Source organism: Atractosteus spatula, chromosome 11 (assembly GCF_055471065.1).
Source record: "Atractosteus spatula isolate fAtrSpa1 chromosome 11, fAtrSpa1.hap1, whole genome shotgun sequence".
NCBI classification, from domain to species: domain Eukaryota; kingdom Metazoa; phylum Chordata; class Actinopteri; order Semionotiformes; family Lepisosteidae; genus Atractosteus; species Atractosteus spatula.
Genome location: NC_142716.1, coordinates 8719320 through 8863498, shown reverse-complemented (window position 1 = coordinate 8863498; position 144179 = coordinate 8719320). Strand labels below are relative to the sequence as shown.

The 144179-nt window shown below is 34.7% G+C and overlaps 3 protein-coding genes across 4 annotated transcripts; 2 read left to right on the top strand and 1 right to left on the bottom strand.

Moving 5' to 3' along the window:
- Positions 1-39067: 39067 nt before the first annotated feature.
- On the top strand, positions 39068-59981 carry snx7 (sorting nexin 7). 2 transcript variants are annotated; one of them, XM_088927482.1, is made up of 10 exons: positions 39068-39303; positions 41637-41819; positions 42313-42423; positions 42698-42862; positions 44603-44801; positions 45243-45442; positions 46594-46680; positions 48183-48287; positions 51798-51950; positions 57992-59981. In XM_088927482.1, the coding sequence occupies exons 1-10, from the start codon at positions 39175-39177 to the stop codon at positions 58064-58066; spliced, it is 1407 nt and encodes a 468-aa protein (XP_088783608.1). In that variant the 5' UTR covers positions 39068-39174; the 3' UTR covers positions 58067-59981. The 2 variants fall into 2 exon arrangements, with proteins under 2 accessions (XP_088783608.1, XP_088783609.1); XM_088927483.1 differs by lacking the exon at positions 48183-48287.
- A 4402-nt stretch (positions 59982-64383) lies between these two features.
- LOC148823474 (uncharacterized) lies at positions 64384-79049 on the top strand. The gene is made up of 4 exons (XM_088927632.1): positions 64384-64507; positions 71477-71538; positions 75166-76166; positions 78903-79049. Exons 1-4 carry the CDS (start codon positions 64452-64454, stop codon positions 79047-79049), a joined length of 1266 nt encoding a protein of 421 aa, XP_088783758.1. The 5' UTR covers positions 64384-64451.
- Positions 79050-79474: 425 nt separating this feature from the next.
- LOC148823473 (phospholipid phosphatase-related protein type 5-like) lies at positions 79475-116039 on the bottom strand. Its single transcript, XM_088927634.1, has 7 exons — positions 115516-116039; positions 100936-101068; positions 96742-96992; positions 91318-91494; positions 87573-87707; positions 86944-87074; positions 79475-83092 (listed from the first exon to the last, which is right to left on the bottom strand). Exons 1-7 carry the CDS (start codon positions 115744-115746, stop codon positions 82999-83001), a joined length of 1152 nt encoding a protein of 383 aa, XP_088783760.1. The 5' UTR covers positions 115747-116039; the 3' UTR covers positions 79475-82998.
- Between the last annotated feature and the right edge of the window lie 28140 nt (positions 116040-144179).

Below are 144179 nucleotides of genomic sequence, written 5' to 3'. Positions count from 1 at the left end.
ATATTGAGAGCCATAGCTGTGAAATATAAATATAATATAAATATATAAATTTATATAAATAAATCAGAGAAAATGAACAAAAAAAAACATGTTTAGATATACAGTAGCTGCCAGCCTTTACCTTGCAAGTATTCTTCTCCTAGGAGATATCATCTTTTCTGTATACAATCTACAAAAAAGCACACACATTTAAATGACTGCTTGTTTGCTACAAATAAAGAGAACTATAGCTTGTGAAACTGCTTTATTGTTTAACCCACTGTTGTCTCTCTTCACTAGACTGTCTCTGGTAGCAGTGCATGGTTTCCTAAAGAAGACTGGAGCAGCATCAATGTAATTGTTATGTTGTAAAGGTGACTGAACCTTTGTCCAAATATACTCCTTTTCAGCATGAATTACAGTAAATTGAAAAGTTGGCATTGCCCAGTCTCGTAATGTTAAATTATTCGCTAGTTATCTAAAATGATGCTGACTTTTGTTATGATTGAAAGAAAGGCTCTGACCTTTCAATTAGATGCTGCCACTAGCTTGTGACCTTGGGGAAACAGATAATATCGATTTAGATGTGATAAAACAAGTAATACAAACTAACATATTATTGAATAAGGACTAGGCTGAAAAACATGAGGAAACAGTATCACAATGATGTTTTTTGAATATAAGAGGGCATTGCTTCCTCACAGCTCTTGGGTTCTTGGTTTGATCATGATCCCAAGTCTTCATGTACAATATGTCTTCTTCAAATGTTCCAGTGTTCTCCATCCCTCCAAACGGAGTGCTATGTGAACTGGTGCCTGTAATTTGTTCCTGTGTGTGGGCACCCTAGAAAGGACTGACATCCTATTTCAAATAAGTCCCAATCTGCATCCTATTCTTCCAGGACAGACTGACAGTTATTGTGATCCTTACCAGGAATAAGCGGAGTTCTGATAATGGATGGATGGAATCTGTTGGAGACTGTAAGAAGAAACAACTGTTGATGCTATAAATACATAAAAAGGACTGCTCTACATAGCAGAATGCATTTAGTGTCACACTGTAGTGGGAAAATACGATTAATGAAATGGAAAAAAGACAATAAGAATGCAGTGTAAGTGTAATACTGACAGATTTTCAAGAGCACCACTCGAGTGCCTTCAATTATGCAGCATGTTTTGTCAGGATATCTAACTGATCTTATATCTGTACTCATCTGTCAATACTGACAAAGCAAAATTATTGCATGTCACTAACTATTTCTGGTGAATAAGCTTTAAGCAGTCAGGAATTTTCCTATTATGTGTGTGCACCATCCATAAATTGACCTCAGGTTTGACCTCTGGTCTCTGTTGTAAGTTGTGCTATTTAGAGTAGCTCTAACATTTTATTTCTGAAAGATAGCTCCCATAAATCAAAACCAAAAAGCAAAAAACTAAAATACTGGGCACCCTCTTGTCATGAAGCATTTTCAGGACCCTATGCAGACGGCAGAATCCGGAGGGGAGTGAGACAAAACACTGAAAAAAGACTAGGATCGGGGCTGGAAGAAGAATAGGGAGGCGTGTCCACGGTGCGCTGGTGCTCGGGGGGGAGGGAGTGTTCCAAGGCAAATAAGTCCAAAGGGGGTCCGTTAGGAAATTCATGGGAATGCAAATGTCCAGAGTCAGGTGGTCCATCCATGATGTAGACAAGACAAAGTTAAAAGCCGGCGCGGGATCCGGCGAAGGGTCAGGGGGATAAAAAGGATAACAGGGCCAGGCATTCCCAGCCCTGGACCCAGATGGTCAGGATGCCGTTGTGAAGCCTATGCCGTCGAGACCCCCCTGTACTCGCTGGTAGGCTGGCTTCCGGGTGTCCAACTTCCAAAGCTGAGCCCGGGTTGGTAGGAGCGTCTGGCTTTTGTAGGAAGGGGGCTGGAACTGGAGGGAGGTGCAGAGAATCAAAGACAAACAAGAAAGGGCTCTAGCGTCCTTAAGAGGAGGGGCTTATGATCGTGACACCTCTATGAAGCAGCAACATGACGCGCCCAAATAGCTCCTCCTTAGAATGTGTTGTTAGAAAATGTAAGTAATAATGACCTGCTACAGCTCGGACAAATTTTTTCTCTCAAGCTGGAACTTCTCAAGTCAATCTGAATTTTTTCAGTATACCGACTGTGTAGATTATAACCGTGAGTTTTACATAGATGGTTGAAATCAAGCCGTAACATAAACCTTATCTTCATACAGCAACATTCTTAATATCTGAAATAGCCTTTAATAATATGCTGCACATACTTATTTGGAATAAAAAGCAGTACAATTTTGAAGTATTTCTGTTTAATCTATGTAATGATAAATTTCTTACCACTTTTGTGTTTTACTTCCAGTTCGCTGTTTAATCCATCAGTAAAGTATGTTTAATAAAGGAGGTATTAAACAAGAAAATGCAAAAGATTAATACTATTGATGTTTACTTTTAATATCAAAAACTTCAAGAATATTAAATTAATTTCTCACCCCTCATGACGTTGTAGATAAGCAAAGAAATAAGAATGAAACTTAAGACCTTCTTCAAGTTAAATTTCCCTAGTACTTGTGCTTGGCTTAGATGCAAGAGATGTCTTTTTATTGCTTTCAGACCGTAGATGTAGCAAATACATTTTCTTAACATCACAAATTGTTACACGGGCCTATATTGGAAATTCAGGAATCAATCCGAGAAAATAAAGAAAGCATGAAACACACTTTCCAGTATTGATTATTGTTCCTTCATACTTGATTCAAAGTGTCATATCTCTAATAGTTGATTTCTGGGATTAGTTTCACTGATTTTTCTTCATTATTTTTTTCTTTTGAGCAATATTTAGATTTTATTTTAAATAATGTACTGAAACCCTGTAAATGAATATATCTTGAAATATCTAATTAATTTATTTGTTTATATTACGTGTTTGACCTTTGCAGTTTGAATACTGTACAGTTTATCAAAAACAGAAAAAATACTTCAGAAAATATATCATTTATCTTCTGTTTAAATTTCAATTTCTCTGCCTTCCAATGTATTAGGAGCAGTTTAAGTAGGAGCAATCTAAGTTTCAATCATATGTTGATCTAAGCAATTTCAGTCATCCTTTTCCTTGCACCTATATTCCTTCCTTGCATATACTGTATACATCAATTGGCAGACATGGTTATTATGCTGAATAGAGACTAAATAAAATAAGTTGAATTCACTATAATAGCACATACTATCTAAGCAATATGCTGTACGTCAGCATACATTTTCTCTTCATTTTTCTACTTGGACTGTAGAAAGTATCTTCAGCTCAAGAGAAATGGTTGGTCTTTGAGAGATGAGATAAATGATCAAAAGATTAGTCAAACCTGTGAAGTAAATCTAAGTAAACACACAGTACACCATTAACATATGTGTTGGCTTGTGCTTCCTAGAGATATTCCCAAAGATTTTTTGGGCATCAAGATCAAACACAGTCTTACAAGCACAACCTCCTGAACCATCACATAACCTTCCAAAAGTCTATTATTTCCAATGAGATTGGTTTGGCAATCAATAGCGGACGGATGTGGACTTGAATTGCTGAGTCAAAGCAGGTAGTGTAAAAAATCGCCACTAAGTAAAAAGTGATTTGAGACTTGAATAGAAGTTATTGACTAGGATACTACAGGCTGCCTGTTGAACTGTTCCAGGTCAGAACAAATCTGTGGTTGCCAAATCACTAACTGTCATCCCTAAAATTCTTCAGACACATTTTTAAACCATAGTAAGTATACACCATGTAAGTCTAATAAAGACATACAGTATATTTTTCCTTTTAATGTATTACTATGTTACACGTTGTCAGGTTTAATCAGAGAAAAGAGATATAATCTTCCTGGTTTGTGGATTTTTGTATCTGCAAAGTATTTAAGACGTATTTTCTAACAATAAAACATTGGATTTCTTATATTTAAATTTAAAATATACCTTTATATTTTTCTCATTTAAAAATGGCTTCTCTGAATGTATTGTGTAAAGAAAGAACCCTTGTGCACCAGCCAAATATCAGGAATAACTGGAGCATTTAATTGGCAAGCAATTGAAATATATTAGCTTGTATTCTGACTTCCTGGATTTCTGCTGCAACTTTGTATCACTGTTAAGTATATTTTTATACTTAAACATCCTGATTTTTTTTGCAAACACTAGAATCTTATGACATGGAAATAGGTTTCATTCCAGAGAAAAGACTTTTCTGTTATGTATTAAAGGAGCTCCTGGAGTTTTTCTGATTGTTCCAGTGTTTGCTGTGAAAGAAGTTCCTAATTGATATTACGAGGCGGTGTTGTCATGATGATGTGATGCTCTTTCCTGTAACTCACCAGTGACTCATTCTGATGATGTGACAGAAACATGGCACCTGTGGGATTATCCTGTTATGATCATCGTTTACCGGATTTGGAGTGGCGGGTGTCTGCCAGACTTCTGCTCTTATGTTTCATATTTTTGTTGCTGTAAAGGTATAACTTCCATTTCACATCATTTTAGGCTGCAGGATACCTGCCCTACCCTAGATGCTGGCAGAGCTTGTAACAGTGGGAGAGTGCTTATCATTTTTCCACATTATTCTTTTAGACCTCAGGAGGTGTACTGGAATATGTTTTCTTCATGTTTAATGTTTATCTGTTGCTTTCTTCTTTCCATAGATATACTGTACAGTTGAACAGAAAAAAAAAAGCAAAGCTTGGAACATTTGACATATGGGAATGAGTGAAGAATCTAAACAGGTGGTCAACAGCTTCTTCTGTGCAGCAGAAACAAAAGGATAATACTGCAGCTATACAGTATATTGTATTTCTTAAATTGGGCTCACATTTCCCTTTATATACTTTCATTATTATCAGTAAGATAACATTCTTAGCTTTACTCAAACCCATAGTTACTAATTTTAAAAAACACAGAAAGGTGTTTTTTCTATGCCACCAAGCCTTGATGATTGATTTTCTTGTTTTATTAGATCTAATTAAATGGTTACATCCACTGGACTTCTATTGTTGTACAGTATTTTATTTTCTCAAAGTTTAAGCCTCACTGTGCGAGGAAATCTGTATTGTTGACAATACACATGGCGTAATAAGAAGTAAATAGGATAAAATATAAAATACTTAGTTCAGCATTATACTGTATATAGCAGCTTAGTGATAGAAAGAGGAGTAGCTTTGCTTGCTGCTGTAATGGCTTAAATATGATTCCATGACATAAGAGGATCACAAGGCTGAGCCTCAGTATTACCAAAGAATAAGGACATAAAGCTGTTCTTTTAGGGGGACAAAAGACAATAACATTAAAATGTTGTCTAAAAGCAGTTATGTAATAAAGAGTTAATCTGTTCTTGAATTTTAAGGAGCAGGACTTAAAGCCTGCTATCTTGCGCTGTTTTTTAAACATCTCTCTGTCCTCGATATGAAAAACATTCATCACATGTCCCTGTCATCTCTATCCAGTCTCTGTACAACAGTAACATTTGCAATAGTAATTGTTGCTTGCTCTTGCCCCATGATTGCTCAACTGTGCCTTTGCATTATCTGTGTTTTTGTTTATATCTTTGCCTGCAATCTCACTACAGCATCACAATGAGTAATTTTCACAATATAATACCGCCGAATACAGCACCTGCAATAGCTGCACTGAGTATAGTGCTGTGTGGGCATTTCTGAAATATCCTTCTTGAAACCCCAAAACTAAACCTCATAAATATTGTTCTAAACTGCTGTTCCACTCTGTATTCCATCACAAATGTATGAGTGTTGCTGTCATTCATAGTTTTGGGAATATTAATCTTCTACAGGTGGTTCTGAAGACTGACAATATTTTTTATCATTTTTTTCGTTGAAAATGTCATATCTAAAAGTTCAGGGGAGGGGAGTAAAATAAGAATAGTACTAAGCACAGTCTTTAACAATAACTCCCTAGGTAAAGCCAGCATAAGTAAAAGATCCACTAAATAACTGCATTCTATATTGTAATTAAAATCAATAATGCTAGGAGTCTTATTTGATTTTCCTTTTAGTCTTTGTGTACAGCCATTTCTCATAGTCAAAAATGATCTTTTTAGACATTGTGCATCATGGAATTGGCTTACAATAAGGAAGAAAATAGGCTTAACAAGGATGTCTGGCTTGTAAAACTGACATTTATAAATGGAGCTGAATTTCATGTTCCTGTGACTCCAGCCTAGCAGTAGATATTTCAGTGATAAGTTCAAACTCAGGCTCAGCTATCTTTTGAACTAAGTAATCAGCCAAAGGCAGAATATTCATCCAGATCCCTGAATGGAAGGGCAATAGCAAATTATAATATTTTTAATTTTTGGATCTGTAATCAAGTGTGTTTTATTACAAAGTGACAGCAGCTTTTAAAGAAACAGCCACATTTGTAAAGGTAACTCATAATTCTAGATAATATTGGCTATAGTTAGTATTAATTAATAATAATTACAATTTAATTTTGGTTAACACATATTTTTAGAAAGCATTCTTGTTCACCTTGGTATCAGCAATCTAGACTGTATCTTCTCTGAGACTGGGATTCTAATGTAAATGTTTATAATATGTGTTTTGGAAAGTATTTCGTTATTGGAAGGCCATGTGTCAAAAAAGGAACTTTCTACTTGAAAAGTTTTAAAAATGTACAATTTTTGCACAGTAAAAAAGCACTTTGTGATTGCCTTTCTTTCTATATACTAGATAATATGCAGATTTTGGTTCTGCACATTTCATCAGATTGTTCAAAGTTTGTTCAAAGATTCTTCATTTATCAAAATGCACACAGAGATTAATGAATGAATGTATCACTTTCATGTTAAAACCAAAGCACCTTTTTCAGTTGACAAAGCACAACATGGCTTTAAACCACTAACAACAAGTGCTGATGCAGCAAAGGAGTTTGATGTGCTATGAAATGCATCACTCATTGCTGATTAAATGTAAGCTTTTGAGACCAGAGGACCTATGGTGGGATATCACTTTACTGATAACTGAACTCCATTTAATTTAATTAGTGAAACGTGTCTGATAAGTGTTAACAAGGTAATATTATTTATCTCAGACTAAAACTTGAATGTTGTCTTAGTTTATATTTCCTTGAAAACAGAATCATACAGTAATATTTGTTCCTGGCTGTAACAATTTATTCAACAGAACTTTCTGTGAACCCAGAAAGGGGTCATGCATAATATAGTTTTTCGATAAAATTGTAAAATATTCCATATAGCTTTAAATTTACATAGTTTGTATTCCTTTTTGCTCTAAATGTAATTTATATTGTTCATCACTTGAGCACATTATTATTCTAATTGGGAATCTAAAAGCTCATTTTTTGTCAAAAAAGTAAGATCTAGTAAAATTCAGTGTGCTCTGCATTGATGCAAATCTAATATAAAAGCAAACAAACCTTCTTGGGTTTTGCAAAATAAACAGAATATGAAATCCATACATTTTAAAATGTTATGCCGGTTCTTACATTCATTTCATTTGGTATACCTTATGGAAAAGTGTCAGCAGCTCAGATGGCTTCTACAGATAAAATCATTTTAAACCTCCAGAGTTGATTTTAATGTGAAATTATTTCAAAGAGCACCACAAAGCTGAAGGGTCCTAGTCATGGGGAAGTGAGTGCAAAATAGCCGTGCTTTTATTTGGTTTGGCCGATTTGGAAGAAGTCCATGTCCTGCGTGTCTCGGAGATTAAAGTTTCAATTTCTGGAGCTGCCTCAGCAAAAGGCCTGTCTCCCTTGTTTAGCAAGGTGGACATCAGGGACAGATTGAAGGCTGGCCTTAATAGGCCCAGGCATCAGTGTGGGGTGTGAACTGACACAAACCGCTATGAGTGAAAAGGCTCAAGGCCTTTCACAGCTACACAGGTGAACACAAAGTTTTTTTTTCTAATTGTATATACTTGACTGGTAACTAGAGAAACTTAGTTAAGACAGACAGCCTGACACCTGGATTGTGATTAGTGTCACAACTTGGGAAGCGTTGTAAAGCAACCTACCTATATACTGTAGACACATATACTGTACAGTAGCAATCATCCCTGGCTGAAACAAGGGTATGGCTCTGACCAAAATCTCAGTGTCATTTAAAAAAGGAATGGAGTGAAATATTACTGGCCCAAAACCAAACAAATTATTACATATTTCACTACTTCTTCCATATTTTTGCACTATTCCTTCTGATTAGTGGTATGGGATTCTTAGCACAGAACTTCATAGCATTTTTTGTCAATTCATTAGTTCAGAGAAATGTACTGTAGCATCATCACTTGGGGCTTCTAATTTCAGTTTCCAACCTGATTAACCGTAATTTATAATAATTGGCAATTTAAAAGTGGGTATAGAAAAAAATAAAAAATATTCACCATACAAAGTCTCAGAATGCTGTTCTATTGGACATGATTTTTTTTATTATATCACTGTGAGTCCCTCACCAGTGTTATTCTTCTTAATATTTTATGCATCACAAATGTTCAAGGCAACTGTGGCTGACAAAATAGAAAGGAATACACCCCCACTACACACACACACCCTCAACATGCTTATACATTAATAATATTACAGGGGAATCTGATGTTTCAGGATGGAGAGTGAATTACTCATTTAAGAACCATATACCGTTATCTGTCTTTATCTTTCTCTCAGTGTGAGGCTTAATGGCTCTGATTGTTTTCAAAATTACATTTAGACAGGATATTACTGTTACATGAGCTCTCTCCAACAATGCCATTTCCCTTGCTTACACAGTACATTACCCAGCAATGTTCATCTGCACAAATCCTTTACAAAAATAATTCTGAAATCTTATGGCTCTGTGAACAATAGCAGTGCGATCAGTGATTTCAAAATGTATTTAAAGAGATGTAATTGAAATCCTCATGTAAGCATGTTGCAGATTTGGTTATTTGTTATCTTAAAGTTTGAAGTGAGAGGGAAAAGATTTCCATTACATGGAAATAACTATTTTTTAAAATGCATTAGTCATTAGTTATTTTGCCCATTAAGGGCTATTATCCCATTAGAATTTGGGATTTGGAAAATACTGAGTTGACTTATACTGTACTTATACTAAAATATAGTATGTTCTACAGGGAGGCCTATCAAGCTCAGAACTATAGACCAAATCATGTACAGTATGACATGTTTTGAACATTTTCAAAGAGCGCCTTTGATTTTTAAGGAATTCAGCCACAAGTCTTATTGATACAGTAGCATAGCCTCTTTATGTTATCGTTCATCCCAAACCCTGCTAGAGCTGGGCCATTAATGATTATTTAACAAAATGCATTCCTATTCAAACCCGCAGGAAGGTTCTCAATGACAGCTCACATGACAAAAGGTCAGAAGAAGACTGGTCAGCATTAATTAAGTAAAATTGGTGAATGTCAGAACTGTAAAGGTCAGTCTTAATCTCCTGTTATTGCCTCCCTCTCTTACAGCAACTATGTTGTAGCAGTTAGGCTTATATAAATGCTTTACTTTCCAAGCAGAATTTTAAGATAAAAATATATTTTTGCTATATTTTAACAATCATACTGAAAAAATACAATAAATAAACCCATTTACTAAATAGAACAAGTGATAGCTTTAGAAGCTATCTACTGTACTTACGATAGTTCTCATTGTACAGATATGAAGTGGGCAGAAAACAATATTAAAGCAATCAACCTTCTGTTCTCTGTAAAACATTATGAAAAATAATTAAATCCCAATTTTAATTAAGAATTAGCACAATAATCTTCAGACTCGAAATGTTCTGCAAAATAATACACTGAAATATTAGGCAGCCTTCAGATGGATGCATTTCATCAAACAGGTGATACTCTGAATACTGTATAATATATTTAGCTCACTTTAGTTTATGGTTTATAATTCTGTCTTACTCAAACCAGATGCTTTATATAAAGACCACAAAATGGTTGATAAATATTACAGTATGTGATTACAAGGATGACAAAGATTCGACTTTAAAAATATAACACCACAGTAATTATGTCCTTCTGATCATGTTCACACTATAAGTATTTTTAGAGGTAAGCACTGTCCTGATTGTATCATCTGAGTGCAGTAATAACTAATGGACTTTTTTATGTTTGCATACTGTATATCCTACAGTGTTCAGAAGTCCTAAATAAAAAAAAAAATCCTGTATTTTGTTTTTGTTTTCTTGTTGTTTCATGGATGTAAATTAATTAAAACATTTAGTTATTGAACTTAATCCTATATACTGTACTGGATATCATTATTTCTCTCAGTATAATAGCCTAGTAATAGTACTAATAGTAAAATAGTGCACATTACTAATATTGTCTTTGGGAAGCACAATGTAGTGTTAAGGTCACACTTAAAAATGTGTTGTTTTAGTTTTTGTACAGATGGAAATCTAAAAATGATTTTGGTCCAAGCATTATCCTGTTCTGTGTGAATATTTCCAACGACTGAAAATCTCTGCTCTCTGCATTTTATATTTTATAATGTGCAATATCTCCCAGATCCCTGGTGACTGCTCATATTGATCATTAGCTTTCTCTGCGTACTCCGTTTTAATATAATTGCTTTGTCTTTGTGAAGTCTTGTATTTTCATCTGTGCTTGTGGAGCTTCATAAATAGAATGAAATACTAGATTCACCATTATCTGTTTTATATAATGTCTATTATTTCTGGGGCAACAAAATCATTTTTAACTGAAAGACACTTTTGAATCTTACTTGTTAAAACAAATAAGATTCAACTTTTGTTTAACTTAAAACAATAAACACTTTAAAGCATCCAAAATTATATTGGGCTTTAGAACCTAGAACACTATACAATATGTGCGCAGTATATACAGTATAATTTGTACACAACACAATTCCTGTTGAAGTATTATTTCACATTAGTGGTACTGATAATTATTAGTATAAATGTGCTTATATAAGTCCAGTATAAGGTTTCTCTTGCGCATATTTAATAAATGGGCAATTTGTACATATTCTGTAATAATAGTGGATTGATTTTGCTGTCCGAATTTAGCACTGTGCTTTTTATGTTCTATCAGTGGTGCTGCAGAACAATAAATAAATAGCAGATATTGCTGTCCTAAATGAAATTCACAGTTAACACCCCACTCGTGCTCAGTACATCAAGTATCCAGAGAAATGACCTGCTTGTCAAGCAGAAAATGCATTTTGTCAAGCAATATCAGTGTCTGTCCTGTCAGACGTTACATTTATTGGTTCTGAATGTGGCTGTATTGCAAGATCATGAAGTATTGTTTGATAGTACAGCTGGGTGCCTCAACAGCTCACAGACCAAGTATTAACTTGTCAGCCCTGCTGACAATTACACAATGCTGTAATACCAGCTGCTGTCCAGGCCTTCCCTGCTCCTCACTTGTAGAAATACAATTTACATTACAATTAAAACATTTCTAATGGATGCAGGTTGATGTTTCCTCTGTAGGGGGTAATACGACTCCTTCACAATACCATATTAAATTATGTATTTGAATCTGCTTATGCAATCTCTGGAAGTGCTCTTGCTCTAATTGCTGAAAATATGGCTTTTATAGCTTACAATATTATGAAAAAATGATAGGAAATTATTTTTTAAAACTCATGTAAAACATGACAATACTTAATACATTTACCTTACACTTTTGCTATTATGAGGTTCAAAAATGAATTAAAAATTACATATTGCTACATATTTCAATTATTATCACTTTTTTTGACCAGCATGTGCCACCAGTAATTTATGCCGTTTTCCAAAGTACAGTAGATCCACCTGTACATATTGATTTCAACTACTTCACAAATCAAGCTCCTTTGGCTTAATTTAAACCCAGATTGTGTTTAGTAATATAGAACAAAAACAGATCTACGCAAATTGTATGAACCAGTAACACAGAATTTAGCAATACAGCAATTTAATAAAAACTTCATTGATAGGACATGGAACACAGAATTCAAAAACAAAAATATGGAGGAAACGGAAAGCAAAATGATGTAAAAAATATAGAAAACAAAACGCATTTTAATTTTTTATTTAGCGGGAAAAAGCATAAAGCCATTTCCATCTAATATGAAATAAAATGCCTCTGTATTCAGAAAAAAACATTTCCTACCTTATTTGCATGTACTGTAAATTCTAAAGATAGAAGAAAGAGAACACAACGTTTCGGCCGTGGAGCCTTCTCACACCTCACACCTGAAGAAGGCTCCACGGCCGAAACGTTGTGTTCTCTTTCTTCTTTTTTTCAGCATGGAATAAACCTATTACTTGTTCCTTTGCAGCCTACGCATGCTGACGCAGCTACCCACCTGAAATTCTAAAGATATACAGCTATTTACAGTACCTTGTAATATCACATCTGAGACAGAAGAAAAAATAAAATTCAAAACAATTAGAAAAATGTGAAAAAAATGATAAAAATCCAAATTATTTATAATGTAACATTACATGCTATTTAAAAAGGTTACAAAGGAGAGAAGGCTATTCAGTGTATCTAACTTGTTTGGTTGCTAGTGGCGAATTGATGTGAAGAACTTATCCAGCTGTTTCTTCAACAACTGCCTTTGTTTTTTTTAAAAGAAAAGCTTTGTGTCATGTGAACTACCTATGGTACTATATGGTTGTGAAACCTAGACCAAAAATAAATGTCAAATCTCTAGATGTCTCAAAGAAGCATAGTGAAAAAATGCAGAATTGCAAATTAGAAACATTTTTAAAAAACTACACGGGGGTTTTAATGCATTGAATCTTTTAATAAAAATGCCATGGTGCCTTAATAAAGCAAGGTTTTAATAAAGCGTAGTACCTTAATACACACCATGCAGTTCTGGGAAACAATTCTACAGAGCAGTAACACATAGTAATAGATTTTAGTTCCCTGGCTGGACTTGAACCTGGTCTTCAGGGTGTCTTTAACTAGGAAATTTCCACTGTGTCATATTTGCACTTTACTTTGGGTCTCCTGGCTGTTTAGAATCATTAATGTTTTCTAAATGCTCCAGTGCTTTCAAAGCTCATAGTGTACACTGAACTGTAACACATCGCCTGCAGGGAGACAGATAAAGGAAGGAGCTGGAGGATTTTAAAATAAAATCAAAGACTAGCTTTACTAGTGTGGTTTAGATTTGTCTGTAATGAAAGGCTTTTTAAAAAAAAAAAAATCACTTCTGAGTAGGTCAGGACCAGAAGGCTGTCATGGAAATCATATGACACTTGGTAATGAAATTTTGTGATGTGGCTATTGATGAATAGATCACCAAAGGATTCTGTATGTACTACCTTCTCAAGTACACAGACGATTTCCCAATTATTCCGGGTGCACAAATAGATGCACTATCCTGTAGGAAGCAGTTTACTGTATGTTTTTTTAACAATATACTGTATATTAAAAAGGTAGTGTAATACACCTGCTGAACAAACCTAAAAAGACATTTGGAAAAGGCAGTCTTAACATAAAAAATAATACCTAATAAGGAAAAATATTATATTTGTGTTTAATACTGTATTTTCATCATTTGAAAGAAAAGAAATAATACAGAAGCTTCAAAATTCAGTGTATTCACAATATAGAGATACTATGGACATTGTGTACTTGAAAGAAATTGTAACAATCAAATGCTTGTTTTCCATGCCAAAAGGTGATACACAAAGCATCACAACATATTTTACTTTAATTCTATACCTCTAATGGCAGCTGTTATCTTATCATCTACAGTATCTGCTCATTTAACTATGGCTTCACTGGCCATTGTATTATATTTATACTATGATGCTGGACTAAGAATTCAGTCACTGTGAAATTTAAATTACTCCTTTGCCCACCCAGGGATATCATGAATTGCACAATGTTCTGTATAGATAATTGGGCAAGAAAAAACGTATCCACTTCCAAGTTAGTGTCCAAGAAAGTAAAAAAAATTCTATGAACACATCTCAACTTTGGAAACAGAGTGGTCTCAATAGACTTTTCATTCTGCTTCACTCATTTTTCGTCAAGGCAAGATATTTCCGAAATGTAAGAAATAAATATTTGTATATTTAAAAACAAAGCATGCAGAATTGTGCACATTAAGTGTTAGGAAGCTGCATAGATTAAAAAAAAAACAAATATTGAACTTAGTTAAAAAGTATTCTAATTGCCATGCCTTATTATTTCAAGTCATTCTTATTTTAAAATCCTGTGAATGTCTTTAAGAGCTACATTAATCAATGCCTTTCAATTAAGAACTATGAAATGAAGTGACTTACTTTTATTTTGTTTTATTTTTTAATTTAAGTGCCTCCGGCACTTTCTCAGCATTAGGTTTTGTGATGTTTACAAATTGTCATTGAAAACTGAAATGTAAGCATTAGGAAAGCTACACGTTGAAAACTGCAATGCAGAATTTTAAAATTGCAACATAGATTGCCCTGATCTATAAAAAGGGGCCACATCCAACTAAACTGTACATCCAGCTGAATTAACAGGGTCTAAAAATGTCAAACCCTGCCACTGCTGTTGCACTGCAGAAAAAAGTAATATAATACATATTGCAGCTATGCAGCACTCATGGATATGGATAATGTTTTCAGTAATTAGCACTTCTGTTTGGTAGTAAAATGTGAGTGATGGGCTTGTGTCAGAGTGGCAGAACTTGATCATGAATCCCTGCAGACTTGGCTACAGAAAAGTCAATGTGCAATGTACAGTAAAATGTGCTTTTAACAGGCTAGCCTATAACCTGTTACATATGCAAGAAAGACAGTTCTGAAAAGCCCTTCACTAGGGACTGCATCACCCTGTGTTAGTGTTTAATGCACATACTGTACATTCAAGTTGCAGTGAGTAGTTTGCTGGTGAAGATCAGAAATATGAAATCCAATAGTCTAAAAGCAGAATGAAACAGGCAATGTTTGTTCTAACCATCCCTTTAAATAGCAGTTTAAACTTAAAGTTTACGTTTATTTGATTTTTTCACAACCTGTTTAAACCAGAAATGATTACTTTAGGAAAGAAAGAACAGTCAACTATTCTGATCTTATTTTAGTATTCATAGGAGATGTTTTGACATACATTGTATTATAAAAAATAGAATTAGATTATTCGTCTTTTAAAGAGTAATATGAAAAAAGAAAAATAGGAAATAACTCAGTTCTAATGTGAATAAGATTACTAAATTAATACAATTTTAAGAGGAAGCTAGATAAATTGTGGTATATTGTTAAATTAATTTTAAACATGGTTACTTTCTCCTTCTGAATATTTGTTGTAAAGCTAAAACAGTCTACCTTAAAATAGGGTGCTGAGGTGCTGAGGAATGCATTATAAATTGACTAATAAAATATAATATTCATAATACAATGAAGGCCTTTGCCATTTCACAAAAAGTAATTAAAATAAAAGTGCAATAAGAAATAATATATTGTATATCTTGTGAAAGAGAAACTATGCCTTTCTATAAGTAAAATGATATTCTCTAAAGGACTAGGGAAGATTACAGTATTGTACACACTTTTGTGGCTGCTTGCCTTCATAAATAATGCACAGAAATGCTCTGCTCATTTCCATCTGAGATAGCCCTGCATTATGAAGTGCAAGTTAATGGATAAACTAATTGCAATAAACAGGAGTGGTGTTTAATGCAGTGAACACTTTAATAGGGAAAACAGTCCTAATTAGTGACTGTAACTGATGTGACAGCGGGTGCAGCAGAGTTCTTCATTCATCAATGGGGGGCTGAAGCTTATGGCAGCTTTCTGATCATCTCCCTCACCGCAAGACCTGAAAGCACCTTCAAAAAGCTTTTCTCCCATTGATCTGCAGTCAGAGACTGACTGAGAAGCAAGTACTACTGCCAGCAACAAGATGGATAGACTTTATACTGTAAAATGAAAAATGCCCCCCCTTTAATAAAACACAAACAACATGTTTAACAAAGGCATGACTATAAATGCATACAATTAAACCCCAACATGATTTCTGCAATGCTTTGAAGACGCGCCATATCAGTATAAACGGCTACTGTACTGTACTGTTCTGTAGAAAAAGCAGGCATGTCTCTAAAATACACTGAAGAGATGCCAGACTAAAAGCAGAATGGCATGATACTGCTGAATACCACAGTTTTGATGTGTTCAAAACCTGTACTAGATCAGTAAATAATAAAAAACATCTTCCATTTAAATGAAATGGAATGCAGGAGTTTGCGGGTCATTGTTTTACACAAAGTTAGTGGCAAAGAACCCTTTTTACAGTATGTTGGGGGAAAATGCTGTATTGTTTCCTTTCTTAAAAGCCTAAGGCAATGTTTTTCAATACACTCCTTTGGACAAGCAAGAAACAGGGGTCTTGTTTCAATCAAAAGATTAAATATTTATTTTCTATACTCACTGTTTTACAGAGCTCACACTCTCCCTTAAACACACACAAGCACACACACAGAGACATGCTCGGTTATGACTCAAGGACAGATGTTTCTGAAGCAAATGAAAGAGAAATAAACTATTACTTGGAAATGAGTCCGTATAGTAAAATAAACTGTATAGCTATACAATACTACTTCAGACTTTAAAACAAGAATTGAAAAAGAAAAGAAACAAAAAATACTTGATTAAATTGATATTTAATTATTATTATATAGAACAATAAATAAATATTAAATAAATCTTTATCCATTTCATTTTAATGGTTTCGCTTTCAATAACAATTTCAATAACAGAATATTTAAGCAAGTCAAACAAAAGAGATCATTTCACCTTCTGTATCTTACAATGAATGTTACTGTACATGTCATCTTTAAAACAAACTAAAGTGACTTTAGTTGTATCCTATAATTGAAAAACGTCATATATGTTCTCCTATAATTTAACTATATTTTAAAAATGTATACAAATCTTTCAGGGAGATTTTTAAGGAAACAAAATGTGTTTGATACTATATTGATGGTTTATGAAAGGAATATAACTTTCCAAAACTGTTTTACTATTCAGTGGTGTCAGAATCTGTAACCTTATCCCAAGCCCTAGACCTTTTTCTGTGCTTAATCCTGATGTTCACTCTTGCTCAGTTCTAGTCCTAACCCTCTTGTGACTCTACTCCTTACGCTAATTCTAACACAAACAACAAGAGGTAGTCCAAACACTAATTCTAAACTAATTCAAATGCATAATATGCTGATAACTCTTATCAAAAACTCTTATCACAAACCCCAAACTTAACCATAGTCAGTCCTTGCAATTTAACCCTGATCTAAAGGCTAATCCAAACCCTAGTAAAAAAAACCCAACACTTTACTCTCAACGCAACCTAATGTGTCAATTCTAATCAATTGTGTAACCCAACCTAAATCTCCATCCTTATCACAAATAGACTTAACTCTATGTTTCTTGAGTTGAGACCAAATTTTAATCCCTTTGCCTCCACCGAATTCATAAAACTTGATCCTAACCCCAAACCTTAACCCAAACCCAGTAAGATTTAATGTTATCCTAACCTGCTTTTTCTCTAGTTATCAACATCAGCAGCTGCCACATCTCTACTCTTATTGTCAAACTGCTACTGTATCTAACCCTCTCCCTAATCTTCCTTGTGCTCCAACCCCAATTTTAACTGTAAATGGTAATTGTATGCATGTAATTTCACCTATAATGTGTAGTTAATCCTTTTCTGTATAATTTGGTTTCATTTGATAGCCAAGAGTTGTTACCTTAAAAAAAACACTAAACCATAATTATAAGGTTAAACATAATTTTGAAGAAACGAAAGTGATAGCTAGCCATTACAACCATCAATGAGTATTTCAGCAAATGGTCCTGGCAGATCCACTGGCCTCTGGAAGAGGTTGTCACCCTTAACTGAACTAAAGAGTAATCTGACTAATTGGGATAGTTTCTTTTTTCTTATGAACATTGCCACTTCCCACCTTCCATAAAATGATGCAAATGGTCCTAATGTTGGCATTGTAAACACCAATTTAGATGGCTAATAATTGGAATGCACGTAGCATTTTGCTAAAAATGTACAAGGAAAACCCCAAAGGACATGTTGGGTCGCAGCTTTCAGATTAACATAACTGTGACAACACCCCAACTTATGAATGTTCAGAGGTATGCTAATTAAAGCCTAAGTTTAAATCAATACCTCTGAGGAAACATTGCTACAAAACCTAACTGAACTGCTGTTCCTTTACAAAGGGCTCATTAAAGTAAGTCAGCGCTATCATTGTGTTACTGCTGAAATTGTTCTATTTACTGAAATCTCGCAATGGCCTCCTAATGCACTGCTTTAAATTTTAATGCTCTGTTCACACTTGAGGGTCCGGGGCCATCAAGCATATCAAACCCAGATGCCCATCTTTCCAGAAGATGTAGAAGTATTACATTAGACAGTAAATCAACACTGCTTGTTAATTATTTAGGAAAACAAAGTGCTGTAGTCATAGACACTCCACTGTGCAGCTGCAATGTTTAATCTACATAATGTATCTGGAGGATGGAAAAGCAGAAAATGTTAAGGCCTGTCTGAAGGCTTTTGGTGAAAACTGCAGTAATGTTTCTTAAAAAGCAGCCTTGGAAAGGCTGTACATTTAAAGACTTAGAGGCTGGCCTCTCAATTTAACAATCTAGTAATAATAATTTTATTACAAATAGGTATTTACTAGCCAGGTAATTATGGACTACAACACAGATGGATGTGGAACCCATGTAAAACATCATTGAAACGCAGTGATCATCAAATCAAAGATATAGGCACTACTGTGCAGTACAGTATATAGCAGTATATTATATGAGGAGATGCATTTGAAGAGCTAATTTGTAAGTACAGTAAGTGCCTGAGTCACTAAGCCTCATGCTGTTATGCACGTATTGTATTTCTATTCTCACAGCTTACTACCTACCCATACGTTTGTGACTATTTACAGACTGATTTCATGCAAACATTTAGAAGAGACCAGTACAGTATAATTAGTTTATGGTCTCTGCAGATTTTGAGGAGACGTGTTAAAAACATGGTACAGCATTTATTGTCTCAAAGCAAAGCTGGCATAACTCCATAACGACTGATGAAGTTCAAGTGAAGTTTTCAAAATTGTATTTGTTAGTGTAAGCGCTTGCATTCATGTAAAGAACTGTGCTTCATGCCATATTTGACTTTCTTTGTTCTTATTAATGTCTCTAAAATAGCATTTTCTTTGTTTACATAGAATCATTGTGATAACATCGAGAAAGCACTGCAAAATAATATGTTACAATATGTTTTATATATGTGTGTGTGTTTGTGCGTGGGTGGGTTTGGGTGTGTGTACGCTTCTGTAAAAACTGCTGCTATCATTGTTGTTTGTTAAAATTATGCACATGGGCCGCTTACGAATCTGAAAAAAAAATAAGTAGGAGGATTTGGCATAAGGTCAAGAAATAATAGGGGAATGTGAGAATGTGCACTGCACAGCAACCATAAGCCTAATTATTTAAATAAGCTCTTTTTCCCTAGGAAGCACAATGCTATTCAGTGTCTAGATACATGTAGCAAGATCCTTCTGTTCACTGGCTTTTCTCTGCTTACTGTGACCTCCTCCTTCTGTCACTCATTAAAACAACACCAGCTAATTGAGGAGAAAAAAAGTAAGGTGCAGTTTGTCAGTCTTAATGCGTGATTGAATTTTACAAACTTTTTTGTCTTTAAGATGAAACATACTCTGCCATATCAGAGACAACTGTTTTAACACCTCTTCCTCCACCTTGAGCTATCAGCTGATGACATTCTCAAATCTTTAAAATGTAGATAAGTATAGCATATCATATACTGTACCTCTAGAGTCATTTTCCGGAATATGGAAAATATGGCAAATATCATCTCTTCATCTGCTGCAAAGTTCACACAGAGTAAAAGATGTTTCCATTTTCTGTTGTGTGTCTTACTTGCATTCATCATTCTGAAAGAACCATCTGACAACACGGTTTATAATGTCTTGAAGAAAGGGTAATGCAGATTATCATGCAAATAAAACAGAATGCAAATAAAAATAGCCAGGGTAGTGCTAGACATTGATATTAAGTTGATCTTGTGTCAGTAGTGAGATATGTCATCTCATTTAATCAGGCTGTTTTCTGTTGAACATTTTGTTTTACAGCAAAATTGGCTCATTTTTGTTTCATTTTATTCCTTGCTTCTATATTTATAAGAGTCTGTGATTAGGTAAACTATCTTCCCAGTTCTCACTCCCCATATCTCTCTAGCATTAGAGAAATTCCAATGTACATTATAATGAGTTTTGAATTTACAATATATTTACAATATGATTTACTACGCTGCATTCTGTTTGATTAACAGTCTGTGCGAGCGATTTGTCACGTATGCTATTTGCTGCAAACAAATTTAGAAGCACTGGGTTGTTGTACAAAAAACATAAGGAAGGAAATCTTCTTGAATGGAGTTACATATAACTTGGAAGCCTGAAAACTGTTGCAAATTTTAGCATTTGATAACACTTTCTATTATGTTGTGTACATGTTTTACTTGCTATTAGAATTCTATTTTATATATAGATACTGAATAAATCAAAACTAAATATGATAACATCAGTTATTATTAATACTCTTCCTTTCTTTTTAGATTCAAACCTGACTATTAATAAAGCAAATCTAATTCATGCGAAATGTTTATTTTCTTTTTACTTGACTTTAAACATATTCAGCAAAACCACACACAACTGTTCATTTACTTGATGTTCAGTATTTTCTAATTGGAATTTTTGCTTTGATAATAATGTTATGATTTATTTTGGGGAGATTTTCAGTGTTTCTATCCTGTTGTATAAATACAGTTTTCTCAAGCAGATGGAATAAGATTTTTTTCAGGTGTGTTTACAAAAAAATCTATTCTTAACTTTCTGCATTACCAGTTCTGCAGAAAGTGTTTGTGACTTCAAGTCAAGTTTCAACTCATTAAAATAAAGTTATTTATTCATTTTTAACACGTTGTGTTAGAAATTTAGAAACAAGTCACATTCATTAATCGTCTAATAGGTTACTTCTTAACCAGACAAACAATACAGTACCTCTCTCTTTTGATGTCTTCTAATAGGAAAAAGATACTGGATAATCAATAATATAATGTACTGTATACATTCATCCTTTGTTAATAGGTTTGTTTAAATGCAAGAAGTAAGAAATTTCTTATAGTCCAGAAACTTCCACGGCTGAGGGTGTTTGTTCATATGAAAGAGTGTTCAAATACAAGTTAATCTACACTGTCTGAGCAATTTCCATAACTCACGTTTTTCAGAGGCAGTCATTAGAATGCTAATGTTTGATAACAGAGCACAGTGGAAGTATTGAAATCCTGATCTCCTTTATAGAAATGCTTTCAAAGATAAATTATTTAAAAATGCTGAGCATTTTAGCATCTCATAGAAAGATTAAAAAAAACATACTGCCTAACTGCTAGTGAGTCCTGAGTTCAATACAGGTTCAACATGAGTACAGTCACATTTAATTTAGACTTCAGGAAACAGACTACAATATCTGTAGCTAGTGGAAAGTACAGTATTTGATTATTTATGAGAGAATTTTATTCAATAGTTGTACCAGTCACTGAACCTTTGGCTCTTCTTCAAGCTAGGTTGATAACAAACAGTGCATATTGAAAAGTGTGCTAGCACTAGTTGGGTGAACTGTTAACTATGCATTAAAAAGCAGATCATCTGTAATCATGTTCAATGTCATACAGTATATACTACACTTATGCAGAAAAGAACTGCACCACATTAGCCTAAAGGATGTGATCTGAAATGTTTAAGTAGAGTTAAGAAACAAAAACACAGAAAAACTAGTACATATTGTATCAAAGAATCCTGATATTATTTTATGAAATGTGACAGTAAAAATGAAAGCATTTTGAAACTAGTTTCAGGTATGACCTCCCTTTCCATTAACACAACCTTGGCAGTATTCACACATGTAGATCTGATCAGTCCCTGGATAAACTGCTGTGGCATGTTCTGCAACTGTGTAGCTGCAGTCAGCTGGCAAATGTTGGTTGGTCACGGTCGTCTCCTGTTGATGTTATTAATGAGTTGGTCCTACATATGTTCTATTGATTAGGAGATAACCCTGGTCACAGCAAGACATTGACATGTTTTTTTTCTGGTGTCATGCAATCATAATCTGGGCTTTGAGAGGTCTTGAATTGTCCTGCTGGAGATGGACACTTCTGGCCTGGCTTGTAGAAAGAGAAAAACTGTTGGCTCTAGAACTTTGTCAATGCATGATGGAGCGGTAAGATTGCTGTCCATCTAACTCAGACAATTTTGTGCTAAAGGATATTCCTTCCCACATCATCAAATGTCTACTGCCACACCTGTAGGCTTGAATAATGCACCAGTCAGCATGACACACATCATGATACCATCACACATGCTACCTTCTGTCAGGTCTGTCAAAAGCAAAACCACATTCATTGGAGGTTACAGCACTTCCTCTTTCCCCACCTCTAGATGTTTTCTAAGTCAGAAGAATTAGTACTCCTGTCTCTCAGTACCATGACATAATATGGTACACTTGAATGGCCTCTGAGCATACAGATCATTTTCTTGCACAAACTGAAATACAGCAGCATGCTGAAAACAATTATGCACATGGATCAGATGGGTGTGACAATCCTAAAGTAAACCTCTGCCTTCCAGAACTTGACCTGTCCCTCACATGGATGAGGGACTTTTTTTTGGTCTAATTTGTGGACTGAAACGTTTATCCCATAGACCAGCCACCTTTAATCGGAATGATTGCAACTCAACAACCTCCATTACTAAATCAGGGCATGATCATAGTTTCCACTGCTGTTGTGATAATTAATATCATATCTCTTTGAATGGCAATTTATACAGATTCTGGATTTTTTTTTTCAATTGTACCTCAATACAAATACCAAATATGAAGAACATACACTGCAGTGTTTTGATGAAATCACAGGATTTGAATTCAGTATTTTGTATTAGAAGGATTTTAGTGCTCAATCAATCAACTAAACTACCTGTTAACTATTCAAAATATATATGACATTAGATACTGTAATACCCTCTGAGCTATTGATGTAAAGTGTAGACTATTTATTTTTTCAAAGTACTTCAGTATATACTGTATACATTTTAAAAGGCATCAGAAACACAACAAATGAGTACTGAAAACAAAAACATGTGTTATGTTTTATGTCTAGTTGCAGACATAAGCATTTGTACATTCAATTTAAAACAGCATTATTCCAAAATTTATTTGATTTAAAAAGATTGTTAGTATTATGATGGGTATATTAAGTAATGAGAGCTTTTGTCAGAAATGGTTTAATTCATACAAATTCTTCAGACATACTACTATGGGCTTGGATCAGTCAAGCTCATAGTTCAGTAAGCTTTGAATAGATAGAATTGATCAATAGTCATGGCTCAGCAAACAATATTAAACTAAATGAAATACTGTAAGTGAATAACATACAGTAGTTTATAAAGAAGGGTGAAAATCTATTTGTTCACAGCCATATGTACAGCATGTAAAATATATGGTAGTTTATATATGCTTTTGATTTATTGTTTGCTTGTTGTCTCTTATCTTTTTTGCAGAACACATTTGTTTTTCCTTCATTTTTTTATTTCTCTAATTTCTCTCTGATTGGCTTGTAATTTTCTCTTTTTTTGTTTCTTGAGAAACTTAATTGGATTTCACAGGTTAAAGGTCTACATGCTGAAAGTTCAAGATAATTCTTTTTAATTAGAGGCAGCAATTAAATTGCACGTGTTTTTTGGGGAGCGTGTCAATCCATGTGTATGATCGCTGTCACTGACGTTATGATAGAAAGGGGTCACGTTATGCAAGCAGGAGCAACGTAACAAACAGTAATTGTAGGTGGGGGAGGTGTGTGGGGATGGTTGTGTGTGATGTGTGTGTGTGTTTCTCACTGTGCAGGTTCTGTAACAGTTCTGTTATTTCCTGTTAAATACAACGGAAAGTAGCTCAGGCGTTTTTCAAGTCAAAATCCTTAATTTTAGACATATTTCTTTTGAACAATTAATACTATTAATGTCTTCACCGGTGTGATGCAGAGGCCCAAAATAAACATAGCGTAGCTTATATTTGATATACTGCCTTCAGAGATGGTCACTGACATTTCCTTTTTCTTCTGTATAAATGTATTTGTGTCTGCAAGATCTACACCTGACCAGTCTGTTGGCGTTTGTCTATTCAGAAACAGGGGATAATAAACTAAGAACTAAACAATGTCTTGGAGAGAAATAATGTTTGGTTTAATGGAGTCAGAGGCATCATAATGCATCATATGACATCCTTGGATCAATTAGGTGCTGAAAAAAACAAATTAGCTAGATGGGCTGAATGGCCCCCTCTTGTTGTAACTGTTCTTATGTTCCACTATTCTTTACTTGAGAATTTTCCAGAGTCTCAAAATTAAAAAATATATTTAACCATTAATGAATAGGCAAAAATATTTCCCAGCATTTCCTAGGTAGTTTCAGTCTAAATATCATTTATTTACATTTGCTGTTCTCAATGTAGATTTATAAGCCCAGGCTATGAAGACACTGTGCTAAGAAACACATGAGCGTTTTCAAAATCATACACGTTCTCACTAACTTCAGCAATTTAGTTAGTTATAAGCTGTGAATCGTTGTTCATCAGATAAATAAAAAGGGTATGCTTTTACTGCTTTAAGGTGTTGTTATTATTTTTTTAAATTCTTACCTGCAATGAAGTGAATTATAATAAAAATACTTCTTATGTTCTCTCTCTTGTATTAGCATACAATTTCTTTCTTTAAAGAGTGAAACAAAATAACTAAAGTGGCTACAAAATGTCCTAGACCAGCTTAGAAAGTAACCCAATGTCCTCTACTGCTTCAGTAATGTCAGACTAATAGATTGTACCACAAAATTGTCTTTAAAATCTTAAACTTTGGTTATTTCAGATACTGGGCTTTGTACCTCATCATAATCAGGCAATGTAGTCAATGCATAATGGTTACTTACTGTAGCTCAAATGTCCTCCTATCATTGACCTTTACCTTTCTTCTTTTTTTCATTTTCATTTCCTTATTTGGGAACCTGTATTTGAAGGCCCTTTTCAAAACACTATATTTCAGGAAAACATATATCTTTATAAATTTAAGTTAATGTTGCACATGGTATATTACTGACCAGAAGACATCTATTCTGAATGTTTCCACGGTAACAAAAAGCTGACCAGACAGCTATAAACTGCATTCTGTGACTTAACAGCAGCTGGAAAACATGGACAGGAGAGTCAGAGTGAATGAAAGCAAAAAGCTGAAGGAGGGATGAAGAGCAGGGACTAGCATAGGGAATGAAAAAACACATTTTGATGGAGACAAAAGGCATGATGGGAAAGAAAAAGATAGTGATACAGTAATATGGGGGTACAGAAGGAGTATGAGGAAGAAACAGAGAAATAAAATCTAGGTAAAAATAAAACAGTATGTGGAGAGCTGTGGTGCATATTATTTATTTTGCATCAAAAGATCATCTGAAGATTTTTTTCTGACTTTATCCAGGCATGTTATCTTTAATCCTATGCAACAGCTGCAGAATGGCATACCTTTAGATGACAAAGTCTGTTGAAATAAATTGATTGTACTTTCATTATCCAGCAATGCCTGAAATAAAAATAAAAGTTTCGCACTTGGAATATGCATTGTTTTGTTCATTGGATGAAAAGTTTGCTAGAATAGTGCACACAGAAAAAAAAAGTCTTTCAACGGTGCCTTCAGATCTTTTTGCGCTTGGTTTAAAAACAGTAAATCTCTGATGGGGCTCAAGTCTAATGCACCAAAATACACCCACTAAAGAAAAGAAAATACCCGTCATATTGAAATACCTGTGCTGCTGTATTCTGTCAAAAGTTATTACTGTTCATGTCAAGTTTATCATAAACAAGTCTCAAAGTACTCTTTAGATTCTTTACAAAACTGCTTCTGTTTATTCATGCTAAAATCACTCCCTCTTCCATGTTCCTCCAAGAGTGAGGCAGCATCTTTGCTGACTTGAACCCCAACGTCCCATTAAAATATTTCTGCAGCAGCGGGAACATTATAATTATTACGTTATATGGCATTACTTGATCAGCAGCTCAGTACTAACTCTGCAGTGAATGTCATTTAACCATCACAACCCTCTTTAGTCTGCTAAATATATTCCTTCACAATACATTCTTGTTTATTAATATAACATATGCCTATATGTGTGTAGTAAAAGACAAATTGGAATAAAATACCATGATTTATTTTTAAGAATGTAAATACTAGAATTAACTCTGCTAATGGAAATACTTAAGTTACTGTAGCATAAAATGCTAACTTAATATCATTTTGTATGATGTAAACACAATAAGGCTTTATGAAAGTATTAAATAAACTGGAAATATATTTAGCTTGTTTTAGTTAAAGTGTGTGACAGAAACAAATACAGCATCATTTGAATATTGAACTATTGCTCATCTAGTATTACTTTCATCATTCATTTAGCCATCAATCCAATAGATTTTATAAGACCCTCCAATATAAAAATTGTAATACCCACAATTATCATTTTAATTTAACATTTAAAAGACAAAAAATAAACTTATCATGTAATAATGAATTTATAGTTACCCACCAACTACAGAAATTATGTTATTATTGGACTTGCAATAGCTAGACAAACTTGATTATCGAAGACATACAGTATATATATACACTTAACGATATATATTTAACGAAACTTAACAGTTATTTGTGTTAGAAATACTGGGTTTGATATTAAATCAAATGAGATACTGTAGTATTGTATAAAAGGGCCATTTTTTGTGGAAAAGGGACAAAGAACACCCAAACAATTTCACTTAAAAAAGCTGTGTCACCAGGGCCGGGTTATTTTCTTGTAAGAGTGGAATTAAATTGTCTTTCTAATTAGAAACTACAGTGTTTTTGACAGCAAAATGGATTTTTAAGTCTCCTTGCTTAAAATGCAATGTGTTGTAAGCTTCTAAAGAGTTGCCTGCATTTTCTTAAGCATAGATTCTCCAAAAAATGATTGCTTGAGAGTTTTGGCATAATTGGCTCTAATGCGTCCTACATTATCCATTTTAGGAGCTGCATTCAGAAACAGCAGCAATAAGGGATTTTCTAAAGGCAGTCTGGTTTGCAACACTAATGGACCTAACAGGAAGGAAATGCAATTTGAAAGAAGCTGATCTATGTAACCTATTGTTGAGGGGTAATGTTGATCTAATTATTAACTGTCAGTGATGGAACAGTAATACTCAATGGCTTCCAGTCAGACAGATTTTGGGATTCTGCCATGCAGCAAAATGAAGAGCAGTGTGTGCAGGATTCATGGGGTTTCTGCACACTATTGGCATGTACAACAGTGTAGTCTGGAACACATTCATCTTAATATCTTTTGTCATGCATTTATAACATTGTGTTTTCTAGGAATATAATTCATATCCATTTTAAATATGATAGGGTGATATATTTTCCCATGCTATTTCTGAGGTGCAAATCGATGGGACTGTTGAGAACCAAATGAAACCACAGCAAAATGTTGCTTGTTTATACTGTATGACTGAAACATATTGTAACAAGTCAGTTAGATTGCCCTCACTACCGTGTACTGTATGCCAAATTGACAGCAGTACGGTAAAGGCAACTGATCCTAAAAGCTTGAACTGGATTATAACATTTTTATATTGGGGTGCAAAGACTTCTGAATCATTTGAGTTTGAGGCACAGAAGTACTGTTATGCAGTTTCACCAGATTTGCTTACTGATCCTCTGTATGTGTACTGAATGTGTATCAGTAGCTCATGTTAATATGGTGTAAGTTCCTGTGCATGTGTTTTCTGCTTTCTCTGTTAAACTTACAGTATCTCCTGGACCTACTCTTGTCCTTATCACATTTAAAAAGGCAGGGAGTCTCCCCTAGAAGCTTAAAGTCTGAGTGTAACACTTTAGGATACAAAGTGCTTTCTTAAATCCAGAGGAAATTAAGAGAAGTTTAATTTTTTTCTATGGTTCTCTGGTAAATAAGTGCAATAGTATATAACAGAATCAAATGCAAACTACTTTACATACACCTGTGGTTTTGCTGCAAAAGAAGATAGCTACAGCATACTGTATTGTCTGTGTTTTATAAGCAACTGTAATTTTACAATTGAAGAGAATGTACTGCTTTATTTTCCTTTTCCATCTTAATATAAGCAGGTGACACATATTTAAATAACTAATCACAGCGCACACACAATGAGGCACTGCTGCAGTAACTAAGTAGCTACAGTAACTGCAGCTAGAAATTATTAATGCTGTATGTGAATGGGGATAGAACATTAAAACAATATGCCAATATAAAAACTAAATCCTAAGCACAGAGGGGTACAGTACTAATAGCAATGAAAGCAAATTCAGTAGATGAAAAGTAAAACCTAATACTTTAATTTCTCAGTTCTAGAAAATACTTTCAGAGGCTAGTCCTAAGACTAAAAAAGGAACTGCAATAATTTGCTGAGATTCAACAAAAGGAAAAAACTGAAGCCAATTGTAATTCTTATTTTGAGTGGCACTTGTTAACTTTTTGATATTGCGAGTGGTGACATTTTTAATCTTTCTCTCTGATGAACATCAGCGTAATACAATAAGCCAGCTGCTGATGTTAAATGGAGGTGAGGTTTTTATCATTTCCATATCATCAATATGTGTAATAGAGCACTGGTTCTGAGGTTGTGTATGTTTGTGGCAGAAAGGAACGACATTTTGAATTAGATGCACTGTACGATTTACAATAAAAAACTAGAAAGTCACCATGTTTCAACTCCATAAAATGTTAAGTTTCTAATAAGTACTGTATTCAATTATATTTTTATAGAGTATCTATTGTATTTCCTTCTCCTTTTACAAGAACTTCATTAAAGACTAAACCCCATTTAAAGATATGTAATAAAGAATACTTACTAAGATTAAAGCAGTGTACAGTATGTTTTCAAACTGTATTATTTCGGTAAAGCACAGACTTTTTTCTCCCCTTGTGGAAAACTGTATTTTGTGTCATCATTGCCAAATCACAAACACAAGACTACATCTAATTCTGACCTGACTTTCCTGATTAAATAAAGCTTATAATTAACTAATAAGATTAATTAATCATTCAAATACTTCATAATAAATATGTAATTCTTCAACGTGGAGTGTTCCGAGAATTTCGAAAGACAGACTCATTCTATGGTAATGTTTTCATGAATACCTTCAAAACTCTAGATTAGTTTTTGTAATAAGTTTATTTGGGTAAATAACTGTAAATGTTTATAATATACATACAGTATCTTCCAAAAATCATGTTCAGAAGCTTTAGATTTACTGAGATTGGTAAACTGTGGTAACACAATAACAGTTATGTGCTTTTTGCAGAACTTTTATGAAGCTACTATCAGTACTGTAGGTTGTACATTGGAAAGCAAATATTCAAATAAAGAGATTTAAGCTTTTGCTGAGCAAAAATAAATGCTTGAATATCAAGTTTAAATCAATCAGCCTAACAAATTCTATTATATAGCAGAAAGATAATAAGATTTGCTATAAATGACCTTTTCAGTATTCTATGCATTAACAATCTAGAATCCACATAGAAAAAGACCTGACCTTTGTAAAATTATAATAATATTGTCTAATCTGGATAGCTGTGGAGCAGGGTTTTCCAGCTTGTATCAAAGGTTACATAGACCACATATTAATATGTTTCAAGGATGTTCTGTATATGTGAATCTAAATCAAAATCTTCACATTAAAATCCAGCATTGTCATGTGTATTTCAAGATCAACTGTCTACAAAGGTCAATCTTATGTCTTTTCACACAGGTTTGCACTCTTAAAATTGATTAGCACAGGGAATAAGTTTACAGAATTCTAACTCAACGAAGTGTGCTGTTGTAGTTTTGCTGTGCTTTCAATTAGTCATTAAAGTTGAAACACATTTTCTGTCTGGTATTACCTTAAATGACCCAAATCTCCTATCAATAATTAATGTTTACAGCCACCACAGAGAAAATGAATTCAATGGCTATAATTATATTAGTGAAATCCAACTCTATATGGTAAATAGTATCCTTTAAAAATAATTACTCATAAAAACGCATATCTCATTTATACCTCAAAATTCATTTAACTTAGGAAATAAATATTTATAAATAAGTTAATAATAAACATCTATTCAATTTATTCAAATTATATTTTATCATACTGTCTGTTCTTTTATTCAGATAGTGAAAGGAATACATTACAGAAGATATTATCATGAAACTATATAAAACAGATCAGAATGTGGATTTATTCCCATGGAATGTATACTGAAGAGGCAACAGAAGCTTTGAGGAAAATGAGAAAGGCATTTCAGCATTTTTGAAAACCTTTCAGAGAAAAACCTTGAGGAACCATTTTTAACAAATGTTTTGTTTTCTTGATTTCAAGGAGAATATTTGCTTAGTCCTCCTATGCAAAGTGAAATCTACTGTAGGTTTTCACTGTTCTCTGAAATACATTGGCAAATTCAGGGTAAACCATTAAGGCATCAGATGTTTAATGGCAAAGCCTCAGGAAAACTGACCATTGTATTTCTTTCATATTCTCTGAAGATTATATAAATAAAGTTAAACCAGTTTTACAATGAAATTATTTATTCCTTTATTCGATGCCCAGTAGTTACTGTACAGTATATGCCCTTGGAATAAGGACTGCTGTAAAGGTTTGAGGGGAACTTTGAAATAGTTTTTATCTGTACAACAGTGACATCTTTTGGCTACTCCCAGACTCCCAAATCAGCATAACAGCAGTTTAACTTCACAAAATACACAATGAAGCATATATTACATAATGTCATTTAAATCTACAAACAATGCATTATGTGTATAATATACAACATATACTGTAAGTTAAATAAATGGATTATATAAAGATGTCAAAGAATGCTTCTTTCCTCATAATCTGTGCTTCTTATCCAACAAGCAAATAGCATAGAATTTAATTACATTTGTGAATTGTTAAAAACCAATCATTGATTTAAAAAAAGCATTGTATCCAGTTGTTTAGCATATTGTTTAATAAAGAATTCACATCTTGTTTTTTAACTGCCAGTTTTTCCAAGCACATGTATCCAATAACCTTAGACCGGCTCTGTTTGTATTATGGAATTTCCAGCTAATAAATTTGTTGGAAGAAATTATTAAACTTTTTTAGATGTAAAACTAAAACATGACCCATAATAATAACATAAGATAAATAAAACTAGTAGTTTGAAATAAACATTTTCTCACACAATGCAACCTTGTATGATGAAAAAAATTAATTGTTAAATATATTAAAAAATACTGTACTGCAGGTGTTTTGAAATACAAAAAGGAACACAATTGGAGACAAATAACTCAGGTGTGTTATTTGAAAATATTTTATGAAGTAACAGAATTACAGGACCAAACCTAACTGCAAACACTCCATTCTTTGCATCCAATTTAACCTGTAAGTATGGACAATTCATTTGGTATGAAGTATTTACTTAGCCCCACAGAGAAAAGTAAGGACCTATATTTCCTATGATCTTTAAAGCAATTATTTACAAAACAATCTACATTTAATTTGGACTCAACTTTTTCAATCAATTCCAAGTTTCTACAAAGTAATAATAAGTTAGATGTTTTATGATACAAATTATATTCTAATTTAACAAATTAGAATACAACTTTAATCTATAATTAAATTTAACAGTAAGAGAGTTTTGAATATAAATGTTTGTGTACAGTTTTCCTTAAGTCACTTTGTTGGCATGAAACATTTCAGTTCAAAGGTGATTTTAAACTGAACAGAGTGCATTGCCATGTATATCGTCTTCTGACAAGCTCTTAACTCAAAGATAGTTAAATTATTTTGTATTTTCCAGTAATATCCAGGTGTATTTCTCTTAACATAACAGCCATTTATATCTATGAGAACTGGAAAGATTCTTCCAAATTAAACATCATTAGCTCAATCACAGTATTTCATAATAAGTAATGTACTGTAGCTTTTTGTACAATAGTCTTGAAAATACAGTATTTAAACCATAATGACCTGCGCTTCTAGGCTGCTTGACATATGATTAATCTAAAGTTGTTATTTTTAAATATAAAGAGAATTTTGAAAAATTAACATAACCATTTGCAATATTGGTAGGTACTACAGTACATTCTGTATAATTACTAAGAAACACCAGCATCTGAAATGCTTTGTATGGTACAATAACCCTGACTTTGAAACCTCACTCTGTCAAAGATGTCTTAGGTTGAGAGTGCTAGAGCAGTAAGAAATATGATACACATTCCACGTCTAATGTTTTAGGTAGAAAAGCCATTTAAGAATGGAAAACACTTTCTGTGGTTAAACACAGCAGTAGTAAAAGCCAAACATTGCCAAACAACATCTCACACACCCACACATATTAAGTGTTCTTTGAAGAATGCCAGCATGCAGTATTTGGAAAGCATTTGAAGGATACATCCAAGTGTTAGAAGTTATGATTTTGGCCATGTATAAATTCATGAAAATCTTTGGTTTTTAGCATGCATTAATCACATTCCGGAGTGAGAGATGAGTTTTTGTGTGTAAGTGTGTTTGTGTTTGTCCATAGAATAAGGGAGGTTAAATATTCTTTAGACTGTTGTGTATTTTAGTATTTTAGCCTGGGAGAAACTTAATATGACTTCACAAAAGATGAAAATGATAAATCCCTATCATTTGATACAAATTTACCCCAGGACACACTATAGGATTATGTCATGTTTTGAAGACTATTATACACTGTAGTGATCTATTAATAACTTATTATTATGCATAATATTGCTTAACTTTTAAATATATTTTCAGAATATCTTATGTGGATCTACAACTGATCACCTTCAGTGAATGCAAAGTAGAATACATCATAAACAGTATTTTATTTTGACACTATTTAAGGGAGTGGAGAATGTCATGTTTAATTAGGAAATTAATTTTGTTTGACAAAATCAAACAAGAATCTTCTCTTTGATACCAGATTAATGTAAAATAACTAGAATAAATGTGTTTAAATAACACACTAGTGTATATACAGTATAGAATTGCAGGTAGAATCTGCTGCAAAGAGAATATTTTAGGGATTATATTAACACTCAATTCTTCCTTAGATCCCACCCTCTCACAAACACTGGCAGTAAACTCTGTCTCCTGGTTCCCATAGAAACCATAAAAAGCATGTCGACTCAAAGAACTATTGATGTCAGGGGGTTTGTTTGTTTATTTTTTTAAATCTAACAGTTTTCTTCCTTTAGAAGAATAAAGATAACATTAAATAGAATGTTGTTGCTGGAAGCTTCCAAATGCTACAGACAGAGATATGTCACAATGGAAATTTAAAGACACAAGCACACATGCCTTGCAGTGCAGAACAATCCTTTTCAGTATCTTCTTGAATTGCTGCACATCTAATTTCATAGATACAGTGCACCTGCAGCTCAATGGCTTTGAATTATGTAATACTGTGCTTATTACAATAAAAAGGTAGCAATACAATCATTGTGTTACTAGGAGAAATGTTATGCCAATATAAACAATACAGCATGAGGTTCTCCCTCCTATACTGTAAGTTATAGTCCATGGCTGTGGTTCTAAATAAACTATAAATCTATATTACTTTAAATCCTTGTATTGCAATCTAATTACAGTGAGTAGGTTTTTTACAAAACATATTAACACACATCTTGGAAGATGTTTTTTTTTTCCCCAAAATTTAAGTAATACATCTCAGAATGTAATATTGCAAAAACAGTAATTATGGTAACTACTGTGTAATCTGAAGATGCTATTGCTTGCTAATGGAGTGAAGTAATAAATGCCTGTTGAAACTATCACCACAGGAGTCACATTGGTTGTCATTAATAAGGGATAAGGACAGAAGCTCATTGCCCTTAAACAACCCAGGTAAGCCAAGGTGATTATATTATCTGCAGTTATCTTGTAATATTGCTTCAATATCTGACCTGAAGACACTAAGTATTTTTCATGTCATTGTGCGACAACTGATGTGATCTTTTCTACAAATATATACATACTCTATATGTACATACATATGGGTAGAATATACTACCACTTGGGTGTGCAAATTGGGATGTTCCACTCCGAAAGAAGAAGATTCTGTATTACAGGATTCACTTATGCTGTTCTAGGCCAATTAGTCTTATACTGTTTTCAGTATCACTTGTTTTTTAAAGATTAGGGACTTTCAAGTTATGAGACAATTAATAAACAATTAATAGTGTTCAGAGCTCTGATCCTTGAGGGCTCAATCACTCTAATTTTATTTCCATATTATCTTAAAAATAATTAATTTAACACACAATCTGCTAAACTGTTCACAGTTAAATTGTCCCTGCTCTTTAGATTACTTATAATTACTGTACTTATAAAACCAGTTCGATAAGGGCTCTCTGGGATCAGATGTGGAGGTCTTTGCTGTAGTGAAGCAAGGTTACTACCAAATTGTTCAATCTGTTCTATATCTGCCCAGATATATTATGAGAAAGCAGAGCAATATTACAGTGGTACAGGAATTGAAAAATGCACTCAAGAAACATGTGCTCTGTCATGTTAGAAGGTACACAGAAATATGCTATTCATTCAAATTATAGAGACAGAGAAAGTCAAAATGAAATAGTAACACAGATCTCTTTTATAGTATTTCACTTTGTAACAGATGGAAATCCTGAAGCTCACTTTCAGTGGTGCAGACGCCTGGAGCCAGTGTCCTGCTCCAGGGAGAAAGGATATCTTGAAGTACGTATCTTGTCAATTTCACATTGCAGTGTGTTGGAGTCACCAGTCAGATGATACTACTCATTATCAAAACCATTCTAATTTACTGGCCTAGTTGTTAAGCTCAACAGTGCTGCACTTTAATGTAGGTACTAATTAATCAGGCAAATCAGGACACATCCACTCAGACTTTTAGATGTCAGAGTCCCTGTAGGCATCACTGGCTCCTCTGCCACACAAGTCCAACTAATGTGACATGGGCAGCACAGCAATTATGACTTTGAAGGTTCTAGTAATTTATTAAGTATGCATACATCAGCACAGAAGGAGAATTAGTCCCCAAACAGGTCAAATCAAAGCCAATGTGTTAGTTTCATTAAAATAGCCATGAAAAATGATTAATCCTTTGGCAACGGAGATGCACTGACATTGTGGCAATTGAAGTGCATTTGTGCATAGTGAATTTTTGACATTATTGCTTATTCAAATTAGACCTTGGGTGTAAGAGAAGTAATTAAATTGTTAGAATCACTTGTAAAGGAATCCTCTGATTACCTGTTTCAATGGTAATTCCTCTTTTGTGCTTTAGCAAGGTAATAATTTTGACCATGGAAGTGAAACAATTTGTGCTGTTTTCAATGACTTGAAGTATACAAAAAGGGTGAGGTGTTCAGACATCAATTATGTTTTTCAAGTATGAAATCGTAAGGGCTTCCCAAAACATTCAAATTACTTAATCACAATTAAACCTGTATATACAGTACATCATTCTGATTGACTAGTATCTGTTGATACAAAACAACCTCAGCTGATTAAGATGGTGTCCAAATTAAATTTAAAAAGTGCTTTTTCACTCCCTAAGCCTTCTAACGCATACAATTTACAGTAGGTATCTCTGTAATATTAGTGCAAGGAATTCCATATTTCCTGTTAAACTTAGACATCTTTTTCACATACAAATTCCAATTCTGATGTCTTGTTTTGGTGGACAATCCTCATACAAACTTTATCTTGAAAATAAAATCACAGCACAAACCAAGATTATGAGATATTTGAATGGAGTAAAGTTCTCCGAGAATTAAGAGGCTGGTAAACTGCAGTATTTGTTTTACAATATTAATAAAGAAGCATTTAAGAAAATTAAGATTACAGTTGTCTACATCTAAATCTTTCACATATCCAGCACCTGAGACTGGCCTATTGAGCAACACAGGTGGTTGAAAAAAGTCCTTTATTTTTACAGATGTAATTCATTTTGGTGATAAAATCAAAAGCCCGTTAGCTCTCGACTCACGAAAGAGTGAACATTGACCCAGCAAGTACTGTACAGTAGTTACAAATCTAGAAGGGAAGTGAAATAAATTTGTCCCAGTTGTTTCTTTGAACTTTTCATCTGTTTCATCTACTGTGTCCTCCAAATGTATTCACGCCCCTGATGAAACAGGAACAATAAAAATCTAATAGCAGGAAGACCTATAGACTGGATAAGATTTCTTGATTATAAAATATAAAAATGCTATACAGTAATCTTAACAGCATTGTATAGACCAAGGTAATATTTGCCATAAATAATTTATTTAAGTCCATAAAAAATGTGAGTCACATTTATTACCACCCTTCTCTCACAAGGATTACACTGACTAGACACCTCCTGTAGTGGGCTATGTGGTTCTGGCACTTCAGAGGGGAAATTTATGAACATTCCACCATGTAGAACTAGATCCTGGAGATAGAATCACAAACTTTCAATTGTATTGAGGTCTGGAGACTGAGACCAGACAACAATATTTATTTTCTAAGCAGTTACCCCTTCCTTTGTCGATCTGGATGCACTGTCCTCCTTTGGGATCCTTGTCATGGTGAAATGTTTTTGACTCCAAATAAGCTTCTTGGTGGAAAGGACCAGATAACTGTCCTCATATGAATGGGCTCCGTGACCCGTGAATGCAAAAACAAAATGTCCCCCTCAGAATATTTCACAGTGGGCATAGATATTTCTCAAAATGTGCTTCATCTTTTTTATACCAAATACAACCCTGATTAGCATGTCCAGATAAGGCATTTATTTGTCATTCAAATGATCTATGGCAATCTTGAGTCACCCTAATTCGTGGCTCACCCACAGAACTTGCTTCTTCTTTGCGACCCATCCACAGATGCCCAAATGCCACATTTGTGTAGGCAACTTTGAATGGCAGTTTAAAAAAAAACACTTATTTCGTAGCCCATAGTGGCAAGATACACCTGTTTCTTATTCAGAACGGGGTTGCCACCTTAGTAGTAGTTTTACACTACTACTGTATAACAGTACTAGTTATAATGGACACTACGTTGGAAAGTGGTCATGTAGATTAAGCTTTTCGTAGATTCTTTTAAAGCCATCAACCAACATGTTGTGGTCAATGACCAATGCCTGCAGTCTCCAAAGAGCTACCAGACCATACCTACAACATGATGATGCATGTTGCTGCTGAATGTCTGCCCTCTGTTAATGTCCCAGGGAAACAAGAAGCTTCAGATTCCTCTATATTGTTCCAGAGGCTTCCATTCCACTTCCAAAGAAAGAGAAAGGTATTGACGATTTTTTTTAACTTAGGGTTTTACTTAAAGGAATACTTTGGGGGGTGAATGAGAGGGACACACAGAACAGTAAATGTTTCTGGAATTCAATGAACAATTGAACCACAGAATTCCAAAGAAAACCTAGGCATCCATAGGGAGAACATGTAAATTCCACACAGAAGGGTTGAAGCCGGGACCTTAAACCTACAGTATAAGGCAGTACTATCCACTACACCTCTGTGGCATGGAGAAAACATCATTAACATTAGACAACATTATAAAGTATTAAATATTAAAGGCCCTTTTGGAAGAAAGTATGCTGTAAAGCTAAAACAAGATGTATAGGTTTCTAAATAATATAGATGTAAAGCATTCCAAATAATAATGACATTCCTCATATCAAAGTTACATAGGGCTATGGGTTAACATAACATGTTTTTTGTATTCTGGGATTCTTTGAATTATTCCATAAAAATACGGTGCATATAAGCTGCAAAGGGCTGCTGCCTTTCTTGAACTTTAACAATGTGCTTTAATAATGTTTTCTGACATTATCACACGCTTGCATTAACATTTGACATTAGTAAAATGTCAGCAATAAATATAGGAATGCATTATTCTGACTGTTTTTTATGTACTGTAACATACACACTGTGATTTCTACATAACAAATCAAATCTCCAAAGATGTGTATGAATAACAAACTTCCACCTAAAAATAAAAGTCTGTAACAAATGTTATGCAATGTATGAAATACAATATTAAAATATCATATTTTGTAAAGCAGAATATTTGGAATGCAGTTCTAAAAATTATTTCCTAAAGTAATCTTATGGTTGATAGTATTCTTCTATTTACTGTATTGCTATTTACATTGTTTTTGGTTTTGGATTACACAATTGGGTGTGAAGCTATTCATTTGTACAGTTTTTAAACATGAAAAAGGGTATTTTATCTATGTACTAAAACGTCAGAGGTCAACTAGCATGAAGGGGGGAAACTGCACAAAAAATGATTTACCATTTAAAAGTTATTCAGAGATTAAAAATTAAAACGTCTGCTTCATGTGGGCCATAGTGAAACAACTGCTTTGTTATGAGTTGTCCCTTTTCTGTTGATGTTATGAATTGCTCATTTGAATCCGTACTGTTGATTTTTTGCTTTGTATACCATGTACAGTACAGTATGTCCGCGCACTCTTTGGCAAACGTTTTTTGCACACAAATGTGCGCTAAATGTGTTAACTTTATCTACAGATGTGACCATGTCGTTGTCTCTATACTATCCCTGACGACTTTAAACTTGGTTGCTCTCCGATTTCAAACTAGACAAAACTGTTATGGTAAATCTTCGAAAATAACTAGATTGCCAGCATCTTTTTCTGAAGCTCTTGTGAATGTAGTCTAACCTGTTTGTCAGGCATATTATCACGTAATCTTAAGAACTACAGGTGCGGTCATGTGTCCACCGGAGGCCTTGAGCTCATGATGACAATTTAATCACAAAGCACTATAAACTGATAATCGCAACAAAAAGTTTGTTTTTTTTTTAATCATACGTTCTTTTTAACCAGTTACACTTTCGATTCCCACGTTTGGTTGTTTTTTTTTCTCTCTCGGAGATTGCAGTCTTTCCTGTCTGCGATATTTCCGTTGTTGCGCAGTGAGAATCTGATTTTCCAGGCGGAGGCTAGAGTTGCAGTGCTTGCCTCTGACCCGAACTGAATACTGTACCTTGCTGGGTTGTCCGGAGTTTGCGGGGAGTTGATATGGATACTTTGAACAGTGAAACTGCAACAGATTCCGCTGTATGCAGCACTTTTGCCAAAGCTGCACCGGATTTCTCCAGGCAAATGCTAGACTTAGATGAAGATGAGGACCTGGAGGTTTTCAGCAAGGTAAGAAAAGGGTAATAAGATACTGTTTTCCATGACAAGATAAAAAAAAGTTCCCGTGAAGAGCTGAATGCATCGGGAATTTGCTACGTGGTTTCACTAGGCTGCGCGTTTTTTTTTGACGGTGCACCAAGATTAATGCGTTAAAAGTTGCTTTAGACATTTCACGAGGTTCAGATGTATTTGCGAGAAAGAACTGTTTACACTCCACTTGTAGATTCACGATTCCAGGTTTGACTTCACTTCTTGCTATGGCTTAAAAATAACACGTAAAAATGGCAGATGCAAGACAAGCGCATATTTAGTTTTATTGGCGTATCAAAGTTCAAAAGCTCGCGTTCTGTGTCAGACGCAAGGAGAGTAAGAGTACTTGCCAATAATTTTGAACTCTTCATAGAAGGAACAAATCAGAAATAGACTACATTCCCCACCCATACTACATACAATGTAAAAACAGTAAAGTGAGAAAGGAATGGGAGCCTCGTTTTTTTAAATTCAAACACATGTACAGTTTCTAGTTAACTTTCTGTCGATCCCTTATTGTGATTTGTAAAGTTTTATTGCAGTTATTAGCACGCGTTAGAGGGTAGGTTAGCAAAACTACTTTACAGTGATCAACTTTGTATCGAAGTTTTATGAACTCGCTTTACTTTGTAGTTGATATAATACTGTAATTTCTCCAGAAAGCATTAGTTGCTGTTCTTCTGACACTGTCGCCTTTCTTCTGCTTTAAAGTTGAAAGGCAAATTGGGTTTAGCCTGTGTACTAGTCAAGCATTGTAACTAAGTACTGTCGTGCTACACAATATTTGCCATGGTCTGAATGTGGTCATGCACTGTTTGGCTCATTAAATACCGATTGTTTCCTCTTATGGTTTCAAGCGAATCACTGTTGAGGGGATTTTGCTTTGCCGACTGCTGACAAGGCAGTCGCCGTGTTTTGTTACTACTGTAGGGGATGTCATTATAAAAGCAATGATTGAAGTATACCCCGCACTATACGGCTTGTTTGCATACTGTAGCTATTCAGAATTTGAATAGGAAGAAAGCGTTTATTGTACAATGCAAAGTTATGTAAAAACCAGAAGTCCTGGAAAGTTTTGACTGTCGTTGTTAAAAGTGAAACGTGTTTGCATAGATCCATTCAGAAGAAAAAAAAATGTGTTAGTGGGTGTATTACATGATTTTAAGGTGTTGTAGCATTATATTGTTAGTACTAATAATCAGCAGCAGTTCTGTTAAGTTTTAAATATGTGTATTAAAAGTAATAATAGATAATTGTTTGTTGTAATATTTAGATGCCAAAAATTGTGAAAGTCCACCAGGCCTATACAGTACATTAATTGAAAATAAATAGAAACTTCATATTTATGTAACAGCAGCCATTTTCCCTGAAACATTTATAAGGGTGTTTTTTAAGAATTCAGTTGGCGTTTCAATTGAAACATACTATTCTTCATTGGTGTAAGAAATGATAGGATTCATTTTTTCTCTTGAACAGCTTTAATTGAAAAAGGGCATTCAATTACATTTTGTGGTGTCACATGTAATTGTAGTTTATTAATGCAAAATATGACTTTTTGCCCAGGGTACCAGAGAGTTTTTTTTAGGTTTCTTCTGTGGTCCCCTGTAAAGTCTGCTTAGTCATTAATCACCTCATATTTCACAACACTGAGCACATTTCCCTATCTGTAAGATGCTCTCTTACAGTATCTCACACAAAAGCACAAGGTAAAGAGATGGTATTGGAAGGAGGACAGAGTCATTAACCACAGTGCACAGTTAGCAATGTATGAGTGTTCAAGACCAAAGAATTAATGAACAGATTTGTGACAACTATTTCAATAGTAGTAAAAATTAACTAAAAGTTTGGGTAGCTAAATCTTTCCCCAGCTATCAAAAAATACTTATCAGCTCCCAGGGTGTAAGTAATTCCCACTAATTCCATTTTGATGAGCCAAACCTACATACAGTAGATGTCCTGTACAAGGCCTCCTCAACTTGTGATGCTCACAGTCCACTCCATTCCAGAATAGTGATATACCCAGCTACTCCGTTAATGTATTGATCTTACTGACCATCAACTAATTAATTAAGGAGCTGTTTGTAGGAAATCTGTAAGTGGATTAGAATGACCACAGTTTGAAATGGTCTGCTCTAGATTGTCTTTTATGACAGATTTGGGGGTAGAAGGCATCTCATTATTGTCATATATGTGTCAGAGGCCTGTTACCCAAAAGTTCGATTTGCTGTATAATTTCCTTTTCAAATAAAGTTTGCCTACAATTTGTCTGTAACCCTTTACTGAATCTTTTTAATGGTATTTTACATGTTCAGGATACAACTTTGACAGATGGCAGCTCCTTCAATGCTTCTATGCCAACATCCCCCTCATCCATGATTAATCAGTATAAGTTTGAGGAAGAGCCAGACACTAAAGATATATTCATTACAGTGGATTGCCCTGAGAGCCATGTGACAGCTATAGAGACCTTCATTACATACAAGATTTCAACTAAGGTAAGATTGATTTGGTGCTGAACTTCAGGTGTTTTATAGAAGGAACTAAAAAGTCCTATAACAAGAACGAACTCAGTGGCTTTTTCTTGAAAATTTAGAGAATATATTGGGGGTTTCTCTGTTATTCCTGTCTTGACTGTTTTAGATTTTGTAATATTTAATGTGTATTATCTATAACACAGGATTAAAACATCTTTTTTTCAATACGTACACATTTTCATATAGATGATAAATCCAGTCCCACATGTTTTTTTGATCATGATTGTATGATTAACATACATAGTTGGCATCATCTTTCAAATGTTACCCTTAAATGGTTCTACCAAAAAAACATTACAGTTAACTTTCCTGCTTTAAAAATGAAGGTGAATGGTTTCAAAGCAACCTGAATTTGTAATATGACTTGACAGACTAACTAGTGTAATGCCTGTTAAATTGGTAGAAATTAATTGAAAACATTGTTTTTTGTCTAACCTTTACTTTCTTCTTTCAGACCACTCGTAGTGAGTTTGACTCTTGTGAGTATGAAGTCCGCAGACGCTATCAAGATTTTCTTTGGTTAAAAGGCAAACTTGAGGAGACGTATCCAACTTTAATCATTCATGTATGCGATATGCTTTAACTTCCTAAACTGTTAAACCTGAGCTTATTATTATTGTGTTGTATGATTTAAACACCTTTGTTTTTGATAGTTCTTTATTATTCTTTAAAATGAACCTTTTTTCACTAATACTAAGTTCTATAAATAAAGCACTTTCATATGCAGACTGCAACATTGTTAGAGTAGTAAAATATTTAATTTGGGGGGGTTTGTTTTTTAGGAAGAAGGCTAAAGATCTAAGTGTGCTCTTCTTTTTTGGATCTTTTTTTCCTTTTAGCCACTGCCAGAGAAGTTTATCGTAAAGGGAATGATGGAAAGATTCAGTGAAGATTTCATTGAGACGCGCAGGAAAGCACTTCACAGATTCTTAAACAAAATTGCAGATCATCCTCTTCTCTCTTGTGATGAAGACTTCAAATTTTTTCTCACAGCACAAGCCGAGGTAAGATTACTTCGATACACTTAAGTCAGAGTTTTATTACCATTCAGCATTAAGTAGCTCAGGGTGAAATGGATTTTGCAGAGTTTAAAGATGTGCATTTAATGTGTCCATAGTGGCTTAATCAATAAAAATAGTGGTTCACATTGAGCGCTGACATTATCAACTGAGCATGTCTAGAGTGACTATATAAAAATCTGAGACATTGACCCTTCAATTATTATGCATTTGTCAAGGTGAACACCCTGAGAGCAGAGTCTCTTAATTCTCAGAAGAAAATCAATTATTTGTTTCATTATTATTATTCATTCTATTATTATTTGTCTTTTCTTTTTTGTCAGTCATGTATACAGTTTGTCAAAGGTGTCCGCCATCTGTTAGTACAGATCATTCAGTCTGGACACTTGCAGGAAAAGTAAAATGGCTCATTAAGGAAAAATTAAAATGTTGTACTGTCTCTAAATGTCCCAGGAATTATGGAGGTATATGATCATCTTAGCTTGGGATTTCCCAAGCAGTCGCTTTTACTGTGGTTTTTATAATGCTACAGGAGTCGAGAGACTTGAATCAACCCTGTTATCCTCATCATGGTACAGTGAGCTCTGTAGATTGCCTTGCACCTGTGACCTTGCTTTGTGATGAGTAAGAAAAGTGAAAGGCTCTGACATTGAACATTTTAGGGATAACGTGCTAGCTTTTCATCCTTCCTGTGCTGGTATGAACTTTGATGTTTTCGCCATTTTGATTACATTTAGAGAATTTCAAACTGGAAGGTTGGAAAAAAACCCACTGATAATTTACAAATGAAAAATTACTTTGCAGTCAATTATCAGTGCTGATGTTTCAAACATGTAGCAAGTCATTTTTTCTTTATGAAGTATTTGACATTCATGTCCCATTTTTAATTTTAAAAAATATGAATTGTAATTTAGTTATATTGAAGAATGTGGTCCACAGTCAAGAGTTACATTTTGGAAATATTGAAGTTGATGCATCAATTATAAAATGCACCTCATTGAGTATGGCTTTAAACTCACTGTTGATGATTGGTACCTTGATTATGAATCAGATAATGGTTTTATGATTTATAAAGTGACCCACTTAGAGTATTTCTTTGTAATCAGAATTGCCACTTGATTGATAAATCTTGGATATTTCCGATTTGACTGAACACACATTGGTGAATTCAATTTGCCGTTTCATCTAACTAGCCAGTTCAAAAACTCAGAACCTCTTTATATTTGCATTTTTCATACTTTCCTGCTAATAAGTATTGTTATTATAATGACAAAATTACTTGTTCCTCTATTAGGTATGTATTAGCAAAAATGCTTATTGTAAGATTGCTAATTCTAACCCTTTTAATAGTATTTTCAAATCCTTTGATCACCTCTGTTTTGATTGTGTTTGAATTCAGTACAGGTACATCTTTGCAAGACATTAAGATGAAGCCAGTGTTACCTGTTCACCCGTATTTCTTGCTAGTAAATTTTGCTTGTCTGCAGTAATTACATTTTTGTTTAATTTCCCGAAGGACATTGAGATACTACATTCTTCATAATCACTATTTATAATCCTTGATTTATTTCAGTGTATCAAAACTGATTATCATGCTGGTAGAGATGCTCCTTTCTGCTTGAATTTCTTTTATAAGAAGTCCTGGGTATTCTTAAATGTATTGGGTACCATCATTTCTTTGTTAATGAAATGTTCTTTGTTTTTCAAAATGTTCTTATTTTCTAGGAGCTGACTTCTCACAAAAAGCAGGGCCCTAGCATCCTAAGCAGGGTAGGAGAAACTGTGCGGGCAGTTGCTGCCTCTGTACGAGGTGTTAAGAATCGACCAGAGGAGTTCACTGCAATCGGTGATTACGTTGAGACGTTCAGTCAAAAGATGATTGTGCTGGATAAAATTACACAAAGAATTGCCAAAGAACAGAAAGGTATGGCTAAAATATTAAATCGCATATTAGCCATCATAGCAGGTTAATAAAGGCAGTCTTGCGTTTCATTCTGGGAAATTTGGGAGTTTGAACATACTTTTAAAAATGCATTTTAGAGTCATCTGCCAACTCATTGCCTTTTTAATATCTTTCATAATACAATATTTTTAGTAATGTTAGAATGTCTGTGGACAAAACATCTGTAAATCCTTTCTAAAAATGCAAGTGTTGTTAAGTAACATTACCTTCAGTGTATTATCAAACATTCTGTGATGGCCTTTTATTCAAAGCCCATTATTTTCATTGAAGGTTATATGCTAGCTTTTGTCCACTTCTACATTCTGAGTATCTCCATAGTAGCAAGTAATGCAACTCTCCCTTCATTTTGGAGCAGTGTTTTAAATTGAACCAACACGGTGTTCATGGTCAATTTTCTTTCAGAGTATTTGGAAGAGATGAAGGAATATGGTCCTGTTTATACGCTGTGGTCTGGATCTGAAGTAGAACTTGGGGATTCTCTTAAAGATATGGCTAACTGCATCGATAAATGCTGCAGAGAAACTGAGGAGCAAGTAAATGCACTGTCTGAAAATGTGGTTCCAGTTCTGCATGAATATGTTCTTTGTGCAGAGACCTTAAAGGTATGTTTCTTGTTTATAAAGACGGGTCTTGCATATTAAACTCTTATGACAGTCCACATCATTAAATGTATTTAAGGGAATCCCATCAAGGGCACTTAAATAATAGGAACTAGGTGTACGATGTTGGTTTTACTTAAATGGATTTTGGCAGAAACCGTAAGGAGAAGATGTTTATTTAAATTACAGTAAACCCTCCCTTTAACAGACTTTGGATTTAATGGACAAACTCTGGTAAGGAGTGTTTTTGCCTGCTAAAGAAGGGTGGTGTTGAATTGCGATCCAATACATGAAATTTCAGAGACAGTGATGGATGGATTTAGAGATTTCACTGTAACTTTATGGTATAGTGAATAAAAGAACCTATGATGAAGCTTTGAGTGCACCTACTGAAGAGATGGAAGCATTCCTTAAGGAAATTAGTAAATGAATCCAAGTTGAAGACATCATATTATCCCAGCTATACAAGGCTGATGTCTCGATGAGACTGGCCTCTTCTGGCGTTCACACCCTGAAAATATCCAAGCGCTAGATGTCTGTGCTAGGACCTAAAATCAGCAAGGAAAGGATCTCTCTTTTAGTGTGTGCAAATGCTGATGGCTCACTTGCCACCCTTAGCAGAGCCCAAGGGTCCTTGAGGATATGATGAACAAGCTTCCAGTAGTCTATCACCATTCCAAAACTCTTGGTTTACTTCTGACTTTTTTTTCTCACAAATGATTTTATTATATGTCATTGGTGATTTAATAGACAGCTGGCAAGACCGGACACCCCTTTCCCCTGTTAGTCCAGTAAAGCAAAGGTGTATTGTACTTTAACTCAATACAGTGTATTTATACGAACAGTACAATAAAGTAATATTAGTGCTGTGCAGTTAAGTATTTACATATCCGTAAAGCATATACTGTATATAGTGTATATTTTTCTCATATAACAGAGTGTTTTTGGTTTGAATGGACACCTCTTCCCCCTTAATAGTTTGTTAAACTGAGGGTTTATTGTATTTCATTGTGGGTTAAATATGTTTATAATTTTAACATTACTACAGACTTCACAGATAGCTTTTTTTTTATACAAAATAACAGTTTGGGTCTCACCATATATTGTCAGATTTTAATGGTTCTTCACCTTGTTAACAAGCTTTCAGTTTTTAGGCTGTACTAAGAAGACGGGACAACATTCAAGCTGAATATGAAGCAAAAAATGATGCTTTAGCAAATAAGAAGTCAGACAGAGACTCAGTAAGTGCACAATGTTTTTTTTTCCCCGTAGTACACGTCTTTTAGCCACTTCATAAATATTAGCAGTTTCTGTCTTAGCACATTTTCTCTTAGTTTTAACAAAAATATTTGTGTTCTAAAACAGGCCAGTTTAAAGTTTACACACATATATTGCAAACATCTATTAACTTTAAAAGGTGGTCTGAATATTTAAAATAGTTAAACTAATCGTTCTGTCGTAGAAGGTCAGATGCTTTTGACATTATGTTTTAGATGTCAGCAGTAAAATCAAAAGGAAAAAGGCAAAAGGATGATACCACTTCAAAATTGGTATAAAATTTGAGGTATTTGAGATTTGATATTTGATGCATTCAATCTCGCTGTCATCTCAGAGGTTTTTACATTGGCATTCATGGTGAGGAATTGAGTGCACACTTCTCATTTCTTTTGGGAAGCAAACAGAATGGACAGTAGTTAAGTGCAAAAGCACAATTAAAATTAAATAAAATACTAAGAAGAATATGCAGTATAGTTAAACTGCAGAAAAGCTATTTCTTCTGGACTGCTACTGTTTCAAAATACATAGAAATTGGAAATAAAATGAAATTAGCTGCTTCATTTTAGTTGTGATAATTTCTGCCTACAGTTAGGAATGATTTCAAAGAGAATTTGAGTTCTTTGTAAGTGTGGTAAGGTGTGAACTCCAATAAACGTATACTTTTTGTGACACAAGAAAGAGAGTGGTGTTCAGACAGTAAAAACTGAAAAGTGTGTTAGACAAAGGCCTTCAACTTGAGCTTTGTAAAATCACTTACATTTCTCAGCATAATTTCTTGGTACTGTTCCATTATAAAGGTTTACATTTAGGAAGAAAGGTCTGTCTGTCAAAGTAGGTTTATTGTCTTAACTACATGATTTACAGTTGACATTATACGTGGGTTTTATTCAGAGTTTGAAGTATCAAAGTAATCTGTCTTATAAAAATAGCAATGTGCCCAACATAAAGCACAAATTGTAGATTTAGTTTTGAAGATTGTGCTGTGCATACACATACAGCCTTTTTGATGTAATGTGTTACAATTTGTGTTCTAAGTAATTTGGGACAGAAAAAACAATGTAATTATTTTTTTTCCCCATTTGTTGTTAATTTATATTGTTTTCGGCCAATGTCCACTGTCAAAGTTCTGTAGAGCGATTTAGATATGTATCTATATGCTTTGGAGCATATACATTTGTAGCAGTCTCTTCCTAAAAATTGCTGAGAAGTTTTAAATAAAGGCTGACACCTTGCAGTAATCACTACCCTACCCAAACAGAAAATGAGTTTTACCGAATAAAATAAGTGTTTGAAAAGCAGTGTGGGAAGATGACCTTGCAAGGGATAAAAAGTTTTAATTGATTTAAAGAACTGAAATGTTGCAGAAGTGTTTTTTTTTTCCTACAGCTTAAGATATGCTAACTTGTTTAAAATCAGGATTGCTTACTGTCACAGCTAATGATTAACACATCCACTGTGTCACTAGCTGAAGGACTCTGATCTAAGCTTTGTCTTTGGGGGTTTCCTCGGCAAAAACCCTGAAGAAGCCAAACAGCAGAAGCAGCAGAAACTTGATGGTGAAATTGAAGAGGTACACTGAGAGCATAGAAAATGCTGCAGACCTGCTTAGTCTTGGGCTTTGGCTTTCTTATGATGTTAACATGAGTTGGTAATGTTTTAAAACTTTGTATTTCCTTAACCAAGTCTGGTATGATGCTTAATTAAAAGAAGTGATCTTGCCATCCTGTAACTTGTCAGGTTATTCTAAATTGTCCAGCAGAGTTGCATGGATGTTACAGGTTTAAGTCAATATTTTAATCTGTATTTGTCCTTTCAATATCAAATTTGGTATCCCTATCATTTGATATTAAAGTGTATGAATGATATGTGTTGTCAGGCATGCACAAGCTCAGCAAATGCTTCCTAGTAAAGATTAAATGCTGTTTAAAATATACCATGGGTGATAGGCAAAAACATTTCAACATTTTTCCAGGCATAAACTGTTCCGTTGAGTCACTGGATATTTTTTAAATGAGTCATTATTGCCACACAAGTTTTAAAAAATCTGTTTTTATTTGGTGGTTTTGCCAGAACTTGATTTCTTAATGCTTTAAAATGCTACCAACTCAGGATGTTAAGGGCCCCATCATTAAAACGTCGAGTCAGTGAAGAGAGATCCACATCAGGTTGAGAACAAATTGATTTCTCTGTTAAGGAGTATTTTTTTTTTAGTTTTGCAGGATCCCTTAATCCTGTTCTGGGAACAGATTATTTCTGAAGATAGCTTGCTGTGCAAACAAGTAATATGTATATAGAGCAAAAAGGATGAAGTGATTTTATTGCTCATGTAAGTGTTCTATTTTTTAATGCACAAACTATGTAATGCAACGATAAATCCATATGTATAAAGGATTAATATGGTGGCAGTTTCTTTTTGCATTTTTGTGCAGTAATGACATTTCATCTTGGATTCAGCTGCAAGGATAATAGGCTGATGTACAGGGGCAATATGTTTTAATTACAGTATATAGTACGTGCAGTTAAATTAGGTGGATTTGTGGGGAACTCTCTTGCAAGTTTTTAAGGATGGGGCACTTATCATACCATGCTAAAATTCTTAATACATTCTTATTCCCTCTAATATGGCTTTGCTTCCTTGTCCTCTGTTAAAGCAACTGTGCGATTTAATAAGGCTGTTCCTCAAGTACTGACCTGTATTTAAAAAAAACCTGCTTTTATGTGTGGACACGAGGAGTTTAGAGAATTAACATTGCTTTGAGCGTTTTTGGGCTTAACATTTTGCACTTTTTTTCTTTCATTCTCTACTGAAGGATGTGACTAAGCTTATTCATAGTGAAAACACATTTCTCTTATCATCTTTCATTACACAAATATACTCAATCAGTTTATATACAATAAAATCCAGTCAGAGTAATACAGTTTGTATCACAGCAAAACTGTCATTCTAATGCATAGGTTTTAGTTTGTGCCACCTGAGGTTTTATTTGATCAAATCTAATTATTTTTGTATGAAAGTTTAAGACTAGAAACAGACTCCTATAAGTCATGCATTAGCTGTATATGAACGATATACTGTCTCTTCAAAAATATAGCACAACCCCTGTGCATAGACTGGTCAGGCACTTACCTCTTGTTACCAACAAAAGCAAATACTACAAATCTACTAGCATGTAAAGAGCTGTGTCTGTAATAAAGCAGTAATATATGCCTTACAGGTGTCTAATTTGTTATTACTGTAAGTGTTCTGATGTGAGTAACTGTAATAATATTGACATCCATTAGATGGCAGCTAAGTCAAAGGTAAACATTGGTTGAATATTCTAAGCTTTAGTCTCCTACTTGCCTGTTTCATTATATTTATCATTTGAATTGTTCACCTATAAACCATATACTCTAAAGAAAAATGTTAAATTTTGATCACATGTATCATTAGTGTACAAAGACGCAAATACTGTCAGAGTGCGCTATATATTGTGTGTGATATTGGGAGGTCTGTTTCTACATGAACATTTAGAGTTATCTCTGGAGTGTTCTGATGTGACATTCTAGAGCAGTCATAATGTCCAATGAACAGCCCTTTTAAATAAGGGTATTAAAACCACATGAGGTAGAGCAAGCCTGCTCTCCAGTAGACCAGAGCTTGCTGTTCTACTAAGCAGACTTGTATACACACGGCAGCCTTTTTTCTGTTGTATTGTAGATAGGCATGTTAAGGTTTTTTTTTCATACTGAGCCCCTGAATGCAAATTTAATTGTAGTGAAAACATTCTGCTGCATTTATTAGCACCATTGTCAGGGGATGGATGATTTAAAGGAGGTTTCTTCTTATATTGAATAGGAACTTTAGCTTCTAGGGGCTAAATCATTCATTTAAATTGTATATAATGCTGCTGTCTTAAGCGTTCCTGATATATCTTTACTTAGAGTTGTGCATACATGGAATTGATTGACATGTCACATTATGAGCCAGAGGAAAAATTGTGCAGGTACTTGAGTCTTATAAGAATAAACACAAAACAATTTGAAAGACTGAACAACAATGATTGAACCACTGATTAATCTTCATCTAGACCAGTGTCCTTCAGTTGCTTCATGGTCTTCTGGGATTCAGAACTGTTTGTGCTTCACTATAGAAAAATGCTTGGCACTGTGTTTGGTCTCTGGTACCATGTTTTCCCAGTGTTAGAATTTTCGGGTTACTTTTTCCAATGGCTTTTATTAAGAATCTCTATTTCAGCATCAAATCATGGTGCAACAGTTCATGTATTGTCTTTATGGTCATTTGTCAGCAGCTATATCACCCTGAAACTCACAACTGGCAGCCCACTGAAGCTCAGCAGGTGTGAGCCTGGCCAGTACCTGATGGGAAACTTCCTGGGAAATCTAAGGTTGCTACTGGAAGAGGTGTTAATAGGACCAATTGGGTACACTCACCCTGTGTTGTGTGTGGATCCTAATGACCCACTATGGTGATAGGAACACTGTTCTGTTAAAAAAAGTTCTGTCCTTTGGGGGAGCCATAAAACCAAGGTCCTAACTCTCCATTGTCATTAGAAATCCCAGGAGTTTCTTGAGAGGAGTAGGGGTGTTACCCCAATGTCCTGGCCAAATTTCCCCCTCACCTTTATCAATCATATCCTCCTAATAATCCCTATCTATGAATTGGCTTAATTTCTCTGTTGTCCTCCCCACTGATAGCTGGTGTGTTTTAAGTGTACGGGCACATTTTGGCTGCCATCGCATCATCCAGGTGGGTGCTACGCACTGGTGGTGGTAGAAGGGAGTCCTCATGGTCTATTGTGGGACACCGTTTGCTCGTGTGAATGCAATGATGTCTACAGTAAATGAGTACTCTCCAGGTTAGCATTTTAAGTGACTTTGTTCTTAATTGACTCATCTGGTTAAATGAAGTAATGTGAGTTCAGTCTCACTGATTCTTCATTATGAAATCTAGTAGTTTGTGTTCTTGTAACATTTATGTGGTTGCTTCATGATGCACAACATCTGTAGTTTGGAATTCTGAATAATTTGAATGTGATACTTTAAACTGAGTTTCAATGTATTTTTCCACCTCTTTCAGCTTAAAGAAGACATTGAGAAGCTTGAAGATAAAGTGGAGTGTGCCAATAGTGCTTTTAAAGTAGACTGGGAAAGGTGGCTGAAAAGTATGCAAGGTGATCTGAAAGCTACATTCCTGAACATGGCTGACACAAATATTAATTATTATGAAAAGGTGAGATTTTAAGGTGAAAAGAACCAACAATTTTGTCATTAACTTTTCTAGACTTGGTGGAGAATTTTTTCAGTGAAGTATGTTTGCTTAACTTTTTTCTTTCTTACTATTATTATTTCTTTTATTATTTATTTCTTACCGTGGTTTATATTGTTTGTGACCTACTTTGGTGTGTAAACTTGAAAGAGTGGCTAAATTGTCCTGTTTTTTTTAATGAAGTATCTGTGTTCATTTCAAACTATATCACAGCTGGATTCCTAAGACGTCAATGGCATAGTGTAATAATTAGGTATAGATAAAAATGTTACACTTCAGAATGGGAGACAAGTATGGCATGTTAGTTACTGTATGCGAGAGTGATACTGTACTACAACCTTTGTAGTTCAAAGTCTGGCTACTTTTGTTTTGTCAGTAATAAACTAATAAGGAATGTGTAAGGTATTTACTAGCACTCAACAAGCAGTCATTCAGTAATAAGATATTAAGACATCCTTTTTCTGAAAAGTGTAGTTTTAACACTAAAGTACAATTATCCTAGTGCTTAGTCTTGCAGCGCCTGCAGTTTGTGTACTTACCACATGAGGGCTGTAGTGGTTCCATGTAATTTAACATTTAATGTCCAAAGTGGATTTTTAGGTTGTAATTATGCAACTATTTTATTAAAATATTATAAAATATATTTTATTGACCATATAAATTGACACCCTAGAAGTTTCAATATTTCAATATTAATCCAATGAACCATTAAAATGTGGCATTGATTTTCTTAATTACAAAATGTAATGTCAGAGAGTTTGCAACATTGTGTGACAACACATTTTTTAGACAAGGCTTTGATAGTGACATGGAAATATTTTGAAAAAGAGACACTTTTGATGCATTAATTTCATGTGATAATGATTAAAGCTTTTGAATTATCAGGTGTATTTGAAGAAAGATATGGTACACATAACAATACAAATGACTTATAGATACGTATAGTACATGTATGAATTGTAAATAAATTAAAGTGCATTTTTTATAATAATACTTATATACCCAAGCAACTACTAAGAAACTGAGATAATTCTAAATAAGGATAATGATAATTTAAATATAATCAGCTAGCTTTAAATGGTGCAGCTATAAACAAATTATTTTGCAAGTTCAGAGATGTATATACAGTCCATACAGAGAGTCAGAAAGCACAAGAAAATATGCCCTTACTTCTTTTGAGTCTTTGTCACACTTATATTTGTACATTTATACATTTATTTATACACTCCAAATGTGCTAAAGAGGTAGCAGAAGGCATCCGGTCTGATAGTATTGATTGCTTTACTGTAAATGTCTGCTGGAATATTTTCCAAAGGGTTTATTATTTCATAGGTAGGTAAGACTGAAGTGTTAAGCAATAAATGGCTTGAGGCTTTTAATGATTTATGTAAGATGAAGTGACCCCAATAAAAAAAAAAGCTTTGCAATACTCGTTTAGATTCCTGGATTAGGCACACGGTTCACTGAATTCTTAAACCTCCAAGGAAGTGCAATTCTTCTGTATGCAGCTGTCACTGCAATAATGTGCCCTGCTTAGCCTGAAGAGAAGGCAGTGGCAGTGCTCCGCTTCGAGGTCATGGGGATATATATTTTTACAGTGCCAGAACTGGAATATTAAAGTGACAGGAAGAACGCAAAGCCTGTACTGAAAAGTCTTGTAAGCCAGATGCGTGTTCCTTCTAAATTTATCTACACACTTAACACAACAGTGAGGGAATTTGTATCTCTCAGTCTACCTGCAGCTGTGAGGGCTAGGTAGATGGGGTTTGACATTTGGCTGGTCAGCACGGGTGTTCTCATTGATTTCATTTCACACTTAGTTTACTTTTAACTTGCTTCCCCGAGCCTCAGTGAATCCTGATAGCTCTCTAGCTCATTTTCATCCAAATGAAGACAAAATACTTTTCTGAAAATGACTCACCATGTCTCCTCCACACCTCCCATCTTCCACATGTTTTTTTATTTCATTTTTTATTAAGCACTGTATACGGCATGTGTTACCTCTGTATGAGCTACCAACTTCAGGGGATTGCCATGGAGACACCATAGCAACAAGAAAATTGAGGATTTTGAAGAGAAGTATCCTTTTACTAAATCACTCTCACGGTTCACATTTTTTCCCTAGTTTTTTATTGGAATTGTATAAGGTACATAGATGTATTTTGAACAGGGAAGAATCCACATGTGTTGTTTCCTGAGCACATTTACTGTATCTTCTTAAACAAGCAAGAGGAAGGTTTTGCTGGCAATCTTTCCTCATCTAAATCCCCCAACCACCACTCACTCCCCCTTTTTAGCAGTCTCACAGCTGAGTATATTCTAGGCATTCTGACACACAGCTTCATCGACAAAGTACAGTATGTTTGCTCAGTCGTGATCATCTCCCAGTAAAGATTTGTAATAGTAGTTTCTTATTGTTTCTTCCCTATCCTCCTGCCTGGGTCTTCATATCCCAGTAGTATTTCAGTGGGGTTAAGGTCTGACAAGACCAGCATATCAGTTTCAGAGCCTGATTATCTTCTTCTCCTATGGAAGCCATGTAGATGTTCGACTGTGTACAGTGTATACAGTAGCACTGTTACACATTGTGAGGCTTTTCTGATTGCATAGTTGTCAAGCCAGTACCTTGTTTTGGTGTGTACAAGAGGTTAGTGGAGGAAAGAAACATGTCATCTCACTGTATTTTTCAAATTGCCAGAAAGGAACCACTCTGTCATGGGAGCACTTGAACCGCCTTTAATATGCTGTTTATTGTCTAGTGGCAAAGGAATGACAGTATGGCAATAAATCCTTGCATACAACATCATACAGTTATGATGATGATGGTGATGAAAGGGCTCTGTAAACATTTTTGTTCTCTCTTTTGTGAACATCTGACTGTCTCTCTTGAATTTGTGGAATGACTCAAGTTACAGTTGCATTTGGCCGACATCTCAAATGTAGTGCATGTAATTATTGTATGTCTTATATACTTATTGAGCTGTTTTAAAATCTAGTGATAGATGTTCAGTTTTATTTATGTATGTTTAGCTGTGGGTGAGTGTTGCATAATGCATCTAATTTTTGCAGCAACACTTTTTGAACAGTAGCATGTAAGAACATAAGAGAGAGACTGTTTTTGTTCATGTTAAGCTGGGCTTGGGAGTGGTCGTGTAATGCAGTTGTGGAGGATAAGGAAGTACCCTCAAGCAATATCCAGTTATCCTTCTGATAACACCCTGGATAATAAGCCTCCACTATAGCTCAAAACCCAATGTTTGCAGACTGAAATTCTTAATGAAGACAAGGTACAGTGTCCAGCTGTGCAATTCTCATCATTTGAAACTCCAAATCTGAATAGCTCTGAGCAGCTGGGCATCCATATGGCATTGGCACAAATATCATCAAACACTATAAAGAGCTCCACAGGTACTGCAGGTCTTTATTTTTCATTTCATTCATATGGAAAATTCTTAGATTTACAGCAGTTTAATTCTGTTAAAGGGTATTTTAAAGTGTCTGATAATATGTAATGAACAGACTCTTCATTTGTCAGCATGGGTTTTATAGATAGCACAATCGCAAAACTAAGTCTTAACTAAAGTTTGTTAATCAATGAAATTGAGATATATACAGTATATGAATCTGCATTGATTCTTTTTATTTATCCAATACTGTTATTTTTCTTTCTAGTGTTTTTTGTATATAAGGGGCTTGATAAATCACTTTATAAACTGCTTAGTTTAAGGTAATACAGAGAATGAACTCAAGGGATTAACTCTGTTAAGGGCCATATACCAGGGGCCAGCCCTGATCCTGGATGGTGGGTGTGTCTGCAGGTTTTATTCCAGCCCATATCTTAAAGAGCTTAACTTGCTGGTTATTGCCTAAACTGTACTAGTTTAATAGCATCTCTTAGCTCTTAAGGAAGAATAGTGGTTTCCAGCATTCATTTGTTTAACTCTTGGGAAGTGTCAAGGCAAATTGTGTGTATACTATATATGATTTATGAGTGTAATTTTCTCGCACAGACTTACCAAGGTTTTTCCACTCAATTCAAATGTGCCTGTAATGTTTGCTTTCTCACATTGAAGTTTGGTTAGATCTGATACATTTCTGAAAGGACTGGTGATTGTTGAAACTCCTTGGACAGACTGTGAAGTGTCATATATTTTGTATTTAACCTATATTGTTACCTTCAGCTGTTGAGTGAGTATGTGGTGCAGCAGTTAAAACCATTTACCCGTATAAGCTTTTTTTTATGAAACATTTTCATTGAATGCAAATGAAGAAAAAGTCGTGTTTTGATAGTATGGCCCTCCTTCAATGCGCTGTACCTGTCATGTCAGTGAACCCTATTTATGAATCGAAAAGGGGCTGAATAAGATGTAGCAGACTTCACCACCATGGTAAACCAGATGGCAGGTTTTATGAGTAACCCCCTGTATGCCTAAAATATATCAACAGATGGGAGGTCTAATTTAATTATCTGGAGAGGTTTAAGTGGTCACCCAGCAGTTTTTTTCCTCTTTTTCTGTTGGCTCTTTCTATGTATTGCTGCATTTCATTGAATATTTGCAGTTCTTACAAACTCTGCTGAGCTTGTAAGAATGGGTAATTAAAGTATTACGCTTAGGACAAAAAACAGAAACTTTAACATATCATGTTTTATCCTTGTTTCCTATGTATATGTACTGTAAAACGTACCTTAGGAAAATATATACGTGTTTTTGTATTGGATGTCAACATGGTTTATATTAAGATTACTGCTAGGATATTTAAAATGTAAGTATATGTGGATCCCATAGCATTTTTCATTGGCATCATTGAAAGAAATCTACATTAGCAATTCAAGCTAATATTTTGTTTTAGGATTTGTCTTTTCTGGAAGCATTCTTTACAAAGTTAAGAACCGCAAACCTGTGATTATTAGTTTGTTTCTTACATGCTAATAGCCACTTAGCAGGCACTGTCAGAAACATCTAAGGGAAAGGTCAGAATCATGCTTGCATCCTCTGGTAAGCTGCCATCTTGATTAAATCTTTTTGACAGTTTGTCAGCTGCAGTGACTTTGAATTGGCTTCAAGTTTGCTCATAATCTCAGTGATTCAGAAGAGCTCAAAAACTTGTGGTGTCAGAGGAGTGCATTGGGGCTCAGAACAAACATTAATCAAAGGCTTGCCAAATGACAAATAATAACTCAGCTTGGGACTGAACTGAGCTTGTGAATGAAATTGGATGCTAAATTTGAAGTAGTTTTGTGTCTGACTTGCTTCAGGTATTAAAAAGACCAGTTTCATTTTTGGTTTTGATTTGCTGTTGCAGTGTATGAAAAAAGCATTTTAAGCAACGAGTGATCTGTCATTGGTAATTGAAGCCTGCTGATTTATAACAATGAATTTTAATATATTTTTTTTTTATTCTGCCAGGTTTGCACATCCTGCATTACACAATAAGCAATTAAATTTTTTACTGAATTGTGTGAGCCTGAATCGAGGTGTAAAGTTCCAAATTGCAATAAAGTTGATGAACTCTTTTTAGAGTTTAACAATCTCTGTGTGTATTGTTCAGTGCCATCCTATTATGGGAACTGCAATGGGGTTCTTAAATTCTGTTTTGCCCCAAGAGAATTGAGTTAAACATTCTCAGTGGGGAGGGAGAAGAGGGTCAATCAAAGCCAAATCATGCTTTTCCCTTTGCTGCTTCATTAAGATTTAATTGATTTTCTCTTTGAGGAACAAATGGCATTATATTGTCTTATTGAATTAGCGATGACTGTCAGAAACGTTACGTAAGTGAATAAGCAATTTGAATTATTAAGGCTATATTATCACACATTTTCAGTACAAGCAGAGATAGGGGAATGTTAATATATGTCTGCTTTTAGTTCTTAAATGCTTAAATTAAAAACTTAATTGTTTTCAGCATTTTATTTAGAATACTGCCTGTATTACTGTGATCTGGTGGCCTTTTGATGAAAACTATATGAAGAAACTCTACCTAAATTTCTGTTTCATGTTTTGCAGTGTCTTGCCATATGGGAGTCCTTCCTCATTTCCCAAAAAAATGAGCTCAGTGTGGAGAATGGAAGAGATGAGTAATTCTAGGACAGCCTCCGGCACTTGTAACAACTGACCAAAGCAGTACCCCAGGTTACTTAAGGACATTTATATTGAATTGTATGTTTTTTTCCTCCCATTTATTTTTATATTATAAAAATACAGACAATAATGCATTGCCAAGAATTCTGTCTAAAAGTCAACCTCAGGGTATTCAAGTGCCACAATACATTGGATCAGGATTATCAGTTCCACATATGTGGCCTTGTTCATAAAAGATGCACAAAAAAATACGAATAAACTGTGGGGAAAACTGATGCACATGCAATTGGTATTTCTGTTCTACTTATATAGAATGGAAAACGTTAAGAAATATTTAAGTAGTGCTTGATTACTTTTTTTCCCCAGTACACATTCCTTAGCTTTGTAAAAAATAAGAAAATGAAAAATAGAAAATAGAAGCTTTAGCAGTAAGCGGTTAGTTGTGTAAGCAAACCTAGCTAGGTTAAAAAATGTGATTAAACTTCAGTGTGTGTTTTTGTAAGATTAACTAGGTCACTGATGCATGACTTCAGTTGTGCATTTATTATAGTGACTTGTCTTTGGTCACTGTTAATCCATTCCTCTGTGTTACACAGGCTTCTTGTGAATACATGAGTTGATTTTTGCCCTACTTTGGGCTAATTAATATTTTATATTTAAAGTCCTTGCTTTATAAATGCATGTGACAAACCATTTTGCCTAAACTGGTGTGATTCTTTAAAATTGCTGTCCATGTTGGCTTGTAGAACCAAGTAATTTGTACGGGGAAATATACTGAACATAATCTTACGATTCACGATGAGCATCCATGCATTCGTATAAAATTAGATCATAGAAAAACAATCCCAGTTTGATTCATGTCGGCCTTAAAAACTGCTCTGCTGTCAAGGATTTCTCTTTCAAAAAGCTGCCTCTTCTCATGCATCTGATAGATGCATACTTATCTTTCTTTGATGGTGCCCAGCAGAGTATTCAATATAGCTACAAAAAAAAGAAGCTGCACAGCTTGAGGTTTGTAATCCCTTAGCATCATGAGGTGGTGAGCATTTATCATTACTATGGTATATATCTGGGAATTTAGCTAAAAACATCATTATACTGAATCTGCAGTCCAAAGTAAAGGAAGAAAATGGTTTAGTATTTTGAAAGTGAGGCACACAGCACTTAATGTACATCTCCTGATAAGATGTTCATTTTTCTTGAGCTGGTGGCATTTGAGGTGTCAAACAGATGCTTTCATGGGAAAAAAAGGTAATGAAAATGCAATAGTTTACTGTAGTAACACATCTAAAACATCTGAAAACATTTTGCATTTATCTTTTCACATTTGTGAAGAAAATCATTTTCTACCTTAAAGCGAGAATCCTGGATCGCTCAGGCATGTAATTTGAATGAAAAGTATACACCTAATGCAATTTCTGTTACTGACATACAATGTAAACTTTTTTAATGATAAAAATTATCCTTTTACATATGTTTTTGTTTGGTGAATTTTAAGAACTCTTTTTTTCATTGACCCTTTTCTGAATGGCTAAATGCTGATATTTAATTGCTAGAAGTTTATTTAAATGAAACACAAAAAAAACAGACCTCAGCCACATTACATTTGTATAATATACCAGATACAAAACTGGGTTATTGGCTTGGTTTTATCACATTAAATATTAAATTGTTCTCTTTAAATTGTTCTCAGTGGCCTTGGTTTATTCTATTTATAAGTGTTTTCCTTGGTATTACAGCTGTACTGAGCTGTGTCCAATTTTATTGTTTTGAATTTTTTAATTCCACCATTACTGCAAATTGTAAATTTTCTGTTCAGTAGTATCAGTTTTGTTGACTGTTTTAGGCTGATACACTAAAAAATCATCTTCAGTCAATATGTACCTCTTATATGAAATAAAACATTTGTACAAAAGCTGAGATTTCTGTGTGACTTTTTACTTGAATGATGATTAAAATCTTATTTTTTTCCTTTAAAATTTACAGCAAATTAGAATTAGTACAGTGCATTAGCATTTAATGTGGTTACAATGTAGTACCTGTTCCTACTGTGAACAGATTTTCTCAAAGCAAAAATTTAATTTCCTATGAGCATAATGCAGTGCATTTTCAGTTCTTATAATAGATTAATATTACTTTTTTATTTTGTGTTTACTTCCATACCAGCTCTGAAAATGAAACATTAATTTGAATTAATTGTTTACTCTAAGAAATCCAAAATTATATGCAATATATAATGCAAGCAATGTTTGTACTGTATATGGGTCCCCTTCTGCACCCACACTTAGTACATTCTAGATCACTTCGGGATCCTTTGAGATAAAAACTACTACATACTCTAAAATCAGTTTCACTGATTTTCTTCTGGAGAGAAAATAAATGCAGAACATGCAACTACGATGCTTTCTGCTTAATCAAATTACAGTGGAATTCCAAAGTTCATCAATCAAGCCTTTTAATTATTCTGACCCTATTTCCATCTTTCTTACTGGACTTAAACTGATGGATACTGATGTTGGACTTGTCCAGATTAAAGGCTGTTGAATGTTTTTCAGACTCGGCTTTGTGCCTATGCCTTTGCTTTGTGAATAAGTATGTATTTCACGTAAGAGCTAACAAAAGTCCCCGAGGGTACCATGAAGTCATACATCAGAAATCAAGCTTCAGATGAAGCAGCACCATTCTAATAAGAATAGGAAGTGGAAGAAAAGCCAGAGGTCTATATACAGTACTAGGGATTTTGCAGATCCACAAAAAATTCCTGATTGACAGTAAAGAATGGAATTGATCTGTGATTAATTGCAGTAAAGAAGGTCATGCATTGTCGAGTTCTTTTTCACTAGTACCAACAATTGTTCACTTTCTTGTTCCCTTATAAATGATTATTCCTAATGTCTCAGTGGATAACTGAAAGTGTTAGAAAAGGTTACAAACATAAAAGAATAGAAAACCAGGACAGAACATTTTCTAAAACATACATATTGTTGTAACTATTTGATTACCTGTTTTATTGTGTTTAGCACTTCAGAATAAATCTAATAATTATTCCACTAGTGTTTCACATTAATGTCTTGCTATTTATACTGAACATCAAAGAAAACGGCACTTACAGTGATTAACTATTCTCTTCATTAAAGGTAATGTACAGTTACCTTTAAAACCAAAGTATTGCATTTATACACTTAATTATATTATTTACACTCACTATACAACCAAGTGCTCATTTGAAATAAAAGCCAGAAGACCTCAGGCCTTCCAGGTGAGTCTAAAGTGCCTGGGATGAAGTCATTTTACAGAGTCACAAATATCTCCAACCTTTTGCATAGTAGTGTATTCTTCCTGACATTTTAATACAGTTGCACAACATTCAAAAAGCTTATTTTTGCATCCAAAGTGAAAATTTGGAATAATAATGCATTGTAAAAGGATGTACCATTTTCAACCAGTGAACCATGTAAGCTTCTTTAAATCTTGTTGTATAATATTAGCTCTCTGCTTACCTACTGTACCTGTTCCCGTTCTTGTTAGTGAAAATATTCTATACTAAAGAAAGGATACTAAAAATCATATGGTACATACAGTAGATTGTTCATTTGCCATGTTAAATGTGGAGTTTAAAAAGAAAGCAAAGAAATTATATTCATAACATTTTAATATTTTGAATAATACGTTAATACTGGTATTTGTAATTATAATCATGTACTCAAAATGGAATCACCCTTTTGAATAAGCAAAGGTAGATATAAAGTACTGTCGTATGAATGATTAATTGATAACAATCATCATTGCATTGTTTCTGGAAATCCATATTGCGGCATAGTCCATGGCATAGATTGTTTTGCTATTTAATTTACTGATACAATGCCTTTTCAGACTTGTACAGTTTTCATTTCATTTCTTTAAAGCTTACTGTCATGATACTCCATTTTTGTTTCTAATTTTTTACTTTTTTGAAGCTTTCTATCACGATACTCTCAATCTCTTTAATTGTTACATTTAATTCAAACCATCACATCAATATACTGTATATATAAGCTTTTCCTGAGAAAAAGCTGTAGATACAGCATATCATTTATGCTAGAATTACACTGCATAAGAATCTTTGAATGCCCTTGTGGCATGAAACAGTTAAGTCAAAACACATTAAACTGAAGAGATGAGATAAAGGCTGTCTCCTTTATCCAAGATGCTCTTTAAACTCATTCTTTGTTGACTTAAGTATCAGAAGTCAATCATTTAATCTGTTTGAATATATTAGATATAAATTTGTGTTTTGCAGTTTTTTTCTTTTTTTGACAGTATTTTCAAAGTCATACTTTTTTGTTTTTCATTTAGGCTGCTTTCCAGTTCTTTTCACCTGAGAACCACTGGAACATTTGACACTGGAGCTGTTTTATCACCCTACTTCTACATTCTGTAAATAGTCTCACTGGGTGATGATTAGTTAATTAATGAGATGATTTGTGAAGTGTTTAAAAGTCACATTCTCACATGGGGGGGGAAGGTCATCAATTAGTAATGTTTGTATAGTGACCTCTCTAGGCAGGTAGTTTGAGGTATGGAACAGGGTAATTAGACAGGTGTTTTGCCTGGTTAACTAGTTGTCATTTTTTCCCTGCAATGTCCTGGTGTATTGTAAGAGTTGGAATGGATTGAACCCTGTGGGCTGTAGGGAGGTTCTGTATCAAGGACAAGCATGATGGTCATTAACCTCTCTAAGTGGAAGAGCTGGAACTGATTAGTCCTGATCATAAAAGGAGTTCTCCTCTGCCTAATGTTATGTGGAATATGATGTGTTTATTTGTATTTGGATTATATACAAGCAGTTGTTTCCTTCTCACTGATTTCCTCCTTAAGCATGACCTTGGATTTTCCATTGGGCATTTTGTGGCTATAAAAAGAGTGGACGCTCTCCAGCAAGAGGTAGGGGTTTTCAGGAGTATTGAGAGCTTAGAGCCTTTTACTGAGGTAAAGAGACTGCAGGAAAATGGCCAGAGAGTGGTCTACAAGACCCCTTTGCGCCAGTTCTGTGCTACACTAAATGCCAGGACTGTCAGCAGAAACCATGAAAGACTTTGCTGGGGAAAAAAAGTGCTAAAAAAAAGCATTGTTCTAGTACAAAATATGATATAGTGTGGAGTCCGCTCTTTAAGTTGCCCTTCCCTCTCTTTGTAGTATTGTACATCCAGTTCTCCAGCCCAGAATGACTCTTAAAGTGTTGTTGAACACAACTGTGCTTCTGGTAGTAGTATCTTGAGTATGGCTGTATGATTATTTTTTTTAGAGAAAAATGAGAACCTTGTTTGTTTTTTCCTGTAGGCAAATGTCTGAAGGATTAGTACAATTTGTTTTGTGTGTGTGCATGCACAACCTGTAAGAAAAGTTACTAATCATTGAAGTACTCAGAGTCTGTAATGACATGGATACTGCTCCTGTTGGGTTATTTCCATTTCTGTGAATTTGTGTACCTGTAAAAGGAGAAAGAAACATGTATAAAGAAATAAAGAATAGTAACTGTTCCTTTGCCTGGTTTCAGATACTTTGGGAATGTAAAAGTACTACTTTATGTGTTACTGAAAATTGGTAACATTTCTCATGGCAACAGTATCTGGTTTTATTGCTTATACTGTACATTTTACACTATTAAAGAAATATGCACTTTAGAAACCCTAGGTCCATGAACCTAAAGCATGATTGGCTGTATAAATAGAGCATAATCCTGATATTGACTTTTCCGTCAACGGATAGGTAGCATGAGTAACTTGAACTGTACTAATGTAATAAAATTGCAGAAAACTATTGTAGGGCTTGTCTTCACTTTGATCTGGACCTCAGACTGTAAGTTTTTGAAAAATGAGTTGTATGGTTTGGCATGAAAAGATAGTCAATGCCGCATTCTAAAGATGAGAAAAGCAAACCTTTGCCAGACATTGAGGAAGGTTTTCATTTATCTTTTTCCTGTACTTTGTCTTCAAAATCTTTAGAAAAGTGAAAGCTATTCTTTTAAATTAAATTTCACTTTTAAGCTTTTTTTTTTGCTTTGGCTCAAATATTTATTCTGCGCTTGAACTATGGAAAAGCCTCTAAATACAAGAGCACAATCAAGATGCAAACAAGAGAAGGCCTTTTGGCCCATCTAGTTTGGTTGACAGTATTTTCAAGTTTCTCGTTCATCCATCAGATTCCACAACAAGAAAGGGCTGGATAACTTCCTTTGTCCCAGGCTATTTTAAGCCGGTCTCCTTAATAAAGCAAATACTGTTCCTGGTTACTGTTGTGTATTATAATTACGAGGGAGTGACCAGCATCAATATTGTATGTCAACATCATGGTTTGCTCATGTGTCTGAGTAGCCATTGCTACTCTTAGCTGAATTTTTCAAAGAATGAGCAATATTAAGGACAGGCAATATCGAAGAAAGTCAAAACCAGCAGTTAGCAGGTAATCCCATTCTGTGTTTTTCTTCCTTTTTTAACTTTGTAAAGAAATGTGGGTACTTCTTTTCTCCTTCACATAGTGCTCTAGCAGTGAATAAATCCAAGTCCCGTATAAACCATTTTTTACTCTTTCTGTAGCAGTTTACTGTGTTGTAGCTTTCTCTCTGCCTTGAGGGATGCATCTGTCACAAACCAAGGATATGGAAAAAGTTTGTTTTATTGATTAATGCTGTTGATTTTAGTCATTAAAAATGTGTATTTTCTAAGTTATGAACAGCTAAAGAGTAAGTTCTGCCATATCTATTCTATCTGTGGACTTTTCTGTTTAATGCCCAGGCTGGCGTCTGATAAACGTAATGGAAAACATTAAGGTAGAAAAATCAAGCCATAAGGATACAGTTTTAATTTATGTTTCTTAACAAAACTTGAGGATCTTCAGAACCTTAATGAGGGTATTATTCCTTGAAAATTCTTTTGTACATTCTATTTACAGTATACCTGAGAGTAGCACCCATTTTGACGGCATGAAGCTGTAATGTATTTCACAATGTGCTTTTAATGTTTAATTTTAGCTATAGTAATACATTACAGAACGAGAGTTATGTAGCATTAAAATAAACATGATAATATTAATGAGTCAAACATTAACAGCATTAATAACATGAATCTTAATAATTAAAACATATCACTATTTGCAAGATAAGCTATATTGTGTACACTCAATCTATTAAAAAAAGCATTTTGCTTAAGACAATATTACCTATGTCAACAGTTTAATATTGACTAAATCTATTACTTGTGCCTTGCAACACACAGTGAAGCTGGGTGTGTTTGCAGACGTCTTTTACAGGTGGCTTTTCTAGTACACCGTGTTGTTAGGTGAAATTTATGGTCAAAACTACAATTCCGCTGCCCCATATTGGTGTGCATTTTGTCTTTGATCTGATGTCTGAATTACCCTAAAAGCAAAAGTTTGAAAGAAAAGGGTTAAGCTTTTCAAACTGGTGCATTTGACATTGAATATACTGACGTTTTAACAGATACAATTCACATTTATTGGGTATTCCTGACTCTTAACCCTGAAACCATGCTCATTAAGAACACCATTCAACACATCTTTTTCAATTACAGAATGCTTGTCAAACAATAAAATTGTACCATAGTTCATACAATTTCTTTGGTTAGGCAAGGTTGCTGAGTCTTTTCAAACTAATATGTTGTCGTCCTGGGTCATATTTCCCACACAAAACAGTGGAAAGGCTGCATTACTTCTTTGAATGAATTCTGAGCCCTAACGCTAACCTACCAAATCCAAAGCTAGGGTTAGGATTTTTATAAAACATAGACGATTTTTGATGGCATGCCTGTGTTTAAGGGCAGCAATGAAATTGAGGAAAAACATTATTTCAATGTACTGTTCGGTTTTTATTTTCTTACATATTCTGCATGGCTCCATACACTGCATTGCCCTAAATGGGACTGTTGTCTAAATTGGCCTAAAAGCAAAAGTTTGGTAGAAAGTGTTTAACCTGTTCAAACTGTTGCATTTCTCATTGAATGCACTGGCATTTTAACAGCTACAGCTCACATTTATAGATTATTCCTGACTCTTATCCCTAAAACCATGCTCATTGAGAACACCATTCAACACATCTTTTTCAGTTACAGAATGCTTGTCAAACAATAAAATTGTACCATAGTTCATACAATTTCTTTCGTTAGGGAAGGTTGCTGAGTCTTTTCAAACTAATATGTTGATGTCCTGTGTCATATTTCCCACTCAAAATAGTGGAAAGGATGCATTACTTCTTTGAAGAAAATCTGAGCCCTAACCCTAACCTGCCAAACCCAAAGCTAGGGTTAGGGTTAGGATTTTTAGAACACATAGATGATTTTTGATGGCATGGCTGTGTTTTAGGTCAGAAATTAAATCTAGGAAAAGCATTATTTCAATGTAATGTTCACTTTTTTTTTCTTACATATTCTGCATGGCTCCATACACTACAATGCCCTAAATGGGACTGTTGTCTAAATTAGCCTTAAAGCAGAAGTTTGAAAGAAAGGGGTTAAGCTGTTCAAACTGTTGCATTTGTCATTGAATGCACTGGCATTTTAACAGATACAGCTCACATTTATAGGGTATTCCTCACTCTTATCCCTAAAACCATGCTCATTGAGAACACCATTCAACACATCTTTTTCAATTACACAATGCATGTCAACAATAAAATTGTACCATAGTTCATACAATTTCTTTGGTTAGGCAAGGTTGCTGAGTCTTTTCAAACTAATACGTTGATGCCCTGTGTCATATTTCACACACAAAACAGTGGAAAGGCTGCATTACGTCTTTAAAGAAAATCTGAGCCCTAACCCTAATCTGCCAAACCCAAAGCTAGGGTTAGGGTTAGGATTTTTAGAAAACATAGAGGATGTTTGATGGCATGGCTGTGTTTTAGGTCAGAAATGAAATTTAGGAAAAGCATTATTTCAATGTAATGTTCATTTTTTTTTTCTTGCATATTCTGCATGGCTCCATACACTGCATTGCCCTAAATAGGACTGTTGTCTACATTAGCCTAAAAGCAAAAGTTTGAAAGAAAGGGGTTAAGCTGTTCAAACTGTTGCATTTGGCATTGAATGCACTGGCATTTTAACAGATACAGCTCACATTTATAGGGTATTCCTGAACCTTAACCCTGAAACCATACTCATTGATAGCACTATTCAACACATCTTTTTCAATCACGCAATGTCTGTCAAGAAATGAAATTGTACCATAGTTCATACAAATTTTTTAGTTAGGCAAGGTTGCTGAGTCTTTTCAAACTAATATGTTGATGCCCTGTGTCATATTTCCCACTCAAAAGAGTGGAAAGGCTGCATTACTTCTTTGAAGAAAATCAGAGCCTTAACCCTAACCTGCCAAACCCAAAGCTAGGGTTAGGGTTAGGATTTTTAGAAAACATAGAGGATGTTTGATGGCATGGCTGTGTTTTAGGTCAGAAATTAAATATAGGAAAAGCATTATTTCAATGTAATGTTCACTTTTTTTTTCTTGCATATTCTGCATGGCTCCATACACTGCATTGCCCTAAATGGGACTGTTGTCTATATTGGCCTAAAAGCAAAAGTTTGGTAGAAAGTGTTTAACCCGTTCAAACTGTTGCATTTGTCATTGAATCCACTGGCATTTTAACAGCTACAGCTCACATTTATAGGGTATTCCTGACTCTTATCCCTAAAACCATGCTCATTGAGAACACCATTCAAGACATCTTTTTCAATTACACAATGGATGTAAAAACAATAAAATTGTACTATAGTTCATACAATTTCTTTGGTTAGGGAAGGTTGCTGAGTCTTCTCAAACTAATACGTTGATGCCCTGTGTCATATTTCCGACTCAAAACAGTGGAAAGGCTGCATTACTTCTTTGAAGAAAATCTGAGCCCTAACCCTAACCTGCCAAACCCAAAGCTAGGGTTAGGGTTAGGATTTTTAGAAAACATAGAGGATGTTTGATGGCATGGCTGTGTTTTAGGTCAGAAATGAAATTTAGGAAAAGCATTATTTCAATGTAATGTTCACTTTTTTTTTCTTGCATATTCTGCATGGCTCCATACACTACAATGCCCTAAATGGGACTGTTGTCTAAATTAGCCTTAAAGCAAAAGTTTGAAAGAAAGTGTTTAAGCTGTTCAAACTGTTGCATTTGTCATTGAATGCACAGGTATTTTAACAGCTACAGCTCACATTTATAGGGTATTCCTGAACCTTAACCCTAAAACCATACTCATTGAGAGCACTATTCAACACATCTTTTTCAATCACACAATGTCTGTCAAGAAATGAAATTGTACCATAGTTCATACAGATTTTTTAGGTAGGCAAGGTTGCTGAGTCTTTTCAAAATAATATGTTGATGCCCTGTGTCATATTTCCCACTCAAAGGAGTGGAAAGGCTGCATTATGTCTTTAAAGAAAATCTGAGCCCTACCCTAATCTGCCAAACCCAAAGCTAGGGTTAGGGTTAGGATTTTTAGAAAACGTAGAGGATGTTTGATGGCATGGCTGTGTTTTAGGTCAGAAATGAAATTTAGGAAAAGCATTATGTCAATGTAATGTTCACTTTTTTTTTCTTGCATATTCTGCATGGCTCCATACACTGCATTGCCCTAAATGGGACTGTTGTCTAAATTGGCCTAAAAGCAAAAGTTTGGTAGAAAGGGGTTAAGCTGTTCAAACTGATGCATTTGTCATTGAATGCACTGGTATTTTAAAAGCTACAGCTCACATTTATATGGTATTCCTGACTTTTAACCCTAAAACCATGCTCATTGAGAACACCATTCAACACATCTTTTTCAATTACACAATGTTTATCAAACAATGAAATTTTACTATAGTTCATACAATTTCTTTGGTTAGGGAAGGTTGCTGAGTCTTTTCAAATAATATGTTGATGCCCTGTGTCATATTTCACACACAAAACAGTGGAAAGGCTGCATTACTTCTTTGAAGAAAATCTGAGCCCTAACCCTAACCTGCCAAACCCAAAGCTAGGATTAGGGTTTGGATTTTGAGAAAACATAGAGGATGTTTGATGGCATGGCTGTGTTTTAGGGCAGAAATGAAATTTAGGAAAAGCATTATTTCAATGTAATGTTCACTTTTTTAATCTTGCATATTGTGCATGGCTCCATACACTGCATTGCCCTAGATGGGACTCTTGTCTAAATTGGCCTAAAAGCAAAAGTTTGGTAGAAAGGGGTTAAGCTGTTCAAACTGTTGCATTTGTCATTGAATGCACTGGTATTTTAAAAGCTACAGCTCACATTTATATGGTATTCCTGACTCTTAATCTATTTAACCCTTAAACCATACTCTTTGAGAACACCATTTAACACATCTTTTTCAGTTACAGAATGCTTGTCAAACAATAAAATTGTACCATAGTTCATACAATATCTTTGGTTAGGCAAGGTTGCTGAGTCTTTTCAAACTAATACAGTATGTTGATGCCCTGTGTCATATTTCACACACAAAACAGTGGAAAGGCTGCATTACTTCTTTGAAGAAAATCTGAGCCCTAACCCTAACCTACCAAACCCAAGGCTAGGGTTAGGGTTAGGATTTTTAGAAAACATAGAGGATGATTGATGGCATGGCTGTGTTTTAGGACAGAAATGAAATTTAGGAAAAGCATTATTTCAGTGTAATGTTCACTTTTTTTTTCTTCCATATTCTGCATGGCTCCATGCACTGCAATGCCCTAACAGCGACTGTTGTCTAAATTAGCCTAAAAGCAAAAGTTTGAAAGAAAGTGTTTAAGCTGTTCAAACTGTTGCATTTGGCATTGAATGCACTGGCATTTTAAGAGCTACAGATCACATTTATTGGGTATTCCTGACTCTTAATCTATTTAACCCTAAAACCATGCTCATTGAGAACACCATTCAACACATCTTTTTCAATTACACAATGGATGTCAAACAATGAAATTGTACCATAGTTCATACAATTTCTTTGATTAGGAAACGTTGCTGAGTCTTTTCAAACTAATATGTTGATTCCCTGTGTCGTATTTCCCACACAAAAGAGTGGAAAGGCTGCATTACTTCTTTGAAGAAAATCTGAACCCTAACCCTAACCTGCCAAACCCAAAGCTAGGGTTAAGGTTAGAATTCTGAGAAAACATAGAGGATGTTTGATGGCATGGCTGTGTTTTAGGGCAGAAATGAAATTTAGGAAAGCATTATTTCAATCTTATCTTCAATTATTTTGCTTATATGTCTCTATACACTGCATTGCTTAAGAGGAAGTGCTTATGCTTTTCAAATATTCAAGTTTGTATTGAATGCTCTGGCATTTTAAGTTACATCTAAAACTTATTGGGTATTCCCGACTTCACCTATTGTACGGTATATAGTATCGTGGTACCGACTCGTGCAACATATTCAGTTAGGGTTTAAATTTTAGGTCCCTTCCTTGTGCTGATAAAGCTGTAGGGTTTAGCCATTGCCATCTTGAAATGTATAAAATAATCCTCAGATTCTAAATTGATGAGAAGGAATGGGTTTATCTGTTGCAGATTGTCTAATTTGTAGTAGTTAGGCAGAAAAAAGGGGAACAAATGTTTTGAAATGTTAATGCAAGTGAAAATGTTTCATTAAAGGAAGACGTTTAATTGGACTGAATTATGAAAAACAAGTGAGTTGCCCCTGGTGTTCTGCGTACACACTCTATGAATGTTCTGAGTTTCTCCTGAGCTGGGGTATATGAGACTTTTTAAGCAAAGTTTATGGCACATGATCTGTAGCATACTGTATTAAAAATGTGTCTTACAGGATTACAGTAATTGTGTTAGTCAGAAATGTGACTAAAAAGTGACAGAAGTGAAACATAGATTTGTTGGTTGTTTAAGGATACGGGAACTTCAAATTCAGACGAACAACTTTAAGCTGTTGATTATTAAAAGAGGTACTGTATGGTGCTGGAAACCCCTGGATGTGTGGTTGTGTTCTTATACCAGTGACACAGCTTCAGGGATTAACTAATTAAGACCGCTGAGGCTGGTCATAGTGATATAATGCTATCAATCACGGCTTAGTTCACCAATATTCTCATTCATGTTAATACAATAGTGTATTATTATTGTTATAATAATCCAATATTATTATTATTAATATTTTTTTATTTATTTTGTATTACTGTACGTATTTTAATTTTTTGTCTGTTCTGATGTCTTTTTGCTTTATTGGGCTGGGCTGCTGTAACACCTCAGTTTCCCTTGGGGATCAATAAAGTCTTATCTCTCTATCTTATTAATAGTCTCTTTAAAAATATTCAGTATTCTATTGGTCTTAAGGCTTGATGAATATGGTTTACAAATAAATTATTTGCATACATTCATGGTATAAATCTCTGCTTTTTAACATTCCCGAGAAAATGTTTCAAATTTTGTTTCCAGAATTAAAGAAAAGGAATGTCGATACACAGGTTGGAGGGTATGTGATGTGGAAGATGCAGTGGGTAAGTCAACAGATCAAGCTCACTCATATGTTAGAAATGTTTTGCTCTTTCAAAGTATGGTACATCCATATAAAATTAAAGCACCGGCCATATCTGTTCCTTTCCTTCCTAATCTGTACAATAAAACAACACATGAAGTAAAGAATGTAAATATTTTCATTCCTGACTAAGGGCTTGTATTCTATTCAACATTTGCAGATAAAAAAAAAAGGAATTACTGTTGTAGAAAGCAACAGATGCACTTGAGATTAACCACTACCCATTTTCAGGGTTAATGTTTCCGACTGATGGTCCCTTAAAAAGAACTGTGCAATCAGATATTGATTGCTAACCTTGTGTGTGTATGCTCACCCATTTATTTTTATTTCCTTGTACCTTGCTCCTCAGCCTGATGATGCATTGCATGATAAAATACACTGCTGCAGTTGACTGCTGTGTGAACAGGCTCATCATTTACCAGTGGTATCTTCAGCAAGTGGTACCATTCTGGGAAATAGGACCAGCCCTTCCAGCTTCTGCTTTGTGGCACAGGATTTTCTATGACTTTTTGTGGAACACAAAGAAGTTGGGCATTTTGGAAATTTTACATTAGTTGTAGTGTCATTTCTTCTTTAAAAAAACGTATCAAAAATAGTTTTCGTTACCCAAAGATATCTTTTCCTGCTAAAATATAGAAACAGTACGTACGTATCTCCTTAGAGGTTACATATTCCAGAGTTCATGTGATCGTCAGTGGTTATCTTCTCATATTACACATACTTTGCAGGGTTTGTTCTTCAAATATCTATTTAGCATTCTTGAGAGTATCTGTCTCTGCCAATGTATGCTCAAAAGATTTGTTACTTTGAGTCAGCAGCTGATGGATTTGGGTTTGATGCCAGAAAAGTTTCCTTGATTTTCTTCACTTTATCTATTGAGAAGCCAAACCATAAAATCTGGCAATGTGCACTGTAGCACAATGCAGACCTCTAATATTTATGTGTACACTATTTAAACTCTATGCACAAAAAATCTTATTTTATATTCGTATTTTCCCTTTGTTATACAGTACGTTACATTTCTGCAAAATATCTCTTGAGATGTGTTCTGCATCAAATTCACGGAAAATAATTCCTTGATGTATTTCAACACTGTGACTTCCAGTTACAAAAAGAATACATTTAGATTACGCTGCTCTCTGCCTATTAGCTTAAATCCTTTTCCATGGACTACCAAGAAATCATATTATATTTTTCTGTTATTAAAAAACATTTTTATAATATACTCTACTGCAATACAAGTTATACTGGTAATGCATAAATGTGAATATAACAGTAACAAATATAATAATAATTACAAATGAGAGGAGGGTATTTGTAATATCTAGCCTGTTTGTTAGTCAGTAGCAAATTGATCCAAATATCTTATCCAGCAGTTTCTTGAAAGAATCCAGGGTCCCAACTTCAATAAATACTGTAGTTTGTCCACATTCTCACTCTTTGAGTACAGAAATGCATCCTGTTCTCACTTAAATATAGTTTCTTGAATTGAGTAGTTTAAGTAGACCAGAATCTAGATAACTGATGTACAGTAGGTTAAGAGCAGTAGTGATTGTACAGTAGGTTATATAGCTCAGATTCCATTTAGTACTTATTAACCAATTAACCATTAGTTGTTTCTTGTTCAAAGAATTCTTACAATTTGGTAAGATGTATGCTATAGATGATTTAAATTATTTTTTTGATTCATGTACTACAAGCTCATTGCCTGGAGGAAGGCAACCATCAGGCCTGGGACTCTAGAGGTTTTTCCCCCACTGGGAGTTCGTTTTCCTCCCCTTCACTTGGTTTGCTGTTGCTGTGCAATATTTTCAGCTCTAAAAAGAGCTGGCATGAAGAGTAGCAAACAAGACTCCATAACATAAGGATGGATTGGTTGATTGATTAAAATGCATTACCCAAAAATGATACGCAAAAGATGTTTTGTACAAAATGGGAGTTGCTGTCTGAAGTGGCTCAGGTCACGAAAAAATATCAAAATGTGCAAAGAGTCAGAAGAAAGCAAGCATCCACTTTAAAAAACAACTCCTCTTCATACTTGAACCTCCCATAAAGCTAACACAAATATGAGAAGGATGAATTCTTTGTGGCCTCCTCTTTCTTCCTTGTGCAAAGAAGCAGTATGCTTTCAAATTCTATGAATGAGATAGCACAACTTTGGTTTACAAGACAGAAGCCTATTGCTGGCTGACTGTGAATGAGAAAATCCTATGAAGTATTTATTTGTTCATCCATAAATGGAATACTTTTGTTATACATTTACTGTACTTATTGTATCACAACATTAGTAGCAACAGTTTCACTTCTTGTTCAAAATGTTTCCCCGTATAATTCAAGACCAAGAAATGTATTATTATTACAAACTAGAGAAAAAAAACCAACAGACTGGAAGTGATGTAGCTGCCATGTCTTTTTAAATTGATTCACCTTGACTCTCAGACAACAGAAATATGAATTTTGTACTGCATGTACTGTAAATGTACTTCACCTACAAAACACAATTTATAAACAGAATTATTTTTTTTGCAAATGGCACATTAATTAATATTCTAATGTATTTACTTTCTTTGTAAATTATACGTAAAGAGAATATAGTACACTGTATATGGAACCAATTTGAATTTTGTCTCTTTTCTCTCAGGCTTAGATTACTCTGAAATGTCAGTCATTAAGTTAATTTACTTTGTGGCTGAAAATTACATTGAATTTGTGACCAAAACAAGCTTGTGTCGAAGATCAAGTACATTTTAAGTCCAATCTGAAGAATTGTGACACTACAGTGAAATCAGAATATATGCATAGCTTTAAAAGCCCAATTGTAAATTCTCATTATTCATGCTAAAATTGTACATGCTCATTACCCAAGTGATTCTTTCTGTTTCTTTTCTTTTTTTCTTTAATTTAACAGTCAGGGTCAATGCTAGAGAAGGCTGCTGGAAGTACATTATTGATCTGCTTTTGCGGGGGTGTAGTTGGATCAGACATTTATAGTTATTGCTTCTGATTAATCATAGCCTTGACACAGCTAAGCAGGCTCAGCAATTCTAATGTGCTTGCTTTATAACACAGCCAAGCTGAAAAAGAAGTACATTCACTCAGGAAATATTTTGTTCTGTGATGATTAACAGCACAACCAGGGCATGGAATATGAAAAAATATACATGTACTGTATGTGTGTATTTGTATATGTTATGGACATAGACTTTGCATTCAGTCCATAATAGACATTTACATTTATTCTTCTCAATTTTTCATTATTTCATTTTGAAGTTGTATGAATCTGGAATTGGCCCTGTTTTCAAAATCTCTTTCTCAGTTCATGATCTGGAGAAACCTAAGACTGAAATATTTCAGTGGTGTTTGTCACAATAATAAATGTCATAAATGTGGGTTCAGCTTATTTTATCGGAAGGTTGTTTTGTATGCTAAGTAAACAATTAAGTTTACAGTCTAAGTGCTTGTGGAAATAATATAACCTCATTTATACATTTATACAGAAAAGCTTCCAACTAGAAACTATAGCTGCATTACTATAATTTCTTTTTCCTGTTTAGTAAAGAAACATTTAGTATTTTTAATTTTATTTCAGATACTGAATTTCTTGGAATCCCAGAAGTTAAATCAGTACGGACACAAAAATGCAGAAGCCTGGATGAGAACAATATTGTTGTATCATCTCATTTACTGGTTGAGCCTCTGTCATCATACGTCCAAGATGGGCCTCTTAAAGAAGATCTACAAGCAACAAGACAATTGTCTGCCAAGTGTTTCTCATTTGAAAGCTGCTCCACAAGAGCTCTCAATGTTCACCAAGACAAACAGTTACAGAGCACACCCAACACTGCAATTAGAATAGATTCATTTCTTCCAACAAACACTGAGCCAAGAAAGGCACACAGGTGCAGGAACCCCAGTGATACTTCCTTCAAATTTTCAAGGATTAAGCAGATCCTATCTCTGACACATGGTAGCTTATCAACCCCATTTACCCAGAAAGCTATGCAAACTGCTATCAGCAAAGAAAAAGATGTCAAAGTAAGATCACACCATCTCACCTATACTGATTGTGCATTTCAGGGATTTTCAGCAGTGTATCCGAAAGAAACGGTACCAACCACACTTCAGGACTTAAATCACAATAATTTTTGTGCTGACCATGCAAGGCTAAAGTCTGCATCAGGAAGCAACATATCTGATGAAATAAGAGCACTTGGCAATACTTCACAAAGCTGCAGTTCCATGATTCTTGGAAATAATTGTAATGTAGGTGACCAAATAAAGATCAACCACATACAGCACCTGTTGGACCCTGGAATCTCAAGTTGCTGCAGTCCAAATTGCTGTGTGGGTTCTTTAGTGCAGGCCATGGCTCAGCACAACTTACAGTGCATGCCTTCTTCTTTGCAAAGGGTAGCGATTAAGAGATGTCATCCAAACAAAGGCCAGCATCCCACCAGGCAAAGAGGGAGAAACATGTCATACCAACAGAATCAACAAGTGATTGAAATACCCTGGAGGAGAGTTCAAAGGGACACAGCGAGATTCTCAGAACAAACCATTGGCAGTGGAAAACAGAGACCTGAGGCTATGGTAAGCATATGTTTCTTGTGCATTGACATAGAACCTGACAGAGCACAGGCACACTTGAATACACTGCAACGTTTCTATTTATTACTGAACCACAACAAGGAGAACATGAAAGCAGTAGGTCAGTGTGAATGTCAACACTGACATTTCCCAATGGTCCATGCATGCGACATAGAGTAAATATGGATCACAAGGTACTGTATAACGCACTAAACTCACAGATGAAGGAATACCTCGGATAGTCTGTAACTAATTGTCATTGGGAGTCATTTAATTATTCTTTAAAAATAATTCTTTGTGTGTATTTCTTCACATGCACATATTTTATGGTATTTGTACTTTCTGTGACCTCTAAAGTAAGCTTCATGCTTCCCTAATCAAAAGGTGGAATTCTTCAGCAGATTCATACCCAAATAGTAAATTTGGACTGATATTGATTAGGTATAAAGGAACAATGAATACTATTGGTCGGATATACATGTACAAGTAGTATACTGTATAGAAGGCTATAAAGTAAAAAAAATCTTGCCTTAAAGTCCCTTCAAAACAGGTTTCTTTTCTTTGGTTAAAGTCATTGTGCACAGACACTTTCATAAATCTATCCTGAACTCCATTTCTTCTTGAACAAACAGACACTCCTCCCAGTGCAGCTGTGATCAGGGTATGATTAGCAGATTGTAAAATACAAGCTGTCATTCTCCATTTAAAACCCTTTGGAGATTTTGCATAGATTAGAAATGTATTACGTGATTAATGGAAGAATAAGTTTCTTTTGAAAAAAAAATTGTTCTTTATAAGTTGATATTGTTAGTGCAACACTTATAACAATCAGCAACACAAGTAAAAATCCTTGGATAATAAATGTTATTAAATATCCCTTATATATACAAAGAATAAATCATTTTGATTTATTGATCAATAATGACTACAATTCAATTGAGTGGCATTTGTTGCATTAACACTAAATCCCATAGTTTGAGAATTGTTTAAGCACAGATCATAAGGCGATTTAAGCTCCTGATTTTTAAGCTAGATGTAAAATGTAAACAGACAAAGCAAAACACAGAAAGGAAACAACATATCCCTGTTACCATGCCTTTATATTATCAGCATGTTGGATGCTAGACTAAAAGCATGCAGTGTCACTCACTGTCGGGAGTATTCACAACCAGCAATTTCTAACTTGTCAAGATATTACAGCCCAACACAGACCATGAATTACAGGCCACGATCTGGAAGATCACAAGTCACGACACCTTACCATAAGTGATTGGGGGGCGTCTAAGTGTAAGGGTCTGGGCAGATACAGTATATCTCGTCAATACAGACGATCCCCAAGTAGTGATTTATGGTAACCTGACTGCATGGTTCTACATTAAACATGTGATCTCACTTACTGCCCTTCCTGTAGGCTCATACTAATGTAACATCATTACAGCGGGACAATATACATCTTCATGCTGCTTGTGTAGCAATGGCTTTCTTGTGAGATGAGAATGCAACAGTTAATACATTTAGTAGTAGAAGATAATTTAAGAATCTCATGCAGCTGCCTCGTGAGAGAAGGCTATCGCAACATTTTATGTATGTAAAGTACTTCCTGTTCTCATTTTAAATGCATTTCCAATCAGTTTTCTCTTGTGTCCTCTGGGTCGTGTTTTCATTTTCATTCTGAAGCAGTGTGCTGAGTTGACATTTGGCTCAGCTCCCCTCCTAGTTTTCTCTGTTCAAGACAAAAGATTAAGTTGTTTTAGTCTGTCAGTATAGAATAGTCATCTAAGCCCCTGTTTGCTTTTCTCTGGACTGATTCAAGAGCAACAGTACATTTTTGTAATATGGTGACCAAGACTGGAAACAATACCCTAAACGCAGTCTTGCTATTATTCCTTGAGTTAAATTGAACTTTATATACAGTACTAATGGAGTAAGGAAAGGTTTATTCCATGCGGAAAAGACAAGAAAAGAAACGCAACATTTTGGCTGTTGAGCCTTCTTTGGGTGTGTCACTGTATTATATACTGTACTAATGTTTTGTTTACCTTTTAATTGCTTCCCAACATTGACTAGAAAATGTAAATGATGGTGAGGATGGGCAGGGATGACATCTGGAGTTTAGGGATTTAGAGACCAGTGAACAGGCACGTGCTTGTCCAGGCTCTAAGACAGGAATTACACAGAATATCACAAGACCGCTTCTGCAACCTGATGCAAAGCATGCATCACAGATGTACAGTACAGCTTGTATTACTTCCAACAGTGACCACACACTCTATTTACTTGTGGCCTTTACATAATACTCCCTGCTGATCAGCCCCATTGGTTACAAAGAGAAATTACTTACAAATACTTTCAATTTTTTGGTATTTTTCGTAAAGGATCTTTTCTTGCTCAAAAATGAAATCTGAAAGCGATTCTCTTACATGATAGAATAAACTAGGGTCCAGGGTAATCAATTACTAGCTTGCAGGGAAATGACATTTTTAAAATGCTTCACAATACTATTCATTTCCCTCTGAGGCTTCACTTTCCACCCAGGGTATTCAGTGATAAGCCTTTTTCCCCTACAGAAAAAAAAGTCAATTAAAAAAAATAATCTCTGGATTCAAATGCAGTTCACATTTGAAAAAAGAGTTTTGCTCTCTCCTTCTCTAAAAGAGTTCTTCCATCAAGGAAGGAAATTAACTTTTGTCCCTGGTTTCTGATACCTGGTCCCTTTTCTTCTTGTTTGATTTACTACAGGAGAGATTTTGTGAGCCAGACTCCCAGCGTTACCAGACTGCTGCAGAGCCTGAAATGCCAAAGGATTGTGTCACTGTGCCACTTATTCTCCAGGTTATTAGAGAGAGGATGAATCAAGCCTCTACAGCAAGAAGTCCAATTCACTAGTTAATTACTTTTACTTACCTTTTAAGGAAATTCCTTTATTGAAATTGCTGTAGATTTTAAACTACCACTAAATGATAAACCCTAAAATATCACTGTAATGGAATTTTCTCCTTGTTGGTTATATCTTTTTTTTTACTATGATGTTTAGTGTAATCAGATACTGTATATTATTTTTTGTAAAGAATCATATTTCTGTATAGCAAGGTCTACAGTATATATATGTTAATAAACTAGGATTGACTAGGGCTAATAAGGGAACACAAAGAAATAGCTTGAAATTGAAAGATCCCTCTGCAATTAAACTCACACAACTTGATCAAATATTATGGTGTAGTTTTGTTAACTTTATTGTGCAAGTATAGTTTATCTTCCTATTTACTGATAATGTTGATATTAACACTAATACCTATAGACAAAGTACACAATTTCTTCTAGATTTTTTATTCAAAGAAATCTTCAGACGATGTAATTTTCTACAGTGTAAAAGGTCATGACTTCTTAAATTAACAAAGGAAAGAATATATGTAATAATTGTACAACAATTTGAAATCCAGAATTTTAACAATAGAGTTACAAAATCATTGGCTATCCAGATGATACTGTAAAGGTTTAAATAATGCAAAATAAATCAATAAAGCCATTTCCTTGATTTTTTAAACAGATGTGATACATTAATCCATTAATATATTAATAACATATATTAGTCCATTAATATCTGTGATACAAGCAAATTCTGGTTCAGCGGCTGTAATATAAAATTCCATGGAAAAATAAACATTTTATTCAAAGATTAGAGCCCAGAAAGCTGCTTAAAGTCATAAACTGCCATCAAATCTCAGCATTATCACTTAAATTAACAGGTGCTGAAGTACGCTTAATTCAAATGCAGAAAACCACAAAGCAAGCAAGTGATTTTCATGCAAAAATTCTTATTGTTTCTATTACTCATAGTCACAATCATAGTAATTATCATGTAATGTACATGGTTCTAAAAAGGAAAAGGAGCAAGAGGGGGGAATGATGCATTTAATTTTTAGGATATTGTTAATTATTCTGGCTAGTGTGAAGCAGCTCAGAAGATATTGAGAGTAGAAATCATCTTGGGTAAAGGTGCAAGTTATATTCTTAATCTCCTGTCGAGAGAAGTTTAATTATAGTGATAATATTCTTTGATAATATTCTATGATTTGTGCCCCTCTGGGGAGTTATAATGAAACCTCAGCACTGTAGTCAGCTATTGTTTACATTAATGAGTTAGAAACCACAAATGTTACTGCTCTGCAGATTACTCTGATAATGTTAATAGTATTTGGGGTTTACATTGCATAATATTAAAAGGACAGTAAGTAACAAAACATATTTGATGAATAACATATTCATCAAAAATACAAAATTAACTGTATTGCATCCACAAAAGCATCGCACAGTTTATTTCACAATGCTATTTTAAGGTTAATTTAAACCAGTCATTTTTTAATAAAAACCTTTTATTTGGCTTTTACCAGGTTAAAGAATGTTAACAATGATGTACAGTAATCCTCAAGGGCCTGTCATCTGTCCCTATATTGAAAAAACCAAGGATGAACAAAAATATTAAACATGACCTAAACATTTAAAATATTCACTGTTCTTGCAGACTAAAAAAACAACACATGAAGGTACCAACAATGGGAATGTCATTTGGCCTAACTAGCTCAAAATGGGAATAATATCATTTGTTTTCTAAAGGTCCCAGCTGTGAACGAGTTTTGTGAATGTTTGTGGAAACAGTAGCATTCATACTGAATATATTATTGTATATAAACATAAATTATAATTATATTACTGTATACTGCTCAAACTAAAGCAGAAAACTTTAGACTATTTCAAAACCTATTATTAAGTGAATAATATTATTATTATTTAGATACTATCAATATCTTAATTGAGAGACACATCCAGAGAGAGAAAATCTTATTAAATGCAAATTTATGAATGCTAAAATCCTTTCAGCAGCAAACAGACAAGAAAGAGGCCAGCTAGTGCTCAGTTATATCTCCTGGTACATTCAGACACAGCCTGATGAAGATGCTGATGAGACCCCATTAGGCATTGAACTACCTCCAGAGTGGTACCATCCCTGACCATGCTGATGACCTCTGACAGGTTCACCTACTGTAACACAATCTGGGTCACTGTTTACTGCTCCTACAACAACACCACAACTACAAATCCATATATGATATAAAAGTGACCAAGAAGGTAGGGAACTGGAACATTATATTCTATATGAGTGCCTGTAAATCACAACACCTGGTGACTTCCAATCATGCCGAGTTAGTTTCAGTAGCCTATTGGTTCATCCATGAGCAGGGTCCTTACTATACTGTACATGTTGTAATATTTCTATCATGTAATCCTTTAATTGTTTGGAGCACTCAACATATATTTATTTACTTACAGTATTAAGGACCTGTCTACCAATGAGTATGAGAGTAAATTATATTTCTCAGAAACAGTTTTGAATATAATTGTTTCCTCTAATCTAAAAATAAACAAATTTATAAAAGGTCTAAACTTGTCTAAACCCCTTGATCATATCATTTCTTAGTAGGGGATAACAAGAATGGTATAAGGAAAGAAGAAGTTTGGCGCTCTCGGCACATAAAACAACAAAACCTTTCCAAATATGAAGGGTGACATTAAAAAAAAGTCATAATAACTACTTATGAAGACAAAAAGCAGTATCCTATGAAAAGCATTATGTATAAATGTGCTTTTTTGTGGAATGTTGATATGTATTGTTATACTAATTAAACAGCATAGTGACTTTTAATTTACCAAAATAGATTGTTTTATATATTATGAAGGTGTATTAAAAGTAAAATTGTACCATACATAGTGAAATAATGCTTATCCTCTGCCAACAACGAAAGATGAAATTTGACACATCAAAGAGAAAAGCAGCATGGACAACAGAAACTGTTAAAAATACCTTAATGTTATTACTAGAGGACAGATCTCTTGACACAGTAACATGCCCTGAGTAACTCTGCATGTACTGCAGGAATATTGCAACAGCCTATGAACTCCAGTTTGCCTGAGCTCAATCAGAACAGCTCAAGATTTCTTCAAGCAAAAAATACTGATTGTCTACTGCAGCCAAACCTTCATTAAGCTGTAGGCTCTAGCTGTAGGCTGGAGTCCTAACAGCCTCATGGCCTTTTCACATATACCATCTCTAATTTAGGATCTATAAATTGTGTATGTAGCCAAACAGAAACATAAATACAAATCTTCTTCATTTTCTTGATTAGGGTACTTTAAAACACTTGTGTCTTAAATGACGTATTTTGTATAGATTGACTGTGATTATTATGTTCAAGATAAAATGTTTTGCTTATGACAAACATAATCTCAATCTTTCCTATTAACCTACTGTACAGCAATGGATAGTTTCTGAAATATACCAAGAGGGCATGTAACTGGAATTACATTAAGGGTATAGATCACAAATGTTCTATGTACTTGAAAACAATTGCTTTATATATAAAAAAACAGGACAGTAATAGATATTAATTTATTGCAATGTGCAAATATGGTATAAATTAGAAATAATGAGTGAAGATTAATAAATACATCACAAACATCAATATAAAAAGAGCCAAATACCCTAGATTGTCTTCCTTCTTTTCATTTAGACAGTGCAATCAGCTTCCATTAATAACAATAATGCTGCCACAAAAAGACAAGGTTCATGTATGAAATGTAGCAAATGTTTGCACAAAAACAAGACCTTCTTGGCATCTGTGCCTCATGTATGATTTAGTACAAAATCAGGGGAGAAAGAGGGGGTTTTGTCTCTTTAAATACTGCAGTTTTCCATCTGGACTGAGTAGCCTTTGTACTAATGCGGCTGAAGATACTGTGATCATGAACAGATAATCTCAGGATTAGAATAGCACTCCAACTACGATGACTGAACAGTGAACAGCGATGATGTCCAATGAGTAGAACAAACTGCCACTTCAACGTCATGTGACTTCAGCGAAGGCGATGTGATTCTGAAGGACAAAGAAACAACATTAGACAGGCATTAATTGAAATTGAATCTAAATGTAGTTGAATTGTTTACCCGGCACACCCACATATAAGAACCAAAATATACATGTAGGTTTTATTATGTTTAGACAAATCAAATCTTTTGTATTTTCTCTCCCACTACTGTCATATAAAGCATGTAATATAATGTGTATACATACAGACATATATATACAGCACATTGAAAAATAAAACACAGGTAATTTTATGATGTAGTAGGGAAATTCACAGTGATGGTTTCTGACATTCTGTTATAAAACAGATGTAGTTAACTCAGCTGAGGAAATTAATTTTTCATGTTTTCTGCATGATATTCATTTTGCATAAGCCGCTGTTCCCGTTGAGTTGAACAGAAAAAAATGTCCTTTCTTTGTACTCAAATACCACCGTCTTAAAGATAGACTCTTATTAGTCACAGTCACAAGAGTAATTTATCAGTAAGTCTGAACAGACTATGAAGTGTGCTGCTAAAATTTAATGTTTGCATCATTGCAGTTAAGGTGATATAATATTCCCAAATGCAGTTGTCTGAAAAATACTATTTGCCTTTATTCTGTGCATGTTAGTTTTATAAGTGGTCACAAAGCAGGCAAAAAGCACAGTGTGTGGATTTGCAACTTTGATCTTGAGCAGCCAAACCTGCCACTGATAGACTGGTGGTACTGTTGTCTTGGTAGAGCCATCATAGCAAAAGGAAGCAGTGATGCATTGCAGGTAGAAATATCTTTGCTACCTTGATAATCTTGTTCAACTGCCATATAACCCTTGTCTGCCTCCCATATCTGAAACCAAATGAGGCCCTGTGAGATGCAAATCAATCATTTATGAAAAGAAGCTGAATCCACCCTGTAAAGATGAAAATTTTGAAACAAGAAACAAAGACTATTAATTTCAGGGAACATTTCGAAATTCTGAGGTCCTTCTGATCACTGAATATTGTGAAGTGACACTAGATGCTCATTTACTTATTTTACGTAAATTTATACCATCAAATTTATTAAGATGTTTTTACTAATATAGATATACTAGATAATGAAACTGTACAGTAGTTTAATGTTATGAATAGAACACTTCCAAAAGCAGTCCTTTTTGAATACCTCCTTTTTCAGGTCCATTTTAGTTTTGACAACAGCAATTTTGCACAACAATTTATCTGTAATGTAATGTCATTTCTGCAATTGTCGAAAAAACTTCAAAAATAAAGATCACTGGGTTAGCAAGGTCTTTTATATTCCTTCACTGATTTTTGGTTAACCCTCCATTGATTTTTCATACAATAAAATAAACCAATTTTGCCCATGTCTATCATGTGAATTAACTAACCAGCATACTGCTTTGAAGTTGAATGGCTGTTCAATTTCAACATGCACTTCAATATTGCTTTACATATTATGTGGTTATGATTGATGAGATGAGAATGTAAAGTTCCAAGCATCTCTTTTACAGTAGTTTATGCAATTTTTTCCTTTCTGATATCCATTTTCAGGAATTCCTATTTGACAAAAGCTTTAATGTCAGAGTGATTGTATGTTCACATTAATCATGCTTTATATGACAGTTCTAGTTTTGCAAACAAATGTAGAGCTATGTTTTACTTTCCACAACCACAGGTATTAAGGGATTCACTACAGCTCAACAAATAATTTCATTTATTTTTTTTGTGTTGACAGTACTGAATATAAAGGCTAGTTAATGTACTAACAAATATTTCTACATTAGTCTTCTTTATGTGAACATTTGTAGAAACGTTTGTGAAGAAGATTCATGTCTTCCAGTATTCTGGTTAAGGCAGAGCTGATCGTGTGATGATACAAATATTGCCATTATACAAGGTCAAATAATTAATTCATAAAATGTATAATGTATAAGGAAAAATGTGGCACATTTAACTGGAATCATATTGTGCCAAAGCCCATGTGTTTATTTAGATAAATAACAATATTACTTTTATACCTGCCACTTAATATAACATGTACTGTACACACCTAATTGGGCACATACATTATTTTATGTTCAACACTTGTAATGTAAATATTTATATAATTTTGAAATTGCATTACACAGCACACATTATTTAAAATGATTTATGTTGCATAAACATGAGTGAAAAATAGAAGTCCTGGATGATTATGTACTTGCATGTGATCTTGATTTGTAAGAATATCTGCAGTATTCTGTATAGAAAACAATATTTATCCACTTACTGTAGTGATCTACAGCATTTTGAAAACCAAATTGTCTAAAAGCCTTTTTTGAAAGCAGAAAACAACAGATGAGAGGAACATGGGCTTGTATCATTCTGATGAATTGTATGCTCTCAAACACGGTATCCTTAATCAAAAAACGTTTCCCTTAATGCATCTAACTGAAATGATGATCTATCAGTTTGCTAACACACTTGAAACACAAACACTATATATGTTTTATTTATAGAGAGAAAAGCAAACCACTAGGGGGGATTTTCTTTTATCTTTTTTAGTTACCTCAAGAACAAACAAGTTTTTAATCTATAAGCCACTTTTGCCCTGAATGAGGCTCATTGTTGCCAGCTTCTAAGACTTCACTAAAATTTTTATCTTTATTTCAACTGCTAGCTTTAAGTACTGTATTGCTAGGGATGATGATGGACACATATTTTAAAAGGACAGCTGCCAAAGAAATCATGTCAAAACAGTCAGAAAAGACCAAAGCAAATAAAGTTAATTATAGCAAAGTTTTTCATAAACTCATAAAATCGTACATGTGAAATCGCCGTGGATACACTGTATGTTAATATGTAAGTGGGAAAGTGAGGTGAATTTGTGTATAGGTTTTCAAACATACATCAGTTGGGGACCTGTCTTATTTTCAGCACAATCCAATTGCAGACAAAACCACAAATGTTTTGTCTCTTTGTTTATATATGAGAGTACTAAAAAAGATAACAGAATCACTTTTGTGATTTAAAAGTTCATGCTTGAAGTTTATGCCAGATCTCAAATGGAATGAGAACAGATGAAATACAAGTATGCGTTTTAGGTCATACTTGTACCAAAAATGCAAATCCAATAACTTGTTTGCCACCACAGCAACTCAGGATATGTTAAGGATATTATATTAGAGACATTAGTTCAAATTCTTAAACAGGTGAATAAGTCCCATAAGACAAAAAGTGTAGCCTGAGTTGTGATGTCACTGGGTAACAAAAACATGTTTCTGTCAATATGATGACTTAGTTTCCTGCACTCGACAAGCATCAATGTATTGCCCTAGGCTATGCTCATACTGAATTCAGATGAATCAGCAAAGTTGACCCCAAAATTTCACAATGAAAGAGAACGTGTAAAGCAAAAATGTATAAAACAGTTTTTCCATGCAGGTTTATTGTCTTGGAAAACATGAAATCAGGGTCTGATAAAAGTTTTTATATTTAGCTATTTTTTAAGGAAAGTACTGTGAAGTACAGTATAAATGCCTATTCTAACATTTATCAAAGCAGTGATGCTTTGGCAGTGGTCTATGTATGACAATAGGATGCATTCTTCTGTTAAATACACGTAAAAGTATTAATAAAAAAGCAAGCAAACAAAATTTCAGTCATGACTGCCAGTAGCTCTGGATATTATTAAAATGCTGCTATTTTAATAATTTTGGAATAGCTAAAGCATATGGGGTTTTGTTACCAAACTGGGTATCAGTAGTAAATCCATCCATGCCAAGTCAGTGGCACTGAACACCAGGCCAAATCAAATTCTTCTTTGCTCTTAACCTCCAAAGACTGGCAGTCGTAAGTTCTTCACACAGGTGCGCGTTGTTGCGCACATACGTTTATTGCCTTGTGTGATGAAGATGTTCGAACCGGTTAATTCCTGTGATCCAGGTAAAGAACCTTATGAGGTGAGCTTTAAGAGAGTTCGACTGAAGTACTTCTTCTCCAGTATTTCCAATTCCACAGGGCTGTGAAACCTGAAGCATGTATTGTATTAAAAAGCAAAAAATACATAGTTTCATATAAAATAATGTTTATACTTCTGTTAATGGCTAACTTCATTCCAGCTTTATTACTTGATTAATTTGAAAATCCCTTTTTTCGTAAAAGTTTAAATGATGCTGCCCATTTGTCAACAGAAATCCAGAGGCTGGTTTAAAAGGCTTTTAATACAACACATCTCAAATATTTCCTGCATTCAAAATAACATTCCATCAACATTCTTTGGCACATAGAACAATGTGACACACATCTAATTGAAGTGCAAAACGTCTAACAATTCGCTACGCAAAGTCCTAGCAGACGAGTTAAATCCATGACACATCTCTGTAGAAAGTACATGTATGATTATATTGACATCAAATGTGATTTTCCTTTGTACAACAAAACCCAAAAATACCGTCCCATTTTGCTGCCGAATGCTCATATTAAAATTGTTGTGGAAAGTATTGCAGTTTGGATGAAACACTGTTTACCTGTGAAGCTGTGTATTTCTCCAAAGGACTCTCTACTCTTGGAAGGTTGATCATAGGCATGTTAGTCAAGTTGTCAGTTTGGGGTTTTTCACTCAGCAAGGTCTTCCCTTTAAAGTTATGGACCACACAAACCACCTTTAATAATGGAAAAAAAGGAAGTAGAAAAGAATAAAAGAAAACATTTCAATTGTGATTCATTTTTACAAAAGAATCATAATCCAGTATGGCGTAAACAATAAATATCACCATATTCCCTGTCATTAATTTAAGGACTTCCTGTTCTACAGTAGTATGTGCTCTAACTTATCTTTTCTTATGCTTAAAATTGCCATAGCAACTAACCACCCTGATAAATACAGCTTCTGAAAAGGCTTTTTGAAGCAGGCATAAATGTAACATTAAATGGTGGAGAATGAAACATTTCCATAAGAGAAAATTGACAGGAAATTAGTAACACGAATAACCTTATCTTCTTTTAACATAAGTGCTTTCTTTATGTTACTTCATTTCACTAAAGGGAGCACAACACTGATGGAATAATAAATGCAAAAAGTATGAATTGAAAATAACAACATGTTCAAATGGATTTACCCTATTGTTTATGTAAACAGAAATCAGCTAATTGGTTTGCTTCAATTTTTCAAAGACAAAGTAATATTTAGAAACTCTAAATGATGATGAGTAGTAGTACAGCTATTTTAAGCTATTAAAACCACTTGCTGTTAATATGCAATTGTTATAGTATGCAATTTGTGTTCTGAAGACTAAAGGTATTGATGTCTTCTAGATATCAAAGCATTCTTAGAAAATAAGACACCATCATCAAAGTTGTTTAAAACTGGCTTAGTTCTGTATCTCTGTATGTATGGTTCAATAAAATCCTTTATACAAGTAATACCATATCACTAATTTTACATTAGAATAAAGGCAGGCATTCTGTACACCATTGTTTTACTATTTTTTGTTTTTGACACATTCAGTATTTTCCCAAATTTAACATTTTCACATCAAGTTTAAATTGTTCGAATATCAAACAACAATAAAAAATATATAAAAAAGTAGCATGTGAGGTAACTTTGTGAGAGAGCCATCTGTTAATAGGAAAAGCCTGTAGAATCAGGCACACCTAATCTGAATGAGTAATTAGTCTGATTGAAATTCCACATGAGGGAGAGGAGCTGTCAGGATAGGCTCTGCATGGAATTATCCACACCTTCACGTTAATTGAGAGACTTATAAGAATAGCTAGATGGCTGAGTATGAAAGAAGTCTAGATGACATATATGAAGTTAAATTCTAAGCTCAAGTGCAAGATGGAAAAACAAGTCAACTGTAACATCAGGGATGGAAGTGTTAATTTACAGAGGGTTGTCCCTGGCCAAATAGGATAGTTAATAATGAAGTTCCATGCTGTTGGTGAAGATCTAGTGCTTGATGAAGAGTCAGCTTAAGCTGAATTGTTTTTATACCTATTGTGACTGGGTGACATGGAGTGATCCTGAGTGTTCTAGTACCTGCTTGTTAAAGAGTAGTGACACAGGGACTTAAGAATTGGAAGACCTGGAACTAATTAGGTTGAAAACTCTAGTACTTGGTGATTAGATGAAAAGATCTAATAAAATCTAAGTAGTACTGTATGTAATGTCAGAGTAAAGAGCAGCCAAGAAAGAGGATTGTAAAATCTTTGCTGAGAAGGGCATACCCTGAAAGAAGTAGGATCCTGGAGGGGGTCAGAAAGAAACCTTATAAAATGCAAAAATCTAAGGAGACATACTGATCAAAATGGACTTTAGAGCAGTGGGTGTGTGTGCTAACAGATGTGCCTTTCCTACCCCCCAAAACCATTTCTATTTTTTTTTACCTGGGTAGAGACAAGCAGTTCAATGATAATTGAATATTAAAAGTACTGTCAAAGCATTTTCTTTGTTTTTAATGCCTTATGAATAGACCTGCATATGTTGTGTATATCCTGTAAGCACTATAATATATATCTATATTTTATATACTGTATTTAGCGATCTGAAACAAAGGAATTCTAGAGAAATAAGGGAATATATTTAGGTTCACATAAATAGCATTTATATGAGGGTTCAAAATCCTGTTTTCTATATGACTAAGAAAACTCACTTCAGCCTTGAGGTACAGAAGCTCAAAGTGGTACCTTAATAAAATACCATTTAAATATCCTTCACAATCAATTAGATTGTGTTTGACATAATCATGGCCAATATTTAATCAGTGTGAAAAGAGAAATGTCTAATGCGTGATTACCCTGGAGTCATATAAGAAGTGAGAGACCAAGTAGTATTCTTTTATAAAATGCCTATCCCTTGAAGTATTGTACCACTGATTCCTGTTGACTGAATTTATGTGCCTCCCAAGATAAAAGAGCTCAAGCCCTGTCAGGATCTGTTCTGGTTTATTCTTATCTGATGTTGTCTCCTTTTAACATTTAACAGATTTTTGGAATAAGAAGTTGATAAGTATCATGTGTTTCATCTCTGTGTACGATTCTACAATGTACATGCAGTAGAGATGGGATTCTGATTTTAAAGATCAACTCAGAGAGTGAATATATAATCTGTTTAATAGCGTATTTTGTATTGTGATGCCAGTGCATACTTATCTACAATATGTTCTTCCAAAATGCCAAAATGATTTAACTGTAATGTGCGTTTTTACCACAAATAGACAGGAATTTTGGTAAAACAGACTGACACATGGCACAAACCAAAAGCCTAAAGTGTGCATTATTTCCATCTGAGGTCATGTGGATAATTTGCTATCTCCTTTGACTCTGTTTCGTCTTACAGTACTAAGACTTCAGAAGCCTCTGGGCAGACAGCTGGTCTTCAACAGCTTCTTCCGTAGCCTAAATTTAGTCTGTTAATGTTAGCGAGGATCAAACGTACCACTCAGAGGTGACAAAACTCATGATTGTCTCATATGATTACTTTTACACATTTCAGCTCTGCATACAGTAGCTGAAATAGCATCTGAACATTTTGATCTTTGCTTCCTTTTGCTTCTTCCAGATATTAGAGTTACACTGCACATCTAGTTAGGAGACCATTAAGGACTTGACTTCTTATTTGGTCCAACAGATTTCAGGTAGCTTTTACTAATTGAAAACATTTGATGTCGTGTACATGATGGGTGCATTATTTCTGAGTAAAACAGTCTGATATAATAAGATCCATTGTCCATATGCTGCACATAGCAGTCGAAGAAGATCTAATAGAAAACGAATAGGCAGTAATCTGTAGCACTTGTAACACATTTGGCTGTACAGAGACCTTTATGAACCAAGGAGGAAGGGGCATCTTAGAATTATAAAAACAAGTACTGGAGACAAGTGAAATCTAACGGAAACCGTATTACCCTTGGGTTTCCCTAGAACCATTCCCCACCTGAAATTAAAAACTCATTAGGGTTCTACCCCTTCGATAAGCATTTTGTAAATCATTACAACAATATTTTGCTAGTTTGATCAAATTTATTATCAATATTTAAACCTATTTCTTTTAAAAATTAAATCTATCAAAGCACCTAAACTGTATGGAAATTTCATTTCAATTTCAAAAGTTATTGCTGGCCTGTACAGTATATACATGTTATCTATATGGGCGTATGCATAATGAGTATGATTTGTTTGCTGGCCTTGGCCAATTATGACATGAAGCACAAAACCTGTTCATGTTTTTTCATCCCTCCTGAACCAACACAATGGAACATGCAATCTTACCAGAAAAGTTGCTATCGCCACTCCTATAATAAATCCTGCAATGACATCTGACCAATGGTTTCTGTATTCTGCTACCCGATTTATTCCAGTAAGAAATGCCAAGCACATCAGCCCCAGAGACAGCACAGGCTTCGCTAATCTCGATCCTCTGGCTTTTACTGTGCTGGTGATGTACATCTAGGAAATAAAAATGAAGTTGTTTTTTAAGATGCTGCAGTGATAAAAGCCAAGCAACTGGATTAATCCCATTGATTGTTTTTTCAAAGTTCTTTAAAACATGCACTTCCAGCCACATACTGTACAAAAGTAGCATTTTCTTTCACTTCTTAAAATTTTTCATTAGGAATAACAACACTCATAAAATACAGTAAGTGTACTGAAAGGATTGTTGAGTGTTGAATGAAAGTTTGGCTTAACCCACTAGGCTGAGGGTCTTCTTCCCAGAGGATGAGGAGGCTAGGACCCCCATGCAGACTGAGGAGTGACCAAGGGGCAGCTGCAGAGGTGGAGGTGGGATGCAGAAAGACATTTGTGAGGGAGAGAAGGGGATCCTGTATAGTATTTATAGAGTTTTAGGACAGGAAAGTGTGGTCTGAGGAAACCAGGCAATTAAGAGTGAATGTATGAATAAATAAGCTTAATAAATAACTTGAGCTAAACGCGGATATTTAAATGTCATGCTTCCAGTATAAATCATCTCAGAAAAGTAAAGGATAACGTATTTTAACTATTTGACATTTGTAGAAAACTATACATAATGAAAGTAACACAGATCAGGTGTAGTGAAGATAATGATCACAATCTAGTGCATTCAAGGAAGTTATCAAGTAGATAACTCTACCAGAAGAAACACAGACCATTATTTTTGTGCATGTACTGTATATGTTGCCATACACAATATACATTTATTTCTTGAAGATGAAGATAAAAATTTAATGAAATAATGGAAAGGCATTTATTGCTTTAGCCTGAGGGGAGTTGTGTACTGTACCTCTAGAATAAAAGCACTTTCATTCTATCCACAGATTAAAAGAGACAAAGCTGTTTTGTATTCAGTTAAATTATGTTTCTTCGATGTGAACACAAAAATTCATATCTAAACAGAAGGAACAATATAAACATCATTTTACATTCTGCTGTTGTCCTTGAAAGAGAAACAAAACCTTAATGTATTTTCATATCTTGACCATGTGTTTGATTGGAAAAGAGTGTACTGAAACTGCTTGTGTTTTTTTCAAGAAAAAACCTATATTCAAACCCTAATGACATGTCTTTTTATTTATGTATTTTATATATAAAGTAAAGTAGCAGCCTATGTAAGACAAATGCTGAGATTCAACATTGAGATGTAAATTAAGCATTGCAGGATGACATTTACTGTATATTGGTCTACAGTATGTGTGTCTCCAGATACAGTATGTGTAGGTCTCAAACTCTATAATAAATAATGTCTAACATATTTACAAAGACAGCTGAATTCTCATTTCTGCAATACATATTGTAAGCAACAATTTGAAATCCTTCTCAGACTACACTGCCTGCAACCATATACTTCACACAAATATCATAATGAACATATTGTACATGTACAGAGAATTTTCATCCTTCATCCAGCTTTAAATCTGACTGACTCCAGCCAGTCTCATAGAATAAAAGGAAACTCTATTTTAACCAGCGAAAGGAGAGAATTCTTCTCATTGAGCAGCCCAGCTGCAACACCAGCAGATCCAGTGCCTGCTCCAGGCTCTTGGAGGTGCTCAGAAGAGCAGCTGGTGCCGGCTGTAAGCTAAACAGGGAAAGCTAATGAAAAAGAAATGAACTCCCCAGAGCAGTGAAGTCTATAAACCACCAGGGAAGGGCAGCAAACATAGGAGTGATATAAGATGGGTTCTATGTACAGTATTAGCAAGTTCCTCTTATTCTTTGAATTTTGGTTTCAGGTTATTTCTTGTGGGAAAAAAATAAAATCTGCCATCATTACAACCTTTATTGTAATCTTAATTCTCTTCAAAGGAAGGTTGTTTTCTTAGTGATACAAGAGAGTCATTTATGAAGGAGATATTTTGAAAGAGATTTACAGTATTCAGAACTGTCTCCGCTCTCACATAGTAGGAACACATTATTTTCATGATGTTAGTAAGCTCACTTTCTGAGCTTGTTTTCTACACTCACAAAGTTTTATCTTTACTAGTAAGTAAATTATTCACTTGTTTAGCCTTAAAATAAGGCCTTCTGTTTGTCTGAGTCCCATGAGGAACAAAATACAACACATACTGAAGAAACTAAAGCATTAGCAGGTGATTATGATGTAACTGGAATCAATCTAAGTTTGTTTTCGTTTTCCACAAATGGAAATTAAGAGGATGTACTTAGACATTTTTTAACAATAAGGGTTTTGGGACTGTGGAACAAACTATCCAGCCATATATAGATGGAAGTGATCCTCCTATCAATTAACTACAAGCAACCAAATAAATTAGATGGGGTGGATGGCCCCTCTCATTTGTAATATTTTTCCATTTGTATAACAGTGGCAGTTTTTTAGAGTACACTAAATAATTTCTCTCTCATGCCATGCATTTCCTTAATTTCCCATATTTTCCCACATTTTTCCACAGATCTTGACGTTTTCATGTCCAGCTTTTGCCACTAGCTTCATTTACTTTAATTGTGACATGCTAGACAGCAATATTTTTTAAGAAGATGCAAATGGATCATTTGCGATTGTAGAATTTGTAGAGGGCATATTACTAATACAATTTCAGATTTGCTTCTTTCAATTTGGCATCAAGTAATTAATATAGGTTCATTTCATAGAATAAAATGTTCCATTTATTATAGAGACAGACATTTCATTTTTGGTTTTGATTACAGCAAGGCTGGTGTGTGGAATGAATGGAGAAGTTTGTGACTGTTCCCAAGAATATGATTTCAATAACAGTACTGTATGTCCAAAGAGAAAGCTGGATTTAAATTAAAGATAGAGAAATCTTTGTTGTAATCACCTATGGGTTTTAAGTTCTAAAACAAATTTATCTTTAATTCCCTTCTTTCATTAGAGAGAATCTAATCAACCAAAATAATGAACATAGACAGACTTTCTTGTTTGGAAACCATTGCAATTTTTATTTCTCTACTATCACCCTCAGACAAAAGTATAGACATGTGCACTTACCGAAGAGTGCTATTTCCATCACTTTCACAGATAATTAGTAATTAGGTAAATCTAATTGGCAGATACAAAATAACCCAGTTTTGTACTGGGGTTTTACGAATTATTTTGATATTCGATTTTTTTAAATAATACTTTATTTAACTTATAATATTTGATGCTACATAGATATAAGCAACAGGAAAAAGATTCTTCACAATTACAAAAAAATCTTTTAGCTTTAGCAGTGTTATCAGTGTCCCACCAAAACTTTAGAATTCAAGGCCACTGCATTTTGGAATATGTAAATGTTTTTATAATGTCATGAATAGCAATAAACAAACATTTTAAACAATTAAACGTCTTTTTCATAGCTGGTGATAAACCAATGTATTTTGAAATCTGCTTTTGTGATTTCCAGAATTAAGAATAACAGCTTCTATCTTGGATAAAACCAGTGGAAAACAATATAACATCTGACCTACTTAATCTGTTCAGATGTTAAGGGTAAATAGTGCATGCAAATATTGCCTGTTGGGCAGAAAGTCTTAGTCAAAAGGCCCTGTGTGCTAGATGTCACAGATGAAGCCAATGCAGAGGCTAAAAATCATATTACTAATAATAATCCCCACTGAGTTACTAATTATTTTATCTTGAAATGAAAGAATGTCATTGTCATCTATTGTACACCCTACGCACAATGATCTTTATTGAGTGATGTTCTTGTTAAGGAGCAAAAAAGACAGCATATTCCGACTAAGAAAATGAAAACTAAAGCACAAAAATGGCTTTAATCAATTTTTAAAGTGCAACTTCAAGCAATTCAATTCCTACGGCAGTGTATTTTAAAAGACAATTTTAACACCAGCTGTTACACATCACATCAGTTTTACCCATTTAGGAAAATTCACAGTATTAGTGTTTTTTTTTCCATTTTTTACTATTTGCCTTTAATCTAAAAATGGCTTTGGAGTGGGATATATTTTTGGAAATGTGATTATATATTTAAGACCTACTGTATATGCTAAGCAAATGTAGAGATATTTAAATAAAATTACCGAGAACTATCCATAAATGGTTTTAAAATGTCTTTAAATGTACAGTATACCATGTACTTTATAAACACTATTTTTTAATTCTCATTTACTTATGGGAAATCTTAACATCTGTATGCTAAGATGTAAAACACTATAACACAATCAAGAACCAATGAGCCTTATGACAAAAGAAGAGCTGTATTTTTGGCTAACTGAGCATTAACTGAACCGGAATCATGTGTCCAACTTTTTCCTAATCATCCAGAGATCTTGGTATTGCTAAAGACCAATGCATTTCTTTATTTAAATATTTTAAAATAATTTTTGTATACGTGTTACATGTTACGTGTTACACGTGTTACATGAGACCTTTAAATATATTAAAAGCTTCCTTCTAAACTCAATACAGTAGAAGGTAGGTATATTTTAACCTTCCTTCTATATAAAGTTATTTAACAGAATAGTTAGTAGTTGTCATTTCTAAATATACAGTACAAGGGCCATAGCAATTCATTATTATGGGTATTGTACCCACCACGTTCTTTAAGATTCTGTTTCTAAAGCTAATGATTTTGAAGGTCTTCATATTACAGTACAAGTGTAGATGTTTTTTTGATCGAATGTTTATTAAATAGTCAGTTATGCCAACATACATTAAGCAAGAAATTATTTTAAAATGTCTACTGCCATAAATTGTGTAACTGACACAGGAATGATTAACCTGTTCAACATAGAAGGGTTCTAGCTTTGTTGTTTGTTGTTTAGATTTGTTTACACTGTACGAAATTCACTTACTGGGTTCCCAAAACACAGCTGAAAGAGAGATCCCTGTTACAACAGAGAACATGTAAAATACTGAAGGATGATTGCTTTGTGAATTGGGAATTCAAGATTTAATCTCCGGCGCACCATTTACAGAATTACTAGATGGAGCCCTCAGTATGTAATCCAGTGTGGTATAGTCCAACGACAACCTCTCTTGTAAGTCAATAAAACCTTCAGAGAAGCAAACCTCAGATTTCAGGAACAGCCTGGTACAGTATGTGTAACCTTCATCAAAAATGCTTTTTTTTTTCAATTAAAAAATAATTTTTCCGTGTTGAAAGCATGGAGACGAGCATTAATAAATTCTTAAATCATAAAGCATCAAATACTGTCGAATTGAACACTTTTGAAACTCAAGATGAAAATGAAATGACTAGTATTACACAGTAGACGCTAACAATGTGTACTTACAGCTAGGTAGAGGGCTGCATAAACACTGAGTGCTGCCTCTTTTGATGGGAATGTCTTTCTGGCTCTTAAGATGTCGTCTTCATTGCCTGTGCAGGCCTCCTGGTGACTGATGAACCGAATGGCCTGTTGACAGCCCAGAGCAGTGTAATTGGGTTTACAAACAGTGAGGAAATGTGGTGCAAGGTTCCCCGTCACAACCTGTCCAGCATTAACGAATATATCGGTGGCAAAAAGTCCAAATATATAGACACCTGCAAAGAAAGGAACGACTTACTATATGACTCACATTACTATATATTCACAGTAAATGGCTTTACAATCTACCACATACCTCAACAGGTTTTACAATTCTGATCATTCAAAATGTTATTCCAAATCCTTTACAAAAGTGTACAACTAGCACAAAACAAACCAGTGAAAGAAACTTCATCTTACCCAAATAAAACCCAATCAATTTTTTACACAAAAACGCAAATGTGATAGTACATTATAAAATATTTTAAATACATCTCATGTAGGAATTATATTTCTATGTATTAATGTATGTTCATTCAACAATTAAATCAAGTTTGGATATTATACTGTAAATATGTTTTAACAAATAAATTCACATGTTGTCTGTCTAAGATATTTGCAGAAAGTAGAATCCCATACACTTTTTAAAGTATGTTCAAAACTGTTCCCTATGGCCACTAATTTGAATTTTTTATGCTTATTTTATTAAGCTGACAGAAATATTTAAAGGAATCATAGGCAAATGTACTTGACATCTGCTTCACTATCTTAAATATTTTATTCAGTTCATGGTCCGTATCTGTATGTTCAATTTTTTGTCATTACAAAGTTTAAACCAAAGTCAAGTATCTGTTGCGTGTTAAAACTCATAACAAGTTTTCAGCATAAATTAAATTGTTTTCATTTAAAAAGGAATAGATATGTTAACACTGGTAAAGGAAGAGAAGATGAACAAGAAACAAAGGGAGGATATCACTGAAGACATACAGTATCTATCACAAATCAGTTACAGATCCATAAGGTTGATCTCACAGTTCGTCTGTTCTTAAACAACAAATTATGAATTCCAGTTCAGTGCATTTTAATTGGACAGAAACTCCTCTTGAATTATTTTTGTGCTTACAGAAACTTTCAGTCTCACATGATCTAGAGACACCATTTTAAAGCACAAGCAGTAAGGGTTCGATGTTGTCTTCCAACAGCAGGCATGTTGTGCCTTCATACAGTACAGTATTAAATCCATTTAAAACAGCAATTACAGTACATGAAAATAAATACCCTTTCGAAAGAAAGCACATTCTAACAGTGTCATTGCTGACAACAGAGGGGCATTGCTGTTTTAAAGTGAGTTTTGGATTAGTTGTATTTCTTGTCAAGTGACATCAGATTTCAGTTACTTTCCATTAATTTAAAAAGAAAATGACTGATATCACCTTACTTGGAGAAACCCAGAGTGCTGTGCTTTCAAAAAGAGAAAGACGTGACTGATGGTGTTGTGCCACTAATGAATTAACTAGAAAACAGTATACTTGGGGAAAGAGCCAGTAATCAAAACACCAATGAAATTTGTTGCTAATCAGTAAGGTGCTAAGCCTTAAAGCCTTCAAAAATTAAACTTCAAGCAGGAATAATAAATCATTGCCATCTAAGGCTGGTACTTTTTTAAAGAAAGTTATCCAAAAGCCTGCTGTTTTTTTACAGAATGCCTTCCTGATGGTATAGCCCAGTTGTATTTTTCTCTCTTTATTTTCTATTGTAATTGAATGCTTTCTTTTCATTATTTACTTTATGCATTGTTTCCTGTTGGCAGCAGCAGGGCTGTTTCTTTATCTGCGGTACTGTATGATGTATCAGAAGGGCTGCAGAAAGTGGCTCACACCAGGGGTCTCAAATTCAGCTCCTGCAGGCCCTGTGTCTTCTGGCTTTTGTTCCAGTCTGAGTAGCAAATTAAACAATCTGATTATTTATTATGTTCATTTTCTTAGTCTTTTACAGTTGATTAAACATTCACTACATTAAAGACACCTACAAAACACCTCAGAGCCTGGTTGGAAATTATACCGCTAATTAAATAATTACACTAACTGTGTAAGTGAACAAGCTATAACAAAAACAAGACAGTAGACCTCCAGGAACCGAGTCTGACCTCTGGCTTTCACACTTCGAATACTAGACTACAGTTTAACTCTAGAAGAAATCATCACTGTCCTGGAATTTATTTATTTAAGGTCATCCTGTTAATTACTTGTTGTGTTCTATTTTGCTTCAGCATCTTGAATATACTGTATCTCTCTGGCTGCATTTTGCAGTCTTGACTTACAAACACAGTAAATCAAGCATGAATGCCCATGTACTGTATTTGAATGTGCTGCTAGAATATTAATGGGAGTTTATCTGGTATCTTAATTTAAGAAGAGTTTAAGAGTTTTAGTAAATATCACCAGAAGGACATAAAATTAACATACAGTACATATTAGAGGAAAGATGTTTTACACTACATGCCCTGAAAGAACCTCAGCAACTAATTAAATTCAATTTACTTTACATTGCTTCTCGGCATTTCATGTGTTTTTTAGAAAAAAAGAAATAAAATTTGGTTTTCTTCTTGATTTCAGCAACAATTGTTTATATTTTCAAAATGATTTCCATATTTATGCCCTTTGACACTGATGCTGCATCTATGACAAACCTCATGGATCATGGGAGGGTAGGAAAAATGAAACTCACACTGGTACAAACTTTGATGACCAAAATATTTCTAAAATTAAACTTAAAAAAGTATGAGTCATTATACAAATTTTAAAGACTGCGGGTTGCACAGCAACTGACGTCGTCTGAAAAAAGGGAAACTACTGTAAAAAATGTTCCTTCTGGTTCTGTAAGGTCAAATACATTATTTTGCTGCAGTTGATGATTGCAGGTGATGCTGAGCAGAGAAAAAGCCTGCAGTTATGTTACAGCACGTGTCACCAATTTATACAGTAGCTTTCATGTATTGTATTTGTAGAATTATTTGATGAAAAGCTAACCCCCACAAATAAGACAATATTCTGCTAATTTTCTATGTAAGGTCAAAGACTGCAATTTCATTTAGTTTCGTTTAATTTCCAGCAGCACCAAAGCATTATTTTCCTGAAGTTTACCTGTTTGCAGATATTGCTTTGCTGGAACGAAAAATGTGATCACTGAGATGCCTAACGTTTGGTACTGGTGTGTATAGTTTTCTAGGCTTGGACAACTGACTCATAAATTTAGGTAACCAAATAGAAAATGATGTGGTCTTGAAGATGATAACCTAATTAACAGCCAAGTATTTGGTGTGGAAAATGTTTGCACAGACTTAGAAAGCAACAAGATATAGCTCCATGAATTGTATGTGTATAAACTCTCCTGATTCCATTTGATCACTGAAGAACTTATTACTCATTATTTAATAATTATTTTCAGTGTATAAGGCAGCAAAACAATGAATTTCCTTAAGGGTGTGACACCATATGGAGAAAAGCCATCTTGAAACAGGAATATTTAGTCTGCATAGTATTGAGTTCCTTAAGCAGGAAATAAATAAGGATTAAAGCAGCCTGAGTGTGATTTTCATCGAGGCACAGAATATAAGGCTTGTAGTATTCCCATCTGGACCAAGCATTTATCAAAGAAAAGAATCTGTGGGATATGTGACGAATACAAAGTGTGCTTCTTTCTCATGAAGATTATCATTGATGTTTTTTCCTTACTTTACATAGCCAGCAGCTTTACACTTATTTTTGGAGCACACTTTACTAGGAGACAGTGAATGGAACCCACCTGATTCCATCAGGATTCCAGAAGTAAATTAATTATACAGATGAAAGGGTGCTACACAATGTGAAGTGACTTATTAACATGAGAACAATAGTGTGTTACACACCCAAAAATATGGTCATGTAACACAGTATTTTCATCAAAGACAAGGTTGTGATTTTTCCATGGTGCTTTGTGTGAATTTAGTAATAATAGAATTAAACATGTGTAGGTGATATAAGAGATTTGAATCCTATTATGAAAACGTCCACATTGGTTGGAATTTAACATAAAGCAAAACATTTTTCTCCTGAAAGCCGAAATCATGTTTCTTCTCTCATGCAAGTAAACGTTACTGATCATAAAATGAAGTGACAGTTAGCAAAAAGTCTGTCATACCAAGGAACCTGACAGTTCTGCGCACAAATGGGTTGAGGTAACAGCAGTCTCCAGTGACTATGGTCTTCTCACGGTTGTCAAAATCTTTTGTAGCATACTGAAGGAAAAACAGCACAGATTCTGTAATTGTTATCTAAAAAGAGAGAAAAGAGAGAAACTAAGTTAGAAATTAAGTTGCTCAGGAATAATGCAAATTAGTGATGATATTCAGTTCTCAACTCTGTTCTCAAATCCTCTGCATAAAGTATTGATTCCACGTGCATGTGACCTTCACTGCAAGAATTCGAGTGGCATCTGAGGAGCATATGCCTATGCTACTTTTGCAATGTTATACTGTCAGTAAAGCACATTTTTAGAACTTTAAAAATACATTGAAATTGATCATTCTGATTTGATGGGGGATTATTTAATAAATAAGAAGGTAAAATCAATTGTGATACTACTGAACTGCAGTATAAATCACACATTACACACTGAACAATATTTACAAATTCTAAAGTTAAAATGCAAACCATTTGTAATTGAATCAATATACAGTATAGCACTTTTCTATTTTAGTGTTACTGCATTGTCATACCCTAAATTACACAATACTGCTTTATATGTGACATGGTAAGTTGGAGATGTCAGACACTATACAAGAATATGAACTACTGATTTACAAAGCCTACTGTATATATTATTCATTTTCTTAACTATCATATGAGTCTGTTTATAATTCAGAATTAGCACAGATTAGAGGAAAGCTGTTGAGACATTCATCTTTACCATTTTCCTAAGTGCAAATAAGAACATACACACATTACAGAAATGTATGGTTGACAGATTGTCACTTCCTCATGTACTGAAGGTATTTAAAGTACATACATTGGGTAACTGTCATTGTAAATGACATCAGTAATGCAAAAATGTCATTTTGTCAAGCACAAATGCTATGAGCATTTGTTCCATGTGTCTTTTTTATCTTTAAACACTGTGGACATTTGATCTTGAAGATTCAGTCATCAGCCTCCTGGGGTATTAATAATAGTTATTCCATTTCAACATACCTTAAAAGCAGCCATCAGAAGCACTATAAAATGTAACAAGAATGTTTGAAAACAGCAATTTTAAAGTATGTTGTGCCACGTTCCTTACTTTTTGAATAAGTATTTAGCAATAAAATTGCCAGCTCTATACTGTATGTAATGCATCCCCGGCACAGTAATACAGGGGAATTTGCAGTCACAAATTATTTCACAGTACAAAATATTTGATTTGCTTACTGCTCAATATTTCAAAATGCTAACATAACAATTCAGTATTCAAAACATGTACTGTATAATTTATTAATGCAATGTTTGTCTTGCACCTTATCTAAGGTGTAAATGTAAAAATGTGTAAATTCAATATAACTTTGAAGAACAGTCAGATAGTTTGATATACATTTTTCTGAGCACTGAAGTGAAATCAGTTTCTCTCATGGTAGGTTTATGTGGTACTTTTATTTAAGCCTTTTATTGTGCTTTGAATTATATCAGGTTGTGACAATGATAATAAATCTCAGATTATGGGGAAAATACTTTAATACTATGAAACCAAAATTGTGCTTTTAAACTGAGTTATAAAATTTTTATTTGAGGACTTGAGATTTTTTTCAGTTTTGCACATCTTAGGCAGCAACAGCAAGCAGCAGTGCTGGGGCCATGGGTTCCATTCTAGACTTGGGGTGCTGTCTGTGTGGAGTTTGCATGTTCTCCCCGTGTTTGCATGGTTTTCCTGGTGCCCTGGTTTCCTCCCACAGTGCAAAAACATGCTGGTGAGTTAATTGGCTTCTGGCAAAATAGGCCCTAGTGCACGAGTCTGCGCCTGTGTGTCTGCCCAGTGATGGACATAACCTGCCTTAGACCCACCGCTTGCCGAGATAGGATCTGGGTCCCCCATGACCCTGAATTGGAAGAAGCAGTTAGAAAATAGACAGATGGATGGATCTATATGTCATATGTATACTGAAACAAAAGGAAATACAAATTTGACATCTTGATGATTCATTACTAGCAGATTACTCTGTTAATGATCATGAAATAGTATGCCTGTTGAAACGGTAGAAAACATACCCCTTTTTGCACTCCTTGTTACCACCTGAGTGTGATATGACAAAAAGATAACAGTATATGGGGGGTTATTATATACTGTATATATGCTTGTAAGTAAACGAGTGAACAGATAACCTATGCACACATAGAAAGCCAATAGATCTACCTGTTTTAATCATACTATAGTGAAAGGTAAGGAAAGGGAAAGGTTATTCAATCTATCTACCTTCAAAAGACTCCAGGACTGTTCTCAACAGACAGGAAGCTGCATATTGTATTGTACTATGTATTTTACTTGAACACACCTACTGTAAATGAACACTATCATTCCAGTACTGTAAGTGGATATACTGTAACAAGGCATTACACAGTACAAATGGCATGGGTAAAATAAGATCAGTGGATCCTTGGTCATCTCAACTTTATGAAGCACTTTTCCTTGATGAATCCTGTTGATAGCATTTATGTTATCAATAATTAATCAATAATGGAATATCAATAATTTGGCTTTTCTTGTTAAACTTGATATTTTATATCATTTTGTCCTGACATATTGCATATAACCTGAAACGATCTAACATCACCTACTTTACATGTTTATATTATATTTGTGAAGGTCCTAATACATACTGTATATTCTGTAATTCTACTTTTTATGCTTTCATAATGTATTATCATTAAATACACCTCATCAAAAAAATGAAAAGAAGAGTTAACTTTAAAAAGAATTTTCTAAAATCATGGTGTACAGTATATTTTTGAAATTCCAAAATATATTTACTGAGTTGAGTCATGTTACTTAACCTGAAGGCAAACACATGTGTAGTATGTAATGAGCAAAACTGAAAAGTCACTTTGTTTTTTTCCTTACAGTGTTTTAAGTGGGCTGACTACATCAAGCTCCTGGTCATGTCATGATAACTTAGCTAAAGGCAAACAGCTGCATATGAAAAGCAGTATACAAGCAATGGGAAAGGGCTGCTCTTTTAAAAAATTACATTTCTGCCATTCAGTGCTGTAACTAAACCTCTTCTGTCTATATTTTATCCTTGGCTGCATACAGTACATTATACATGTATGTGCACTAAGGACAAAACAGTCTCATAAGTCATACACTGTAAAGAAAAATGCACATTGTATGTAAAGAAATTAGTTTAAATAATTTACCTAGAATTATTATAAACATTCTGCTTCAACCCACTAAGTTCTAATTCAATATTTAGTCCAGGTAACATAGACCATAGATTTATATAAATATTATATATAATTTACAGTATATAACAATTGTTTGAGTTGCAGCCAAACCTTAAAACATCTTTTAGGATGTGCATCTAATAGGCTAGATTAAACCTCAAACTTCAGTATAGCCTTGAAGTACTCAGAAAATCCCTTAGTATCTTCTTGCATTTTAAGCAATTCATGACTTCCTGAAGATGAAATGCTAAAAGCTTTAAATTAGTTCAGCTCTCTGTAACTCGGAACATTTGATGGTGCAAAATATTTTATTGGAATTTTCCCATTAGTCACCTTTTGGGATTTGACAGACTGGCACACTTTACAATTCATGCATGATGATGAGATTATAATTTATCCCTGAAACATGGATTTGTCTTTCTCATTGTATGATTTCAACAGAGATGGAAAAACAAGGAATAGTGTGTTTTGAAATGGACAATAATGTCTGTTAATGATTGTAAGGGTTTAATGCAATCAATTAGATATTCAACAGCAGCAACAATACAAACACTGACATTATGGTTTATCAGAGGATGTACAGTATTTGCCTCAAAAATAGAGAGGAATGCCATCTTTCAAAGATAAATACTGTATGTTTAAAATGTAAAATCCTGAAAGGAAATTCTTAAAGAGGTCAATTCCACTCAAGCATTGCCAAACACACAACTTGTTTAATGCAAAATAAAAAACTCAAAAGCATAATAAGAATAGTACTGTAAGGCAAGCTACAACCCTTTACAGGAAGTGAGATAAAAAAAACATGCAGATAACTAACAAAGATTATGTGTGGTTTTGTGTAGAAATTAAAATTAAAACAAAGGGAATAAAGAGATGTTTTTGTAATGGAGCTTTATCCAGTGTATGGCATGCCCATTTAATACTTCTAACATTAAAAATAATCTATATTCAATAATCAGTAAAGTTACTTACAGTATGTTCAGTATACAGCAGCAGTGCCACCTCCTACCCTGACTGCAGCACACCTCTGAAGCCAAGCAAGACTAGAACTATTCAGTACTGGGCTGGAAGACCTCAAAAGAAAACCAGGTTGTTGGATGGTAATACTAGTGGACTGGTAGATAGTGCTTTTCCCTCTGGACCAATAGTTCTAGACTAATTCCCCAGAATTGTACTGTGCTGTAGGAGATAGAAGATATTAAACCAAGGTCCTTACATCTTTGTCATTAACGATCCCGTGTGAGGTGGGAGTGCTCATTGACATGTACTCAGCTACATTTTTTAAATGTGTATATTTCTTAGATCCATTCTAAACAATGAATGTGCCGCATATGGGTATTATACCTCAGAGAGCTTTCTTTGCAAAGCATAATGCATGTCAGTGTAGACATAATGTACGTATGTCTCCCTAGGCACTTAAACGGTTATTATCTGTGCTGTCCTATCAGTAACAAGAGGAATGTAGTTTTACTTTTAGTTAGCTTTTTTTGTCCTTCCAGTAATCACATTTCTTATATTTAAATGTATCACATCTCAGCTAAACGATAATTCTCAGCTCCTTTTTTTACAGTTATAGTACTACATCAGGCTTCTTCCATCTCCAGATCAGTCTGAACAAGCCTAAGGCTTCATTCTGACAAACAAAAGGCAAATCTGGATGGAAATAAATTAGGACATTTCAGAGACCAAAATTTTCTAAACAGCTCATTTGTAATTGATTTATGTCCTTGTTTTCACAAAGTGGACACTATATACTGTACTGTAGCATTTTTTACACAGAGGTTTTAACTCACAGGTTGTCATTTTACTTCCTATATTGGATTCTAAAGATGCATGACCCTTGTAATGGCATTAGGGTCCATACCATTATAGTAGCTTTTACTAATGAACACTGTTACATCCATTGTGAAAAAAAAAAGTTGATATGGCATGCATTCATATCAGAAAAGAGTGGGTTATTAAAGCCTCTAGGATTCATGTAGAGCCTGGAAAGACACAGTTTGACATATTTCTCTATTTTCTTCAATTGTTTAAGCATTTTTGTCAGTGAGACAATTAAATTGGAAAGTCCACCCATCCATTTTCAGTCTTCAATTCCTGTTAAAGAGCAGGCAAAATTGTATCCATCAACAGATGAATTTATAAAAATCATTCAATACAGAAAAACTCATATACGGTAAATCATATACAGTACGCAATGTCTTATAAAGTTTTAGCTAGATATGCATATACAATAAAGATATTCTGTTTGAAGAGTGTAGCATGTGATACTTGAACATGATTGCCCTAGTCAAAAGACGGATATATAGTCTATATCTGGAACTTAGCTTGTTTGACTGTGCTGGTGCAGCTGGCTGTGATTGATTTCCCCACATCAGTGAATTAATTTGCTTTGGTTATCCAAAAGGAGCAGATGGGTGTAACACTTTTTGTGCAGTCCTGTAATGAACAGACTGCATTTTGATTTGTTCAATTGAATAAATAGAAATGCGAACACTGCATTTTGAACAAACAGGCAATAAATAGAAGGCAATATGGTTCTTTTAATTTGCTCAAAAGTGGGAAACAGGAAGTCTCTGACTTCTTTTCAACTAAATGGAGTTTAGAACAGAAGGCTGGGTGGAGATCCAACCCTAACCTCAACCACCTCCTACTTACGATAAAGGTGTATTCCACGCTGAAAAGAGAAGAAAAGAAACACAATATTTCAGCTGTGGAGCTTTGTCTGGATATCACAGCTGAACCATTGTTGCTTTTTTTCTCTTTTCAGCATGGAATAAACCTTTATGTGTTCCTTTGCAGCCTACGCATGCTGACGCAGCTCCCTACTTGAACTTATACAATAAGTATCCTGCTTCTTGCTTGTTCACTTCATTTTCATATCTCTCCCTGCACCCCATCTTTGTTCTGGTAGCAGCTCCCTGGCTCACTCCACATTAAAGGGGTGGGGGTGTTCCGAAAGCCCTGTCCTTACAGACAGGGTGTCTTTCTCCTCAGCCAGGTCAGTTACACCAAAAATGCTCACTGTTTGAATCCCATCTTTCCTTTGCCTTAGTTAGGCTTTGAATGCAAACGCAGCAAGATATTGTGCTCAAAAAGAATTAAACGAAGTAAAACAGAAATGCAGGTTTGTTTTGTGAAACGGACAGCACTTCTAATCTAATTTTACTTTGGTTGTAAGAAGCAAATATATTTTATGCATTTGTGCATTGTACTTTGTTATAATAATGTTTAAGGAGAAAGCACTACAGAACAGGGGCAGTATGGTGATGTGGATTTGATTCCATTCAAAGAAGGTGTGAGTATGTTAACCTGAAAACATAAATGTTTTTGCCAGGTTTTCCTGTGTCCTCTTAACCTCCCAAGACAAGTCAGTTAGGTACTACTGTCCCTAAATTGTCCCTGAGTGTGTGTGCCCTTCAATATACTGCCATCTTATCCATAGTTCAATCCCACATTAAGCTCTATACTCTATACTTCCAGGTCAGGCTCTGGGTTATCACAACCTTTACCAGGAACATACTTTGTCAATAGATAGATATATACTTTTTTTAAAATCAGATTTTTCTTTAATACAGCTTTACAAACAAGATGTTCAAACCTATTTTAATATATACTTTCAGATAGTTTATAGTATTTTTTGGTAACAGTATTTTCTAACCCAAAGACATGCTTTTTACATGAATTTACAAATCCTGTTTTATTCTATTTTAAACCAGACAATTACCTAGTAATTGTTCAAATAGTATATTATATTGCAGAATTAAAATGCATTCGCTTTTTTTGCCTTTTCTTAAAATGATCTCTTAAGGGTTTGTAAATTTTCTTTTTTTGTCTCTCTAATTTTCTTCTTCATTATTTCAACTCAACAAAACATCCCAAATGCATGTTTTAAATTCGTTCTGTACACTCTATTATTTATACTTTACAAAAGGAAACATGGACTAATGACTGAGGAATTAGCATACAGTACATATAAGAAAAGCACCAGGATCTCCTTCAGATCCTCAAGCTTCTCATGATTAGCAAGAGACACATGAGTTTGTGCTATTTATGGACACTGCACTGGAAATACATCAAAGGTTTAAGAGTCATCAGTGCTAGTAAGCTTGCTAGTCTTTCACTAATAAAAGGATTTGTGGCCTTGCCCACAATAAACGTCAAATAAAATCTGATAAGGTGCAGTGTTGGCAACAAACACATCTTTTTTATCCTTTTAATGTCATTCTCTTAACAAACCACATATTCAGTGGAAGTCAAATGAGCCTCACTTCCAATGCATCAGTGATTCATCAAAGACAATAGCTTCTTAACTTCATATTGTGCTGGCAGAACAATACATAAACGAGCTATGTTAATCATTATTAACTTAATTAAAAGCATTCAAATCAAAGTGCCTGTAAATGATTCATAATATTGGACGGAAAATGTGTGTAAATAAAAGCTGAGTGGCAGAATGAACTCACATTTCCTCTTAATAGTGATAAACACTGGTTAAATCAAAATAACAGATGAGGATTATTGGTGTTTAGTTATTTATTTAGTTAGAGAATAATCCTAAGTAAATATTTCCATGGACGTTTAATAGTTCTTGATAATAAATCAGGTATTACTTTAGCTATGCATTTTTGCTGGATCACCCAGCAAGTATTGTACATTTCTTTAACTGCATTTATATTTCTACTACAAAGCTAATCACTATGATGCTAACAAAGGCAAAATAAATTGCAACTCAAGTATGAAAAGGATGCTAACTCAACATTGAGGGTCTGAGCACTGCTGGGAGTTCAGCAAAAGTGACATTTATGACATATATGTTAGCCACATCTTCCACAATAAAATCTGTTAAAAATGGATTTGTGACTTCACTAGTTTTTCAGTGTTGTGGCGTTACTTTTTTTTATGTTCAAGGACATCATACAATTTTCTCAATGTATAAAACTTCATAGAAACACAACAGTCTGAAAAACACAGGGATTTACAGTTTTGTTGAGACAATTTGCAGAACAAAACTTTGTTACTGTGTATTCAAAGAAAATATATTGATGTGACACCTGAAGAAGGCTCCACGGCCGAAACGTTGTGTTTTCTCTCTTCTTTTTTTCAGCATGGAATAAACCTATTACCTGTTCCTATATACTGATGTGAACAGCCTTGCAGAATATTATGTAAGCATTGTGATACTCTCAGAGTAAGTAACTATGGGCAACTTCTGATTGGCCTCTACATACGTACATAACCTATTACTGTATACTCTTATGCTATAGGAATCATTGTGTTGTTGAGGACAGGTTGTGGTTAAACACAAAGACAAATCACCTACACAGAACAGTTCTTAAAACGTCACAAAGATCATAACACTTGGTAAGCTACCCAGCATTATTGACTCATGTGAGCTAGGTTTACAATCCCTAAAACAAACTCAACGATTTAGTGCATCTGGGCCATAGCCTCCAAATAAACTGTGCATCAATACTGTTGAATACTTTTTATTTTGTCTGTTTCTCCTTACAGTAATAAAACAAGGCAAATTCAGGAAGAGGAAGAGGAAACAATCTAAGATTTAAAAGAATTTCCATACATTTAAATCAGTTGCCACAAAACAAAATACAGTAATAAGACCTAGGACGTAATATACTAGTTGCACTAGTATATGACTTTGATATGATATATTTTAAATCATTCTAAATCCTGCTACTCTACCCTGAAAAAGTACTACCTAATACCAAGATTAAAGGCTTCAATCTATTTTCCTTTAGGCTACCACAGTCAGTGATTATATAATCTTTTCATGTACTAATAATAACCTCTTCCAGAATTCTAACTGATTGTATTCTGCTTGTCCCCCCTTCCACTATTTTCATTAATTCCTTTTGCAGGACGCTGCTCATTTTACACTGCCAGAAGTATTAACAGTTATCAGTGACTAATAACAGAATGGGGAGGACTAAGAAGTGATACACTCTTACTGTATCAGCAATTTATCCCTATTTGAAATCTTTCATTTAAAAATGTGTTATACTGTAGCTAGGTAACTCCCACAAGTCATTATCTTTTGCTTAAGATGTGATTACAAATTATCCGTGGTTGCAAAAATTAGCAGTGTGAATCAAGACTGTCAACTTTTATTTTGTGTGTGTTGTCTAATCCTTAACACAACATTGAGTCAACAAATATGACAGTGAGGAATAAGTAAGTACTGTAGTTGCAAGTAACAAAAATATATACTTGGAAGCCGTTGAATATCATATGTTTTCAGCAAAACCTTCATATCATAACTTTTTCAGCAAATGTCTGCATTCCATTTAGATTCAGGGAACCGTGATAAGAGTATATCTTGGAATTCCAAATTAATGTAGAGTTTCCAGATTGTTGGTAGACCCTCACTTGCAATGTATCTGTGATTCATCAAAGACATTCATGATTAATTATATACTTTCTAATGAATCAAAGGTGTCCAAGGGAGTTGTTTAGATCTGCTTACTACAGAGGACAAGTATGAATACTAAACCCAGACATTGAGCAAAATAACTACCGCAGGCAAATTTCATTTTTAAGGCAACTGTTGTTAGAGGTATATTTTTCATAAAATGCCCTTACAGAATTAACAGTACTGTATATCATGCAATTTAAATTAGTTCAGATATGAATACCATATTTTCCTGGGAAATGACATTATCTTTATCATTGTTGTTGTTATTACACACTGTATGTTTGCATAAGAGATGGCTTCTCATTCATACAGTACATAATTAGTTGTAGCAGTAATAGTATTTTTAGCAATTACTGTACACTGTAATAATTCCTTGTATTTTACAGTGTTCTTTATAACTTCTCACAAAGCGCTTTACATATATTATGGGAGGCACCTAATCTGCAACTGAAGTGCAGCACCAATCTGGGAGACAGCACATCATCAGGTGGAGAAGTGAATTGAGAGGAAGCTTTAGGTAACAAGACTATACAAGATCAGAGTGTAGACTGGGGTTTTACAAGGATTTCCAAGGATTTGTTTCAGTGCCAGTGTACACAATGTGGGGCATTACAGGGTAAAACAAAAGAAACATCCATCCATCCATTTTCAAACTGCATTTTCCAGTTCTTTCCAGTTTGTCAGGGAACCAGTACAGGCACAAGGGAGGATACACTCTGGATAGGATGCCAGTCCATCACAGGGCAGACAGACACTCATAGTCACTTCAACCAGGGCCAGTTTTCCCACAAGTCCATTGACCTACCAGTAGGTTTTTGGACTGTGGGAGGAAACTGAAGCACCTGGAGAACTCTCGCATGAACACAGGGAGAACCCCAGGTCCAGAAATAAACCCAGGACCCCAGTTCTGTGAGGCACCAAAGCTAACCACTGAACCACAATGCTCAACCAGGCCTGTATTTCGCTTATACGGTTTGATAGAATCAAGATGTCTTACATAGGATCAGACAAGATAGAGATGTACTGTAAAGCAGGATGTCGTTACAGTAAAAATGAAACCTTTTTGCCAAATGTCTAATCAGAGTAAATAGATTAAAAACAATAGGACAGAGCTTTAAGGGACACCTGAAGAGAGTGGGACAATTTTGACCTTAATTCTTAATGGCAACAAATTTTCCCCAGTTTGACAAATAAAACTAAATGCACTTTAATACCAGTTCCCAGTCACAAACTGCATGTCCAGAATTCCTGGGTTAACACCCCTTCTTATGAACAGTGCCACAAGACCTTTAAAGGCCAAGGAGTTGGGGTTTTGTCACATCTGCGTCTATTTTGCACCATGTGATCATAATCTGTTTGCATTGGCTTCTGCATTATTGATATAAATAGGCCTCTGGGTGCCGTGTTTTCATCTGCTATTAATTTCACAACTGGATTAACAAAACCTGACGTGGAATTGTTTGACATACTGTAGGAAGGTAAAGTCCAATAAGCAGTGTAGATATCACAGTGTGCCATCCAATTTTGAAGGACAAGAAACTTCACTGTACAGTACATTTCACTGTTTAGGTAGAGTAAACCAAAAGCTATGAAAAACAAGATACTGGGTTAAGATAAATGTACCGAATCCTTTGGATAACAATAGTTATATTAGAATAGTAATATTACTGTGGTAAATTAGGTGGAGTCTAACCATATGTCGTTAATGTGCAATTACCAATTAGTAAATGTGGAAGCGTTAAGGCTGGTCCCCTGATCTATTAGGGCTGAAAGCAGACACTATAGTAACAGAAATATACATCTTATTAATGTTGGAAAAACATTTTTAACTAACTACTTTTAAACCAGCCACCAATTCAAGGAGTCAAAAATGTCATCGTGCTTCAGGTACAGTATCTTTGTTGTCGTTTCTTTATAAAAAAAAAAACGACACCACAATAAAAAAGCTGAAAAAATCCCATGGTGAATTTACAGCGTTGCATAGTTTGATTAAGAAATTTCCTGTTTTGCTCTCCAATTTTCTGTTGTACACACAAACATGGAACACATAAACAACAAGCACAAATTCTGCACTGATTCACATTGAAGTTTCCACTGTTACTTCATGTATTGCTAATAAGGCTGGCAGATTTTGATTTCTGGTTGTTGCCATGACTAATCATTTAACCTCCCTATAAACAACCCCTTTTGCGAAAATAAGTAATTGTTTTTTTACAGCTGTAACCGTTTGTAGCACCAACAAGAACCATTTTAAAGAGCTACTTTATCTAAAGTGGCCATTTACTATCCAATAACGATTGATCTTCTTTACTTCAGCCCTCAAGGTGTGCACTCCTCTGTTTCATGGGTTAAGTTAAATAATTATCTATTTAAGAATGCCTGTGACTCGTTAACGATGATGGATGGGATTACTTATGCAATTATTTAAATTATGTAAATTAAAGTAAAAGTGTATCTAAAACCCTTACATTTTTCTTTTTCACTTCTGTGGTTTAATCAATCATTGTTTCCAAGCAAAACCCCCATTGTTTAGACAAATATCTACTGCTTCTACACAGCCAGCAATGATAATAAAAGACAAGATGGCACACATCAGGACCCAATTCAGTGTTCAAGAGACAAGAGGAGACACGGTACTAGCTCTTTTTGTACCTTGCTCAATTACAAATCAATTGCAAAAAGTCAATGTCAGCCAAACACCAGTCCCTTGTGATCCTTGTCACAATAAATAAACTTTCAGTCTATACAAAACCTTTCAATGCTTTCAAAAAGAAGTACATGTACAAAATAGGCCATACAAAATAGGCCATACATAAAGGGAAGCCATTAAAAAATCAATTGAATTTAAAAAATCACTTCAACAGCATGAACTATAATACTTGTAATATGTAGCCCACAACAATTCTAACTCAAATGAGTTTTAAAAGAGTGAATATGAGATGTGAAAAGTGAGAAATGTATGAAGTAATGTATAACATAAAGACATAAGTGGTATTCTTACTGTTACTGTTTTTCTCCATCAAAGACTTCAGTATAACAATTATCTCTTTCACCTGGCCTTTTATTGCATACAATAAAAGTGTACTACAGATGGAATTCTGTGTGTGTGGGTTGCAGTATGTGGGTGTCTTTGCAGACTGTTATTATATGGTTGTATTTTTAGACCCTGCAATTAGATGCTGTGCTATGCATATTGAGTATATCAGTATGTTAGATCTTTAACATTTCCTTCATACTTAGGTACCTTGGGTCACAGGAACTGTCATAAATAATTTGTTTATTTTACTTTAGCAATTAATGCTGACAGCCACATTTAAACAGCCTGTTGTACCTATATTTTTAACATCACATTATACATGTTCATGGTGTGGCATAGTATAATACAGACTGCTTAAGATCACATCCGAATTAAAGGCTTCACTGTTCATCCTTTACGTTAAGGGTGGTTCAAAGAGATTTTTATGATCATTTAGAATATCCATTCCCATTCTGTTTTGTTAACTCTTCTCAGTTCATGAAAAAACAAGCTGTTTTCTAATGTTTCTTTTCGTACACGCTTGTGTAGAATAGACTAAGAATAGAAAGAGATGACAAAACTTAAAACGTAAGTGGGGAATGCACTGATAAAAGCTTTATGCTGTATACAACATTTCTTGTTTCTATCTACTAATTGTTGTAGGCAGCAATTGTGGCAGCAACCACAACCATTTCCACCCTACAGACAGGCATCTCCGGCAGACCTTTTAAATGTGTGCATTCAACCTTTTCAAGTTGTGTACTTTCAATAGTCAATGGTTTGACTTAAGTAATTAAAATGCTTTTGCATTTCACTGTGTCACAGGTTCCATTAGGAAAATGAAAACTAACAATATCATATGTTTTCTGCAATACTGACAACATTAATTGTGATGGAGGCTGCAAATGAATTATTTCCCCAATTTCTATAAAGCATTATTTAAATTAATATTTTACAATAATTAGACCGATATCAGTTCAATATAATCAGATTAATAACAATGATTTGAAAACAAATTCAACTTGGTTTCTTTTGAATAACTGCAGGTGCTGCTAAATATTAAAAGAAATTAGCCAGACTCAAACGTGTTATGAGATATTATTTTAATTTTGTTAAATATCTTAACGCTGTGGCTTGCGTGTTTCAGTGAGAAGCCAAACATGAATGAATAAAACATGAATACAGAACGATGCTGTAGAACTCAGCCTCTTTATCTTATAAACCGGTATCAGAGTATACAGTATATAGTATACTTAGGCTAAAGAATTTTGTATATGATTGTAAATACGACTAAGCAGTTTAAAGAAAGTCAAAATCTGGATTTGGATTGTTTCCAAAAGAAAATCCCGGGAATTTCAATATACAGTATGCTCTTGAGATATTTCTACAGAAAAAGCAGAGAGAAACATCCTCTCTCGACTACTTCGTTTTAACTGAGGCATCTTCTAGAGCACACACTTTTGTGGAAATCAGTACCTTTCGTTATTTCTTTTACTGAGTTTGTTGTGTCCAAATCGAAAGGATTTCAATTTACTGCATAACAATCGCGTACTACAATTACAGTATATTGACTGCAGAGCAAAGTATCTAGTACAACATGTTAAAAAGGCCGATTACATCACATTTAATCGTTAAACCTTTTAAATCATAATTCATCATGATAAACAAAACTTAACAATGAATTCACATCCTGTCAACTCTTGATTGGTGAATTGCATATCTTTTCCTTGTCGACTGGCATTCATTGCTACGGAACGAACCCGTAAACCACTGTTGATAATTGAGGACTTGGCTATTGATCGTTATCCCCAAGGACAGCGAATACAGTTCACAGTGTATAAAAGAGGAGAGAGGTAACTTACAACAAGAGTAGGGACTCCCGCGACCACTGCATACAGCAGAGCTGGAGGGATGGCACTTGTATCCTCCGGTCCAAGATAGGGCTTCGTGTACGAGCTGTCAAAGCAGAAAAATCCTTGCACATGCACGTTGAAAGTGTCGGTGTACTCGAAGTAATATGCCAGCATGACAGTTCCTGCCATTATCACCAGCTGAAAATAAAGCATGATCGTGAAAGACAAAGGAAAGAACATTTAACAACAGGATCCAGTGTCATAAAAACACCACTATCTGTCTCCCTCTCCCTCCTAATGCAACCCGGTCATAGCTCCCTCCAGCTCTGTGTTTCTCCTACATTCACAGCTCATTAGAAGGGCTAATCCATAAAACATTGAATGATCCGCAAAAAAATGCGCCCTCTTTCCACCGTCACTGTTTAAGGGCTGTGGATGTACTGAGCAGAGACCGAAATTAACAGAAAACGGTCGTGTCGGTTCGCGTCTACGAGGTTCAAGCAGTCACCTACAGTACTACTTGCTTTAAGCTCGGAATGATTGACACAGCGCTGAGCTCCATCCCCTAAACAGTTTTGCTCACCTCTGAGCAACTTGTCAGACCATTAGGCTTGTTCCTCAATAAGCTACAGTAAATCAATCACTGATTTCGGCTCAAGGGTGCTGATGTCGTTATTGTAAACTATGTGATTTGTTTTGTCATTACAGTATATGGCGTAAGATGCTGTTTGCACTGCAGTGTGTACCGCTTGGGACAATTTAAAATGACATCTACAGAACAACTTCACTGAAAATCATCCAGAATTGTATCACTGTATCACTAAAAATCAAATGGAAATGATTTTTGTGGTTCTGGCTTTAATACATGAATGTGTACAGAAAAGGATGAATTGCTGTGTACAAAATAATTGAAAAAAAATACATTTCTAGTAAACTACATTTGTAGTTTACAGTAAATTACTACAAAATCCTTTTTTCTTATGAACAACAGTTCTACTTTAATTGTCTGTACATTACAGCCCATCAAAATCGAGTTTGCACATCAGTATTAGGGAGGTATGGCTATCACAAGTGCATGTTTGCATGTCCACATGCTTAGGCTTTAAAACAATCATCAGTGACTCTTACATCACTTTAAAATTATTTTAATTTGTTTAACAGATAGAGGAATCTTATGTTTCAGTAGTCCATTAGATGTCTGATTTCTTAAATACCACAGAAGTGAAGCAGCCCTCTGAAACACAGGATAAATTAAAAATCAAACGTCTACTGGTGTATCAATACCATACATACATTAATGCAGTTGGGTCTGAGGTTTATTTATTATCAATATATTTTTAGAATAAGCAAGTAATTCTAGAACCCAGTAAACAAGGACTTGACTGTGTGAGGTGGAAAGGATTAGACTGGCGAGAAAGTGCTCTGATTCAGTAATGATCTGAGAATGAGCCCCGCAAGCAGCTCAGAAGTTATCAGCTTTGTCACATTCATCTTGTTTTCAGTGTGTTGGCGTCAAGGGAACAACAACAAATTTCAAGAGGCTTTGCCACATCGCCCATTCCTTTGTTTTAATTGAAAGAGTGTCAGGCTAGGACCCAGATTAGATCAATATTTCAAAAGATCCTCTACTCATGCATTACAAACAGTCCTGGCTATAGTGAGAGCCCAGTCCCCCTCTCTGCTAAATTGATATGGGGACCCCACAAAATGCAAATGAAACCATTAAATTTCAGATTTAAGTAACCTAACCTGTAACAACTGAGGCTATAATGACTTCCAAGAAAGAGGAAATGTTCAGAAAGGTCAGAAAACCTTGGAGAGTTCTACCCCACTTAGCCAACAAAAAATGACTGATGGGTATTTTACCTTACTGTGATTGGGACATTTGTGGGGACACCACCATGTGATATTGTAATGTACTGTATGTTGGGCAACAAAATCTAAAGCTAAATTTACGAGAACATTTGACGGATGGTTTAATGTCAGGTAGAAGGAAGAAACATCTAACAAACATCCCAAACAAGTGATTTTTTTATAATCTGTGGGTGTACCAAAAGTCTGCTGCAATCTGTGACTAAATAGATTTAGCTTCCACTGAAGTGGAGTTACAGGTGTCATCAGGTACAGCTTGTATTGAGCTCACACACTAAAGTAACAAATGAATTGTACAACAGGAGTAAATACGTGTCGTATTTTGGTTTTGGCTAGACTGAAGTTCTTCCTTCTGAGCAAAGAGCTGATAAATGAGGTACTATTCATGAGAGATTACATGTCAGTTGGATTTATTGAACATTATGCTTGTTTACTACATTCTTCAGACCTAGTTACTAGAGCACCGAGGAGCACTGTAATAATTCCGAAGTATTTCAAAACTCTATAATTTGTTCATTTTGACCTAAATCCATAATAAATTAAATTACTTGTTCTTCATTCAAACATATATTCATAGTCCTCCAAAGTACAATAAGCTATAGCTGTTCGTCACAAATCCACCACCCAATTTAAATAATTTGATGTGGATAGGAGGATACCTAAATGCACCAATGTGAGAAAGATAGGGAGACACACACTTCGAGCATTTCAAAAAGAGACAATAATAATAACTAGGTCACAAGTACTTCCCAAAATATGTTTTAAGTCTCCAACTGCATGGTATTTAGAGGGTTTTCATAAAATGTGCCACTTCCAACTTGTTGAACCATAAGTTAATCAAATACATTCTGCTGCATAAATCAGTCTTTAGAAATAATTTTGTTAATGCTTTCTTTTGCCTCTTTAGAAAATGGTGCTGTTTTGCATGGCAGAGTATGCTGTTCTAGTTGTGTTACAATTCATTTTCTTCCAGTTCTTTTAAAAGCATCTTGAAAATGCAACTTTTCTTTCTAGATTTTTGAGTCTTTCATTAAAAGTTTTTTTAAAATAAAATAATGCCTGTTTAAATGCTCTACTTTAATCAAGGAAATGTTTCTTTGTGAGTAGAAAGCCTCAACTGAATATCACATCTGATTTTCATACACAGTGTTCTAAATATCATAAGGTATAGACCAGGTGCCAAGGTATTGTAAATTTCACAAACCATAAATGTAAGAAAACCAAGGCGGAAATAACATTTTCAGGTAAATTATTTTCTAAAAATGCTGAAGCACTGCGCAAAATCAGAAAGCAGACAGGACCTGGTAGTATTTCTAAACCCCAAAAAACTGCAATCACAAGTAATACTTGGATTTTAATTCGTGGCAAACTGTTATTTTATTTAAGATTTATGGAGAAGAAAAGCAAATACTCCACATCAATTTGGAAGGTAGGCTTTTATTTATTTTAAAACATCTGTTTTGTGGAAACAAGAAGGATCTCCATTGTAACTGTTGAATTGTGCTCCTCCTGCCCTTTAACCTTAACAATCAGAGTCACATCAGGACGGTTCTGTAGGAAAGGTTGCACAGGAGGCCCCAGGACTTGTTCGAAATACAGTAACACCAGGTTGCCATCAGTGACTGCACATCCAGATCTGCAGCAACAGGCATTCCTGAACTGTTTATCACACTTAGACCTGCCCATTTAGCTTGGTGAGTTGACTCATGGTCTCCCAGGCCATCATTGACAGAATGTGCTTGGTTGTAATGTCTTGGCAGATTAGAAGCAACTGAGAACACCCTAGATGACAAATGACAGTGCAATTTGGTCCCGCTTCAAAAATACCAATGGAAAAAAAGCGTTGTTCTGTTAATATGTGGGGCATATTAGTTAATTTCTGTGTTAGTGTTGAATTTACCCTAAATCCGGCATTCAACAGGTTAAAGTACCTCATCCTCTGTGCCCAGTCAGCTCTCTAACTAAAGTGATTTAGTAATTATCCAAAAACCAAAGCTACTCACAACAATCACAAGAGTAGCACATTCAGTTACAGTAGTTAATAGTGATCCAAAAATATTTAAATCCTAAGGCTACATACTTTAATTTTCTAAAAACGTTCACGTATATGATATGATATGTTTCTTTTGCTGCTTAATATAAATACATAAGTAAAACAAATAATGCAAAATAAAATATGTTACTGTATAGAGTAGTTATTTTTGATAGTTTGTGTTAATGTATAACAGAATATACAAGGTGACCATTATAAAAATTGATGTACACTTAAGGAAACCTCTATTGTTATCTTTTTGTCATTCATCTGACAAGTCCCAGTGCTCATTCTTTTTTTTCAGGAGTATATTATACACTTAACCTATTATATATGCGAAAAAGTTTGTGAAGGAGTTTTACAACAGCATCTAAACTACAGTACATCCCCCTGTGTTTTGATAAGATCCTAATTAAAATTCACAATTTTGATATAATCACATAGGATTTCTAGCAGTAATTAAAAGAGCTGTGTCACTTCAAACCAGCTCTAATCAGGTATAATAGCTCATTCGAATGGGTATGTAAAGGGAGAACGGCAGAACAGTAATTCAATTCACAGAGTATTAAACACAACTAAAAACAAACTTTTAACATGATTTACTGTTGCCTTTGTGACCTGGTATCACAAACTGGGTCTGTTAAAATTGCTCTACTATATGCCTCAGTGAAAATACAATCAGCATAACATTTGCTATATTCTTTCATTTTAGTTTTGATTTTGATTACTCTTTGTTTTAGAAAGTAGGTTATGGATGTCAGGTTTAATTAAACTTTTTATTTTATTTTATTTTTATTAACGGTAATCAAAATTACCCTCTGATAAGCCAACTTCTCTTCCACCCTATGTCTCTGTCCCAGTCCTAAGGCTGTACTTTATTTAGGCATTAAAATCTTCCCTAATTTCTAGCAAATTTGTAAAGAGAATATGCTCAAATGTCTGAATAAAATGAAAGCAGATTTGACTAGATGGTCTTCTGCAGAGGCTACAGTATTTGGTAAGATCTCCATTCTAAAAATTGAACAATCTGCCTTGCATTTATTTCTTATTTTCAATTGTCCTCATTTCACGCCCACCACTATACCAAGTACAGCGTATCACCACGATACCAAGCAATCTAATTATTTAATCTGAAGGGGTTAGTGGCCAGGAGCTCAGTTGATAACTGAACAGCACCTCAAAGCTTCCACCCCAACAGGACTAAACCAAGTCATCATGTTTAAGTGGGTTTTATTAAAACATAGTCAGCTACAGACAACATTCCCCAACTCCATATCATCTCGACATTGACATTAAAATCCCATCTACAGTCCTGTCATTAAATGCTGAAAAGGCTTCTGATCACACAAAATGGGGATGGTTGGTATTAGTAGGTCTAGGGACTGAGTTCGATAAATTGCTCAAGACTTTATATGCAAACTACTCAGTGATGATGCTGTCAGGCTGCAAGTGTTACCACGGTTCTCTGAGCTCCAGCGGTACTCTTCAAGGCCTTTTTCATTCTATTCACTGCTGTTTGCCATTTCATTAGAGCCTTTTCACACAAACATTCTGCCAACCTGACACTTTTGTCCCTATTAGCATTAAAAATAAGCAAGATCACATCTCACTTTATGCTGACAGTATCCTATTACTGTTTGAGGATATTTCCACAACACTCCATTTCTTACTCTGTCTTTTCAAGGATTTTAAAGTGGCTTCAGGATATAACATTAAGTGAAGTAAGTCTGCCCTGCTGCCTTCACATACTTCACTGGCAAAGTTAATTCTAGCTGTAGACACGCTAGTGGCTAAGCATGATACAGTAAGTACCTTGGTGTTAAAATCTACCCATCCCTCTGCATGACTGTTTGTAATTTTTATGTTAGAAAAACTAAAATATTTGTACTGTAAACAGATGGGTGCTATTTTCCAGTTTCCTGTAGGCCAACATTTCAATGTATTTTCATCTATTGGACTAAGTTGCACTCTGTAATCTATAGATTTTTGTGGCCGGATATACGACCACCTGTCAAATACTTGTTTTATAACTGTCTATATGAAAATATCTTTTAATTTACAGTAAAAATGTTGTTTTACACTTAGTTTTATTGGTGAATTCACTGTGTGACATTTGTTCTTATGGAACGTGTTCAATGCCTGTAGTATTGTGCCATTTATTTCAAATCCATCACAATACTGGGTACAAAATAATTTGTACTTTTTTAACATTTTTGCTTTGACTGAATGTTCTTATGAATATTTCCTTTTGCTCATTTTTGGGGATATGTGTGAGAAAGGAGGGAGGGGGCTTTAGCAGGTGGAAGCTAGAACGACCTGAGACAATGTACATGCTTCTTTCCACAGACAAAATTGAATGTGTATTCTGAGATCTTTATTTGTTCATTAAAAATTGTCCTTCAGAATGCAATCAAGCAAATGAAAGTAACTTAATTTGTGAAAAGGAAATCGAGTGATTAGTGCTGATACTGTATGTAAAGTTTTATGACATAGTGTTCTACAGCTCTTGAAGCTGAACAATGATGTGATTTACCTTTTGGCAGATTAAGTGGCAATTTTTAGGTTGGTATAGGCATTTTAAAACATCTGTTGTGGCTTTTAAAGGCTTTAATTACTATATTCCCTTGTTAAGACATTAAAGTGAGCAGGAAAAGTCAATATACAGTAAATATAGTCAAATAAAAATGGGTCAGATGCCATTATACAATACCTCTGTAGTGAATGTTGATTACAGATTTGGATTTGGGAGTAGATTAATTTGAAGGTTTCCACCACGTTCACTACCTTACTACATCTTTCTCTGTACTTGTTAATTGAGGTATTAGCAACATATTCTCCAGAGCAGGTCTTACTAATAATGCTAACCTGATAAAAAAGGAAAAACGAATTTCCTTTTCTAAAACTGTAAGTACATACCCTGCTGGATCATGATCTTGTTAATTACTATGATTATGCCTCTCAGTAAAATAAAATAATGATTTGAAGACAGTAAGTCAAGATGCTGGCTATGAAACTATTCTTTCCAGCAGATAAGCTAACAAACACAGTATTAATCTCCTTGAATAATTATTTTGTCTTTTGGATATTTATTATAATGTAAATACATCTTAAATGAAAAAAATGTTATTTTGCTGGTGGGACAGGTGAAGATGTAAATGGTAAGAATAAGGTATGCAAGTGAATTAATAGGATATTATTTTGGAGAGAAAAAAGTTCAAATCAGATCTCCAGCAAGGAAACAAATAATTGAATACAATTGGACCCTTCCAATTTATGTAAGAATTGTCATACAATTGCTAAGTGCAACAGATGCTATGAATACAAATACAAAAAGAGCCATAGAACAGCTCATTTAGATCATTCATTAATGAGCATGAGCCTCTTAAAAATTACAGCAGGTTCTTTTTTTCGATACAAATAATCAAACTCTATACCTACAGTATTATAATTGAGCTCTATATTGGCTGCCTTCATTAACATAGAATTCATTCTATAGAGCTTCAGAAGGAGGTGCTTCTTCATTATTCTTCCTTGTATATCCTTGACTATCATTCACCTGTCATAAAGCTGAGTTTAAAGACTTCTTTCAACTATAAAAGAGTCCTCCTCACAGTACACTGAATATCACACTTGTTGTGACCTTTGCCTGTATGCTGGAAATTCTGCAATGCAGTGCAACTCCTTGAGTTGAGATGTTTTCGCACAGTGCTATTAGCACCTAGGTCTGCCCCCTAGAGCTATGGGGTTGAGTCTGTGCACTGAAAATGTCCACTTGATTTCCAAGTCACTTAAACTGCACAAGTGCTGTGGGTGTATCCAAGACTGTACCATCTGAGCTTACTGGACAAAAATAATTTCTGTAAAATAATATTCTGTGGTAACTCAATTCCAACAAATGTCAATGTTAATTGTTCAGCACTTATATTATTAAAATTATAGCTAGTAATTGCAGTGGTTGGTTTTTCATGATGTATTATGCTAGTAATCCATAGTTCAAGCATGTTAAAATAAAATGTCAAGATAGTTGGTAGTTGAATATAACAAGGTTTTGAAAACAATGCATTCCTGATTTGTATTCCCTTTCATATTTTGCTTTGGTTTTGCAAATCTTAGCATAAGCTTGAGCAGATTCTAATAACTCCTTGTAATTTTATCATATAATCTTTTTTGAAGATACAGAAATAACAATGATACAAGTCTGTAAATGTTTATTTTATAAATGTATTTTTTACCTACAGGTCAACCCAAATGTTTAAGATGACCCAGAACGAAGCCATTTTGCCTTCCTGCGAAGATCAGACACAAAAAAAGGATCTTAGACTGTCATATGCTGCATATTCCAGAACAATGATTTGTTTTTAAATGCTAAGTGACTTGTCAAAAACAAATTCGGTTGAGTAGGAAAAGATGTAACTAAAATAACAAATGTACTGTATAAATGTATATTTAATTTATTTTAAATATATCTCAATAGGCAGAGCACTTGTACTTTTTTTGATTTCCTCATTCCAGATGAATAAATACTAGATATTATAAGGCAAACTAACAGAGAAAAACTTCAAAGCGCCAGGCTTCAAGCAGCAGTCTTATCTTGCGTGCCATGCTTCATAAGAAATTCATGCACTGTCTTCCTCATACCCCTGAAGATTTCAAAGGATCCTGTTAGCTTTTTGAATGAAAATGTTTGTGGCAGCCAGAAAAATAGTCCGCTGTAAAGGGGCAGGGGAACATGTTAAACTATCCCTTTCTTCACATCTGCCCTGAGCATCAGGAAATGTTAGCTGGGTGAAGTGGATGAAAAAGAAGTGTGAAAATATCTTATTTTTCATATGAAGTGGACAAAATTCACATTCACCCAACATTTTGCAAAGATCATATTCCATACACTGTTTAAAATGTTTTCAATAGATACTGTATAAAGAAAGAACCCAAACTTTTTTTCTTTAAGTGCAAAGGAACAAAACCATTCACTTTTTCCTCCACCACCCTCTCTCACCAAGTGGGCATTTCATCAGTCTTGTGAGACATTTATTGAAGAAGTTCACAGAAAGAGGTATCTAGGCCTCAGAAAAATAGCAGTAAGTTTAACCTATGGCAAAGTGAAATACAGATAAAGCTGTATATAAAGCTGTAAATAAAAAACTAATAGTGTTTGCCACAGAACGTGCTCTATCTGTTCTCTGATACTGACTGAAGTGAGCCCTTACTGACAATGTAAAGAGGTGTTTTATTAAAATTGATTTTGACTAAAATAATACCAAAAATGTACATAAAAAACTTTAGTCTTATTTTGGCTTAAAGATGTTGCTTTATGGGTTTTTTTGTTTTTGTTTTTATCATGTTGACTTACTGTGGTCTCCTTAGTTAAGCACTATATACTCAAAAGCTGCCTTTCATTGAATAGAACTGTTTAACAGAACGCAATAAATTCTGAGAGATTTTTTCACATTCTCAAAAACACTTAATGTGCAGCATATTTTGTTAGAAAAGTTATATATAGTATAGACATCTTATTTATATGATTGTATTTTTGTTTTTTCGCCGAAAATATCTAAGAGCAAAACGTTTAAGGAGGTTGAAGATGAAGTTTCTAAAAAGAGATATCATGACATTAATAAAGTGTAAATAAAAAAGAAAAACATGCCATTTTGGCAAAGGATCCCTTTTCAGGTTTATTTCCCTATGTGAAATTGTAAAAAAGGCCATGAAAGAATGTTCACTTAATTAAACTAAAATTGTTCTGGGTTTATACTGTACATTGCAATGCAAGATAAAAACCTAAATTTAAATCTCCTTAAAGAATCTAAATATTCAGGGAAGGAGGGAAACGCTGATTGAAGTCTTTGAAGAGTTAAAAATGTTAACTGTTGTGGATATCAGCATCAGTTAATTCAATCTTCCTCTGGCTGGAAGACAAATAAATTCAATACTATATGAAGTTGATTTTATTTTTTTTTAAGAGTGGTGTAATCCTGTAATCCTGCAAATGGCTCGGTTTGCATTAGGACCTGTTAACACCTAGAATACTTAAACTGCAGACTCCTGAGTGGCTTAACTAGAAAAGGCATGTATTCACAGGACAAGCTGAGTCCTTCAGTCTGGACATTGCCAGTTTAAATCTGGTCTACGTCATTAGCTGACCAAATGGTACAACTGGCAAAGCACCACCAGGGCCAAATGGACTTGTGGTATCTTAACTCACCATGAAACAGTGACCTGCCAAGTGCCTGCGAGTTTACACTGCTGTCAGTGAGTGGCATGATTCCTCTGATCAATGTTAACCCTCCTGTGGGCACTGTGGGAATTGCAGCACTATGAAGTATAGTACTGTAGGTACAGTAGCTCTCCTCGCCAAGTACTGTATATACAGTAATGTGTTGTGAAGTTTACATAGTCTCCAGTCCTAGTACTAACATTACGCTGCTGGTAGTTTTGTTAACAAACTAAGTCTGTTTCATAAACAGACCCTTCTAATCAGATCATGTGACCATGAGATACAGTATTTAAGTCACAGAAAACAGTACTGATTTTATTTACTGTATGCCTACATTCCAGGAAACAATTCTAGCTGAAAATTGTAATTGTACTAAAATTTGGAAGTACGATGCAATTTAAATTATGCAAATTAAGCGTGATGCAATAAGGAATTAAGGAAAACAATAAGGTAAATTTGCTTTGAATGCACTTTTGCACAAAGACTATGAAAACATTTTATGACTGTTCTGAAAAAATACAAGACAAACTTTTGCTGTTTTAAAATGATAAGTGATAGGATTACTCAGTGCCATTCCTTGAATGTGTTTGAATTGTTTTTTTTTATAAACAGGATAAAAAAGCTGGCAAAAAATATTGACTACATTTAACAGTCAGTGCAGAAAATTGCAAAATAGATTAATGAGTCTCACTTTTGAACAGACTGTGAGATGAAGTGGCTTTTCAGCTTAAAGACTAACTGTAAACAACATGCTTACAACAGCTCATTACAAGAGCTACAGTGAGGAAATTACGGTATTCTTTCCTTCATTGCTGTAATTGTCACGGACGTCCAAAGGGACTAACCGTGGGGAGCAGGAGAGCGGAAAAAGACCCATATGCGTAGCGGCGAGACGGGAAAAAGGCCCGGGCTCATTGGTGCAAAGAGTTCAGGAATGCCGTATAGAAACCTATGCCCTCAGGGAGCGGACGTGGGGCGCCCTGGTGCTAGGCGGGTCTCAGGAAATCCGAACGTCAATGCTGAGCGAGGACAGAGTGCAAGACCCGGAAATATATAGCCCAAGGGAAAGAGAGGGACAGGAAGGACAGCAGACCAGAAACTAGGGACAGGACAGAAAAAGGAGCGCCCTCTGGCTGCAGAGGGCGTGACAGTAATGTCAGCACACTATTGTTCAAGAGACACAGCAGGGAGGTCCTTGCTTTCAGTACAATTTAGGAAAAGACCAGAAACTGAAGGCATAGTGCTCCTATTTAAAAAAAAATGCTGAAAATACTTAATGATAACAAAATTTTCATTTTCATTCCATCAAGTTAAATGCCCAGCTGGCGCTGCAAATTTTGTCCAAGGAATATAGATATTGATTTTCTTAGCTTTGAAAGACCTCCAATTGATCTTGCCTTACAAGAACATGAAAATTCTGCCCACTCTCAGTGATGGCTAGCTATGTACTAGACTCTATCCCAAGTAACTGGCAATCAGCTTCATGCTTCACAATTATCGATTTGAGCTGCTTTAGGATAAAAATAATTTGTGGCTTGTTTGCAGGCAGTAAGTAAAAGGCCATACTTGAGCCTAGAGGGTCATCAAACCAGAGCCTATACTTGTTTATGATACTTGTTTATGAAGCGTTAAGTGGAGTTAAGTTGAGCATGTGACACCCTCTAGGAAGGGATGCTAGTCCTTTGTAGGGTTAGCCCCAACAGTGCTGGTACCCATGCATACAGCTGTGTATAGTAAAGCAATTACAGCAACATATTGTACTCAAGAGCTTAACTGCAGTGTCTGTAAGAGAGGTTTGTACCCACGATGTTTTAGCCAGGGGTCCAGACCCATATCTACTACTTTGCAATCTCTGTCCCTTGATAAATATTTGATGAAATGTGGAGATGTATGTCTTAGAAATGCTTATTGTTTCAATACATTTAGCATTCAATTTCCATTGTTTTTTATTAATAGCTTAAGCACAGTGTTGGTTATGTTTTATTCAATAATGCAGCCAAGAGTCACTGAGCACTCCTTTAATTTCTTTTCATGTCTCCTACACAATGAGACCGAAAAACAAGCCCTTCTCTTATTTGCAGTGTATCAGTTATTTCCTTAAAAACGATAATGTGTGGCTGTGAATAAAATTGGCTGGGTTTTTAATAAACAACTTTTTAAAGTGCAAATACAACTCACAAGACGTTAATGGAAGTTGAACACAAACTGAAAGAGATTTCTTTTAAAAGTGAAAAGTTTTGTTAAGGAACAAAAAATAGCTCTGAACTGCACTTCCTTAGACTTCCTGTGATTATAAGGTTTGCTTAGTTCCCGCCTCCACACAACGCTGTGGTATGCTTCTGCCTTTGTTTTACTATAGACCTGTCACAAATGATGGAAGGAACTCCTTGTTACAAGGCACATTACGTTCTCCAGTGCTGTAATTCATTTGGGGTGAGAAAGATGTTTTTTGTTAATTGTTACACAATTGATAGACTTTTTTTTTGTAACCACTCAAACATTTTTCAAAGAATAGGTGATGCACATGTAAATGAGCTGTCAAAGCAAAAAGCTCCAGTGGATTAAGATATTGAAAAATAAATTATCACTTTGCTTACAGGAACATCAAGTGATTGAACTAATTTATGAAATACCTCTATGACCATGCTTGAAACATCCCAAGACACATACTGTACAGTGCCTTGCAATAGTATTCACCCCCTTCCAATGATGTTGCATTTTATTGAATTACAAATGACGTACAGTATATGTAGCGGAGCTAGTTCGGATAAGGTGACGTCAGTGCCCTCACTGCGCGTAGCAGGGACCTCAGCTGCCTGGGCTGGGGGAGGTCTCCTTTAGCTCACGCGGCTGGTGCCCTGTTGCGTTACGCCGGAGACCCGGGTTCACGCCCCAGGTGCTGTGGGAAGGAACGGGCGGCGGAGGGCATGAGTCCGCGCGGAACCGCTACGGTCACATATACATAGTTTAAACTTTATAAGTCCCCAACCAACTTACAGTAACAGAGTTTGAATACGTTTTCGAAGAACAATGGGCAAAATGTGCACCATCTTGGTATGCAAAGTTGAAAAAGACTTATAGCCATACTTTCTGCCAAAGCTGCTTCCATACAGGACTGGGATCTGATTCCAGGCACTTGTGGGCTCCGAGAATAAACAACTGTACTCTGAGTCATATTACATATGCAACAATTTAACAAAATGAGACATCACTGGAAGGGGGTGAATACATCTGAAAGGCATTGTGTACTGTATATTGATTTGCGGTAGATAAAATGTCATTTGACACCAAGATGATGTTACACTACTATACCTGTTAAGTAAATTACCTGCCCTAGTGGAAAACCAGTTTAAGATTCTTTCTGATGTTTCAAACTGACAATTTAAGCATATCTCTAAAATCTATATCTATGGCAATTGTGATCGTTAATAATAGGCAGCGTTGTCATTTGTGATACACTTGATCCTTTACATGTTCACATACAAGCCCACAATGTAGGATCTAGGCTAGGGTATGGTCTAGGCTAAATGTGTAAAAAACATTTATGTCATAAGGTTTACCTGCATGTGTTTCGGCCAAGTTTTACTTAGATGTTTATTGGCTGAAATTTTATTTTTTTAGATTTGGATTCTTAGAATATATTATACATGCGGTAGTAGCTTTAAAAAATAATCTTATTTAAAGGCAAATAAAAATGTAAAAAAGACAAAAAGAGGCCAGATTAAAATAAGTAGTGATTTGACTGACTTTATCAGTTGCATGTATATGTATATATGCACAAGATGCATAATTTTAACCTATTCTGAGTTTGTGGTATTCTGCTTTATATGGCCATATGCAAGTACTTTGTTTTGGTTAAATACCTACTGAATAGTAATTCTGGTCATATGATCCCATGTACTCTATACACTAGTTTCACATAACACTAGATATTTTAACAAAAAAAATAAAGATTTTGTTTCTACTTTCTTTTCGATGCGTATAGTTTTAGAAGCCCTAAAAAAACACAATCTCATTTGGTCTCCAATCTGATGAAATAAGAATATTTGTTCATCAAATGTTTCAGACTTGGTACTGATTGGTAGATTTCTATTAGGCAGAATAAAATCCAATCAGATGTATCCACTACTTTAAATTTTTTTACCATATTAACAGTACTTTAGACCGACAGACAATTATCAGTTGCAACTGTGTAACTAACAGTGAACAGTGCCCCGTAACAACTATTGGCATGATTAAACAGACCTTTTTGTTTATGTTTTCATTAGTATGGTACACCAGAAGTTAAAAAAGCATCAACATTGCAGCTCATTGAAATGGCTGACATGATTTCCTGTTCTTATTCAATATTGCATTTTTTACTAGATTGTAATATTAATTGATATGCATAACATGTAAAGGAATGATCAATTGCCTTTCTGTGAAACAAAATAAAGTGGTGAGCAATATCTCTTTAGGAAGATAAATAATAGATAAATAAATAACAGGCTTTAAAACAAGAGGATAGCTCATCTGCCTTCTCCTGTTATTTCATTGTTATGTTTGTTTTTCCATTACAACTGTGTGTATTTAATTATTTGCTGCTGTTGTTTCAGCTTGAAGTGTAAGCTGTCATTCAATTAAATTAATTGGATAACAATGCATTAGAATAAAATTCAGAAAGGTTTATGGCCAAAACGTTTTTTAATTTCTTCACACTTCCTTGCAATCTGTAGGCAGTGTTTTCAGGAGTGCTTGTGTTTTCAATAATGCTTAATTTGTCTGCCAAATCATAGTATAGGCAGAAAAAACAGCAGGCAATTACAGAGAAGATACTGTATACACTCAAGTTCAAAATGGTATAAAGTTCCCAAAATCTCCTAAGGAACAGTGTCATTTGCAACCATGTCATATTGGTAAACATTTAATGAAATGAGTTGTTACATTAAATGGTCCCTGGTTTCAATGTGTTTTCCTTCACCACCACAAGGTCAGAACAACACTGTACACTGTGGTAAAAAAAAGATGCATGGCCAGTCAGCCACTTCAGAACCCACAAATACTTCCACTCTGGCTGTTCCAAGAACTGTGGGCGTGGCATTGTTGCATATCTCAAAAAAGAGATCGGGGAATTTAAATCATACAGTGTAACCGACAGAAAACCATGACATAAAACAAATTGATACGTGGTGGCAGTCCAGGAGAGGAAAAGACAATATTTCAGCTATCTTGCCACTCTTCTTAAATCCTTCAGCTCTTTCGGGAGCATACAGTAGGTCATTAACAAATGCTTTTCAGTGGGCTTGATGCTACACTGTTTCTTTCCATCACCCTCCATGATGCTCGTGTTTCTTTCAGTTTGGCCTATACTGTTCTTCTCCAGCAGTTTCTTGGTCTGCCAGGTCTCCTCTTCCCCTGTGGGTTCCAAGTGAGGGCTTGCCTGTTAATTATTGATTTTCTCATTCTGTGCCCAATTTTGCCCTTATTTTCTACGTTTAATCTGTTGTTCAATTTGTTCTTGTTTTGCGCTCTTCCATAGATCTTCTATTATGTTTGGCCAGTACACTTTATGTCAAAGATGTGTATCAGCCATTTATTTATCAAGGTTTAACAGTTTTCACGCTTGTGTTTCTTTTGGTTCTTCGTGTACCTGCTCCATGTATTAATACTGACTTGACACTGGAGTTAATTATTCATATTTTGGTCTGATTTGATATCTTTCGGGAGAAATTTGTCATAGTATTAGAAAAGTTTTTCTGGCCTTCCTTGTCTGGTCTGGACGCCTTTGTCACTCCCTCCATCTTTCCCGGTGACACTTCCCAGATAAGTGAAGGTGTCCACTTCCTCCAGTTGTTCTCCATCAAGTGTAATGGGCTCATTTATAGTATATGGTAATTGATATTCATAACTTTGGTTTTTGATTTGCACTGGAGACCATTATAGACTGCTAATATTCATAAATTGCTACACTTGAGGTTAATTTGGTCATTATTAATTAGTAAAGGGTTGCGTGTGACATTCTCACTCTGGGTAATTAAGTCTGTTTGACATATAAAGAACTTTATTGTGGTAGCTGGGCTTTAAACCATCAAGTCTTTTTTGTATCCTGGAAGATTGTGTCACACTTAATACTCCCTTCACTGTTTCTCACATTATTTTTAACTTATGGGGCAATACACTTCATTGCAAAATTTAACATTAGTGCCCATTTTCCAACACTTTTTTTCCAATGCTTTCTTTTAATTAACATATGAGAGGAATGTGTTATTCTGTTGAAATTCGGAATGATTTAAAAGCAAATGAATTCAATATTGTACGTATTGTAGGAGCTAATGTAGAAATCCATTCACAATCATCTTCACATACCAAAATTAAAATTGAATTCAGAAAGAAAGTTTTGTACAGAGGGGGAACTGGCAGATTTGTAGTTCTGCATACCTGTAGCACTACAAAACTTTCTATGCTATTTTGGCTTGCTCACTGGTTAGTTTCATAAGCTGAAAAAAGTAAGAGAATTTATACACAGACATATGGCAGCACAATATAACCCCACATACATTCCATTTAAAAAGAGAACTGAAGTAGACTTTATTCAAGAACATAATCATTTTAATGCACATTTTTTGTCACATTTTTTACCTTTTTGCTGTTTTACAAAGGGATACTAATGACACTGCAAGTTATCTTTACCTCAGCAGAGATCATAAATAATTCTGAAAAAGAAACAACAGGTTAGAATATGACTGTTTGACAACTATTACACATTATGTAGAGGTATACTGTATAACATGATGGACAATCTTTGAAATAAATTAAAAACAACACCACCTAGTGGAAACAGTACATAACAGAAAGCAGTATTGTTCACCGAAGTCAGTAATCTGAATGTACTAACAGATTTTCTCATAACACAGTTTTAGTTTAACTATTCAACAGAATAGCTGCAAGAGTAATTTGTGCTAAAACAAATGGTAATTAAGGAATCAGAAAACTGAATAATTATACAGTATTGAGAATACACTGTGCATTACCAAACACATTTAACATTTTAATCCTAAAAATAATAAAAATGCAAATATACCTCCTTTTTAAATAGAAAAACCTGATAATGAAAGGCCAAACTTCAGAATTAAAGTTAGGGAGCATATACAGTACTTACATAAGTATTTGAACACAGAGGATGAAAAAAAAGCTATGCACAGTACTATACTATAACCGTGAAAGAACAGTAAAAGATTAACATTTTAGTATCCTTTGCACAAGCACACAAGGATACAAACAGAGAAATCATATGGTATATTTAGATTTTCATAGGGCTTATGACTCACACATAAAAAAAGTTCCACATAAAAAATCAATTCTAAACTTAAAGAGGTAGGCATCCAAGTTAACGCATGTATTTGGACTGAAAAGTGCAAAAGTGCATTTGGATATTCAAATTAAAGTGACAGAATTAGCAGAGATCACAGGGAGAGATCATTTTGGGATTTAGACTACTACTCTTCCTCCTGTATATCAATGAGTAAGATTCTGGTGTAGTTATTGAACTTATTTTTTTTTTAATAGGAAGATCATAAAGCACTGTAGAGACTGCAAAAGAAATGCAAAAAAAGATTAAAAACAAATCCAAAATAAGTAAAAAACACACTTTTCTACATTTAATGTAGACTCATGTACAGAGTGCTACAGGCAGGTATTGAAAACATAAACTACAAAAATATAGAGTGGAAAAAATGACCTTATAGAAGCTGCCCAAGAAAAAGACCTAAAATGAAACATCATTTTCCGCTACTTAACAATACTGGAAAGGAGTAAAAACACATAGGGTTAGGATATATAACTAAAAGTTTTTAACTTAAAACTAAACTTTTAACTTAAAACTTTAAAGAATGTTCAATAAAATGGGACGGCGATAAATGCTTTTGCAAGGCACTTTATGTTTGGAGTATGTATCCAATATACTCAGCATCAATTTTCTCTGAAAAAGTACAGCATAATGTAAAAGAAACTAAATGCTATATTTTTTTTAAAAAGCAAGACATTTGTGTACGCAGTATATAACAGAGTAGTGACATCTAGCCCTTAGGGTTTCTCTATAGCAATGGAAATTGTCATAACATAAGCTGTCAAATATGATAATCAGGATTTTGAACTCCTTATCCTCTGCAGGACTACATGTGTGTCAAAGCCTCAGCTGATGATATGCAAATACTGTACGTCTGTAGATTATACATATTTACATATTGTTATTCTTGCTTTTACAAGAATTTTACCCAGCAGTATCTTTCAAAGATGACTGAATGAGTGACTGCTAAATAAATTAACACGAGCCAGTAACAAAAGGATTATGATCCAGAATTTAATTTGAAGATTGTGCAGTACTGCAAAAGTAAACCATTTGTTCCGCTGGCTAAAGGCACCTTGATGTTTTGTCCTCTAACATCATGCTGTAAAAGTAAGATAGCATGTTGCACTTCATCTTACTAGTACAGTGCTAAGGCTAAGATGGTATCGTGCTCAAAACATTTGAGTTTAGAGAAGGCTTGCTACCTGAGTATCATATTATGTAAGAGAAACTAAAGTGTAGTCAGAATCTGACAATGGAACTTAAAATTTGATGATACAACTTAAGGCACTGATTCAATTATAAAGTATACAGTACAAACTATACAAACTATGTTGCCTTCCAGATTTAATAATTTCCACACAACAAAAAGCATTGTTCAGTATAACATAAAGATTAACAGATTAGATTGTGCTTTACTTAAAAAAAATAAAAAATGTTATATTATAATCTTAGTAGCTGTGCACAGAAAATTAATTTTTGTTATAATGAAATTAGGTTGTAAAAGCTCAGAGGCACACATTTAATCACACCCCTGTAGTTAATATTTTGTAAATCCTCCTCTGGCATGGATAATAAGAGACACTGTAGTGTCTGTAGTATGCTATGAATTTCTGACTTCATAGAGAGAGGGGAACTTCTGGGATTTTGACCATTCCTCCAGGCAGAATTGCTCTTGTTTCTTCTGTTTTTGTTAACTGCCTTCTTTAGTTTGAATCGCAAATGTTCAATTGGATTGATCAAGACACTCAGTCAGGACTCAGTCAGGATTATGGATTTCATGTGTAATTAGCTGATTAAATGTCAATTTGGAAGTATCTTTTGGACGATTGTTATGCTGGTTGGAATGTCCATCTTCTTGGCAGAGGAAACCAGGTGTGTGGCCAAAATGTCCAGGTGCAGTCTGTGCTGGAGTTCTCCCCATCTTAACAGTGCAAAGTAACACTGCAACATAATTCAACCCCACCCCATATTTCACACTGGGCATGAAGGTTTTTTCCATCACGAGACTCATTTTTTGTAACCCCGATGGGCATGTCTAAAATCCCCAATTTTCATTTCATCTGACCAGAAGACATGGTTCCAATTGTAATTTAGATGTAGTCTGACAAATGTGAAATACATCTTTTTGTGGTAGGTCCTCAGTAAATTGGTAGTACCACTGTTTATTTAGAAATATGCAGCAATGTATGTCCTTGTACATGTAAGCATGTGTTAAGAATGACAGACCTTTGTCGAATAGTACTGTAAAGCATGAAAGCTTCATGTAGTGCTTACCATAAGGAGAGAACATGCTGTATGCTGCAGGGGTGCCCTGGAGTGTACTTCAGCCTCATTCTTGACATGCAATTTAAGACTGAAGAGGCCAGTCTCTCAATTCTACACATCCTAAATCAATTTCTGCAAACAAAATCTGTTCATAATTTATATTGAAACAGATATCACCAGAATATGTAGGGGAAAAGACACTCATATTTTGTTTTTTTCTAAATATGTGAAAAATAGGAAGGATTCCAAGTGTATTCTTTTTCCATGGTAGTTCAACCAGACAGAAAGAGGGTCAATCTTTTTAAAACCTACAGGTATCATCTTTAGTGTAACTGGACTTATAGTAATTGGGGACAACAAGCTTAGTTCTTGAATCCAATGATTTTGAACCTCTCTTGACATGTAGCCATTTGTAAAAAATGCACTATGTGCTCTTTTTGTGTCCTGTCTTAATACAAAACTGACTATATGGTGATTTACTAAAGATCTTACTAAAAGAAACACATATTACTAAAGAAAAACACTACAAGCCTGTCAGTTTGTATTGTAAAGAATTAACATTGTCTTCAGGGGGAAGGGAAAACATTAAGTTTGAGCACAATAAAAATCAAATATAAAAGGAGCAAAGCCTTGTCTTTCTAGGTCTACCATTGTCAAAAATGATCAAATAAATAAACGGTTCTATTCCAGCCAAAAACCAAGATGTCAAAATCAGTCTTGGGATTGAAATGACAAGAGAGAAACAAACAGTCTGGTTCTGGCTCCTGCTGTGTAGGGGTATTAAACCTACATGATGTATGACACAGGCAATAGCAATTAAACAGAACCCAATGGCTCTGCTGACTCAAGAAAACCTAGAATACTGAAATCAGCTGAGGCTCTAGCAGCAGAAGCAAAATATCACCAGTGAGAAGAGAGTGTTCCTGATTTCTTTTAAATGTTAAGCTTTTCCACAAAGGTTATGCCATACGCATTCTGTGTTTCTTCTGTTGTAACACCTTTAGACTTGCAGATAATTAGTGTATTGTCGAAAGTGAAGCAATGCATTACTATAACCACCTGCACAAGACGAGTCCCACTACAGTCATGACTACTAATTTAAACAGGCCCTGTGGTACAAACCTTCATTCAAAGCTGTTAGAACTATTGACTTAAAGAAGGAAAGAAGGAATCTTAAGACAGGTGTATTTTGTTCCATGTACTGTATGTTTTAACCATAACAAACTTATAAAAAAGGAAAAAACAGTATTTGCCTTCATCCACAAAAACTTAACCTAATCAGAAAATATACATATGATACATATACTGTACATAAACATAAATATAAAATATGTAGGTATATCTTGTGATATAACTCAATTTCTATCCTCCTAGTAATATGAATATTAAAAAATCAGCCACATTTTTCCTTTCAATCATTTGAAAAATGTAAGAAGTTATTGAGAGATCCATACCAATACTTACAGCAACAGCTAAATACTACCCTAGGAAACAAGCACATTGTATACAAGACACATGACACATACTGTAAGTATCAGAGTTTCTGTTAAAATGCCAACATGGATACCAATCCCATCAGACATGACTGTATGGGAGTTGAGAGAACTCAGATGGTAAAAAAGCTGTCAGAGAATGCTTCCAAAAGTGTGTTTGTACAGTATGCTGTTTATACATTGTTAAGCACTCAGACTGGAATTATTTTTTTTTAAACAAACATAAGAGTCGATTTAAAACGTGAAAGGAAAAGATGGGCGAGTTGAAATAAAAAAATAATAATGATTTAGACCTTGCAGCCAGCACAATGCTCTAGTGTGAACTGCAGTAAATCTAGCAAATAATCTGGGGCTGTAATTACTCCCTCTGGGTTTGGGGTATTTTTTCTTGGATTTGCAGCTTGTTGATGTGCTTTGGACAAGCACAGTCTAAGACTTTGTGATTTGTTTTAATATTCTTGTGTTATGATACTCAACATTTGTTTAATTTTGTTTTCCTACTATATTCTTTTTACAGCATTTTAATTATTAGCTTTATTATATTATTTTGTATTCCTTATGGATTTAAAGATGAGCATCTGTTTTATATATTTTTCTATTATTTTGTCTTATACAGTATGCCTTATATACCCAATACCTCTCAGTACTTTGATTATTGGACTTAAATCACATCATTTGGGCTTTATAACATCTTGGTCATGTGCTAGAAAACTGCAGGAGAAACAAGACGAGAGGGATAAAGAAGACTCGGTGAACAGCTCTTCTGCTGTACAGAAAATAGAAGAACACCACATCTGAGGTGGAGACCTAAGTGTTATTTTCTGTGTTCTGTTAATTGTTCCTTCTAGTCAAAAGTAATTAAAACATTGTTTTACTTATTCTTACCAGGGCCCCTTGTTCTCTCTTGAACCCAAATGAATAAAATATCCAAACCGGTTACATTTTAATTTTACCCCTAATTTATCCACCAACAGGAACTTATTTTTGGACTGTTCTGTAATGCCACTTCTTGGATGTTGCTGTGTAAGTACAGTCATGTTATACATTTACATATTTACCACATACAGTATGTAACATAGTTGCCATGCCTTCTTTTATAATTAAAATCAAATTTCTTGCTAGCCATATCCTGGGGGATTTAAATGCGACAGTTGCTCAGACAACATGTTGCAGAGACAACTGCCACAGTCGTCATCCCCCCTCCAGAGGGCGCTCCTACCATTTCCTGCACTTTCTTAGTTTAGTAGTTTCACCTGTGTCTCATTCCCTTTGCCTTATTTAAGCCCGGTGCCTCTGTTGATCCGGGCTCAGCTTTGGAAGATGGACGCCCGGAAGTCCGCCTACCACCGGGCACAGGAGTGGCCCAAAGGCATAGGCCTCATCACGGCATCCTAACCTCTGAGTCCGGGGCTCGGAGCAACCTGTCCCGTTATGGTTTTACCCTTCCGTGTTCCTACTTCCCTGTTCCTGTGTTTATCTCGGATGGACCTCCTGGCAATGGACTTTGGACTGAGCTTACTATCCCTTTGGACCCTATTGGATTTGTCGCCTCGGCCTTTCCCTGTGCACCGGATCTCCACTGTCACCGCCCCCTGTCTGTCGACCCGACCTAACCTCGCTGTGCCTCCCCCGATGTGCTTCTCCAGAAACTTCCGGATTATACCGTCAGGCATAGGGTCTTTTACAAAGCATTTCAACAACAACAGTAACAAAGGCAGCTGTTTTAATTTGAGGAGTGCTGGTACTTACCTAAAAAAGCAGAGGAATTCTAATACTACCACAGGATTAAAGCATTTTCCCTAGTATATTATTTTTATCTAGTGTACTGCCTTACATTTTCAAGGCAAAATAATTAGACATAAATATTAAACACTTATTCATTTATTAAAAATTAAAGATGTACTTAAGAGCCTGAATTATTTACGTTATATGTTATATGTTGTTACTGTATACAGTACAGTATGTTATATATTTTGTTAAAATAATTCCCAAAACAGCAGAAACAATCTTACCTCAACCAGGACAAAACAGTAGATTAGGGTACGGCTTTTCTGAAACTCCCTTTGCAGTGGCATCCTCTTTATATTGTTATCACCTACACACAGAGAAGACACAATAGTAAAAACCTGGTATTTATATTGAAAAAATTAACCATGTGAATCATCCATCCCTTTTCTAACCGCGACATCCAGTTCAGGGTGGTGGGGGAGTCAGAGCCTATGCTGGCAAGCAGCAGGCTCATGGCGGAGTACAACAAGTCCACAACAGGGCAGACATTCAGACACACAGCGCACTCACACCAGGGCAAGTCTTCCCAGAAGCCACCTCACCTACAAGTGTGTCTTCGGACTGTGGGAGGAAACGTGAACACAGGGAGAACGTACAAACTCCAAGGAGAGAGCACCAGAATTTAAACCACGGCCCCAAGTGCTGTAAGGCCATAATGCTAACCACTGCACCACTGTGCAAATAATAAAATAATAATAACACGTATGATTTTCAGGCTTTCAGGCTTCTGGTCTTTTAAGCCTTTCGTATGGCAATGGCCATACAGTTTTCTGATACAGTATATAATGATCAGAGATGACAGGCACAGCAGGACATGTCCACCTGCACAGTCCATCTAAGATCACAGACTAAGAAAAGAGGGTAACACACAATGCATTCACCCTTCAGAAAGCAAGTTGTAAAACTGACAAAGTGACAACATAGCAGACAAATATAAATCCCTGCTATGTGTGTATGTGGTAATCTGAGATACGTTTTACTCTCTCAATACAGAATAATACAGTATGTAACAAATAAGAGTTTTACTTTTTTACAAACTAAAATTTTTGAAAACAGAAACTTCAGATTATATGGTTTTATGAAAGCAGAAGACAGATTGCCCTGAGTGATTTTCCTCATCTCTAGTTATGTGGGTGTTTGGAGATTTTACAGTCACTGGGCACAGCTATGAGCTGGCTTTTTTTCAACAAGACTGTGATGACAATTCACCACTAGGGGGACTCTTCTTCTTGCGTCAGTTTTTTTTCTGCTGAAGCCTCAAGTGAATTATTTTGTTATACTTTTAATTCCATTTCATTTTGCATTAGGGAATGTATTTATGAACTAAACATCAGCAAATGGGTTTTGCATGTGCAAAGCAAGTATTTTAATAAGAACAGCAGTTACTGCATTATATAAATGCCATTCAGTTCTTCAAAGCTGCCACCAGATGGCAAACACTGCAATGGTCTTAATTCAAGGTACAAATTAAGATCCAGCAGCACACAAAAACTGGCACAGTAAAGCAACCATACAGTAATCATAATAATAAAATAACTATGTCAAACACGCTCTGCAGTATTAATGAAAATACTGACGTTAAAGTGGAACATTTAGTATTGCGGATGATGGGAATGTTTTTAAATGAAATGTATTTTTAGACAAAATATAGTATCCATAAACATAATTTCAGTTAAAATGTGGTACTGAAATACATTTGCATCTACTCAGCTATAGCTACTCCTAAAATCAGCTTGAACTGTTATTTAAAATTGCCATCTGGGGTTAAATGCTATTTATTAATAATCCTGTGGTTATTCCATCTCAGTGTCAAATATTACTAGACAAGACATATCCAGTTTGACTTCATGGAAGTGCCTTAAAAACTGGGAACAGGAATCACCCAGAGTGTGGAAATATGGAACAAGCAACTCAGCCATATGGTTGAAGCCAATACCCCAGCTTCTTTCAAGAAGTCACTGAATGAGATTCTCAGATTAACCACTAACAAATGCACCAGATGAGATGAATGACCTCTTGTTTGTCATTTTTCTTTACTTTTATCTTCTTATGAATGGCTCTGCTAAATCCATTTACCTGTAGTTTTAAATGGGCCTTTGTGCTAATCAGTTGGTAAAGACTATGTTCACCGTGATCAGTAAGTCAAAGCATAGAAGAAAACTCACGAGACTCTATACCTCTCCAGAACCAATGTTGGAGATGCCTGCTGTACACAAGTCAAAGGATATTTTGAGGTCCAGTAAATAACTTACAGTACTTTTCTATTTTGGTTCTAGGACTGTACTGAACATTTTATAAATATTATAAAAAACATTCCTTTTTAATGAATTTTATTTAGTTTTTTGTAGTAATTTAATTTATCTATTAAAGTCAAGTATATACTATACTCACTCGTTTTTTAAAACAAAGCTTCTGAGTTCATTGATAATCATTTTTTTATTATTGTTGTTCACTTTGGATGAAAGAAGGTTAATCTTTTTTCAGGTCAAGGAGGAAAATATAAATTTAGGCCATACGTCTTTTTCCAGGGGGACTGAAGCAACCAGGCCATTTTCCTCCTTTGTGTCTATTCTAAGAAGGTCTTCATATGTGTTGCAAAATTACATTGAGTGTGGAAAATTACAACCGGCCTGAAATATCCCTTCATTTGTGGTGCTAGAATATTTTGCATAATATATTTAAGAAACTAATTAAAATCACACACAATAGCACTTTTCGCCTTAGTATTAAAATGAAATTTTCATTTGAAAATGTATTACTGCTATCACAAAAATATAATGAAATCATTTTTTTAATTAAATTTTGTTTCTGTATTTTATACAGAAAAGAAAAGGGACTAAAGACTGCCATGGTGACACATTGGTTAACATTGCTGCCTCACGGTAAAGGGGCCCTGGGTTCAATTCTGGACCTGAGTTGCTATCTGCAAGGAGTTTGTATGTTCTCCCTGGTTTCATGTTTATTTTCTCCAGGTGCTCCAGTTTCCTCCCATAATCTAAAGACATACTGGTAGGCTAAATGGTTTCTAGGAAAAATGGCCCTGGTGTGAGTGTGTGCCTCTCTGTGTCTGTGTGTGCCCTGTGATGGACTGGTGTCCTGTCCAGGATGTACCCTGCCTTGCACCCATTGCTTGCTGTAATAGGCTCTGACTCCCCCATGACCTTGAAGTGAAAGAATACTTTAGAAAATAGATGAATGGAAAAAGGAATAAACCAAGCAAAAACAGGCCCCAAAACTTTTTGGGGAGGGGCTGTTGTAATTATGCTCCCTGTCGGTGCCTGCCCTAGATTGACAGGTTTGGGTTCATGTTCAGAGTTGTATACAGTATACTGTCCACTTGCTTAGTTCTATGGCATTATGTGCAATCTACTGTACAGTATGTCATTGTAGTGTGATAGAAGATGATTGTTTTCTTCACTGAGCAGAGAACACTCTCTTTCTTTATCTACCATACAGATTGATAAGTAAAGTGAATATGTGAAATGTCCACAAATACTCTTCAGGGATCAATCAGAGAATGTCCTTCAATACACCAGGGCTCTCACAGTGTGCAGGTGCAAACTGTAATGCTGTAGATAGAATGACTTCTCATTTGAATCACCAAAAAAACACTTGGCACCTACCTAGCAAACACTCCACAGATGTATGTATTATGGCATGTGCTGTACCATAGTAATAACAGATACTGTGGCATCTATGTCAATTATAACATACCTGTAGATACATGCCTATCATTGTATATCAGTCCATCAATCCTGGCTACATTGTCTGACACTGGTCATCTTGTACTGATGCATACATCGCATATGTCTATGCATTATTTTCAAAAGCTTTCACACAATTCATCCACCCTTTTAAGTGTTATAAAGGTCACACCATATTGTGCAGTCAGTCTCCTATGAATTCCACATGGTTTGACACCTTCAATGAAAACAAATCTGTCGATGGCTTGCTTCTCATTTAAGGTACATTCTTGTACAGGCCATCTTTACAGAACAAGTGCATTTAATAGGGAAGATGGATACTAAGTGTTCATCAAATGACTCATAAGAGTCACATCCAAACCACACATAATACAACACCATTACACCAATATACACGTTTTGATAGTGAACCTCACTTCACCTTCTTACTCACAAAAGTAAATGCACTAACTCTAGTCACAGGGATAAAAAGTGAGAGTTGGAGTAAAAATACACAACTTGTATGATTTAAAATTTGTATGTACTAAATTAAACATGCTGCAGCATCCTTGCAGATAAAACTAAATCAAAACCCTCACATGAAATTGTTCATCTACTGTAGCTGTTTATTGCTATCAGTAGTTCTTGTTGTCATTAGCCCTTCTTCAAGGTCCATAGGCATAGCATAGAAGGAATGAGGGACACATGCATTATTCTGATTTTCTTTTAGGCTGCCTCTTGCAATTTGCTTGACAGCTATTCATTATCTCGACAAGACGTTCATTCTTACTAATTGAACACGTTGTTCTTTCCATCTTTCCTTTGAGACTGCTGAAAACTGTTGATTTCACTAAATTGTTATTATTAATGAAAACTATAAAAAAAAACACTTTAAGTGTAATTAACATTTGATTTAGTCAATGTACTTTGACTGTTAATGCATTAGAAAAACATGAATTAATACAATTCTGTTTTCCATAATAATTAATCTTTTCTACAGTGTTTGATTGTGTTTTAATATTACTGAAAGTACAAGAAAATTATTTCCTTAACTCATTTTCATAATGCACTAGAGTGGATGAAGAACATTTTCATCATAAAAAAACTTTGCTTTATAAAATGTGAAATTAGGTAAAACATTATTAAATGTCACTAATTTCAGTTTTTTTCTGTGGTGACAGTAAAATACATTAAACAAACTCAACCACAACATTCATATTACTCTTTTCAGGAGACTTGGAAATGAACTACTGTATAAATGAATATATGAATATAAAGTATATTCAATTCAGAATGTTGCACTCTTACAGTAGATGTACATGTACTTGACAAGGTGACATCTGATATTTGCTCAAGTGAAAAATTATAATTGTACTATGGCAAAACAACCATTTTCCATGATTGACCAATTTTTGTCTTTTAAATCAGTTTTAAAGGACATTCAATGCCATAATCAATTGATACCTACTGTATGTGTGTTACTTGTTGATCAGTATACCTATATTACCACCATATTGTCAGAGTATTCTAAACTCTGCATCTTTATAGATTAACTTTTTTCACTTCAAAATAGAAGTGAAAACATAACCTCAGATTTAGGTGGTTCCATAATCTACAGTAGTCCACGCTCATTAGATGAAGTAAAACAGAAAATCAAATTATTCTAAAAACAGACATAAATCATAAAAGGTAATAGAATTATGTGTTAGAAACTAAGTTTAATCATATAAATCCTTCTTTCCAAAGTACATTTGGATTGTGTTGAAGTTATTTTGAGTTATATCTAAGATTGCATTAGATGACATAATGAAACTACAGCATTCTTCTTGTTAAGAAGATTTTTGTTTTAACCAAGTATTCTGTTTTTCACTTCCTTAAAGGGAGTCATAGTATTACACTCAAACGACCTCCTATTTTTACTGTGAGTAAATGATCTGTAGTGTACAAGTTCACTGTTTTAAGAACTTGAGCTCTCCCATGTAAACCTTCCTACACTGAA

What these genes read in the sequence shown, in the direction of transcription:
- LOC148823474 (XM_088927632.1), top strand. Translation starts at nt 64,452, where the DNA reads ATGAGCAATATTAAGGACAGGCAATATCGAAGAAAGTCAAAACCAGCA. An exon ending in TGATGTGGAAGATGCAGTGG is followed by an intron (nt 71,539 to 75,165) that starts GTAAGTCAACAG and finishes ATTTTATTTCAG; the next exon opens with ATACTGAATTTCTTGGAATC. An exon ending in AACAGAGACCTGAGGCTATG is followed by an intron (nt 76,167 to 78,902) that starts GTAAGCATATGT and finishes GATTTACTACAG; the next exon opens with GAGAGATTTTGTGAGCCAGA.
- snx7 (XM_088927482.1), top strand. Translation starts at nt 39,175, where the DNA reads ATGGATACTTTGAACAGTGAAACTGCAACAGATTCCGCTGTATGCAGC. An exon ending in AATTGCCAAAGAACAGAAAG is followed by an intron (nt 44,802 to 45,242) that starts GTATGGCTAAAA and finishes ATTTTCTTTCAG; the next exon opens with AGTATTTGGAAGAGATGAAG. An exon ending in ATATTAATTATTATGAAAAG is followed by an intron (nt 51,951 to 57,991) that starts GTGAGATTTTAA and finishes CATGTTTTGCAG; the next exon opens with TGTCTTGCCATATGGGAGTC.
- LOC148823473 (XM_088927634.1), bottom strand. Translation starts at nt 115,746, where the DNA reads ATGTTCTTTCCTTTGTCTTTCACGATCATGCTTTATTTTCAGCTGGTG. An exon ending in CGGGAGTCCCTACTCTTGTT is followed by an intron (nt 101,069 to 115,515) that starts GTAAGTTACCTC and finishes CTCTCTTTTTAG; the next exon opens with ATAACAATTACAGAATCTGT. An exon ending in TGGCGATAGCAACTTTTCTG is followed by an intron (nt 87,708 to 91,317) that starts GTAAGATTGCAT and finishes CCATTATTAAAG; the next exon opens with GTGGTTTGTGTGGTCCATAA.